Genomic DNA, 144,179 nt, shown 5'->3' with positions numbered 1-144,179 from the left:
CGCCCCAGCCCCTCTCCCTCTCACGTGAGCTGCGCGTTAGCTTCGCCGTGATCCCCTGAAGCTCTCCAGCTATTCGCGAGACGCCAAGAACCCCTGAGATGCCGTGACGCAATAGTCTTCCTCCTCGGGTCACTAGAGCTCGCCGCCGTCGTTCTCCCTCCTCAGGCCATCCCCGAGCCCACTCTCGACGCCTCTGCACTCCTCGTGAGCTCAGGGTTCTTTTCCCCAAGTTTCCCCCCTCGATCCCTTCCTCTAGGCCCTGATTCCACCGGAGCCCGACGAGATCCGCCGCGGGACCTCGTCGCCGGTAGCTCTCCGGTGATCGGCTGGTCCATCTGAGGCCACCAATGGCTTCAGTGCATCGCGTAGATGCTGTAGGAGCCCAGCCCCGCGCGTGATGCCCTCTATTTCGATGACCCCGATGATGCCCGAGCTTCGGCCACCGCCAAGCTCGTCGAAGGAGTCATCTCCTTCCATCTTAGCCTCGGTTCTTTGCAGAAATGGAACTGCGGCTGAGTACTGGTTTGTTTGGTGCCCTCCACGTGGAGTTTGGTCGCCGGAATGAGATTTCCAAACCCCTGTATCGTCTCTGTGGTCTCGAGAGGCTCACCGCCGGCGAGATCGACCTCGCCGCCAGTGGATGTGACTCCCCTGAGTCACTGGCATGTGGGGCCAGCACCCTGGCTGATTAGGATTAGTCTAATAAAAATAATTAATTAAATAAATACTTAATCAAACACTCACATGTGGGTCCAACCCTGATAATTAGTTAATTACGTTAAATTTAAACTAAAACCTGGCCTGAGTAACTGACTAGTGGGTCCCACTGGTCAGGTTTGACTTTCAACGGCCAGCTGGAGCTGCTGATGTCATGCTGATGCAATAAAGCCTTTTCTGTTTAAAATAATTCCAGAATAAGTTCAAAACTTTGGAAATTCATAGAAAATTGAATATAACTCCAAATTTGACAAATTATATATGTAAAAGGATTAGAAAAATTCAAGGAATCCAATGGTGCTATTTTCATGCATGAACAACAAAGTTATGAAACACCATCAGGTCAAATCAATTAAAAGAATTTGCTAAATTATAATTCAAATGATATTTGAATTATGATTTCAAATCAAGATCACCCAAAAGGTTCTGTTAGTCATCTCAAACCATGCTACATTGCATTACATGCATCATTTTGTTGCATATGTTTGATATTGATTCATTGTTGTTATTCCGGTAGGCTCCGCCCCTTCGGATACGTCTGATTATCCGACTGACGGATATCACCCCTCTGCTGCGCAACAAGGCAAGCAACCATTTTGATCCTCCCGATAAATCCCATGTTCTCGCTCCTGCTCTTATTTATTGCATTAGGTCAAAATGCTTTCAATACTTTTACCACTTAGTTGAACCCACGTCCTTTGCATGACCTGCCCTTGTCATAGTAAATAACTGAACCTTGCAACCTAGCATACCTGGTAGATGCTTGAGCCATGATGTGCCTTATCATGCTATGCATGCTATGCTTACAGTTGTGTATGGTCTGTCATCTGGGTGATGAACAGGACCGTGAGAATGTGTTCAGTTAGTAAAGGTGGTGTGTTGAACTGATTTGGTAAAGGTACCGGTGAAAGGCTATGTAGGAGTACATGGTGGGTTGTTTCATTGGAACGTCCTTAGGAACTGAGTTTCGTGTCTGTAATCCAAGACAGGATACTACCACATGTTGGGATACTTAATTGACCCTCTCGACTTATTAGTCGCTTAGTACCTAGTCCAGGAGTTGCAAGTAGTTTCTGGTGTTTATAGTCATACTGGAGGCCGTGCGTAGTGCTGACCTTAGAGGAGGGATATGATGCGGTAGGCAGTGGCACGGTGTACCAAGTGGCACCCGGATGGTGGGCTTGGGAACCATGCGCACATCGTTTGGGGCCGTGGCGGAAACCTCGGGCGGACTTCCGTGCGGGTTACCCTCAGATAGGCGACAAACCTGGACTAAGTATTAACGTGGTTAACGGTCGTGGTCGACTCCCTCGCTGGGCTTCCGCTTGAAGGTTGCCGAGGTGCATGACGTGCACATGGCGATAAGTGGCGAGAGCGTGTGTGAAGAAGTACACCCCTGGAGGGTTATGATCTATTCGAATAGCCGTGTCCGCGGATATGGACTACTTGGAAACATATGTTGTTCACAGATAACTATAATGGTACTCATAAAAATTGTGAAGATAAGTGTGAGTATCGTGGATGGCAATTCCGTAGGGAGACGGAATGAATCCACTATGGAGTATTGTTGTGGTGTTAGTGGACTCGTGTGCGAGAAATCAAAGTTGTCAAAACTATTTAAAAATGCAAGTTGTCTAGCCAAGAGTCAAATGCTGGCTTTCCGCATGAAACCCCACAACTCCTTGTTGACACATTGCATGAGTAGATAGATTATCCTAAATTCTTGCTGAGTACTTTTGTACTCACGTTTGCTTAATAATTGTTGCAGAGGTTGTTAATGACCCTAATGGAGTGTTCTACCTAGACGTTGACGACGACGAGTAGCTGGTATCCCAGCTACGATCTGGCCCTAGGTTGGGTCTGTAGATAGTCAGGCCATGTGCCATTATCTTTCCATATGTCTGTACTTAGACAGTTTTTCTCTTCTGCTGGCTTGTAAGACTTGTGTGTATGACTTGTGATGATGGTTCATGAGACCCCTTTCTGTGTAATATTGTGTGTGTGGCTCGTCTGAGCCCTCTAAATAAAGTTTGTATGTTTATGGTTATGTTGTGATGCCATCGATGTATCTATACATATCGGTATGTCATGCGTACATGTGTTGTATTTGATATGTATGGGGTTCGAATACCTAGTCATATGCCTTAGTAGCACTCCTTACGGGGAAATGCCCCTTTGTGATTCCATCGAGCCATGGTAGTTCGCTACTGCTCCGGACACATTCGTTGACCGGCATGTGTCCTTCTTAGCTACTCTGTCTATCCCTTTGGGAAATTTCACACGTTGTAATGGAGTCCTTGTAGCTTGCTACGACTCATCTACATTCGCTGATGACCGACACCTGCTTTGCTGGGTCATGTATGCATGTCCCTGTACGGAACAACCGCTTTAGTTTATGACTAGACATGTCGATCCGGGTTCTTTGACATTGGATTGCTAGCGACACAATTGCATACACGAGTCAAAAGGCGCAAACAGTCCCGGCTAAGGTAAGGCTGCAGCCGTGGGGATAACCGTGCGTGAGACCGCAAAGAGATGCGATGTGTTACAGGCTGGATTCCTATGGCTTAGGATCGGGGTCCCGACAATGTAGGTATCAGAGCCTGACTAACTGTAGGATTACTAAGCCAAACTGGTCGAAGTTGTGTCTAGAATTGCTTTAGTTATATATAAGGGAATTGTTTGTGGAAGGAAACGTAAGACTCTTGCTTCTCTTCTCAAGTTATTCTATTCTGGTCATCCTCGTCTTTTCTGCGGTGATTAAGGACTAGGTTACTTATCTTTCTCTTAGGCTCGTGTTTCGGATCGGTAGATTCCTCAGTGGGGCCTACTTCGATTCCTCTATGGAGGATCCGCTGCTGCAGTCCACTGCTGAGATGCTAGAGAATAGAGACAGGGATGCTCGTGCACCTTGTATGGAGCTCTATGCTACACGTGCCCGTCTCTGGACGGCTTTGACACAGCTGGCACCTATAGTCCAGACAGGGTATGGAGATATGGAGATGCTGAACCCTCTTAGGACCCATCTTCCGACTCATGTTGACTGGCCTGCTATAGGAGGATCCACCCCTCTTCGGGGACCTCTACTACCACCAGTCAGGGGACCAAGGCCACACCCGTGTCCTTATGGTTCCTAGGGGTCTCAGGCTCGAGTATTTCCTGATCCGCAGGTTGAGCTCCTAGGTCATGGAGGCAACCTTTATGAGATGTTCTATGCGGATGCGTGAACCCATGAGTGGAAGGATAGTATGGTAGTAGTTGTACTTCCACAGTCCTGTGTGTCTTGTGGAGTATGCTTATGTTGAAAGATGAATTCCGAAGGCATAGATAAATAATGTATAGGAAGCTTGGAAGCCTCTGATGAGTAGTGTCATCTTTTCAGTAGTTTGCTCTTCGGTTAAGGTTGTACTGAACTATGTAATGGTGTGTATGAACCATGGTGTATATATAGCAGCTGCTTGTTACCATGTTGTTCGGATGTTCATTTCTGCATTCCATGTGTTGAGTACATTCTTAATCCATAGTTAGTATTGATGTTGATATTGGTCTAAGCTATGAGTTTGTTTGTCAGGATGGTGTTCACCAGGTTGAAACGTGCCCCTGCTCATGAGCAAGGAGAGGGTAGTCAAGCATCACAGGAGGAACTTCCTCACCCGCCCTCTCTAGCGGAAGTTATGCTTGAGGCAGAGAGAAACAAAAGGGAGACCAACCGTCTATTAGAGCGTATTGAGAAAAATACGGCTCGTCGGCCTAGGCATGATGCAGCGTCCCTCAATGACTTTGTGAAGTTGAATCCTCCGAAGTTCCATCACTCCGTCGATCCCCTCGACGCTGATGACTGGTTGTGCAGTATATCGCGCAAGATTCGCTCTGCAAATGTTTCCGAGGCCGACAAGGTGACCTTTGCGGCGTACTTTCTGGAAGGACCCGCCAATCTGTTGTGGGAGAACTTTGAAGCTATGCGTCCTGCCGAACCAGTAGCCACATGGCTAGACTTCAGTGCAGATTTTCGTCTGCACCATATTCCAGAGGGTCTGATGGATAGAAAGAGAGACGAGTTCTGTTCATTAACCCAGGGAAAATTAACCGTGGATGCCTATAGCCGCGAGTTCGATAACCTCGCCAGCTATGCAACTGAGGAGGTGTCAACTGATGCCAAGAAGCAAGCAAGATTCCGTAAGGCTCTGAGCCCTGAACTTCGTCGTGATTTGCGCCTCCACAAATGTACAAGATTTCAAGCTCTTGTCAACAAGGCGATCAGTGCCGAGACTGGTCATACCGATTATGAAGCCAGAAAGAAGCATTCCCGTGACTCTGGCTCATCTGGTTCCGCGTTCCCAAAACGCGGGTTGTGGGTTTGTCACATCCCTGAAACCCTAATCAAGTTTGGCATTGTGCTCATATCTTCTTGCATTGCATCCAATAAAATTTCAACAAGAACAAATTAAGGGGTGAAGAAAAACTCAAAAATCCTAGCCACTTTATAAACTTGTTCAAATCAATGAACCCAAAATGGCCTCAAGAAAAGTTCAACTTTTCTGATAATTCATGGAAGCAAGTAAGCAGTGAAGAAAACTATTTACATAACACTTTTGGCATTTTACTTAAATGCAAAAAAGCTACTGGATTCAAGTTTAAATTTGAATTCAAAAACTTTAAGTTTTCAAAAATGTTGAAAACTTCAGGAATGGTTGGATATATTCCAACGAATATTCTGGTTTGTTCAAAATATTTTTTGTAAACTATTTTGGAGCCGAAATAAATAGCAAATCAAATAGTTAGTAAAACAGAAAACAAAACAGAAAAAAGGAAGAAGCTTACATGTCGCCCTTAGGAGGCCCAGCCCACCAGGGGCAGGGGCGTCTTCTTCCTCCTGCCTTCTGGTAGAGGAGCGCACGCCCACGGCGTCTCCTCCACCTCATGCTTCGCCGTGGCACGCTCCGGTGCTCCCCAGGACAGCGCGACAGCAGGGATAACCTCCCTGAGCTCTCGCCTATCCATTCCCGTGCACCATTTCCCCCATCTCCTCTCGGTTCCTTCTTTCCCTACTGCCACCATTCACAGGAGCTCGAGCTCGAGCTGCCCGTGCCTCTGGCCACTAGTTCTCTCCCCCGAGTGCCCCATTTGCTCCGCCTCGACGAGCTGGTCCTTCCTGCAGAAGCCGAATATCCCCCGAGCCCTGCAACGCCCACGGCACCGTTGTCTTCAAGCTTCGGCCGCCGGCGAGCTCCGATCGATTCGTCGCCTACAGCGCCTCCCCGAGCAAGCTAGCGCCACCACTGCACTCCCCGTGAGCTTGCGCAGCTTTCCCCTAAGTTTTCCCCGTCGATCTCTTCCTCTAGGCCTAGTTCCACCGGAGCCCGACGAGGACTGCCGCTGTAGCTCGTCGCCGGTAGCCCTCCGGTGAACGGTCGGTCCATCTGAGGCCACCAATAGCTTCAGGTCGTCGCGTAGATGCTTTAGGAGCCCAGCCCCACGCGATTTGACCCTGTTTCCGATGACCTCGACGATGGCCGAACTTGGTCGCCGCTGCAGCTCGTCGCCGGCGTCGATTCCGGCCACCCCAGCCCCTGGGGTTTGCCTCATCGTGCGCGCCGTCGAGTTGCCGATCTCCCTGTGGTTTCTGTCGTGCGTTTGGTCATCGAAGACGAGTTCCCGATGCCCTCCGCCGTTCTGGTGGTCGTCGGAGGCTCCCGGCCGGCGAGGATGACCTCGCCGCTGGTGGTTCTCAGCTGGCCTGAGCCACTGACGCGTGGGGCCAGCCTCTGGATGTTTTGGATTAATAAAAATAAAGTTAATTAATCTAATAAATCACTCACATGTGGGTCCACTACTGTTAATTAGCTAATTAAGTTTAAAACTAATCTAAAACTGACCAGAGTCACTCACCACACGGTCCCACTCGTCAGGTTTGACTTTCAACGGCCAGTTGGACCTGCTGATGTCATGCTTATGCATTAAAGATTTTCTGATTTATAAGAATTCCAGAAAAATGCCAAAACTTCTCAAAATCATAGAAATTAATCTGTAACTCCAATGAAAATTATTTATATATGGAAAAGTATCAAAAAAATCCAAGGAATCTGAATATGTCATTTTCAAAGATGTTTGAAAACGTTACTGGACTAAACATGTAGAATAATGAATAGGTTAAATTTTATAAATACTACGGAGATGGAATTTGAAAATCATTTGAATTCCACTTCAAATGCTATGATCAAACATTGTTCAATCACAACTAGCAACTTAACATATCATTTCCATGCATGTTAAAAACAAGTTGATCTGAGCATCAGGTCGAATCAATTAAAATGGTATTCGAGAATAGCTCGTTTGAAGTGGTATTTGAATGTGATTCAAATCAACTTCAAACCTAATAAATGTTAGCTATATTAGCATACCACCTTGCATCCTCATGCCTTGCTCATGCATCATCTTGTTGCATATGATTCTTATTGATTGTTGTCATTTCTTTCGGTAGGCTCCGCTCCTCCGGATTCCACTGAATAACCGACTGACGGATATTGTCCCTCCTCTGAGCAACAAGGCAAGTGTCATGGGTATAAGTCTGACAGTAGATGTGTAGGGTACGAACGGATGGGCAGAGCCTTAGCTACGGCGAGGTTGTATGAGTTCAGGCCTCTCTACGGTGGAGGTAAAAGCCATACGTCTCAGTGCTCTTGGAGCTTGTTGTCGAGTGGAATATGGATTACAGTGAATTGCTAACCCCCGCACCAGTGGGGAAGGACGGCTTATATAGAGTGCGCTTCCCTTCACAACGGTTCGGTGCACAGGGGTGGAGTAGTGGCGAATAAATGCCTACGTTACAGGTAACGTATGTCTTAAATGCCAATAAAGGCACATGGAAACGTATGACCGTTGCCCTCCAGGGGGGTTACGATGCACGGAGTGGAATCCAGTCGGTAAGTTTGATACGCTCCGAATGCTCATCTCCGACTGGACGATGGAGGATTCGTCACCGACTGGATGATGGGAAGTCCTTAAGTCAGTCGGAACTGACTAAGGGCCTTATCCCTTATGAAGGGTAGTCCTTGGGTAGGACTTATAGGGCAGGCCTATGACCCTACCCTAGGACTATAACCCCATCATTAGTCCCCGAATGGATTGGGGTTGGAACGACGAAGTGATGCTTGGAGTACGGATCCGACTCGTGCGGATGCGACTTTGGCGTTGTTTGCCTCGATCCATTTTATCTTCTTTGAGCAATGATCCAGGTGGATGTATTTGTGAAACGAATCGTCAGGGACCGAGTGCTTCCGTGGTATCTTTTGACGTGACCAGTCAACTGACAGCGGCGGATTTTCCGGGATCCTCAAATTTCGGTTGCCGCGCGCTCAGCGGGGATGACGACATCGCAATCGAGTAGTATCTGACGCCTCGATTCCCGCGCCTTCATCTTCTCCACTAATATCGCAGCAACCGGTCGGGGGATAAGACTTTGGGCCACCTTCTAGTGACCCACTCGGAACCTTATTTAAACCTCTGCGGCGAGGGTTTTTTTGTTACACTCGCCGGATAACCTGCACTTGCCCCGCTTCTCTCGCCATCCCCTGTGCATCCCAAGCTCCTTCCTTCTCCTTCTCCCTCGCGGATCTGCAGCCTCCGCCATGACAAAGGGGCAGACTAGCAAGCTAGAGGCGTGGAAGAAGAAGGGGAAGGCGGCGGCCCCTGCTCAGCGGCGGCAGCGAGCGCTACCGGTGGGTTGGATCCAGGGGGATTTCCTCCCCTCCACGGTGACGGAGGAGAACTTGCTGGAGTTGGTGGAGCACGGCAGGATCGCGCACAAGACGTGGAGGTTGCCGGCGGAGGGCAAGACCGAGCCGGCGCCCCGGGAGGGGGAGCGCGTCTTGCTGCTCAGCCACGTGCACTGAGGTTTCTCTCTGCCTCCTCATCCCTTCTTCAAAGGTATAATGAACCACTTCGGGGCGCAAGTCCACCATTTTCCTCCCAACGCAATAGCTCATCTCTCTGACTTCGTTGTGCTGTGCGAGTGTTTCATCGGCTGTCCTCCCCATTGGGGGCTTTTCAAACACATATTCTCTGCTAGATCTCAAACCATCAAACGACTTAACCAGTGGGATGACAAAACTCACCTCCTCCAGCTCTGCGGGGGCTTAGGCTTCCAAAAGAAAAGTAAAAGTAGCTATCCCGCTCTTCAGTTGAGTGAATCTATTAGGAACTGGCAGTCGACATGGTTCTACTGCCAGGACGTTGCTTGCCCGAATGCTACAACTGGACTGCCTCCTTTTAGCTTAGACCGATCGGCTCCGCCTAGGCAGCTCGCGCTCACGAAGGCGGAGAAGACCCAGATCCAGCCTCTGGTCGATGCGCTTGTAGAGGTCGTCCGAAGGGGAGTCACCGGCATAGATTTCCTGGAGGTTTTCCTGGGTCGGCGTATCCAGTCTCTGCAAGCTCGACACCATGCCATGTGGCACTATACGGGGCCTGAGGACTCCACTCAGACTAACGTCGAGTGCGTGACCGGGGAGATGGTGGCGTCGTGGGTTCTCAACATCAGAGGCGCCTGCGAAAACCCTAGAGGAGCCCGGCGAGTGAAGGCCTTCCGCGCGGACAACCCTCCTCCGAACGAAGTGAGTATAACTTGTCGAGTGCACACATCTGTCTTAGATTTATCGCTTTCTTGAATCACTGTCTGACGTCTGATGTTGTCGACTGTATCTTGTGCAGGCGTGGACTAACTGGTTTTCTCCTGTCTCGAACGAGAATCCGGCTGAGGAGGAGGAAGGTAGCCAGGAGGGCAGCGTGGAGAGCGTCGAGTACGTCTCCGACAGTGGGGAGACGGAGGAGGAGTCTGCAGAAGAAGAAGAGGAAGATGAGGAGCAGAACTCGCCACCTCCACCGCCAGAGCCCTCGAACTAAACACCATCATGAACCCGTGGCTCCTTCGTCTCCTCCAGCATCCTCGAGTGCCCCGTCAGTTGCTCCTGTGGTTCCGAGCGCCTCGCCAGCCGTTCCCGTGGCTCCGAGTGCTCGGAGCACAAAGAGGACCAGGGACTCAGCTGCTGAACCCGCGGGTCAGCCCTCTAAGGTGGCCAAACCGAGTGGATCTAAGCCTCGGAAGGCCTTGCCGCGGATGAGGGTCACAGTTCCCGTTACCTCAACGTAAGTGCGTTGTTCTTGTATCTTCTTTCAGTATTTGATTGAACTCATGCTTATCGGTCGAATGAATTTTACTCGACAGAGCTGCCACTTCTGCCACCTCTCCGCCACGCCAGGGGGACGATCCCATGGACATGGACAATGTTGTCACATCCCAGCCAGGTGCGTCGTGGTGATTCCGAGAGCTTACATTATTGCATCACGAATTCTCTCTTTGGTCTTGCCTTTTTCCTGTGGTCTCACGCCGTTCGGTCGGGTTTCTCTCAGAGGTGATTTATGTGGAGGAGGGCGACCAGAGCAGGTCCGAGCAAGCTGCGGTGCCTGTCCTTGAGGCTGTTTCGACGGTTACTACTCTCGCCATGGACGCGCAGCCGACTGAGACGATGTCGTCGACTGAAACGGCGCTTATCGGTGCTGAACCGACCGGAGCAGGAATTGGGATGCCCAAGGAGTCTCCTATGATGCCAGGTCCATCGACTGTCCAGTACAACGTCCAGCGTCTCCCGGAAGATCAGGTGGGAGCTGTGAAGGGGGCCATGGTGCAAGCGGAGTTGATGGCGGGAGAGGCCAAGAGAGCGTACGACTCCATCGCGTTTGTGTACAAGCGAAGCTTGGAACTGCGGGACGATATCTGAGTAAGTGGGCTAGTAAGTATTTACTTTCCTCTTGTAACCCACTAGGTGTTTAAGCAATGCACTCGGATACAGTATTATTTTTTTGCAGTGGGTTCACTCTTAATGAACCCAGTGGGTGTAGTCCCCGAGACTTCCGTCGAGTGCTTGCACCGGCAGTTGTCTTTATACACATTTTCTTTAACTTGATCAGATCAAAAACTAATATGTTCGAATGTTACCGGTGGCGGCACTCCGAGTGCACCTACTGGATGAGTCCCCGAGAGTAATTTTACTCAGGTTGGGTAGTAGTAACCTCATAGGATTGTTTGTTGTCATGTATCTCAATAGGGCGGGCCTGTTTGAGCTTCATGCCAGTGGGGTCACTCTTAGTGAACCATTGGGTGTAGTCCCCGAGACCGCTGTTGACTGCTTGCATCGGTAGGAGTCTGAAGAACTTCGAGTTTTTATTGTTGTCCTTGTTGAATTTGTCTGATCGTCTCTTGGCGCTGACTTGCAGAAGATTTGCGAGATGGGATCAGCGTACGAGACTCTGAGGGCTGAAAAGGTTCAGTTTGCTGCGGAACTGGATGCAGCAATGCTTGCCTTGGCTGGTCTGAAGGATGTTGTGGCTGAACGAGAAAAGTCCTTGGAGGAATCCCGTGAGGCAAACAAGGCATTGGCAGCTGAAGTGGAGAAAATGGGGAAACAAAGGACGGAGCTGATGGGACAGATGCAGGTGTTGAACAGGCGGTGTATAGCACAGGAGAATTACGTCAGTGACTGGGCACGGAAGATGATAGCGCTTCTCGGTGGTAAGTTATGTTTTTCCGAGTGCTTCTTGACTGTGTATTTCATGCTGTGCTTACTTTTTGCTCGTCCTGTCTTTGCAGATTTTTGCATGGACGCTGAAGCTGAAGCAGCTGACGTTGAGCGGTCGATTCTTCCGAACGTTCCACTCGGCGAGGACGCCAATCGAGATATGCTCCGAGCGCACATTCGCCTGGGCAAAGTGGGACCTTTCATCGATCGACTGAGAGAGGTCGTCGGCCGAATCGACAAGGAACTTTGGCCTGAAGACGAGTCTCGACAAGAGATGGAAGGCTTGATGACTCGGCTGGAGGAGGTCCCGAACCGAGTGCAGGCGTGGAAGAAGTCTGCGGCTCGCTGTGGTGCGGACGTCGCTCTGTCGCTGGTTCGAGTGCACTGCAAGGAGGCTCGCGAAGAGAAGCTGAAGGCGTTGCAAGTCGCCAACACCAAAAATTGACATGATTCGAAGATTTCATGGAGACCTTCCTTGAGAGCGCCACTCGCATCGCAGACGGGATCGACCTCGACACATTCGTGGAGCCTGCCAGTCCGAGTGCCAGTCCGGACGACGTTTAAGAGAACTTTTACCTCGGTATGCCGAGTGTTAGTTGTATGAAACTTGGGCCACTGCTGTTGGCCGTCACATTCGTGGTTCGGTGTGGATAAGCTTCATCTAGACCGAACCAATTATCTTTAGGCGAACTTTGAATTTGAATCGAATCTTTTGCTCTTCTTTTGCCAAAGAGTTGTTGACACGATTTTGGCTCGTGGTTTTTGTTTGGCGTTTCTTGGTGAAGCCAATGGCAAACATGCGGAGCATGTAATTGTCAGTTGTCTTGACATCTGCGTGAGCCTCACTGAGGGTCTGTTGAGTCTCCGAGTGGATCTGTAGGATACACTCGAAGGCAATTGTGTACTTAGGCGATTCGTGATCGCGGCTAAGTGTTCGAGTGCGACTATAAGATTGTACTCGGAGCGAGTTGTTACTCATGTGATTGTTAGTTGACTTGACATCTACATGAGCCTCAATGAGGTTCTGGTACTCATGTAATTGTCAGTTGTCTTGACATCTACATGAGCCTCAATGAGGTTCTGCTACTCATGTAATTGTCAGTTGTCTTGACATCTACATGAGCCTCAATGAGGGTCTGCTAAGCCTCCGAGTGGATCTGTGAGATACACTCGAAGGAAGCTTTCTATTTAAGCGATTCTTTATCGTAGACATGTCCCCGATTTCGACGTTAAGTGCACACTCGGAGGAAGTTAATACTTAGGCGATTGTGGATCATAGCTAAGTCCCCGAGTATGACGGTTAGTGCACACTCGGAGAAAATTTGTACTTAGGCGATTCTTGATCGCAGCTAAGTCCCCCGAGTGCGACGTTTAGTGCACACTCGGAGAAAGTTTGTACTTAGGCGATTCTTGATCGCAGCTAAGCCCCCGAGTGCGACATTTAGTGCACACTCGAAGAATGTTTGTTCTTAGGCGATTCTTGATCGCAGCTAAGTCCCCGAGTGCGGTGTTTAGTGCACACTCGGAGAAAGTTTGTACTTAGGCGATTCTTGATCGCAGCTAAGTCCCCGAGTGCGACGTTTAGTGCACACTCGGAGAAAGTTTGTTCTTAGGCAATTCTTGATCGCAGCTAAGTCCCCGAGTGCGACGTTTAGTGCACACTCGGAGAAAGTTTGTACTTAGGCGATTCGTGATCGCAGCTAAGTCCCCGAGTGCGACGTTTAGTGCACACTCAGAGAAAGTTTGTACTTAGGTGATTCTTGATCGCAGCTAAGCCCCCGAGTGCGACGTTTAGTGCACACTCGGAGAAAGTTTGTTCTTAGGCGATTCTTGATCGCAGCTAACTCCCCGAGTGCGACGTTTAGTGCACACTCGGAGAAAGTTTGCACTTAGGCGATTCTTGATCGCAGCTAAGTTTTTTTGTTGTGACCGGTATGTGCGACCGCGGAAGAATTTTGAATCTGCAAAAATTCAATCTGCTTTGTATTACTTCAACGATACTTGTTCTTTACATTGCTTCAGTCGACGGTCACGTGTAGAAGCGCTTCAGGAGATCTCCGTTCCATGCTCGCGGCTCGTCCGTTTCCCTGTCGATGTTGTAGAGACGGTATTCTCCGTTGTTCAGCACCTTGGAGATGATGAAGGGTCCTTCCCAGGCGGGAGCCAACTTGTGAGGTCTCTGCTAATCCACTCGGAGCACCAGGTCGCCTACTTGGAATGTACGACTCCTGATGTGTCGCGCGTGGAAGCGTCGCAGATCTTGTTGATAAATGGTTGAGCGAGTCAGTGCCATCTCGCGCTCCTCCTCTAGAAGATTAGCTCCGTCTTGCCTTGCTTGCTCTGCTTCAGCTTTGGAGAAGAGTTCAACTCGTGGAGCGTTGTGAAGCAAGTCACTCGGAAGGACTGCCTCTGCTCCGTAAACGAGGAAGAACGGGGATCGCCATGTAGATCTATTTGGGGTTGTGCGGAGACCCCAAAGCATCGAAGGTAGCTCGGTGAACCATGCGACAGCAGCATGTCCCACCTCTCGCAGGAGTCGAGGCTTCAAACCTTGCAAAATAAGTCCATTCGCCCGCTCTGCTTGCCCGTTTGTTTGGGGATGCGCCACAGATGCAAAATCCACTCGGATTCCTTGGCCCGTACAGAAACCTTTGAATCTGTCCGAGTCAAAGTTTGTTCCGTTGTCAGTGATTATGGTGTGAGGTACCCCCAATCTAGAGATGATGTCCCTGACAAACTTGATGGCCGTTAGGGCGTCGAGCTTCTTGATGGGCTTCGCTTCAATCCACTTTGTGATCTTGTCGACTGCCACCAACAGATGTGTGAATCCCCCTTGGCCTGTCCTGAATGGACCGACTGTATCTAATCCCCATACCGTAAACGGCCAAGCAAGAGGAATTGTCTTCAACGCAGATGTTGGCTTGTGGGACTTGTTAGAGTAGAACTGACAGCCTTTACATCGGTCGACCATATATTTCACCATTTCATTCGCCTGCAGCTAGAAGAAGCCAGCTCTGAATGCTTTGGCGACGATTGCTCTTGAAGAGGCGTGATGACCGCAAGTTCCCGAGTGAATTTCTTCCAGGATTAACTGTCCCGCCTCAGGGGAGATGCATCGTTGAAGGACGCCCGAGACGCTTTCCTTGTACAACTGGCCATCAATGACAGTGAACGACTTTGACCTGCGGACGATCTGTCTTGCTTGGATTTCGTCTTCTGGTAATTCTTGCCTCAGGATGTATGTAATGATCGGCACAGTCCAATCGGGGATGACAGCAAGAATCTCCATGATCAAATCAACCACAGCAGGTACTTCAGCTTCAGTCGGATCTGTCGAGCTCTTTGGTTGTACTCGTTCCTCTGTGAAAGGATCTTCTTTAACTGAGGGGAGGCGGAGGTGCTCGAGGCAGACGTCACCTGGGACTGGTCTCCGAGTGGATCCGAGTTTTGCCAACTCATCAGCTGCTTGGTTTTTCAGTCGTGGAACATGGTGGCGTTCTAGACCTTCAAACTTTTCTCGAGATTCCTCACTGCATTGCAGTGTGTGGTCATGGTGGGGTTCCTGACGTCCCACTCCTTCATCACTTGATTAACCACCAAATCTGAATCGCCATAGACCATCAGGCGACAGACGCCGAGTGAGATGGCCATGCGCAGTCCATAAAGGAGAGCTTCATACTCTGCCTCGTTGTTGGAGGAATCAAAGTGTATCTGCAACACATACTTGAGTTTGTCACCCTTTGGCGATATGATCACCACGCCATCGCTAGAGCCATTCAACATCTTGGACCCATCGAAGAACATTGTCCAATGAGCCGAGTAGATGTGGGTCGGTTGCTGTGGTTCTACCCATTCTGCTATGAAGTCAGCCAGAGCTTGAGACTTTATAGCTTTCTTGGCCTCGAACTTGATGTCGCAGTATAGCATCTCCATTGCCCACTTCGCCACTCGACCCGATGCGTCACGATTGTGGAGGATTTCCGACAACGGAGCATCAGAGACGACAGACACCGAGTGGTCTTGGAAATAATGAGCCACCTTCTTCGCAGTCATGTAAATCTCGTAGATAAGTTTTTGATAGTGGGGATACCTCTACTTGGAAGGAGTCAGGACTTCGGAGACGTAATACACTGGCCGCTGAACTTTGTATGCTTTGCCTTCTTCTTCCCGTTCGACTGTGAGAACAGTGCTGACGACTTGATTTGTAGCCGCGATGTACAGAAGAAGGGGCTCTTTACTGAGCGGAGCAGTAAGAAACGGCTGGGTGGAAAGTAGGACTTTGAGGTCGACGAATGCGACTTGGGCTTCGTCTATCCACTCGAAAGTATCTGATTTCTTCATGAGTCGGTACAGAGGAAGCGCCTTCTCGCCGAGTCAACTGATAAACCTGCTCAAAGACGCTAGGCAACCTGTGAGCCTTTGAACATCGTGTATTCTGACCGCCCGCTCCATTCGGACGATGGTCCCGATCTTTTCGGGGTTGACACCGATCCCTCGTTCGGAAACGAACAAACCGAGTAACTTTCCTTTGGGAACGCCGAATGAACACTTGGCTGGGTTGAGCTTGATATCGTACCTACGAAGGTTGGCGAATGTTTATGCCAAGTCAGTCAGCAGGTCAGAACCTTTGCGTTACTTGACTACGATATCATCCATATACGCCTCCACATTCCGACCGGTCTGGTCGAGGAGGCATTTTTGGATGATGCGCATAAAGGTTGCTCCTGCATTCTTCAAACCAAATGGCATAGTGATGTAGCAGAAGCACCCGAATGGGGTGATGAAGGCTGTTTTTAATTCATCGGGGCCATACAGACGGATCTGATGATAGCTCGAGTAGGCATCAAGAAATGACAAACGCTCGCACCCCGCAGTCGAATCGACAATTTGATCGGTGCGGGGGAGCGGAAAATGGTCTTTCGGGCAGACCTTATTGAGATGCTTGAAGTCGATGCACATTCGGAGCGACTTGTCCTTCTTGGGTACCATGACAACATTGGCGAGCCACTCGGAGTGGTGTACCTCGCGAATGAAGTTGGCTGCCAAAAGCTTAGCCACCTCTTCTCCGATTGCCTTCCTCTTCTGTGCGGCGGACCGACGCAGGCGTTCTCGGACAGGCCGAGCGGCGGGATCCACATGCAGTCGGTGCTCAGCCAACTCCCTGGGTACACCTGGTTTGTCGGTGGGCTTCCATGCGAAGATGTCCCAGTTCTCATGGAGGAATTGGATGAGCTCGGCTTCCTATTTAGGATCGAGGGTGGTGGAGATGTTCGTCGGGGCAGCGGTGTCGTCCGTCGGGTGGATGCTGACCTTCTTCGTCTCTCCCGCCGACTGGAATGCGGACTCCGAAGCTGGCTTGTTCGAGCGCATCAAGTCAGCGGGGTCGACTGTTTTCTTGTACTCGTTAAGCTCGAGGACAGCCATCTGCTGATCGGCGATCCTCGATCCCTGCTGCAGACACTCCTCGGCCCGCTGTCGATTGCCTGTGATAGTGATCACACCTTTCGGGCCTGGCACCTTCAGCTTCAGGTACACGTAACATGGACGGGCCATGAAACGCGCATACGCCGGGCGGCCCAGAATCGCGTGGTACGCACTCTGGAAGTCCACCACCTCGAACGTCAACTTTTCCTTGCGGAAGTTCTTGTCGGAGCCGAAGACGACGTCCAACGCGATCTGGTCGAGTGACTTGGCCTTTCGTCCAGGGACGACTCCATGGAACTGCATGCTGCTCTCGCTAAGTTTGGACATCGGAATGCCCATCCCCTTGAGAGTGTCAGCGTACATGATGTTCAAACCACTGCCGCCGTCCATGAGGACTTTGCGCAATCGGACTCCTTCCACCACCGGGTTGACGACCAGGGCCTGCCTCCCGGGGGTGGGTACGTGTGCTGGATGATCCGACTGGTCAAAGGTGATCGCAGTGTGAGACCATTTGAGGAACGTGGGGTTGGTCGGCGTGGCCATGTTCACCTCCCTGTTCACCAGCTTCAGTCGACTCTTGCTCTCAACGTCAGCAAAAATCATCAGTGTTGCATGGACTTGGGGGAACGGATCCTCCTTGTCCTTCTCATCGTGTTCATTGCCCTTTTCATTCGGTTTCCCTTCGCCGAACCCCTGGATCAGGAGGCGACATTGCCGAGTGGTATGCTTCGGATATATGGCGTTGCCCTCTTCATCCATCTTCGTGTGAATCAGACATGGCTGGTCCCGGATGGGGTTTCCGAACTGCTTCTTCTTGGGAGTGAACTGAGCCTTCCCCTTGCCCTTGAACTTGGCATTGGTAACGGCTACTGCCTCTGCCTGTGGAGTGGACGGAGCTTTGTGCTTCTGCTTCCGAGTGTTATTCCCATCTCCATCGGCGACTGCTTTGTGCTTGCCGCTACGGATGCGGTCCTCTTCTTCACCATTTGCATAGCGTGGTGCAATCTCCATCATATTACTCATGGAGATGTCGCCGGTTCGACCGAACTTCAGGTACAGATCTCTGTACCACACGCCTGCCTTGAAGGCGTGGAATGCTTGGTGTTCTGTGACGTTCTCCATCGTGTGGTAGAGGGTCGTCCAACGCTGAATGAAATCGCGCGGGGGCTCATTCTGCTTCTGGACACAGTGCTGGAGCTCCACGAGGCCAGCAGGGCGTTTGCACGTCCCTTCGAAGGTCCTGATGAACACTCGGGCCAGATCTGCCCAGTTGTAGATGCTTGAGGGAGCCAATTGGTTCAGCCACACTCGCGCTGAGCCGTCGAGCATCAGAGGGAGGTGTTTCATGGCGACGTTGTCGTCCCCTCCTCTGATCTGGACTGCCACTCGGTAGTCGTCCAGCCACGTTTCTGGCTTGGATTCTCCTGTAAACTTGCTGATCCCCGTCACCAATCAGAAGTTGGGAGGGATGTCAGCCGAACGGATGGCTCGACTGAAACACTCGGGACCAGAAATGATGGTCCTGCTTCCACTCGGACGGTCCATATCGATACCATCGCGGTGGGCTCGGCCCCTGTCGACCCTCCTCTAGGCGATATGCCCTCTCGCGTCGGGCCTTGGATCGTAATTGTCACCGACTGAACGCCGATCATCATGATGTCGGGGCCCGTAGGACCCACCCCGTGGAGGGGTGCGTGAACGGCGACGATCTTCGGGATTTATGGAACGGCTGCCTCCCCTGTGTCGCTGATGAGAACCGGGGCTGTGAACTGACCGATGCGTGTTCGCATGAACAGAACTATTGTGGATCCTGTTGTGCTACTGGGAGACCGCCGAATTTTGCTCCTGCACCGTGTGAAACAGGGCACGGATTTTCTCGATCCCTCTGCAAGCCTCTGAATCAGTCGGCTGGAGGGAATCGGCTATCTTGGCGGTGGCACCAAGGTTGAGGATGGGTGTCCGGAACACCTCCACGTTGCTCCGCCGAGTGTGCCGACTGGCAGAACGGCGGGGCTGACGGTGAGCGCCGGATGTTTTGCCGATCTCGTGCTCGTTCCGGCCAGTTTGGCGGGGACTTTCATGGGAGTTGGCCATGTGCACTTCAGCCGCAGGCCCGCGGCCCATGTACTCGGAAGGAAACTCAGTCGGAACTGAGTCCGAGCGCTGGGACGGCGGTGCAACCACAACCGACTCTAGGACCGCCACTTGTGAGGACGCGTTCTGGCGCGCCTGGGCGTGCTGCACCCAACGCTGGAGCCGCGGACGGCGGGACCGCTTGTTGCGGCGCGCGACAGCGGCGTAGGTCGACACCGGAGCTGACTGCTGGAGAAGAAGAATACCGCGGGCGCTAGCACGGAAGTGCGTAGCCCCGTGACTGCTGCAGAAGCGTTAGTGAACGCGGTTGATGTAGTGGAACGTCCTCACGTCCCTCGATCCGCCCCGCGAACAATCCCGCGATCAGTCCCACGATCTAGTACCGAACGGACGGCACCTCCGCGTTCAGCACACGTACAGCTCGACGATGATCTCGGCCTTCTTGACCCAACAAGAGAGACGGAGAGGTAGAATAGTTCTCCGGCAGCGTGACGGCGCTCCGGAGGTTGGTGATGACCTTGTCTCAGCAGGGCTCCGCCCGAGCTCCGTAGAAACGCGATCTAGAGGAAAAACCGTGGAGGCATGTGGTCGGGCTGCCGTGGAGAAGTCGTCTCAAATCAGCCCTAAAACCTCCGTATATATAGGTGGGAGGGAGGGGACCTTACCTTGGGGCTAAGGAGCCCCAAGGGGGTCGGCCGAGTCCAAGGGGGAAGGCTCCCCCCCCAAACCGAGTTGGACTTGGTTTGGTGGGTGGGAGTCCTTCCTTCCCTTCCCACCTCCCCTTTTTTTTCTTTTCTCTTTGATTTTCTTTCCTAGGCGCATAGGGCCCTTTTGGGCTGTCCCACCAGCCCACTAAGGGCTGGTGTGCTATCCTCAAGGCCTATGGGCTTCCCCGGGGTGGGTTGCCCCCCCCGGTGAACTCCCGGAACCCATTCGTCATTCCCGGTACATTCCCGGTAACTCCGAAAACCTTACGGTAATCAAATGAGGTCATCCTATATATCAATCTTCGTTTCCGGACCATTCCGGAAACCCTCGTGACGTCCGTGATCTCATCCGGGACTCCGAACAACATTCAGTAACCAACCATATAACTCAAATACGCATAAAACAACGTCGAACCTTAAGTGTGCAGACCCTGCGGGTTCGAGAACTATGTAGACATGACCCGAGAGACTCCTCGGTAAATATCCAATAGCGGGACCTGGATGCCCATATTGGATCCTACATATTCTACGAAGATCTTATCGTTTGAACCTCAGTGCCAAGGATTCATATAATCCCGTATGTCATTCCCTTTGTCCTTCGGTATGTTACTTGCCCGAGATTCGATCGTCAGTATCCGCATACCTATTTCAATCTCGTTTACTTGCAAGTATCTTTACTCGTTCCGTAATACAAGATCCCGCAACTTACACTAAGTCACATTGCTTGCAAGGCTTGTGTGTGATGTTGTATTACCGAGTGGGCCCCGAGATACCTCTCCGTCACACGGAGTGACAAATCCCAGTCTTGATCCATACTAACTCAACTAACACCTTCGGAGATACCTGTAGAGCATCTTTATAGTCACCCAGTTACGTTGCGACGTTTGATACACACAAAGCATTCCTCCGGTGTCAGTGAGTTATATGATCTCATGGTCATAGGAATAAATACTTGACACGCAGAAAAACAGTAGCAACAAAATGACACGATCAACATGCTACGTCTATTAGTTTGGGTCTAGTCCATCACGTGATTCTCCTAATGACGTGATCCAGTTATCAAGCAACAACACCTTGTTCATAATCAGAAGACACTGACTATCTTTGATCAACTGGCTAGCCAACTAGAGGCTTGCTAGGGACGGTATTTTGTCTATGTATCCACACATGTAAATGAGTCTTCATTCAATACAATTATAGCATGGATAATAAACGATTATCTTGATAGAGGAATCATAATAATAACTATATTTATTATTGCCTCTAGGGCATAATTCCAACACAGGGGGGTTACGATGCACGGAGTGGAATCCAGTCGGTAAGTTTGATACGCTCCGAATGCTCATCTCTGACTGGATGATGGAGGATTCGTCGCCGGCTGGATGATGGGAAGTCCTTAAGTCAGTCGAAACTGAATTAGGGCCTTATCCCTTATGAAGGGTAATCCTTGGGTAGGACTTATAGGGCAGGCCTATGACCCTACCCTAGGACTATAACCACATCAGCAAGCAACCATTTTGATCATCCCGATAAATCCCATGTTCTTGCTCCTGCACTTACTTACTGCATTAGGATCAAATGCTTCAAATGCTTTTGCCACGTTAGTTGAACCCACTTCCTTTGCATGACCTGTCTTTGTCATAGTAAACAGTTGAACCTTGCAACCTAGCATACCTGGTAGATGCTTGAGCCATGATGTGCCTTATCCTGCCATGCATGCTATGCTTAGAGTTGTGTATGGTCTGTCATCTGGGAGATGAACAAAATTGTGAGAATGTGTTCAGTAAGTAAAGGTTGTGTGTTGAACCTAATTTGGTAAAGGTACCGGTGAAAGGCTATGTAGGAGTACATGGCGGGTTGTTTCATTGGAACCGCCCTTAGGAACTGAGTTCCGTGTATGTAATCCAAGACTAGATACTACCACACGTTGGGATACTTAATTGACCCTCTCGACTTATTAATCGCTTAGTACTCGGTCCAGGAGTTGCAAGTAGTTTCTGGTGTTTATAGTCATGCTGGAGGCCGTGCATAGTGCTGACCTGAGAGGTGGCCTGTGTTGCGGTAGGCAGTGGCACGGTGTACCAAGTGGCACCCGGATGGTGGGCTTGGGAACCCTGCGCACATCGTTTGGGGCCGTGGCGGAAACCTCGGTCGGACTTCCGTGCGGGTTACCCTTAGATAGGCGATAGACCTGGACTAAGTATTAGCGTGGTTAACGGTCGTGGCCGACTCCCTCGTTGGGCTTCCGCTTGAAGGTTGCCGAGGTTCATGACGTGCACATGGCGATAAGTGGCGAGAGAGTGTGTGACGAAGTACACCCCTACAGGGTTATGATCTATTCGAATAGCCGCGTCTGCGGATATGGACTACTTGGAGACATATGTTGTTCATAGATAACTTCAATGGCTACTCATAAAATTGTCAAGATAAGCGTGAGTGTCGTGGACGGCATTTCCATATGGAGATGGAATGATTCCACAATGGAGTATTGTTGTGGTGTTAGTGGACTCGTGTGCGAGAAATCAAGTTGCAAAAATTATTTAAAATTGCAAGTTGTCTAGCCACGAGTCAAATGCTGGTTTTCCGCATGAAACCCCACAATTCCTTATTGATACATTGCATGAGTAGATAGTTATTCTAAAGTCTTGCTGAGTACCTCCGTACTCATGTTTGCTTAATATTTGTTGCAGAGGTTGTTAATGACCCTAATGGAGGGTTCTTCCTAGACATCGACGACGACGAGTAGCTGGTATCCCAGCTACGATCTGGCCCTAGGGTGGGTCTGTAGTATAGCCAGGCCACGTGCCTTCTAGTTTCATCTGTCTGTACTCAGACAATTTAATTACTTCCGCTGTCTTGTAATTTGAATGACTGTTATGATGGGTCGTGAGACCCCTACTGTGTAATATTATGTGTGTGGCTCTTCCGAGCCTTTTAAATAGAGCTTGTATGTTTATGGTTATGTTGGGATGCCATCGATGTATCTATACATATCGGTATGCCATGCATACGTGTGTCGTACTTGATATGTATGGGGTTCGATTACCTAGCCGTAGACTTTAGTGATCCAACGAGCCCTGGTAGCTCGCTACTACTCCGGACACATTGGTTGACCGGTGTGTGTCCTTCTTAGCTGCTGTGTTTGTCCCCTTTGGGGAAATGTCACGCGATGTAATGGAGTCCTTGTAGCTTGCTACGACCCGCCTACATTCGCTGGTGACCGACACCTGTTTTGCTGGGTCATGTATGCCTGTCCCTATGCAGAACTGCCACTTTGGTTTATGACTAGACATGTCGATCCGGGTTCGTTGTCATTGGATTGCTAGCGACACAATTGCATACGCGAGTCAAAAGGCGCAAACGGTCCCGGCTAAGGTAAGGCTGCAGCCGTGGGGTTAACCGTGCGTGAGACCGCAAAGAGATACGATGTGTTACATGCTGGATTCCTATGGCTTAGGATCGGGGTCCCGACAGGGTTCCAAATAGTTCTCTGCCGCCAAGATATACCCCGAGGCCATCCTATGTGGCACCTCAGGCGAATCAAACCAACCCTCCAGCAAAAACCTATGGTGGTCCAGCTAGCAATGCTGCACCTCGTGCCAATCAGGTAATTTGTTACAATTGTGGAGAACCAGGGCACTATTCCCAAGAGTGTACTCAGAATATGGGTGCCAAGCAACCTGGAAAGTCCGTTGGGCAAGGCAAGTCGGGCAAAGCTTACTATGTGAAGCAAACTCCTGCACGTGGTCGTGTGAACTATGTTTCAGCCGAAGAAGCTACACAGGATCCCGATGATACTGGGTACGCTCCTTGTTAATCATCACCCAACATGTGTTCTTTTTGACACTGGGTCATCTCATTCCTTCATTTCAGAAAGTTATGCACAGTTGCATAACATGTCTTTCTGTGATATGCCAATCCCATTGGTTGTCCAAACCCCTGGTAGTAAGTGGCAAACCTCCAGGATAATCTAGACAATGAAATTCTAGTAGACAGGCTAGTTTTTCTAGCATCTTTGATAGCCCTAAAATCTTCGGATATCAATATCATCTTGGGTATGGACTGGATGTGAGCTCATTATGCCAAGATTGATACTCATTCTAGAAATGTTCAGCTTACCCATCCCTCGGGTGAGATAGTCAATCTCTCTACTCCAGTTGCCAAATGCCAACTCTATTCCCTCAATGCCAACCCTCTTCCAGAACTTGAAGACATTAAGGTAGTCCGTGACTTCCTGGATGTTTTTCTAGAGGAACTGCTAGAAATTCCACCTGACAGAGATGTAGAGTTTGTGATAGACCTTGTTCCGGGAACCGTTCCAATAGCCAGAAGACCTTATAAGATGGCACCCTTGGAGCTAGCCGAACTTAAGAAGAAACTAGATGAGGCCTTGAATAAAGGTTTCATTCGTCCTAGCTATTCTCCTTGGGATTGTCCCGTCCTCTTCGTCAAGAAGAAAGACGGAACGGATCGGATGCTTGTAGATTATCGACTAGTTAATCTAGTCACCATAAAGAACAAGTATCCGCTCCCTAGGATCAACGACCTGTATGATCAGCTCGCTGGATCCTGAGTCTTCTCAAAAATGGATTTGAGATTGGGATACCATCAATTCAAGATCAAGAATGGGGACATTCCAAAAACGGCTTTTGTCACTCATTATGGCCAATACGAGTACACCGTCATGTCCTTCGGTTTAACCAATGCCCCAACCATCTTCTCTTGCTTGATGAATTCAATCTTCATGGAGTATTTGGATAAATTCGTCGTAGTATACCTCGATGATATTCTCATCTACTGGAAGAACGAACAAGAACATGCCGAGCATCTAAGGCTGGTATTGATGAAACTTCGAGAGCATCGTTGTTGTGCCAAGTTTTCAAAATGTGAATTTTGGTTACCAGAAGTGACCTATCTAGGCCACGTAATCTCTGGTAAGGGTATTGCTGTCAATCCCGAGAGAGTTCAAGTTGTCCTTGATTGGACTCAACCTGAATCGGTTAAGCAAGTTAGGAGTTTTCTTGGTCTAGCGAGCTATTGTCACCGCTTTGTCGAGAATTTCTCCACGGTTGCAAAGACTCTAACTGAACTCCTCAAGAAAGATAAAAAGTTCAAGTGGACACCATAGTGTGAGCATAGTTTTCAGGAACTGAAAAGACGCCTGACTTCCGCACCTGTGTTGCTACCACCAGATTTCTCTAAGGACTTTGTTATCTACTGCGATGCCTCGCGACAAGGATTAGGTTGCATTCTCATGCAGGATCGTCATGTGATTGCATATGCATCTCGACAGTTGCGTCCACATTATCCCACACATGATCTTGAGCTTGCAGCAGTAGTCCATGCACTTAAAACCTGGCGACATTACCTTCTTGGTAATCGTTGCGAAATATTCATTGATCACCAAAGTCTGAAATATATCTTCACCCAGCCGGATTTGAATATCAGGCAAAGACGGTGGGTTGAGTTGATCACGGATTATGAATTAGGGATAACTTACACCCCGGGGAAGGCCAATGTTATGTCTGATGCACTAAGTTGTAAGTCTTATTGTAACAACATGATGCTACAACGAGGTCAACCACATCTCTATGAGGAATTTCGAAAGTTAAATCTTCACATTGTTCCTCAAGGATTCCTTTCTACCCTAGTGGTGAAGCCTACTCTTAGGGATAAAATTATAGCCGTGCAGGCATATGATAAGGGTATATCCCGGATCATGGAGAATATTGCTAGCGGAAACGCTAGGGATTTCTCTATCAATGAGCAAGGTGTTGTGTTCTTTCAGAACCGTCTAGTGGTTCCAAAGAGCAATCGTATGCGGCAATTGATCCTTAAGGAGGCTCATGATTCTCCTCTCACCATTCTTCCTGGTAGTACTAAGATGTATCAGGACCTATGCCAGAGGTTTTGGTGGACTAGGATGAAGAGAGAAATTGCTGAGTTCGTTGCTAACTGCGACGTTTGTCGTTGAGTTAAGGCAGAACATCAAAGGCCTACTGGCACCCTTCAACCTTTATCTATTCCTAAATGGAAATGGGATAAAGTCAGTATGGATTTCATCACCGGATTTCCCAAGACCAAGAATGGAAATAATGCTATCTTTGTGGTCATCGACCATCTTTCCAAAGTAGCTCATTTTCTTCTAGTTCGTGAGAGTATAACAGCTAGCCAGCTAGCAGAGTTATATATCTCTCGAATAGTGTCTCTTCATGGTGTTCCTCTGGAGATTAACTCAGACCGTGGAAGTATCTTTACTTCTCGCTTCTGGGAAAGTTTTCAGAATGCCATGGGGACTCACTTATCTTTTAGCACTGCTTTCCATCCTCAATCAAGTGGTCAAGTAGAAAGAGTGAATCAAGTCCTAGAAGATATGCTCCAAGCTTGTGTTATATCGTTCGGTATAAATTTGGAGAAGTGCCTTCCATTCGCCGAAGTTGCCTATAACCATAGCTATCAATCAAGCTTGGGCAAAGCTCCTTTTGAAGTTCTCTATGGACAAAGATGTCGAACACCTCTTAATTGGTCAGAAACCGGAGAGCGGCAACTCTTTGGTCCGGATATGATCCAGGATGCAGAATAGCAAGTTCGCATTATTCGTGAAAAGTTGAAAACAGCCCAGTCTCGTCAAAAGAGCCAATATGATCGTCATCATAAGGCTGTGACCTCTGAGGTTGACGAGAAGGCTTACCTTCGGGTTACACCTTTAAAGGGTACCCATCGATTCAGTATCAAGGGCAAGTTGGCTCCTCGTTGCATCGGTCCTTTCCGCATTCTTGCCAAACAAGGAGAAGTTGCCTACCAATTGGAACTTCCTCCGCATCTTTCCAAGGTTCATGATGTATTCCATGTCTTGCAACTCAGGCGTTGCTTTTCGGATCCTATCCGCGAAGTGGACCACGAAACGCTTGATCTCCAAGATAACCCTTCATACCGCGAATACCCTGTGCGTATTCTTGATCAAGCAGAGCGTACCACTCGACGTCGAAACCTCAAGTTTCTTAAAGTTCAACGGTCAAATCATTCTGAAAAAGAAGCAACATGGGAAGGAGAGGATCGTCTTTGACTTGAGTATCCCGCGCTATTCCCGACGACTTCCAAATATCGGGACGAGATTCTTTTGAGTGGGGGTGAGTTGTCACATCCGTGATCCCCATTAGGGTTTAGCAAGTTTGAGTTCATATTTTCTTCCATTTTCATCTTAAGATTTTGAATTGCACTCAAGGAAGGAAAAGAAATCCAAAGCAAAGTAAAGCAAACCAAAGCAAAACCCTAGCCACCTTTTATTCAAAAGAATTCCAACAAGTGCCAAATCAATGAACCCAAAATGGCCATTAGAAAAGTTCATCTTTTCTGATAAATGTTGAAAAAAAAATATCAGAGATGAAACTTATTTTCAAACTACTTTTGGCATTTTAAATTTAAGCTAAAAGCTACTGAAATCAATTATATATTTGATTTCAAATAATTCAAAGTTTCCAAATTTTTTGAAAACTTTATGAGTGGTTGGAAATATTCCAACTAACACTCTAGTATTTTTAAAACTATTTTAGGAATAGTTTGGAGCCATAAATAAAACAAAACAAATAACAGAAAGAATAAACAGAAATCAGAAAAGAAGAAAAATGAAAAAGCTCTATCTAGCGCTTATCTAGCCCAGGCCCAGCTGCTCCCTGTCGTCTTCCTCCTGCCAGTCGGAGCAGGAGGTAGCCGCCGCATTCCCCGGCGCGCCCACGCAGCTGTGCGCTCCCCTCCTTCGCCCTGATGCGTTGGAGCGAAGGGGATAAGCTCCCCGAGGCCTCCCTGTGCTCATCCCTTCTCCATTCGCCCCCTGTTCTCTCTCTCTCTCTCTCGGCCGCCATGACCGCAAGCTTGATCTTGAGCTCGTCGTCGCCCCAGCCCCTCTCCCTCTCACCTGAGTTGCGCGTTAGCTTCTCCGTGATCCCCTGAAGCTCTCCAGCTAGCCGCGCGACGCCAAGAACACCTGAGACGCCGTGGCGCCATCGTTTTCCTCCTCGGTTCACCGGAGCTCGCCGCCATCGTTCTCCCTCCTCAGGCCATCCCCGAGCCCACTCTCGACGCCTCTGCACTCCCCGTGAGCTAAGGGTTCTTTTCCCCAAGTTTTCCCCCTCGATCCCTTCCTCTAGGCCCCGATTCCACCGGATCTCGACGAGATCCGCCGCGGGACCTTGTCGCCGGTAGCTCTCCGATGATCGGTTGGTCCATCTGAGGCCACCAATGGCTTCGGTGCGTCGCGTAGATGCTGTAGGAGCCCAGCCCCGCGCGTGATGCCCTCTGTTTCAATCACCCCGATGATGCCCGAGCTTCGGCCGCCGCCAAGCTCGTTGCCGGCGTCATCTCCGACCATCATAGCCTAGGTTCTTTGCAGAAATGGAACTGCGGCTGAGTGCTGGTTCGTTTGGTGCCCTCCACGTGAAGTTTGGTCGCTGGAATGAGATTTCCGAGCCCCTCCGCCGTCTGTGTGGTTGCCAGAGGCTCACTGCCAGCGAGATCGACCTCGCCGCTGGTGGATCTGACTCTCCTGAGTCATTGGCATGTGGGTCCAACCCTGATTATTCTAATCAAAATAAAAGCTTAAACAGACACTCACATGTGGGATCTGACTCAGGTGATCTGACTCCCCCCTGGCTGATTAGGATTAGTCTAATAAAAATAATTAAATAAATAAAAACTTAAACAGACACTGACATGTGGGTCCAACCCTGATAATTAGTTAATTAAGTTAAATTTAAACTAAAACCTAGCAAGAGTCACTGACCAGTGGGTCCCACTGGTCAGGTTTGACTTTCAATGGCCAGTTGGACCTGCTCTTGTCATGCTGATGCAATAAAGCCTTTTCTGTTTAAAATAATTCCAGAATAAGTTCAAAACTTTGGAAATTCATAAAAAATTGAATATAACTCCAAATTTGAGAAATAATATATGTAAAAGGATCAGAAAAATTCAAGGAATCCAATGGTGCTATTTTCATGCATGAAAAACAAAGTTATGAAACAACATCAGGTCAAATCAATTAAAAGAATTTGCTAAATTATAATTCAAATGATATTTGAATTATGATTTCAAATCAAGATCACCCAAAAGGTTCTGTTAGTCATCTCAAACCATGCTACATTGCATTTCATGCATCATTTTGTTGCATATGTTTGATATTGATTGAATGTTGTTATTCCGGTAGGCTCCGCCCCTTCGGATATGTCTAATTATTCGACTGACGGATATCACCCCTCTGCTAGCAACAAGGCAAGCAACCATTTTGATCATCCCGATAAATCCCATGTTCTCGCTCCTGCTCTTATTTATTGCATTAGGTCAAAATGCTTTCAATACTTTTACCACGTTAGTTGAACCCACGTCCTTTGCATGACCTTCCCTTATCACAGTAAATAGCTGAACCTTGCAACCTAGCATACCTGGTAGATGCTTGAGCCATGATGTGCCTTATCATGCTATGCATGCTATGCTTAGAGTTGTGTATGGTTTGTCATCTGGGTGATGAACAGGCCCGTGAGATTGTGTTCAGTTAGTAAAGGTGGTGTGTTGAACCTGATTTGGTAAAGTTACCGGTGAAAGGCTAAGTAGGAGTACATGGCGGGTTGTTTCATTGGAACCATATTTAGGAACTGAGTTTCGTGTATGTAATCCAAGACTAGATACTACCACACGTTGGGATACTTAATTGACCCTCTCGACTTATTACTCGCTTAGTACTCGGTCCAGGAGTTGCAAGTAGTTTCTGGTGTTTATAGTCATGTTGGAGGCCGTGCGTAGCGCTGACCTTAGAGGTGGGCTATGATGCGGTAGGCAGTGGCACGGTGGACCAAGTGGCACCCGGATGGTGGGCTTGGGAACCCTGCGCACATTGTTTGGGGCCGTGGCGGAAACCTCAGCCGGACTTCTGTGCGGGTTAACCTCAGAGAGGCGATAAACCTGGACTAAGTATTAGCGTGGTTAACGGTCGTGGTCGACTCCCTCGCTGGGCTTCTTCTTGAAGGTTGTCGAGGTGCATGACGTGCACATGGCGATAAGTGGCGAGAGCGTGTGTGAAGAAGTACACCCCTTCAAGGTTATGATCTATTCGAGTAGCCGCGTCCGCGGATATGGACTACTTGGAAACATATGTTGTTCATAGATAACTATAATGGCTACTCAGAAAAATTGTCAAGATAAGTGTGAGTGTCGTGGATGGCATTTCCGTAGGGAGACGGAATGATTCCACGATGGAGTATTGTTGTGGTGTTAGTGGACTCGTGTGCGAGAAATCAAAGTTGTCAAAACTATTTAAAAATGCAAGTTGTCTAGCCAAGAGTCAAATGCTGGCTTTCCGCATGAAACCCCACAACTCCTTGTTGACACATTGCATGAGTAGATAGATTATCCTAAAGTCTTGCTGAGTACTTTTGTACTCATGTTTGCTTAATAATTGTTGCAGAGGTTGTTAATGACCCTAATGGAGGGTTCTACCTAGACGTTGACGACGACGAGTAGCTGGTATCCTAGCTACGATCCGGCTCTATGTTGGGTGTGTAGATAGTCAGGCCATGTGCCTTTATCTTTCCATTTGTCCGTACTCAGACAGTTTTACTCTTACGCTGGCTTGTAAGACTTGTGTGTATGACTTGGGATGATGGGTCATGAGACCCCTATCTGTGTAATATTGTGTGTGTGGCTCGTCTGAGCCCTGTAAATAAAGTTTGTATGTTATGGTTATGTTGTGATGCCATCGATGTATCTATACATATCGGTATGCCATGCGTACGTGTGTTGTATTTGATATGTATGGGGTTCGAATACCTAGTCATATGGCTTAGTAGCACTCCTTACGGGGAAATGCCCCTTTGTGATTCCATCGAGCCATGGTAGTTCGCTACTGCTCCGGACACATTGGTTGACCGGCATGTGTCCTTCTTAGCTGCTGTGTCTGTCCCTTTGGGAAATGTCACGCGTTGTAATGGAGTCCTTGTAGCTTGCTACGACTCGTCTACATTCACTGATGACCGACACTTGCTGTGCTGGGTAATGTATGTCAGTCCCTGTACGGAACTGCCGCTTTAGTTTATGACTAGACATGTCGATCCGGGTTCTTTGACACTGGATTGCTAGCGACACAATTGCATACGCGAGTCAAAAGGCGCAAACGGTCCCGGCTAAGGTAAGGCTGCAGCCGTGGGGATAACCGTGCATGAGACCGCAAAGAGATGCGATGTGTTACAGGCTGGATTCCTATGGCTTAGGATCGGGGTCCCGATAGGCGGATTAATAGGTCCTACTATATCCACCCCCCACATTTTAAACGGCCATGCAATATTTGTGGGATGCAACGACTCATGGGGTTGATGTATGAAATTACCATGTACCTGGCACTCGTGACACCTTTTTGCAAACTTCGTGGCGTCATCAAACATGGTAGGCCTATAGTAACCAAGATGTCCCAATTGATAATATAACTTAGGGCCAAATTGATGTGCCCCGCACACCCCCGCGTGCACTTCATTTAAGGTTTCCACAAGTTCATTCCCTGCTACACAGCGGAGGAGGATGCCATCGAAGGAACGTCTATATAGGGTATCATTCATACATGTATAATGAACTGATCTTTTTCGAACTCTAGACCTCTGTGCGGAGTCCAGAGGTAAATATCCATGGAGTAAGTATTCCAGAAAAGGGCTTCGCCAGTCTCCAACTTCAATCTCGTAAATATGTGCAATCATTGCAATCGACGTCGTCGTTGCGTCCTCCTCGGCGAGTATAGGTAGAATTCTGCATTCTTCAACACGAACGTCCATCATTTGATATGAAGCTAATGGCATACTAGCAGTTAAGCCTGCTAAGGCATCAACTTTTTCATTTTGACTTCTTATGACATGACGAATATTTAGATTAGCAAACATGGACATAAGCATTTTGGCTCGTCGGAAGTAGGGCATTAATTCTTCTTTCCTTACCATGTAAATACCCAGTAGTTGGTTAATCACTAACTGAGTATCACCATAAACAGTAAGTGAATCTATCCTGATATTCAGAGCTAATTCAAGCCTAATTATCAAAGCCTCATATTCAGCCGAATTATTTGAAACGGCCGAAGTTAGGGTAAATGAATACGGGATCACCCCTTCGCTTGGTGTCACAAAGACAACTCCAGCACCTGCTCCTGATCGTCGACATGCACCATCGAAATACATTTGCCAACATGACCTAGCAACCGATGTAGTGAACACCTCTTCATCCGGCAAGTCTTCATCTATTGGGAAATCATCGAGTATTGGGTGTGTGGCTAAGAATTAGCTAGAGCTTGCCCCTTCACGGCTTTTTGCGGCACAAATTTTATATGAAACTGTGATAAGAACATCGCCCGCTTAGCTAGTCTACCTGAAAGCACCATCTTATTTAAGATGTACCTGAGAGGGTCCGCTCTCGACACGAGGTGTACAGTATGCTCTAACATGTAATGGCGTAATTTTTGTGCTGCAAACACCAATGCGAGGACTATTTTATCCATGTTGGATTAATTGCACTCAGCCCCCACAAGTGTACGACAGACTCATTATTCTGTGCTAAAAGAGCACCCAATGACACAGGCATGGCTGCCGTATATAGGATCAAGGGACGTTCTTTGACTGATGCACCCAAGAAGGGTGGGTGTATTAACTATTTTTCAATGTCCAAGAATGCATTTTGACATGCTTGATCCCACTCAAACGGGACACCCTTTTTCATGAGACGCGAGAAAGGTTTGCATCTCCTTGATAAGTTTGAATAAACTTCGGACTATATGCTAGGTGACCTTGGAAGCTCTTTAGTTCATGTAGGTTTGTGGGTGGTGGCATTTTAACGATCGCTTTTACTTTATCCGGGTCGATTTGGATGCCATTCTTTGTGACCACGAAACCAAGAAATTTCCCAAAGGAGACTCCGAATGCACATTTCATGGGATTCATTTTCAAGTTATGCTCCCTCAGATGCTCGAAAATCAATGCAAGATGTTTCATATGGTCTTCCTCACATTTTGATTTTACTACTATGTCATCTATATAACATTCAGTTATTACATATAATAATCCATCTAAAACTATGGTCATGGCTCTTTGATATGTTGCTCGAGCGTTTTTAGTCCAAATGGCATGACTTTATAGCAAAATATGCCATTGGGTGTCCTGAAAGCCGTTAGCTCTTCATCCCGTGGTGCCATTTTTATTTGATTATATCCAGAATATCCATTCATAAAAGAAAATATAACATGTCCCATGGTAGCATCGACAAGTATTTCTGATATAGGTATTGGGAAATCATCTTTAGGCCATGCTTTATTTAGGTCCCTAAAATCTACACATACACGAATTTGACCAATTTTCTTTTTAACTGGAACAATATTGGAAAGCCACTTAGGATATTTAACTTCTCTAATGAATCCAACAGCTATGAGTTTGTCGACCTCAACTTCTATCTTGGGGAGTAGCTCGGGTCGAAATCTCCTTTGTGCTTATTTTACTGGTGGAACGTCGCTCTGCACGGCAAGTCGGTGCATCGCCACTTCTGGAACCAAGCCTGGCATTTCCTCATAAGTCCACGCAAAGACATCTTTGTTTCCAGAAAGTAACTTATGATATTCTCCTTTCTTCTCTTTGGACAAATGCGCACCAACAAAAATTGGTGGAGGTTTCTCGGTTGTCCCAATATTTATTGCTTCCAAATCATCGATAGTTGGCTGATTACCGTCTTCCATATGTGGGGATGCGTCAGTTGGGTCTACAAATTCGGTAGAGGTCATGCAGACCTCATAGCCCAGACCATGTCTTTTTTCTCTCAAAGGCTGGTCTTCGTGTAGTGCATTGAGCTGTTCTCGGGACAATGCCTTTTCAAATGGCGCTCGCTCCCCTCGTCCATTGCAAAAGGATGGACGAGTGAGAGTATCATATCCCATTTTCTGCATCATATACAAAACTTGGTTATCGTATAGAGAAATAGGTAACGACTCATCATCTTTATTTTCCAAGGTGATATGAGCCAAATTTTTATCTTTATATTCACACTCATGCGACTCCTCTTTATCTTGTTCAATTTTATGTTGAACCAAAGGGCGTACGAGGGTAGGCGTTTTGGTACCTTGTTTAAGACATGATTTGTTGATGACACGGAATATTGGGTCACCCTCTTTCCTTTGGTAACTTGGTATATATTGATAAATATTTTGGCCTGATGAAGATTCTGGAGTATCTTTCTCTACCATATTTGATTTAGGTACTACTACAGACCTTGGGTTGTATACTTTTTCAACAGGCTTGAAATAGAATTTTGCATCTGTATAGAAAGATTCAGCTACGGTGAATGGTCTCTTATCTGCAAATATTCTCATTGTTTCCCCATACTTCTCTTTATACTTGACACACCGATGAGGCGTGGATGGTACAAGTTGATTTTCATGTAGCCATGGTCGGCGTAGCAGTGCATTGTATGAAGTAGTTGCATCAATCACGTGGAATTTCATGTATGTGGACAATGCTTCGAACTTCAAGACCAATGAGATGGTACCCATGGCTTCTTGAACTGACTGATTAAAGCCATGAATAACCACATTTGACCGGCTCAAATCCTTAGGTGAATATCCTATCCTTTTCAAAGTACGCAAAGGCAATGAATTTATGGCGGATCCGCCATCTATCATTATGCGATTAATTGGCAAGTCATCAATCTCACCAAACATAAGAAGAGGTCTGTTATGCTTATTTGAGCCTAGCAACATGTCCTCATCCGTGAACGTAATATTTAACACATCATTCAATTCAGCCTCAGTTTGTGAGACTTCTACTCCATAATCTTTAGGAGATGACAATGTCGTAACTAATCCCTTACGTAAATCCGGAGAAAGAGACAAAGCATCATACACAGATAGCATAGTTGGTATTTTCTTTAAATGTGAGATCACATCATACTTGACCGACACCGTGGTGGTCGGGTTAATTGTTTCATTCTCAGTTACATCTTTGTTCCTAGGCTCCTTTCTAGGTGGAGGATGTGGGTTAGCTAACTGGCAACCCGTTCTAAGGTGGACCTGATCCACTTCTGGCGCGGCCTCTTCTGGGAAGTGGAGAGACTCGTCATCATCCTCAAACACACCTATAGTGAGAACATTGAATTCTTCACTTCAAGGAACCTTCATGCGCTTCGCCCCATGTTGATATATCTTTGGTACGTAGCGCGGAGGAACGACATCTTCTATCACTCGGGGTAGTGCACGACATTTTGGCCACTACTCCCTCCAGTCTTGGGGTTCATAAGAAGCTGGTAGACTGGACGATTCACATGGTTGCGGGGAAAGTGAGCCTCTCTTTTATGCTGATTTTGCGACGTGGTCCCATGATCGTGGTGCGAGATGAAGCTTGGACAGATTATTGGAGTAAGTTCATATCCTGATGAAAACATCATATCATCATAACTTGGCCTCATATTTGAAGGTGCGCAACTCACCGAGCTATCTTGAAGAGTGGCAACATTTGTTGTAGCCATCTTCTTCCCTTTCTTTAAACTTATGAGAAGTTCCGTATCAATGCCCCCCCTTGTCAATCATATTTTGGATGATATTCTTTACCACAAAGCACTCATCAAGTGTATGGCCTAATATGCAGTGTTAAGGACAGAAGTTTGGTGCATTAAACATATTGGCTTCTTCTGGCCTTTTTGACTTAGGAAGTTCTATAAGTTTCAGCTCTCGTAAACCTCTGAAAAGATCATGAATTTCTTCTACAGGGAAGGAGTACTCCCTGTTTTGTCGTTCGGTAAGAGTCGGTCTCCTACCAACTTGTGCATCTCTCTGTCCTTGGTTTCTTATAGGCGCTCTTCCAAGATGAAACTGAGACTTGACCGCTGTTGCTTCCATAGCTTGCACTGCTTTGGGCTTTATCGACAATTTTTCTCGCTAGACACTTTTTTCTGCAGGCTTGTTAAATGTTGTTTTCGTGCGACGAGTGATAAGTTGCATATAATTTTCAATGTCTGTAGCTTTTGACGCCAACTCTTCAAATGTGATGGGTCTCACTCCTTGCAACTGTACATCCACATCTGAGCGAAGATTATTCGTGCACATACGCACCGCTTCGGGCTCGGTGATTGGTTGTGGGCAATGCAGACTCAGATTTCTCCATCTGTTTATAAAATCAGCCGCCTTCTCATTGTACCCTTGTTCAGTTTGAGTTAACTCAGTGATGCCCACAGTCCTCTGAGTGCTATAAAATCGCTCAAGGAAAGCATTTTGCATCCGCTCCCAAGTTTTTATGGAACTAGGAGCTAGCTTGCTGTACCAAGTAAAGGCGGGACCAGACAATGTCTGCACGAACTGCCTGAGGAGGAGTGCTCCATTATGAGCTGTGTCCTGACTGGCTACGAGAAAGTGGGCTATGTGTTCGTGAGGAGACCCACTCCCGTTAAATTTGCCAAATTGCGACTGCCTATAGTTAGCTGGGAAGGGAACCATGTCTACGTCAGGTGAGTACGGTTTAACATACCCTGGTCGCATGGAATATTGAGTTTGCATCAACTAGGACTTTACCCCTTTAGCAATCATTCTTTGGATCGCCTCGAGGTTAAGTCCAGCACCTCCTGGCTGGCTTCTAGTACTTGCACCACCATCCCCTTCATTGCTTTTGTTCTGGTTGTTGTTCATCTGATTACGAAGGGCTACTAGCTCATCTTCTTTTTGTCGAAGTGTTGTCGTAAGGTTGACGAGTTGCTCTTCAACCGAACGAGTTTCATTCGCGGCTAGGACTTGCTCTGTATGGTCTGCACCATGGTGAAGTTATATCTCATGTTCAGAAGGACATGGGGTACTATCTGATATGGGATTGTAAGATTCTCCATTGCTTGACCCAAGTCCCTCATAATCTGAACCATTCTGGCTGCGCGTCTTGCGTCGAGGACCCTCTACAACATTCTTGCGTGCCTTCTTCCTCTTGAAGTGTGTTGATACTGAGGAGGTTTCACTACTGTTGTGTGTCGCCACTTTGACACCAACTGGCATTGCATTGAATACCTCATATGAGTTACCTGAGACTTTATTACGAGCTGGCCATGGAGCGAGAGTTCTGGTAGTTATCCTTTCTGTACTTTCCACCCCCTTTCCCCCATTTCCTTCACTGATTTGGTTTGTTGATGGAGATTTTCCTTGTATTCCGCTATACCCTGAATCAGCTCGAACTTCCATCTCTCTTTGCTTCAGGGCGGCTCGCTTTTTGCGTGCACGAGCAGCCTGCTTTACATACTCTCGTCATCGTGGATCTGCCTTCACAAATTCTTCATATTCTTTCCATTTTGATAGAGTCTCTACACGCCTCATGATGGTGCCACCAACATTATCACCAGAGATAGAACAACCTGGAAGTATTTCCTTCAAAGCTTGGCAGACATTCTGTGTCATGATGGCGTGGAAGCTAGCATGGCTCCCTCCATGGATCCTTGCATCGGTCTTCCCTACTCTATTCTTAATGGGATATGCCACTTTCTTCCGTTGTTGATTGGTCATATTTTCGTCAGTTGCTACTGGGAAATCAAGCCATGCACGGTGAGCCCTCTGCCGTCGACGATGACGACGTGTTGGATTAACTAAGCCTTCAAGTGATGGTCTTGGTGCTGGCACTCATGAGGACAAAGGATCTGATATTGTAGCAGTTGGATCCACATGACCAACTAGGAAATCATCTGAAGTGACAAACACCCCCTACCACTGGAGTGAGCATTTATTGCTTGGCTCACCCACTAGGCATGGTCCAATGGGATTATAACCTGTGGTGGGGATAAATTCAGGTGCATCGACACGGAGTTGGTTTCTTGGACGAGACAATTCTTCATGTGACGAAGACTCACCGTCCTCAACCATCACACCTTTCCCATTGTCTGCGGAGGAAGCCCTTTGAGCTGCCCCTACGGTGTTTCAGACATGCTTATATGAGCTTCCTCCCATTCTTTCGTGTGCACCCACCTTAAGTTTTGAAGGTGTAAGGGGCACTACGACTTTGGTTGATGTAGTTGAAGCAGATTGTCTTGGCGACGACACCTTTAATGACCCCGTCTGTTTTGCAAGAACGGGCCACTCTTCGGGTGTCATGCGAACAACTTCTGCTGGTACCTCATGGATCGTAACCTTGGTAGGTGACATCTTTGTGGAACCAAGAGGACCTGAAGTAGATGAAGAAGCTCTGCGTACATGTTGATCCCTAGTTGTTCTTGCAGCTGCATGCATCATTCTCTTTGCTGACTTTATGAGAACAGGAGTAAATCCTTCCTTCAGTGTAGAGGAGACTTCCTTTTCTTCTGGTTTGGTTGGGGATGCTGATGTTGTTTCCAAACTCCTGCTAACTGAACTCACAAGTGGACCGATCGGCACATCTAGCCACAGGTCACCAAAGCGGAGAGTGACAAACTGTTGAACCTACCCCTCCATACCTTCAAAATAAAGAAAACCATATATTAGTTTTCTTGTCTATATATATATATATATATATATATATATATATTTGGGTATATGCGTACAATTTTTTTTATGCTTATGTACTATGGAAATTCATGTGTTGCAATCTTTTGTTGGAATTCAAAGATGAGGGGAGAAATATGTCCCACCGAGCGTGCCAGAATTTGATGACGGGAAAATGGCGGGCGTGTAGAACACGCGTCCACGTCATTGATACAGAGTGAATAAATATAAAGCGCATACAATGCATAAAATAAAATGAAAATCAAACATTGCAGCTACATATTTCCAGAACTCTTATATTTATATAAAAATTCTGTTAATTACATCTCGAGAGAGAAAACCCCTGATTAAGAATTCCAACATATCTTTTACATAAGATTGCAACACATTCCTATTACAATATGCTACAAGAAAATCGTCCTCGTGGTCGTCGATGAACTCCTGCTTAGCAAACTTGAAATTTGCTCTTATGTGAATACTCCTTCACTATTTCATGTGTCATGGTTTGGAATATGTTTTCCTAGCATACAACAAATTTAGTTGTGTTCAACCTCATTTATATGCAGCCTCAAATTGATTTTTGCTAGGCATGATTTTATCCTACATTCAACACATAGGATGTGCATATATTGTCCGTGGGGCTAGTATGTGATATATTTGGTTTTGGTAGCACGAATATATGTCACATGTCAATTTTAATAAGTTTTGCATCATCACGTTACTACTGTCATTGCGTAACACTAATGTGGTGTCCGCGTGTAGCATAACGGATTATAGCTTTCTCACGCAATCTTTATGTTGTTTATGGTGCATGTGATATGTGTGCTATTTGTTTATTTTGACTTCACACGATATCAAAACTAACCATGTGGTGCCATAATATGACACCTATGTGTAGCGTGACCCAAGTAGAGCCGACCTATGATACTTTTGTTTGTATAAAGCCTACATAGGCTACATGAAATATGCTTGCTCATATGTTTTGCACGAAATTTGCATGCCTATATGGATGTGGCATGAACATATTTTATTTAAGTTCAGCCTTACTTGTATTATTACTGACACCACGTAGCACTAAGACAATGTTCGCGTGTAGCATAACCAAGTGAAGGTGTATGGAGAAATTTTAATATTGCATGAGTCATATAACATTTTATCTTTTTATTTATTTAAACTTTACATGGTATTAAAACTAACTCCACGTAGCATCATTTGATTGGCGTCCGTGTGTAGTATAACTCAGGTAAAGCAAGTCTGTGATACACATTTATGGTGCTTTATATGACTTTGGTCGAAATGTATGACCGGGCTATTTTATTTAGGTTTCTCTTACGTGTATTACTACTAACACCGTGTAACACTCATACTGATACTGTGTCCGCGTGTAGCGTAACCAAGTAAGATCAATTTATGTCATGTGATTTTGGTGATGCTAATAGTTTAGGCTCGTATAGCATTGGAGCATTTTTTTAAATATCTTTTGTATGACTTTGGCCAGAATTTGTGGCTTTAGCATTTATTTGTCTAATATACAACATTCTCAGTGTTGCAGTCAAGTGCTTGGAGCCTAACCCATCACGCAGACCAATGACATGACGTGCAACCGATGAGCTATCTGCTGTGATTAAGACATGTAAAGATCATGTTGATTATCTGCATGCTGACCTCACTATTCCTGCAGAGTAGGGCCATGCACGTAGTTTTTTCTGTCACTAGCAAATGATATTACAACATATGTAGAAAAGTTGGACGTTGACATTGGAGCATTTTATAAATGTTTGTTATATGACGTTCGCCAGAATTTGTGACTTAATATTTATTTGGATTTATCTTAACTTATATTACCACAAACATCGGGTAACACTTATACCGTGTCCTCGTGTAGCGTAATCATGTAAGATTGGTTTGTATGATGCGTCATATTTTATAATACATCTTGCATGATTTTGGTCTTTGTATGTGTACCGTCAATATATTTTTTTAATTAAGTTTTGCTTTGCTTGTATTACTACTAACACCGCGTAGCATTAGGATAATACTCGCGCGTAGCGTAACCAAGTGAAGGTTTGTTTTCGTATATTCTTACCCGTATTACAACTAGCGTGACACATGATGTCCGTATCGTAACCGAACAAGAATTTTAGCATATTCATAATTTCATTCTAACCTGATCATAACATTTTTTATGATGACCAAACTATGGAAATTCATGAAGTTTTCGTTCTTATGACGTTCTCTTGATTTGTATCCACGTATAGGTACCAAACCAAGGAACGAGATTTACGTTCATCTTGGCTTGTATCGCTAAGGGGACCGAACCAAGAAGAAGATCATTAAGACCAAGAGTATGCGACATGTAAAATAACCATGCATGTTCCTTGGCTTGTACCGCGATGGCCGAACCAAAGAAAATAATTTGAGATGGATGCAAGGTGCTCCTTGATTTGTACCGCAATGGTCGAATCAAAGACAATAATTTGAGATGGATGAAACAAGCACCTTGACCCGTACCGCGATGGCCGAATCAAGGACAAGAATTTGGGGTAAATGAAATAAGCACCTTGGTTTGTACCGCGATGGCCGAACCAAGGGCAAAACTTTGAAAGATGAAACCAACACCTTGATTTGTACCGTGATGGCCGAACCAAAGGCTATGGTTTTGAAGAGGAGGAAGAAGGAAGCTCCCTGGATTGTACCGCGATGGCCAAAACAGGGGCTAGAGGAGAGCCATGAATCTCACCTTCAACCTCCTGAGCAAGTAGGGCGCTCGCCTCCTCCTTCTTCTTTCTATCTTTGTTCGTGTGTATTGTGTATGTGCCTTACCAGTAGCAGGGAGAGGATACGAATGGATCCTTGTCAAATGAGTCCAACCTTCTTGAGCCAACGAGCAGGGATGTATTTATACAAGGGATAGGGAAGCAGGAGAAGGCTCTCGCACGCGCGCCCACGTCCTCAGGCTGGTTGTAATGGATAGTATCATTTACTAGTATCATGCATATGATACTTGTCTATGATACCACATCCGTAATGCATAGTATCATATGTTAGTATCATATGGTAGTTCATTTATTGCCATGCAAGACACATAGTAGCACATAATTTAATATGATACGGTATCATGATATGATACTCAACCCTCTCTTTCTTCATTTAACTCAATACCACGTCATTAAAATTGCCTAGTTTGGCATGCATGATACTACCTATGATACTTCCATTACGGTCAGCCTGATCGTGGAATCATGAGGAACGTGGGCTCGGGGCTGGCTTCTCTCCTTTTCTTTAGTTTATTTAATTGCTAATTAACCGGCAGCTTCTAATTAATCTGGGCTTAGGATATTTTAATTAACGTGTGGGCCTTTGCACCACCGCTTTGCATGCATGCGCATCAACAACCTTGTGGGAGCTACGACCATGCATGCGTGCCATATTTGTTTTCTAATTAATGGGCCAAGCTTGATTAGCTATTACTAGCAAAAGGGCCCGTGCGTTGCAACGGAAAAAAAATACCACACGTTTTTAATATTTTTATAATCATTTTGACTTATTAAAATAATAAACTAACTAACTAATGTAGTCAGTCCTATCCTATTTTGTTCAGAAATCAACCCGTCCATTGTTAATTCCACCATGATGAGAAATTGAGCGGGACAAGCAAAACAAAACAAAGAGGCTATTTGAATTGATCAATGAACTGTTATCTTATTTCACTCATGGGGTAGAGACTGTGGGATCAGATGACAAACTGAAGGTGGTGTTCCATTCTCTCTCTCTACAACAATGCAATCTTACATTCAATACATTCATTCATCAGCAAACAAATTCCTAAAAACAAAATTTCTTGCCGGTGCTTGGCACACGGTTGGAGGCATGGGGAGGGGATCTCACCAGATGATGAGTTCCTACCAGAGGAGGGGATACGATGAGGGAGCAAGGGTTAGGCGCCTCTATCTGACCATAAGGAGTCGCCGTTGTCGCGCCATAACCTCGGAGTTCCCCGTGTGAGCCATGGAGGCCCGCCTCCACGTGCAAGTACTTCGCTCCGCCGCGCCTTATCCGCGCGCCGCTGCCGTTCTGCATCGAGCAGACGCATCATCCCAAGTCGCTGTAGCTGTCGCGTTGATTTGATCCAGAAGCTGTGCTCGAGCTTCGAAACGGGGGCAGCAAACGGGCAGAGGTACGACCGCAGAGGCGGGTGGGCCGGGTTGAGATCGAGAACAGTGGTGGTTGAGGTCGGCGCGGCGGCGAGTGGTGTGGTAGCGGTCTGGGCACAGGCCAGGGTAGACCAGGGTCGACGCGATGCGCTCAAGCGCCGCAATGGGGGCAGTGAGCGGGGAGAGGTACAGCCGCGGAGGCGGGTGGGTTGAGATCGGCAGCGGTGACGATTGAGGTCGGCCGCAGCCTCGGCACAGGCCGGGGTGGCCCAGGGTCGACGGGAGGAGGCGATGCGTACGGGTATAATTTTTTCAGTGAATCATTTTTTCCTTTTGCGTTGCAGATAAATGATGAAGCGCGGGTTGAGTAGCAAAAATTACAAGGTTTTTTTATAAAAATGTCATGATGGGTTTTCCAACGGAAGCAATAGCCTCTTTATTATTAGGTATAGAATTGCTCACCGGGCATAGGATGGGAGTGTGCACGCTAATTAATTTCCTTTGACCATGCTTTGAACCGGCTGCTTGCTTGTAATTAGCCAATGAGCTTTATATATTTTTTAATCACCCTGTGGGCCTTGGATGCCAAACCATTAATTTGCACACGGTGATTATAGCTGATGGATTAGACTAGCCATAGTGGGAAGTAACTAAGTAGTAACATCAACGCCACGTAGGTAAATTTTTTGACGTGGGAAGTAATTAATGCGGAGAGAGATGATGGTAGTAACATAGCTAGTTACCATCACATCACATATTTCAATGCATTATGTGTCTATAACCTAATAAATGCTAGTTTGCATGACACCACATGTATGTTACTCCCCACTATGGAGGTAGTAACATAGAGTAGTAACAACATTATGTTACTACTCCTAGTTACTTCCCATTATGAGCAGCCTTAGACCATGGGTGCAACTCCCACGCATGCATGCATGTACGTGCTAGCTAAATGAATGTGATGCTAATATATGCTTTGGTCATTTATTATATATGCTATATATTTTATCGAGATATAATGATATTTTGATGAAGCTACATTCGTATTTGTGTGTTGTTGGAATGATGTTCAAATTTACTTGTGATCCAATATTTTAACAATCTAAGACAATTTAGACTCATGTTGACACTAGAATTCCACCATCGATGAACACTTATGTGTATGTAAGCCCTGTGTCTTCTATATTTTTAGGAGAAAACTTGATGATTGTTTATTTATTTCGTCGTATTTTATAATTATCGGTTTAATGCGTGTATTATCGACAGTCGAAAACAAACCGTATGCCTATTTTTACCCATCTTCATTTTACGGTTTCACTATATTTCTTTTAATTGATTGTTTAACGGATTTTGGCCTTTCACATTTATATTTCATGTGGTTTATGCATTTATTTTATCTTGATCAAAATCCATGTCAACAGATGCCCCTCGAGGTCTGGGTCCGAAGAGATATTTTGATTCGGATCTAGAGCTCAAAACTTAAGAATCTATTTTGTGCTTATCTTCTTTTTATGCATACGTGGGCTCGTGATGATTTTTTAGTGCAGTTGAACTTAATATCTCACAGTTTAAACCCCTGAAGGTTGTTTCAGTTTTAACATTTTTAGAGCATGCTTACAGTTTAGGCTTATGTAGCATTTCAGCAGTTTGTACGTGCTGATTTTGGCTCTTGAAGTACTAGAGTACTTATAGACATATGCTTATTCATTTGATGTTAGGAGTATTTACTCCTATACTCATATGTGTGAACTTCATATTCTAAAATGAATGTTTAGTTTCCATTGATTTGTTGCACCATAGTTTATACTCTTAAGATGTTGGAGTATCATTTTATGTGCGTGCCGCAGTTTAGACTCGTGAAGATATGGAGTGTATTTTTTTTGCTCCTCAGTTTAGACTTGTGAAGATATGGAGTACATTTTTTGCGTGCCAGTTTAGACTCGTGAAAGTGTGGAGTATTTTGTTTTGGTGCCCCAGCTTATACTCGTGAGGGTATGGAGTAATTTTTTTTGTGCCTAAGTTTAGACTCGTGAAGGTGTGGAGTATTTTCTTTTGGTGCCCCTGTTTATACTCGTGAGGGTATGGAGTATATTTGTTTCTCTTTTCGCATCACAGTTTAGACTCGTAAATTATTGGATTATATTTTCTTTGAGTGCCCCAGTTTAGACTCGTGAGGGTATGGAGTATTTTTTGTTTGCTTCACAGTTTATACTCATAAGTTTATTGGAGTATATTTTATGTGCCTCAGTTTATACTCATGAGGGTATGGAGTGTTTTCTTTTGGGTGCTTCACAGTTTATACTGGTAAGTTTATTGGAGTATATTTTCTTTAAGTGCCCCAGTTTAGACTCGTGAGGGTATGGAGTATTTTTTGTTTGCTTCACAGTTTATACTCATAAGTTTATTGGAATATATTTTATGTGCCTCAGTTCATACTCATGAGGGTATGGAGTATTTTGTTTTGGGTGCATCACAGTTTATACTCGTAAGTTTATTGAAGTAACATTTGTTTACATCACAGTTTATACTCATAAGTGTATTGGAGTATTTTCGTTTTCTTAAGCATAGTAACGCTTCACGAATTTCCCATTTATCGGTGGCGGACAGTACTCGCCGTCTGGGGAAATTATCCTGTAAGCACCACTAGAGTAGACTTCTTTTACGATGTGGGGATCCTCCCATTTTGGCTCAAACTTTCCTCCCATGCGTCTTGTAACATTCATGGGATGGATGACGGCGAGCACTTGGTCTCTTTGCTTGAATGATCTCCTTTTAACGCGCTCGTCGAAAGCGCGGGACATCCTAGCCTGATACCTTCCAAATTTTGCAATGCTTGAAGGCGTTTCCCTTCAAGCATTACGAGCTCATCAAGGCGTAATTTGACGATCTCTTCTTCAGAAAGTTCCTCTTGAACAGCCACCCTAAGTGAAGTAATCTTTACTTCTAATGGTAAAACCGCTTCTCCTCCAAAAACAAGGGAGTATGGTGTCATTCCAGTTGGTGTACGTGTCGTGGTTCTATAAGGCCACAAGGCCTCAAGAAGTTTTTCATGCCACTCACGCTTATTTTTCGACACGACTTTCTTCAACAGTTTGCATAAGGTTTTGTTAAAAGCTTTTGCTTGTCCATTAGCCGCCGGATTATAAGCCGTAGAATAGTGATCATTTATTTTAAATTTCAAACATAACCTATCAACATGTTTATTTTTGAACGGGCCTCCGTTGTCAGACATGATACGAGACGGAACTCCGAAGCGATATATAAGTTGTGTTCTTATAGAGTGCTCGACGTGCTCTCCCTTATCCTATTTTAATGGTATAAGCTCGGCCCATTTAGAGAAGTAATCAGTGGCGGCCAGAATAAATTTATGACCCTTTGATGATGGCAGATTAATAGGTCCTACTATATCCATCCCCCACATTTCAAACGGCCATGCGATATTTGTGGGATGCAACGACTCATGGGGTTGATGTATGAAATTACCATGTACCTGGCACTCGTGACACCTTTTTGCAAACTTCATGGCGTCATCAAACATGGTAGACCAATAGTAACCAAGATGCCGCAATTGATAATATAACTTAGGGCCAGATTGATGCGCCCCGCACACCCCCGCGTGCACTTCATTTAAGGCTTCCACAATTTCATTCCCTGCTAGACAGCGGAGGAGGATGCCATCGAAGGAACGTCTATATAGGGTATCATTTATACATGTATAATGTACTGACCTTTTTCGAACTCTAGACCTCTGTGCGGAGTCCAGAGGTATATATTTGTGGAGTAAGTATTCTAGAAAAGGGCTTCGCCAGTCTCCAACTTCAATCTGGTAAATATGTGCAATCATTGCAACCGACGTCGTCGTTGCGTCCTCCTTGGCGAGTATAGGTAGAATTCTGCATTCTTCAACACGAACGTCCATCATTTGATATGAAGCTAATGACATACTAGCAGTTAAGCCTGCTAAGGGATCAACTTTTTTATTTTGACTTCTTATGACATGACGAATATTTAGATCAACAAACATGGACATAAGCATTTTTTCTCACCGGAAGTAGGGCATTAATTCTTCTTTCCTTACCATGTAAATACCCAGTAGTTGGTTAATCACTAACTGAGAATCACCATAAACAGTAAGTGAATCTAACCTCATATTCAGAGCTAATTCAAGCCCAGTTATCAAAGCCTCATATTCAGCCGAATTATTTGAAACTGCCGAAGTTAGGGTAAATGAATACGGGATCACCCCTTCACTTGGTGTCACAAAGACAACTCCAGCACCCGCCCCTGATCGTCGACATGCACCATCGAAATACATTTGCCAACATGAACTAGCAACCGATGTAGTGAACACCTCTTCATCCGACAAGTCATCATCTATTGGGAAATCATCGGGTATTGGGTGTGTGGCTAAGAAGTTAGCTAGAGCTTGCCCATTCATGGCTTTTTGCGGCACGAATTTTATATCAAACTGTGATAAGAACATCTCCCACTTAGCTAGTCTACCTGAAAGCACCATCTTATTTATGATGTACCTGAGAGGGTTCGCTCTCGACACGAGGTGTACAGTACGCTCTAACATGTAATGGCGTAATTTTTGTGCTGCAAACACCAATGCCATACATATTTTATCCATTTCAGGATAATTGCACTCAGCCCCCACAAGCGTACGACTAATCTAATATAAGGACATTTCTTTTCCAGACTCATTATTCTGTACTAAAAGAGCACCCAATGACATAGGCATAGCTGCCGTATATAGGATAAGAGGATGTTCTTTGACTGGTGCACCCAAGATGGGTGGGTGTATAAAGTATTTTTTAATGTCCAAGAATGAATTTTGGGATGCTTGATCCCACTCAAACGGGACACCCTTTTTCATGAGACGCGAGAAAGGTTTGCATCTCCCTGATAAATTTGAAATAAACCTCCGAATATATGTTAGGTGACCTTGGAAGCTCTTTAGTTCATGTAGGTTTGTGGGTGGTGGCATTTTCACGATCGCTTTTACTTTATCCGGGTCGATTTGGATGCCATTATTTGTGACTATGAAACCAAGAAATTTCCCAGAGGAGACTCCGAATGCACATTTCATGGGATTCATTTTCAAGTTATGCTCCCTCAGACGCTCGAAAACCATTGCAAGATGTTTCATATGGTCTACCTCAGATTTTGATTTTACTACTATGTCATATATATAACATTCAACGATTACATATAATAATCAATCTAAAACTACGGTCATGGCTCTTTGATATGTTGCCCCAGCGTTTTTTAGTCCAAATGGCATGACTTTATAGCAAAATATGCCTTTGGGTGTCCTGAAAGCCGTTAGCTCTTCATCCCGTGGCACCATTTTTATTTGATTATATCCATAATATCCATCCATAAAAGAAAATATTTCATGTCACATGGTAGCATGGACAAGTATTTGCGATATAGGTATTGGGAAATCATCTTTAGGTCATGCTTTATTTAAGTCCCTAAAATCTACACATACACGGATTTGACCATTTTTCTTTTTAACTGGAACAATATTGGAAAGCCACTTTGGATATTTAACTTCTCTAATGAATCCAGCAGCTATGAATTTGTCGAGCTCAGCTTCTATCTTGGGGAGTAGCTCGGGTCGAAACCTCCTTTGTGATTGTTTTACTAGTGGAACGTCGCTCTGCACGGCAAGTCGATGCACCGCCACTTCTGGATCCAAGCCTGGCATTTCCTCATAAGTCTAAGCGAAGACATCTTTGTTTGCATAAAGGAACCTACGATATTCTCCTTTATTCTCTTTGGACAAATGCGCACCAATAAAAATTGGTCGAGGTTTCTTGGTTGTCCCAATATTTATTTCTTCCAAATCATCGATAGTTGGGTGATTACCGTCTTCCATTTGTGGGGATGCGTCAGTTGGGTCGACAAATTTGGTAGAGGTCATGCAGACCTCATAGCCCAGACCATGTCTTTTTTCTCTCAAAGGCTGGTCTTCATGTAGTGCGTTGAGCTGTTCTCGGGACAATGCCTTTTCAAATGGCGCTCGCTGCCCTCGGCCATTGCACAAGGATGGACTAGTGAGAGTATCATATCCCATTTTCTGCATCATATACAAAACTCGGTTATCGTATAGAGAAATAGGTAAAGACTCATCATCTTTATTTTCCAAGATGATATGAGCCACATTTTTATATTTATTTTCACACTCATGCGGCTCCTCTTTATCTTGTTCAATTTTATGTTGAACCAAAGGGGGTACGAGGGTAGGTGTTTTGTTACCTCATTTAACACATGATTTGTTGATGACACGGAATATTGGGTCACCCTCTTTCCTTTGGTAACTTGGTATATATTGATAAATATTTTGGCCCGATGAAGATTCTACAGTATCTTTCTCTACCACATTTGATTCAGGTACTACTACAGACCTTGGCTTTTGTACTTTTTCAACAGGCTCAAAATAGAATTTTGCATCTGCATAGAAAGATTCAGCTACGGTGAATGGTCTCTTATCTGCAAATATTCTCATTGTTTCCCCACACTTCTCTTTATACTTGACACACTGATGAAGCGTGGATGGTACAAGTTGATTTTCATGTAGCCATGGTCGGCCTAGCAGTGCATTGTATGAAGTAGCTGCATCAATCACGTGGAATTTCACGTATGTGGACAATGCTTCCAACTTCAATACCAATGAGATGGTACCTGATATGTCTCAAACGTATCTATAATTTTTGATGGTTTCATGCTGTTATCTTGTCATCTTTGGATGTTTTATGTACCTTTTATATCTTTTTTGGGACGAACTTATTAATTCAGTGCCAAGTGCCAGTTCCTGTTTTTTCTTTGTTTTTGGCTCTTTTCAGATCTGAATTTGGAACGGAGTCCAAACGGAATAAAATCCCCGAAAAGATTTTTCCCGAACGGAAGAAGATCAGGGGGCCTGTGGGCCAAGCCAGGAGGGCTACAGGGAGCCCAAAAGCCCCCACTCCACCACCAGGGGGAGGCGGCGGTGGGCAGGCTTGTGGCCTCCCTGGCACCCCCCTGACCTAGATCTTTGGCCTATATATTCCCTAAAATACAGCAAAAAACCAGGGGAGCCTCGAAAATACATTTCTGCCGCCGCAAGCTTCCGTTTCCGCGAGATCTCATCTGGAGACCCTTCCCGGCGCCCTGCCGGAGGGGACTTTGGAGTTGGAGGGCTTCTTCATCATCATCATCGTCCCTCCAATGACTCGTGAGTAGTTCATTCCAGACCTACGGGTCCGTAGTTAGTAGCTAGATGGCTTCTTCTCTCTCTTGGATCTTCAATACAAAGTTCTCCATGATCTTCATGGAGATCTATCCGATGTAATCTTCTTTGGCGGTGTGTTTGTCGAGATCCGATGAATTGTGGATTTGTGATCAGATTATCTATGATATATATTTGAGTCTTTGCTGATTCCTTATGTGCAAGATTTAATATCCTTGTAATCTCTCCGAGTCTTGGGTTTTGTTTGGCCAACTAGATCTATGATTCTTGCAATGGGAGAAGTGCTTGGTTTTGGGTTCTTACCATGTGGTGACCTTTCCTAGTGACAGTAGGGGCAGCAAGGCACACATTGAGTGGTTGCTATCAAGGGTAACGGGGTGGGCTCTGTCGTTGATATGAGATTGTCCATCTACATCATGTCATCTTGCTTAAGGCGTTACTCTGTTCTTTTGGACTTAATACACTAGATGCATGATGTATAGCGGTCGACGTGTGGAGTAATAGTAGTAGATGCAGGAAGTATCGGTCTACTTGTTTTGGACGTGATGCCTATAGATATAATCATTGCCATAGATGACGTCACGACTTTGCGCGGTTCTATCAATTGCTCGACAGTAATTTGTTCACCCACCGTCTACTTGCTTTCATGAGAGAATCCACTAGTAAACACTACGGCCCCCGGTGTCTATTCACATCTAACGTTTACACTTCCGCTTTTACTTTGCTTTGTTACTTTGTTGCTTTCAGTTCTCACTTTGCGAACAATCTATAAGGGATTGACAACCCCTTCATAGCGTTGGGAGCAGGTTCTTTGTGTTTGTGCAGGCACTTGTGATACTCCTTCACTTGATCGATACCTTAGTTCTCAAAACTGAGGGAAATACTTACGACCGCTGCACTACATCACACTTTCCGCTTCGAGGGAACACCAACGCAAGGCTCCAAGGCCACGGGGAAATCCTTTGTATATTTTCCTAGGAAGTCCCTAAAGGCGTAGCCGTAGAAGAAGGATTCCTGGTGCCGTTGCTGAGGAGAATCAAGACAAGAACAGTCTCCCGTCAGCACGTGTTTCTGGCGCCGTTGGAAGGTCTTTTGTTGCAGTAGCAGAAGTATTTCTGGCGCCGTTGCCGGGGAGGAGAGATCTATCCAAGTAGGTCTCACAAACTCATCTCCTGCATTTACTTTTTTTGCTAGTTGCCTCTCGTTTTTCTCTCCCCCACTTCACATTTGCCATTTTCATTTGCCTTTCCCCTTTGCCGTTTTCTTTTGCCTTTGCCGTTTTCCTTTGCCGTTTCTCTTGCTTGCTTGTGTGCTTGTTTGTTTGTTGAATTCATCATGGCTGAAAACACCAAACTTTGGGACTTCTCGAGCACTAATAATAATGATTTTATTAGTACTCCGATTGCTCCCGCCACTAGTGCGGAATCGTATGAAATCAACGTAGCTCTGCTGAATCTTGTTATGAAAGAGCAATTCTCTGGCCTTCCTAGTGAAGATGCCGCTTCACATCTCAATACCTTCATTGAGCTTTGTGATATGCAAAAGAAAAGAGATGTGGATAATGACGTGATTAATTTGAAACTTTTTCCTTTCTCGTTGCGAGATCGCGCAAAAACTTGGTTTCTTCTTTGCCTAAAAATAGTACCGATTCTTGGGATAAGTGCAAAGATGCTTACATATCCAAGTATTTTCCACATGTTAAGATCATCTCCATACGTAACGATACCATGAATTTCAAGCAACTTGATCATGAACACGTTGCACAATCTTGGGAGAGGATGAAGCTTATGATTAGAAATTGTCCCGCTCATGGCTTGAGTTTGTGGATGATTATACAAATCTTTTACGCTGGCTTGAATTTCGCTTCTCGCAATATCTTGGACTCCGCCTCAGGTGGAACGTTCATGGAAATCACGTTAGGAGACGCTACAAAACTCCTAGACAATATCATGACCAACTACTCTCAGTGGCACACTGAAAGGTCGCCCGCTAGCAAACAGGTACACGCTATAGAAGAGATTAACTCGCTTAGTGCTAAGATGGACGAGTTGATGAATTTGGTTGCTAGTAGAAATGCTACCGTAGATCCTAATGACATGCCACTATCTTCCTTGATTGAGAGTAGCAACGCTAGTTTGGACGTGAATTTTGTTGGTAGGAACTATTTTGGAAACAACAATGCTTTTAGAGGAAACTATGTTCCTAGGCCTTTTCCTAGTAACTCCTCTAACAACTATGGCAATTCCTACAACAACGCTTATGGAAATCACAACAAATTACCCTCTGATTTCGAGAGTAATATCAAAGAGTTCATCAACTCTCAAAAGATTTTCAATGTGTCCATAGAGGAAGAAGTACTCAAAATTGACGATTTGGCTAAGAGCGTTGATAGGATGTCTTGTGATATTGATGCTTTGAAAGTTAGATGCGCTCCTCCCAAGGTCAACTTGGATGAAACTTTGAAAGCTATGCATGTCTCCATGAATGAGAGCAAAGAAAGAACCACCCAAATTCGCGCTAGGCATGAATGGTTTAAAAGGGTGCGTTCGAGTGATGCAAATCATGAGGATCTTAAAGTGCTTGGTGTGTCTCCTCTTGAATCTTTGTTTTCGCGTGTCAAACCTATTTATGGAGGGGCTGGATATGAATCCACTTTGGTTGAAAAACGCCCCAATGATTCGGAGTCCACCCATCTTGATGATAAAGGTGTGGAGAGTGGAGTAGAAGAAATCAAAATTTTGGGTAGTAATGAAACTCCCACTTTGGATTTCAAGGAATTCAATTATGATAATTGCTCCTTATTTGAATGCATTTCTTTGATGCAATCCATTGCAAACTCTCCACATGCTTATAGCCAAATCAAAGCCTTTACCGCGCATATTGTAGATGCTATGATGAAATCTCTTCAAGAGAAGCTCGAACTAGAAGTCTCTATACCTAGAAAACTTCATGATGAGTGGGAACCTACAATCAAAATCAAGATAAAAAACTATGAGTGCAATGCTTTGTGTGATTTGGGTGCTAGTGTTTCCGCGATTCCAAAGTCTTTATGTGGTATTCTTGGTTTTCATGAGATTGAAGAGTGTTCTCTTAATTTGCATCTTGCGGATTCTACTGTCAAGAAACCCATGGGGAGGATCAATGATGTTCATATTGTTGCAAATAAGAACTATGTACCCGTGGATTTCATTGTACTTGACATAGATTCAATCCTTCATGTCCCATTATTCTTGGTAGACCTTTCCTAAGGACTATTGGTGCTATCATCGATATGAAGGAAGGGAATATTAGATTTCAATTTTCTTTAAATAAGGGCATGGAGCACTTTCCTAGAAAGAAAATAAGATTGCCTTATGAATCTATGATGAGGGCTACTTATGGTTTGAGCACCAAAGATGACTATACATGATTCCATCACCTTTTGCCTAGCTAAGGGCGTTAAACAAAAGCGCTTGTTGGGAGGCAACCCAACGAATCTATCCCTTTTCTTTCTGTTTTGTGTTTTCCACACTTTCATAATTCTGTTGTGTTTGTGTTTTTTGTGTTTCTTTTTGCGTTTGTGCCAAGCAAAACCATTATGATTAGTCTTGGGGATGATCGTTTGGTCATGCTGGAAAAGACAGAAACTTTCTGCTAACGAAAAGAATTGTAATTTCTGTTCTGTAAGAGCTTTTGAGTTGATTCTTTTTTATGCTGATTTCTACGCAAATTCTTCAGACTGTCGTAATTGTTCCGAATTTTTGAAGTATCAGAGGTATACGAAATATACAGATTGCTACAGACTTGTCTGCTGTTAACAAATTCTGTTTTTGTTGTGTTGGTTGCTTATTTTGATGAAACTATGGATAGTATCGGGGGGTATTAGCCATGGAAGATTGAAAATACACTAACCCAACATCAGCATAAGTAGAATTTAAGTTTGCTACAGTACCTAAGGAAATTGTGGTTTGCTTTCTCATACTAATGTTATCACGAGTTTCTGTTTAAGTTTCGTGTTGTGAAGTTTTCAAGTTTTAGGTGAAGTTCTTATGGACAAAGAGATAAAGAGTGGCAAGAGCTCAAGCTTAGGGATTCCCAAGGCACCCCAAAAGATTCAAGGATGCCGTAAAATCCTAAGCTTGGGGATGCCCCGGGAAGGCATCCCCTCTCGCGTCTTCAATCCATCGGTAACGTTACTTGGGGCTATATTTTTATTCACCAGATGTTATGTGTTTTTGCTTGGAGCTTCTTGTATCGTAGGAGTCTTTTATTTTTGTTGTGTCACAATCATCCTTGTTGCACACCTAGAGAGAGACATGCACACACCGTGATTTTGTCGAGCTTCACTTATATCTTTTGGTAGACAATTTAGCTCACATATGCTTCACTTATATCTTTTGAGCTAGATACTTTTGCAGCTTCACTTATATCTTTTAGAGCACAGCGGTGCGTGGCTTCGTAGTTGATCTACGCTTTGAAAGTAGTCTCAAAAGGGGTAGTTATCCAAAGGGATACAAAAACTTCCACCTTCATGTGCATTCAATAGTTAGAGAAGTTTGATTCATGTCAATTAGTTTTGAGTTGTGGTTATGGTAATATTGAAGTTATGCTAGTAAGGTGTTGTGGATCTAGAAATACTTGTGTTGAAGTTAGTGATTCCCGTAGCATGCACGTATGGTGAACCGCTATGTGATGAAATCTGAGCATGATTAGTCTATTGATTGTCATCCTTTGCGTGGCGGTCGGGATCGCGCGATGGTTTATACCTACCAACCCTTCCCCTAGGAGTATGCATTGAATGCTTTGTTTCAATTACTAATAAAACTTTCGCAACAAGTATATGAGTTCTTCATGACTAATGTTGAGTCCATGGTTTAGATGCACTTTCACCTTCCACCATCACTATCTTCTTAGGGTCGTGCAACTTTCACCGGTGCACAAAACCCACCATTAGCCTCCCTCAAAATAGCCACCATACCTACCTACTATGGCTTTTTCAAAGTCATTCCGAGATATATTGCCATGCAACTACCACCATGACATGTGCCACCACATCTACATTGCATTGCATGATCATAAGATAGCTAGCATGATGTTTCCATTAATGTCTATGCCATGCTAGATCATTGCCACGGTACACTACCGAAGGCATTCCATATAGAGTCATAGTTGCTCTAAGTTTTGAGTTGAAAGTGTGATGATCATCATTGATGGAGCATTGTCCCATGTGAGGAAATAAAAGAGGCCAAAGAAGCCCACCAAAAAAAGAGGCCAAAGAGTCCACCAAAAAAAATAAAAAAATGAGAGAAAAAGAGAGAAGGGACAATGTTACCACTTTTCCACACTTGTGCATATTACTCACCATGATCTTCGTGATTGAGAGTCTCTCGTTTTGTCACCACCATATAGCTAGTGGGAAATTTTCATTATATAACTTGGCTTGTATATTCCAATGATAGGCTTCCTCAAAATTGCCTTAGGTCTTCGTGAGCAAGAAAATTGGATGCACACCCACTAGTTTTCTTTTGAGAGCTTTCACATACTCTTAGCTCTAGTGCATCATTTGTATGGGAATCCCTACTCATTCACATTGATATCTATTGATGAGCATCTCCACAACTCATTGATATGCCTAGTTAATGTGACTATCTTCTCCTTTTTTGTCTTGCAACCTCCACCACACTCCACACCATCTATAGTGCTATAACCATCGCTCACGCTCATGTATTGCGTGAGAGTTGAAAAGGTTTGAGAGTAAAGGTGTGAAACAATTACTTGGCCAATACCGGGGTTGTGCATGATTTAAATTCATTGTGCAATGATGATAGAGCATAGCCAGACTATATGCATTTGTAGGGATAACTTTCTTTTGGCCTTGTTATTTTGAAAGTTCGTGATTACCTTGCTGGTTTGCCTGAATTATTATTGTTTCCACGTCAATAGCAAACTATTGTTTTGAGTCTAATGGATCTGAACATTCACGTCACATAAGAGGAGTTACAAAGGACATCTATGCTTGGTAGCATGAAAGCATCAAAAATTCATTCTTTATCACTTCCCTACTCGAGGACGAGCAGGATTTAATCTTGGGGATGCTTGATACGTCTCAAACGTATCTATAATTTTTGATGGTTTCATGCTGTTATCTTGTCATCTTTGGATGTTTTATGTACCTTTTATATCTTTTTTGGGACTAACTTATTAATTCAGTGCCAAGTGCCAGTTTCTATTTTTTCTGTGTTTTTGGCTCTTTTCATATATGATTCTGGAACGGAGTCCAAACGTAATAAAATCCTCAAAATGATTTTTTCCCGAACGGAAGAAGATCAGGGGGGCTGTGGGCCAAGCCAGGAGGGCTACAGGGAGCCCACAAGCCCCCACGCCACCACCAAGGGGGAGGCTGTGGTGGGCAGGCTTGTGGCCTCCCTGGCGCCCCCCTGACCTAGATCTTTGGCCTATATATTTCTAAAATACAACAAAAAATCAGGGGAGCCTCGAAAATACTTTTCCGCCGCCGCAAGCTTCTGTTTCCGCGAGATCTCATTTGGAGACCCTTCCCGGCGCCCTGCCGGAGGGGACTTTGGAGTTGGAGGGCTTCTTCATCATCATCATCGTCCCTCCAATGACTCGTGAGTAGTTCACTTCAGACCTACGGGTCCGTAGTTAGTAGCTAGATGGCTTCTTCTCTCTCTTGGATCTTCAATACAAAGTTCTCCATGATCTTCATGGAGATCCGATGTAATCTTCTTTGGCGGTGTGTTTGTCGAGATCCGATGAATTGTGGATTTGTGATCAGATTATCTATGATATATATTTGAGTATTTGCTGATTTCTTATATGCATGATTTGATATCCTTGTAAGTCACTTCGAGTCTTGGGTTTTGTTTGGCCAACTAGATCTATGATTCTTGCAATGGGAGAAGTGCTTGGTTTGGGGTTCTTACCATGTGGTGACCTTTCCCAGTGACAGTAGGGGTAGCAAGGCACACATTGAGTGGTTGCCATCAAGGGTAACAAGGTGGGCTCTGTCGTTGATATGAGATTGTCCATCTACATCATGTCATCTTGCTTAAGGCGTTACTCTGTTCTTTTGGACTTAATACACTAGATGCATGCTGGATAGCGGTCGACGTGTGGAGTAATAGTAATAGATGCAGAAAGTATCGGTCTACTTGTTTTGGACGTGATGCGTATAGATATAATCATTGCCATAGATGACGTGACGACTTTGCGTGGTTCTTTCAATTGCTCGACAGTAATTTGTGCACCCACCGTCTACTTGCTTTCATGAGAGAAGCCACTAGTAAACACTACGACCCCCGGGTCTATTCACATCTATCGTTTACACTTCAGCTTTTACTTCGCTTTGTTACTTTGTTGCTTTCAGTTCTCACTTTGCGAAAAATCTATAAGGGATTGAGAACCCCTTCATATCGTTGGGAGAAGGTTCTTTGTGTTTGTGCAGGCACTTGTGATACTCCTTCACTGGATCGATACCTTGGTTCTCAAAACTGAGGGAAATACTTACCACCACTGCGCTACATCGCCCTTTCCGCTTCGAGGGAACACCAACGCAAGGCTCCAAGGCAACGGGGAAATCCTTTGCATATTTTCCTAGGAAGTCCCTAAAGGCGTAGCCGTAGCAGAAGGATTCCTGGTGCCGTTGCTGAGGAGAATCAAGACAAGAATAGTCCACCGTCAGCACGTGTTTCTGGCGCCGTTGGAAGGTCTTTTGTTGCAGTAGCAGTACCCATGGCTTCTTGAACTGACTAATTAAAGTCATGAATAACCACATTTGATCGGCTCAAATCCTTAGGTGAATATCCTATCCTTTTCAAAGTACGCAAAAGGCAATAAATTTATGGCGGATCTTCCATCTATCATTATGCGATTCGTTGGCAAGTCATCAAGCTCACCAAACATAAGAAGAGGTATGTCATCCTTATTTGAGCCTAGCAACATGTCCTCATTCGTGAACATAATATTTAACACATCATTCAATTTGGCCTTAGTCTATGAGACTTCTACTCTATGATCTTCAGGTAATGACAATGTCGTAACTAATGCCTTATGTAAATCCGCAGAAAGAGACAAAGCATCATACACAGATAGCATAGTTGGTATTTTCTTTAAATGTGAGATCACATCATACTTGACCGACGCCGTGGAGGTCGGGTCAATTGTTTCATTCTCAGTTACATCTTTGTTCCTAGGCTCCTTTCTAGGTGGACGATGTGGGTTAGCTAACTGGGAACCCGATCTAAGGTGGACCTGATCCACTTCGGCCACGACCTCTTCTGGGAAGTGGAGAGACTCGTCATCATCCTCAAACACACCTATAGTGAGAACGTTGAATTCTTCACTTGAAGGAACCTTCATGCGCTTCGCCCCATGTTGATATATCTTTGGTACGAAGTGGGAGGAACGACATCTTCCATCACTCAGGGTAGTGCACGACATTTTGGCCGCTGCTCCCTCCAGTCTCGGGGTTCATGCGAAGCTGGTAGACTGGACCATTCATCATGGTTGCGGGGAAAGTGAGCCTCTGTTTTATGCTTATTTTGCGACGTGGTCCCATGACCGTGGTGAGAGATGAAGCTTGGACAGATTATTGGAGTAAGTTCATATCCTGATGAAAACATCATATCATCATAAGTTGGCCTCATATTTGAAGGTGTGCAACTCACCGAGCTATCTTGAAGAGTGGCAACATTTGCTGTAGCCATCTTCTTCCATTTCTTTAAACTTTTGAGAAGGTCCGTATCAATGGCCCCCTCGTCAATCATATTTTGGATGATATTCTTTACCACGAAGCACTCATCATGTGTATGGCCTAATATGAAGTGGTAAGGACAGAAGTTTGGTGCATTAAACATATTGGCCTCTTTTGGCCTTTTTTACTTAGGAAGCTCTATAAGTTTCAGCTCTCATAAACCTCTAAAAACATCATGAATTTCTTCTACAGGGAAGGAGTACTCCCTGTTTTGTCGTTCGGTAAGAGTCGGTCTCCTACGAACTTGTGCATCTCTCTATCCTTGGTTTCTTATAGGTGCTCTTCCAGGATGAAACTGAGACTTGACCGTTGTTGCTTCCATAAGTTGCACTGCTTTGGGCTTTATCGGCAATTTTTCTCGCTGGACACCTTTTTCTGCAGGCTTGTTAAATGTTGTTTTTGTGCGAAGAGCGATTATTTGCATATAATTTTCAATGTCTATAGCTTTTGACGCCAACTCTTCAAATGTGATGGGTCTCACTCCTTGCAACTGTACAGCCACTTCTGAGCGAAGATTATTCGTGCACATACGCACCGTTCGGGGTTGGTGATTGGTTGTGGGCAATGCAGACTGGGATTTCTCCATCTGTTTATAAAATCAGCCGCCTTCTCATTGTACCCTTGTCTAGTTTGACTTAACTCAGTGATGCCCACAGTCCTCTCAGTGCTATAAAATCGCTCAAGGAAGGCATTTTGCATCTGCTCCCAAGTTTTTATGGAACTAGGAGCTAGCTTGTTGTACCAAGTAAAGGCGGGACCAGACAATGTCTGCACGAACTACCTCAGGAGGAGTGCTCCATTATGAGCTGTGTCCTGACAGGCTGCGAGAAAGTGGGCTATCTGTTCGTGAGGAGACCCACTCCCGTTAAATTTGCCAAACTGCGGATGCCTGTAATTAGCTGGCAAGGGAACCATGTGTACGTCAGGTGAGTACGGTTTAACATACCCTGTTCGCATGGAATATTGAGTTTGCATCAACTGGGACTTTACCCCTTCAGCAATCATTCTTTGGATCGCCTCGAGGTTAAGTCCAGCACCTCCTGGCTGGCTGCTAGTACTTGCACCACCATCCCCTTCATTGCTTTTGTTCTGGTTGTTGTTCATCTGATTACGAAGGGGTACTAGCTCATCTTCTTTTTGTTGAAGTGCTGCTATAAGGTGGACTAGTTGCTCTTCGACCGAACGAGTTTCATTCGCGGCTAGGACTTGCTCTATATGCTCTGCACCATGGTGAAGTTCTATCTCATGTTCAGAAGGACATGGGGTACTATCTGATATGGGATTGTAAGATTCTCCATTGCTTGACCGAAGTCCCTCATAATCTGAACCTTTCTGGCTGCGCATCTTGCGTCGAGGACCCTCTACAACATTCGTGCGTGCCTTCTTCCTCTTGAAGTGTGTTGGTGCTGAGGAGGTTTCACTACTTTTGTCTGTCGCCACTTTGACACCAACAGGCGTTGCATTGAATACTTCATATGAGTTACGTGAGACTTTATTACGAACTGGCCTTGGAGCGAGAGTTCTGGTAGTTCTCCTTTCTGTACTTTCCACCCCCTTTCCCCCATTTTCTTCACTGATTTGGCTTGTTGATGGAGATTTCCTTGTATTCTGCTATACCCTGAATCAGCTCGAACTGCCATCTCTCTTTGCTTCAGGGCGGCCCACTTTTTGCGTGCATGAGAAGCCTGCTTTACATACTCTCGTCGTCGTGGATCTGCCTTCACAAATTCTTCATATTCTGGCTATTTTGATAGAGTCTCTACACGCCGCATGATGGTGCCACCAACATTATCACTAGAGATAGAACAACCTGGAAGTATTTCCTTCAAAGCTTGGCAGACATTCTATGTCATGATGGAGTGGAAGCTAGCATGGCTCCCTCCATGGATCCTTGCATTGGTCTTCCCTTCTCTATTCTTAATGGGATATGCCTCTTGCTTCCGTTGTTGATTGGTCATATTTGCGTCAGTTTCCACTGGGAAATCAAGCCATGCACGGTGAGCCCTCTGCCGTCAACGACGACGACGTGCTGGATTAACTGAGTCTTCGAATGATGGTCTTGGTGCTGGCACTGATGAGGACAAAGGATCTGATAATGTAGTAGTTGGATCCACATGACCAGCTTGGAAATCATCTGAAGTGACAAACACCCCTGCCACTTGAGTGAGCGTTTATTGCTTGGCTCACCCACTATGCATGGTCCAATGGAATTATAGCCCGTGGTGGGGATAAACTCAGGTGCATCGACACGGAGTTGGTTTCTTGGACGAGACAATTCTTCATGTGACGAAGACTCAGCGTCCTCAACCATCACACCTTTCCCTTTGTCTGTGGAGGAAGCCCTTTGAGCTGCCCCTGCGGTGTTTCAGACATGCTTATATGAGCTTCCTCCCATTCTTTCGTGTGCACCCACCTTAAGTTTTGAAGGTGTAAGGGGCACTACGACTTTGGTTGATGTAGTTGAAGCAGATTGTCTTGGCGACGACACCTTTAGTGACCCCGTCCGTTTTGCAAGAACGGGCCACTCTTCGGGTGTCATGCGAACAACTTCTGCTGGTACCTCATGGCTCGTAACTTTGGTAGGTGACATCTTTGTGGAACCAAGAGGAACTGAAGTAGATGAAGAAGCTCTGCGTACATGTTGATCCCTAGCTGTTCTTGCAGCTACACGCATCATTCTCTTTGCTGACTTTATGAGAACAGGAGTAAATCCTTCCTTCAGTGTAGAGGAGACTTCCTTTTCTTCTGGTTCGGTTGGGGATGCTGATGTTGTTTCCAAACTCCTGCTAATTGAAGTCACAAGTGGACCGATCGGCACATCCAGCCAGAGGTCACCAAAGCGGAGAGTGACAAACTGTTGAACCTGTCCCTCCATACCTTCAAAATAAAGAAAACCATATATTAGTTTTCTTCGTCTAAGTATTACCGGTGGCCCCGAGATACCTGTCCGTCATACGGAGTGACAAATCCCAGTCTTGATTTATGCCAACCCAACAGACACCTTCAGAGTTACCTGTAGAGCACCTTTATAGTCACCCAGTTACGTTTCAAAGTTTGATACACACAAGGTATTCCTCCGGTGTCCAGGAGTTGCATGATCTCATGGTCATAGGAACCGGTACATTGACATGCAGAAAACAATAGCAATAAACTGACATGATCATATTCTATGTTCATAGTTTGGGTCTTCTCCATCAAATCATTCTCCTAATGACGTGATCCAGTTATCAAGTGACAAGCTTGTCTATGGCGAGGAAACCTTGACCATCTTTTATCAACGAGCTAGTCAACTAGAGGCTCACTAGGGACAGTGTGTTGTCTATGTATTTGAGTTTCCAATCAATACAATTCTAGCATGGATAATAAATGATTATTATGAACAAGGAAATATAATAGTAACCAATATATTATTTCCTATAGGGCATATTTCCAACAGTAGTCATAGGCATAGAAGGACTACAGTTGTGCAAAGTTTCACCTCATGGGGATGAGTTTAGCTAGTAGTTGTAGTGCAATGCTACAATTCTGCCAGAAATCAAGTTTAACATGTGCTGCTCATTTTTCCCACATTAGCATGCTATATTTTGATTTTAAATGATGCATTATCATGCTAGAGATGCCCTGGAAGAATGTGGGGGCTTTGGCTTAAGCAGAAGTATAGTAAGAGGGGTAAAACAGCGCTGTCAGGGTAGAAATTAAGAGGTAGATACATGGAATCTTCCTCCAATAATTGACCAGTGGCCATGGAATGGTTACTAGAGGTAAAAGGGAACTAGGGACGGCTATGATAAAAATTTAAGCTTAAGGGAAATAGTGGAAGGGGCCAAAGTAGAAACTTTGGTAAATTCACACAAGGTGTTTGATGGATATTAGGGCTATCAGATGGATTCCAATTGATATGAAACTTAACATGAGCACATAATAGATGAAAATAAGCTTGGACACCAAATTTGGGATTCGGAGGAGAACGTTTCCAATGTAGACTTGAAAAACCCATGAAATGGGCAGAAATGGCTTTCTGCATATGAAACCATGCAAATCAATTTCTACAAATACACAAATTGGTGTTGGGCATTATTTGAGCATTAAAGCATGCCCAAAAAGTTTGGGATCAATTGGAGAAACTTTATAATGTAAAGTTTCCCAAAGTTAAAAATCAACACAGAAGGTTTTGAGGGGTTTGGGACAAGTTCTTCTATTGTCCTTGATACACCACTTGGTGTGGATGCATTATTGGAGTATTAGAACATGTTCACCAAATTTGAGCACAATTGGAGACACTTGGCAATGTAGCATTGCTCAAATTTGGATCTGGACAGATAGGGTTTTAGAATAATTAAGTGAATCAAATAAACTTGGATTGAGATGAAACTTGGCAAGATCATCACATATATCATATGTGACATGCTAGAATTTTACAGGAATTTATTGAGAATATTTCTTATAGAAATGTTCCAAAAGCTTGAAATAGGCAGGAAGGGTTTTGAAAGGTTTTGCCTAATATTTTGAACATGACCATGTGTTGAAACTCTTATATATGACATATATAATCCACTGAGTTTTCCTAAATTTTCTCAAATATTTTGAAAGCAATAAAAATAACTTTCCTTCATGAGGGACCATTTCTGGCCTCGTAGAAATGTATTTAAATAAAATAGTAAAATAAATTTAAAATAATAATATTGTGGTTTTGGGAAGTAATTTTGATAACGTGTTTTAAATAAAACATTTGGTGCAAAATAACCTTCCTAATTTGAGGACTTGTAGTACAAATCCCGGGGTTTCTGAAAGCTTAAATCAAGGAAATGCTTTTTGGTGAAAATAATATTTCGTAAAATAGTTTCTGGTCCTATACACATGGCATGATTATTAGGCAAGGGTTTTGGGTTTGGGGAGTGAGTATGAAGAGTAGCAGGAACATTGGGATTAAACATAAGCAAACAAGCAAGCAAGCAACAGTCATATCAAGCATCACAATCAGTCATAAATTTTTTATTGGTCCTAATTTTTGAGAAAAGTTAATTAGTCAGGTGAATCAAACATAGGGTGTGACGGACCTTACCCCCTTAAGAAAGTCTCGTCGTCGACATTTCTTGGCTAGGTGTTGGAGAGATGTTGAATTTTAAGTTGGAGGCAGTCTTCACGTCCCCATGTTGCTGTTGTGGGTCTTGAGGTGCTTGATGATATAGCTTCGAACACTCTGCTTGCCTTGCCTGACTGATATACTTGCACATGTACTCCGAGGTCGGAATACGTGGAAGGGTAGCGTGTCTGGGTGCTGGTCCTGGGGCTGCTCATGCGAGTTAGTGACATTAAGATATCTCGTGTTAGAACATAAGGGTCAAGGTATTCGCGTAGATCCCTCGTGACGGGGAAGTCCTTGACTACCTTAAGGCATGCAAGATATGGTCGCATGTGGTCTTCATCCTCGATGGTGTTGAAGTGGATCTTCGAAGGCTTCTCGTGAAAGGGTCTGGGCTGGGTCTTGCCCATGAGTCTAAGATCCGAGACTCGGTGTTCACAACGGGTTCTACCATCTGGGAAGGTTCGCGAGGGGTTCTGGATGAGCTGGCTACCCATGAGTATAGGCCAGTCATCCAGTACCTAAGGTCTGGGGCTCGGCAGGCGGGTGAATCACCTTTAGCAGGTCTTCACCATGATCCAATTAGGAATCTCGTCCTTGATTTGGACCAAGAAGAAGCTCTGTGATTTCTTTCAATGTCCAAAGGCTTCTTGAATCGTCGAGGCTTCTTGACATCATTGATGTAGTCGGCGCAGGAGCGGTGGTTGACTTCTATTGCTTCTTCTTCTTCTTCTTCTTCTTCTTCTTCTTCTTCTTCTTCTTCTTCGTTGTTTCCCAACCAAAGCGGTTCTTCGTCTTGTATTGGGTAGGATAGACTTCCGCTTCCTTGAGGTTGCTTCGAAAGCGGTTCTCGAGATAATACCTTACTCTTGAGGGGCATAGCGGTCGGTGTTCCTGGGGCTCGTCCACACTGGATTAAAGTATTCCTTGTCTTATTGGGTGGTTAAGTATGTCATCCATGAGGATAACAACATATTTCCCCAAGCATCACATAAGCACAGTGCTTATGAGATAGGTGAGGAGAATAGGAACTTGCTATCGTGGTCATTGGCCGAGAGGTTCGTGGTCCAACATGATCTAGTTCTTCATGCCCATGTTCGTCATAGACATGAGGGGTGGTGGTCGGGGCAGAGTACTGGCAATATTCCATCGACTTAGAGCCGTGTCCTATGGTCCCAATCCGACCATCTTATGGCTCAGTGAAGGTTTCGGGTTTCAAGGAACTTAGGATGTTGGTGAACATCTATCATGTGATCCTAAGAATGTTCCTTAGATGCCAATAGTCTGACCTCTCACTGTGGACATAATCAGCCTATCTCATCAAAGATACTATCTCACATAAGTCAACTCCATACCACTCATGCTAGTCGACTCCAGGGTTGAGGGAGGGACTAAACCCAACACCGCAAGTATGATATAGCTACATTGCACATGCATTCCTATGCAAGAACCTCGGGGAGGCATACAAGGGCCTAAGCTTGAGTTAAGACACCACAAATCCAAATGTCCATCTAGATCATCCAATGGACAGGGTACTGCATTTCTATATTAAGGAAACATGTAGTATATGAATCCAAGATCTTGCTTCCTTTCTACGAATTCGATCAAGTGGTCCATCAATCCGATCGATCATCACTAGACCCATCACTCCTAAATCTCCAATACTGATGGGGTTCTACATGATCACTTAAAGTCCTCAGGTTCCACATACTATCGCTAGGACTACGTCATAGTGTATCCACCAAATTTAAATATCATGGCCAACTAATCTCCGAAGCCAACTTATATAGGTTTGTAAATCAATTCGACAACTCCAATTACTTGTACTTATTATCCACCGAGAAACATGGTATCGCGATCAAGATCGTCAGGATAAATCCAATTCACTCCGAACCTTGTGGCCTCATACATCATTGATAATTCATTAAGGTTACCTATTTAAACTGAATCTCAAGTCCAATAAGAACTCTTAGTCGCTACTCCAAGTCTTTATGGTAAAATCATCAAACCATGTCAACTAGTTAAAGTCAATTATACCACCAAGAATTTGGGTCATGATCATAATTGCCCTACTGAATCCAAGCTTACTCCAGGAATATGTAGGATATGTTACTATATCAACTTGTTCCACCAAGTCCACCCACCTTTATAAGGGTCTTTCGATCCACCAAGATAGTCAAGCTATATCCTCAAGACACCTATCCTCATCACAAGAAACCATAGTCTAATATTATTATATCTGAGAACGGTCCTTCTTATGGCATCGAGGTTTTGGTGCTAGCTTAAGATTGAAGGATACTTGTTCACCATGATCACTTGTTCCATAAAGAACCTGGTGCTAAGCGGGGCTTATCGGAGCTCAATAGTGCTCTGGCATATCCGTGTGTTACACACGTGACCAAAAATTTAAGTTGGGAAATCTTGTGGAGGTTAGGTTGGCCTAGGAAGGGGTTTCCAATCTCGAGGGAAGGCTTGTATCTTACAGGTAGCGCCTAGTTTAACACGTTATAGTCAGTGTCTTCAGTGCCCGTGACCTACCGAAGTTGATCCTTGGTGCATCTTGTTTGGCTGGCCTCCAATTGTCGAGAAAGGTGGGGGAGAGGGAGGATCATAGAGGGGAGTGCCAAAGGGATGCTATAGTGCAGGTGCAATCAAACAAGTGTCACAAAGTCAACTCAAACATCAAGATAAGAGAGGTGTTATAATCGCATACTCGCTGCCCGAGGGCAAAACAGATAATTATATCAAGGCACAAACAATAAAAACAAGCAACAGACAACATGGTTTCATCGAAACCATTTCGCAGACTCGACTTCACATAGGGGATTCACGACTCATTCTACCCTAGGGGTGTTTGGACTCAACATTCTTGCTTGCTTGTATCTTGGAGAGGAGTCCGCTCGGTCTTCTGGGTCTTCTTATGGTGCCTCCATGTCTCTTGTTGTTGTTTGCCGGAGCAACTCGGGTTGAGCTGAAAAGAATTCTTGACGACTTCTCGCCTGGTGAGCTGCCAACGAGGGAGGTTCTTCATGGCTATCATTGACAGGGTCTTATGTCGTGTTTATATTCTTGTCGTTGGCTCCTTGCCTTCCAAGGCGTCAAGAGTTCCAAGTGGACAACTTTTATGCAACAACATTAGCAAGGCATAATAGAGTTTCATCCTGTCAGTCACGTTGATCACAATATCGACACCTAGTGCAGGGATGTAGAGAACCGTTTTCCTGCTCACTTAGGTGAGGCAGACCAAATGGTGAGGTTCTCATCCACCGGTGCTGGTCGACACAACCTCGATATTTACAGGGTCGCTCCATTAGGAATGCAGATCATGGTCTTGCACATATTATGTCCTGATTATCGTAGGTGAAGGTGGCATCACTCCGAAACAGTGTCGAGGGTGTCGCCATCTTCTGGGCCTTGATGTCCTTGTTCCTCATGGAGGTACTTCTTTTGGTGTCCTCTAGTCATAGCGTTGCCATCCTTGTCCTCCAAGTACATGTGTGTTCGCTTGGAAAGGTTGCTTCCTTCTGATTTACCCACGAGGATTTTAGTAATCCCGTGGTCAGGAATAAGGGTGCTAGTGGACACTTGCGGATTTTGAAGAGCGGACGAGGGGTGTCACGAGAATAAGAGTGGAAGTGCTAAGGCAAGACCTTGCTTCCTTTGAAAATTTAGGAGAGGTGAGAAAGATACATGTATTGCATGTACTTTTGAAAGGTCTGGAAAACAATTTGTCATAACCAACGTCCGTGCTAACTAAGGGCTTCCTACAGTCAGGATGGCTCTGATACGAGCTCTGTGGGGACCCCGACTTATGAGTCGAGATCGCCAAATGAACGTGCTCAGTGATCCCAGAGATCAATGCTCAATGAACACACATAAACTGAATAACAAGAGTCTTACACCCACACATATCATTTGATACAATAAATGAGCATTGCTGTCAAGTCTTACATATATAGGGCCTTGAAGGCCAACACACAAAACTTGACCAATAGCGGAGATATTGGTCGACAGAGTGAACTAATGCGATCAGCCTTAACCTACACGCATTCTGACTGGGAAGCATCCTAGCTCGCAGGAACATCACCAAGTTATTCTTTACCATTTCCCTTTCTCTCATACCTGGTCAATGAAATAACCAGTGGCAAGCCAATGAGTACTTTGAATGTACTCGCAAACAGCCCATGTTCTGGAACAAGGTAATAAACGAAAATGAACTAGCATAAGAATGCAACCTTTGCGTAAGGTAGGTTTTTCTTTAATTGTAGTAACATGGTCAAGTGTAGGTATAATCATGAATCATAAGGTAGATGGTAATCATAAGAACAGGTTACATATATCAACATATCTCCTGAGGGCAGAACACCTCAGGTTCACCCTATATGCCAAATCACCGGACTTGACAATATCATCTTTCTCAATCACACACACACACACACTCACACTTGGTTTATATGGAAATGACCGGACGTAGTTTAAGAAGGATTACCCAACTGTCCTTGACCGTGGACAGGGCTATTCTAATAGTTTGAGACTCTGCAGAGGTTGTACGATGTACCCACGAGATCCGGAAAACTTCTGTGTCATCCACAACTCGTGGTATATAACATACCCGAGGTAAGTTCCCGACCTTTCCTTTCCCCTAACGACACTACACAAAGAGTCCACTCGATTGGTACCAAGCCCACATGATGTACGTCTTACGAGCACCAACTCTAGACCGTATCATCCATGCGGGGACCAACGGTGTGCTCGAAACACGTAAAAACGGCATAATCGACATACCTGGTATGACCCCGTCACGAGAGTGACCTTATCACTCCTGCCACTAGTAATGCAGGCTCTTTGCTAGCACCGGCCAAAGTAATCTACCAAGCCCCGTCCCATAAAGGGGTATCGTGGTCGCACATGTAAGGTTGGGACGGTCGGCACATCATAAATCTAATCTCATTTTTGGAACCACTCACACAAAACCTTTCTGGTACACCACTTCTTTATCAAGTGGTCATCCAGCTCAACACCATCATCCTCGGGCATTAGTGGCACCCGACGAGGTTTTCGTAAAACCTTTGATATCAACTCTGTGTTACCATCATCATGCATATGCGCATCCTATGCGTAGCACTACTGTGTACTTGTCAACATTTATCAGCGTGACCCTCATAGACGGCAAGGTCATGCTCAATGCAAGTGCGCCGGCGGAGCCATCGGTAACACCATGCTAGGGTGTACTGATTAATCTTGACTATATGCATCGGAATAAAATAAGCAACATGTCATGCATAAAACATTTTCTCACACATGTTGCTTGCCTTTGTTCACATAAGTCCTCGGGGCCTTCGAGGTCTTCCCGTCCAACTCCGAGTACTCCGTCTACTCCATCAACTATCGTCGGAAACAATCACAGTAAGCCACATAGTAAACAGAAACAGAAGTGCTATATAAATAGGAATTTTTTTCTTGGACCTCTATAATCATAAGAAAAATACCTGAAGCTTGCTCTAGGAGATTTGGACCATCAGGGATTTTTGAATGGACGAAAGGAGGAATAAGTGATCCTTTAAGAAGCCTACAAAAAACATTCCACTAAAAATGAGTGGAGGCACTCATTTACCAGAGCATGATTTTAGAAACATTTAAGAAGTTGTTTCACTGGATTTGGAGTGGATATGAATATTCTAGTGATTTTCTACCACTGGATAAATAGCAAAAAGGAGCTATTTATTTAATGCAAAAAAACATGCCACATAAAAATGTTGACTAATGCTTCAAAAATAGTGCATGATATTAGAAGACTGTGGAAATTGGAATCACTCCATTTGGAGTTGATTTCAATCCACTAGGATTTTTGTAAGGTGGTGTTTAAAATATTCAAATGGGCATTTGAATATTAACCCCATAGAAACGTATTTTGGAAATATGTGCAATACACATATCTGGATATATCTTGAATTTAGGAACCAGTAGAAATTTGAATCATCAAATTTGGAATCCATATGAATTGTTTATGGACTTTTGAAGTTTCTGATAACAGAAAAAGAATGAAAGGAGGTTTCTCACAGGAGTTAACCTGCGCCCACTGGCGCTGGGGAGGAAGTGGGCCGGCCCGGTGGCTCGGCCTGGCACGCAGGAGGTTGGCCATGCCAAAGGCGTACTTCCAAGAGTACGCTTCCTCTGCGGGGAGGCGGATCCTGGGAAGCCGCCTCCACTTATGGCTGGGTCGTGGCTCTGCACCGCTTACAGGCGGGCCCCGCCGGTCATCTCCATCTCCAACCTCCCGCTCGAGCTGGGAACGATGGGGATGAACGATACGCAACAACCGATGCTTGCCTCGAAGGCTCCGGCTTCCCCCGGCGATGGCCGATGCTCCTGATGGGGCCACGGGTTGTGCCGCTCCCATCCCACTACCTGGCGAGCGCAGGGGAGGGCCGAAATGGCTCTGGCTGAAGTGGTCGCAGCAAGGGCGGCGGCCCTCATTAGCCTCGAGCCACGTGGGGCTCCGGGGAGCAACGACGACGTCGGCAGGGGCCTACGGCAGCTAGGGGAGGACCCCGCGGAGGTTAGGGCCGAAGGGAAGCCCTCAGGCGTGAGCTCAAGCGGAGGACGAGGCGGCACCTTGCGGCCATGGGGGCGTTGCAGGCCACGGGAGGAGATCTCGATGAGCTCGGGATGCGTGCGGAGGGGAGAGGGGGAGGTAGGTGGCAGCAGGGGCTCGGGGAAGAGGCTAAAACGGAGTGGGCACCGAATGGGATCTTGGATGCCCTAGGTTGCTCTCTGGGCACCGGGATCACGCGCGCCGGGTGCGTTTTGGAGGTGAGCTGGCGTCGTGGAGGGGCGTGGACGGTCAAAGGAGGGTCCCATGGCGCACTAAGATGTGCTGCCGTTGCCTGAGACGGGCTGCAGGAAGGGGATAATGTGTAGATCGTTGTTTGTGCATGCCAGTGAGGTGGTCACCATGGGCACCTGTGTCTATAGGCCCCTTATGACCAGTCAAAGGTGTTTGGGGTGTGGGCATGCTTGCTGGGGTGTGACTGAGGAGTTTGGAATCTTGTGGATCTAGTTTGAATTGGCTTTGACTGCAGTTTAGTTTGCAGCTGCAAACTTAAGGCTAACAATGAGGGCACTTACTCGAGAGATAATGGGGTGAAACCATGTCTAGTAGTCTTAGGCATGGAAGGACTACAATTTTGCAAGGTTTCGGCTGAGTGGGATGAGTTTAGCTAGTAGATGTAGTGAAGGCTACAATTCTGCCAAAAATCAAGATTCAGATGTGCTGCTCATTTTTCCCACATGAGCATGCTATATTCTGATTTGAAATGATGCATTAGCATGGTAGAGATGCCCTGGAAGAATGTGGGTGTTTTGGCTGCACACAAGGTGTTTGATGGATGTTAGGGCTACCATATGGAGTTCAATTGATATGAAACTTAACAGGATCACATAATAGATCAAAATAAGCTTGGACATAAAATTTGGGATTTGGAAGAGAAGGTTTCCAATGTAGAGTTGAAAAACCCATGAAATGGGCAGAAATGGCTTTCTACATATGAAACCGTGCAAATCAATTCCTACAGATCCACAAACTGGTATGGGGGCATTATTTGAACATTAAAGCATGCCCAAAAAGTTTGGGATCAATTGGAGAAACTTTATAATATAAAATTTCCCAAAGTTAGAAATCAATAGAGAAAGTTTTGAGAGGGTTGGGACAAGTTCTTCTATTCTCCTTGATGCACCACTTGGTGTGGATGCATTATTGGAGTATCCGAACATTTCCACCAAATTTTAGCACAATTGGAGACACTTGGCAATGCAGAGTTGCTCAAATTTGGATCTAGACGGATAGGGTTTTAGAATAATTAAGTGAATCAAATCAACTTGCATTGAGATGAAACTTAGCAAGATCATCACATATAACATATGTTACATGGTAGAATTTTACAGGAATTTATTGAGAATATTTCTTATGGAAATATTCCAAAATCTTGAAATAGGCAGGAAGGGTTTTGAAGGGTTTTGCCTAATATTTTGAGCATGACCATGTGTTGAAACTATTATATATGAAATATATATATCCACTGAGTTTCCCTAAAGTTTCTCAAATATTTTGAAAGCAATAAAAATAACTTTCCTTCATAAGGGACCATTTTTGGCCTCAGAGAAAGGTATTTAAATAAAATAGTAAAATAAGTTTTAAAATAATAATATTGTTTATGTAATTTTGATAATGGGTTTTAAATAAAACATTTGGTGCAAAATAACCTTCCTAATTTGAGTACTTGTAGTACAAATCCCAACTCAGGGGTTTTTGAACGCTTAAATCAAGGAAATGCTTTTTGGTGAAAATAATATTTAGTAAAATAGTTTCTGGTTCTATACACATGGCATGATCATTAGGTAAGGGTTTTAGGTGTGGGTAGTGAGTGTGGAGAGTAGGAGGAACATTGGGATTAAACATAAGCAAACAAGCAGTAGTCATATCAAGCATAACAATCAGGCAGAAAATTTTTAATTGGTCCTATTTTTTAGAAAAGTTAATTAATCACGTGAGTCAAACACAAGATGTAACATATCTGCACACCTCACTTGCTTGCAAATAACAAGACAAAAGGATTGACAACCCTCTTGCCAGCGTTGGGTTCAAGTTGTTTGTTCTTTTGTGTGCAACTGCTGAAGATGATCGTTGTTGATACTCTTATTGGTTTGATAAACCTTGGTTTCATAACTGGGAGAAATACTTACCCACATTATGCTGCAATAACACGTTCCTCTTCATGGAAACCCAACGTAGATCACAAGTATTAGGGAGGATTTCTGGAGCCGTTGCCGGGGAATATCATCACCAACTACCAAGTAACTCAACACAAAATTCCATTCACTTGTTCCTCTTTTTATTTGCTCGTATATTTAGTTTGTCTCATAAATAATAAAAATACAAAGATATTTATCTTTTCTTGTTTTGCGTGTAACTAGATTGCATTTCGCTCTCTAGTTTAATTGTTTGAGGCTACTTCCACTATGGACATGCCTTTTCCTCCTTACTTTGGAGAGTGTTCCCCAATATTGGATTTTAAGCATGTAGGTGATGAGTCGCTCAAGGAAGCTTGGTATAGATTACTAACAATACAACCTAGAGATAATCCTAAGATTCATATTAACTTACTTCTGAGAAGTTTTTATGTTGGTTTATCTCTTTCCCATAGAGGTGTCTTGGATTCTATGTTCGAAAAAGATTTACATGGAAACAATGCTTTTGACAGCTATGATAAGATGAAGAATGTATTTTGGCGACCTAAAATATAAACCATTGAACCGACTATACTATTGTGCGACCGCCAAACTGAGCTAATCAAAGAGGCTAGAACTAGTATGGAGTCTAATTTTAGGGGGGGGGGTGTTGAACTCTATCTCTAAGATCCATGGGAATGTCATGCTATGCAATAGAAGGCTTGATATCAAGGAACAAAAGTTTGATGTTATTTGTGCTAGGGAAAACAAGGTTAAGAAAGAGATTACACCCCTTATGAGAAAAGATGACAACAGTTGAAACTATGCAATACGACTAGCTAGGGGCGTAAAGCAATAGCGCTTGTTAGGAGGCAACCCAATAGTTATCCTTAATTTTTCTCTTTACTTTATGTGAGTTTGTGCTAACATGATTATCGCCTATGTAAAGATTGTGGTTTTATGTTTTAATTAGTGCTTGCGCAAAGTAAAACCTTTGGGATGATTTGCATGATGAGTAGAATTGATACTGGGCAAAAATAGAAACTTTGACGTCCAGTGAATAATTTCTATGATTTTATTGGAACTTCTTTTTAATATGATTTTTTACATAGTATGGCTATACAAATTCCTTAGGTAGCTCCAATTGTTCAGAATTTTGGAGTTATATAAGTATAGGTTAATTACAGATTACAATAGACAGTTTTGTTTGACCCAGATTTTGTTTTTGCATGTGTAGTTCGCTTGTTTTGATGATGCTATTAATTGTATAGGGGGGGGGTATAAGCCATGGAGGAGTTAAGATACAATACCCTATCCTAAAATAAAATAAGAATCAACTTGTAACAACACCTGAAAGTATTTCAAATGTGGCTTATACTAACGAATCTCACGAAGTTTTGTTCAGTTTTATGTGATTGAAGTTTTCAAGTTTTGGGTATTCTGCCGATGGACAAAGGATTGAGGAGTAGAAAAAGACTGAGCTTGTGGATGCCTAAGGAATCCCAAGGTACTATTCTAGGAAGACTCAAGCGTCTAAGCTTGAGGATGCACTGGAAGGCATCCCCTCTTTTCGTCTGAATCCATCGGTATGTTACTTGGAGCTATGTTTTATTCATCACATGGTATGAGTTTTGCTTGGAGGGTTGTTTGCTTTTGTTTGCTTTTATTTTCAGTTTAACACAATCATTTGTGCGTCATTTGCATGGCAATACCTACTCCTCACATCGATATCTATCGACGGGCATCTCCATAGTTCGTTGGTACACCTATTTGATGTGAGACTATCTTCTCCACTTTTACCCCTTTGAAACCTACTATCCTATTACATTCCACCTTTATGATATGTCCAATGGTTCATGCTCATGTATTGCGTGAACAATAAAAATTTGATGCATATTAAGAAGTACGATCCAATTGCCTCACTTGGAAACCGTGGTGCTTGACATTTGTATTAGTGTGGTGAAGATGGAGCCATGCCTTGCTAATATAATAAAGATGGATGGGGGTGGGTAAACAATCTTCGAGGATCGTATACCTTGAAAAATTAATGATTTGCTGCTTATACCTATAAGTATTGATGTGTTAATATTTGTTAATTCATCGTTTCTCAATGAGCATACGTGCATAAGGTTACATCATGGATAGCATGTCACATCAAAAATTCTGTTTTTATCATCTACCTACTCGAGGGCGAGGAGGAATTAAGCTTGGGGATGCTTCATAATTCTCCCATGTATCTATAATTTTTGATTGTTCCATGATGATATATTGTCATTCTAGAATACTTTTGGGTATTTATTTACCAATTTATATTATTTTCGAGCACTAACATGTTGATCCAGTGCCGAGTGCGAGTTGGTGCTTTCTGCGTGTTTTTCAGTTTTTAGGTTTTCCATACCAAATGAAGTCCAATTGTCGTGAAACTTTTTGGTGATTTTTTGGATGAATAGAAGACCAACGAGCATCAGAAGAAGGTTGGGGTCCTCACAAGGGGGCCAGAAGCCATTAGGGCGCGGCTTGGGGGGTGGCTGATGGCTTGTGCCTCCCTTGTGGCCCTCCCGACTCTTTTCTTTGACTTATAAATTCTCATCTACCCTAATAACACTAGAGGGAGTCCCGAAACACTTTTTATGCCGCTGCAAGTCTCTTGTTCGACGGGAGGCCATCTCGAGCTTCGTTCCGGCACCCTGCCGGAGGGGGGATCGATCACGGAGGGCCTATTCATTAACCTTGCCTCCCTCATGATGATGTGTGAGTAGTTCACCATAGACCTACGGGTCCATGGCTAGTACCTAGATGGTAATCTCTCTCTTTGATCTTCAATACAATGATCATCACGTCTTTGCTTTGATCCATATGATGTAATTCCTTTTGTGCGGTGCATTTGTTGGGATCCGATGAATTGTGGGTTTATGTTCAGATTATTCATGATAAATATTTGAGTCTACTCTGAATACTTATATGATTCTTATGTGCATGATTATGATAGCTTCGTAATTCTCTTCGATCTATTGAAATAATTTGGCCAACTAGATCAATTTTTCTTCGATGAGAGAGGTGCATTGTGGTAGGTTCAACCTGGTGAATTTGTATATCCCTGTGACAGAAGGGGACAAGATGTGTCTTTGTGTTGCTGCTACTAAGGATAAAATGATGGGGTTCATTAATATTTCTTGAGTTTACTTTTTCTATTGTAATGCCCCAGAGTGTAACTTGCCATATTTGGAACCTTCATGTATGTGGGTCCATCTTGTCATTGCCTTGTGAGTTATATGCATGTGTTCTTTCATGTGATATTGCCTTGTCTACCATTGCATTCATGCATCCATATCATTCTTGCCTTCCTTGTGTTGTTGTTGTTGTTGATCCATGGATGTGGTATGTGTGTGATGTGCTATGTGATGTGATGTGGAGTGGTGTTTGAAGGTGGTGTGCAACTATGTAAGTGTTCGAATAGGTTCCAAACTCCCCCCCTTCTCTATTTTCTCAAGCTACAGTTTTCTTGCTCTAACCCTGGTTCAAAAATGTAGTTCATCTAGAGTGTTTTGTGGTGCATGTGGTGCTAGGTTTATGTGTTTTGAATCTATGTTTGAGAGGGGTAGATATTCACAAAACAGGTCATTTAATTCTGTTTTGTAAATATTTAAATGCTCCAAAAATCCTCTTTTCATTTTATTTTATTGGGGCATAATTCCCTTATGCCCAGGGTCATTTCGTTTTATTTTTAGGTCCATAGATTTTCCTAGGGGTTTGTTTTGCTGTGGCTTTGTTTTAAATAGAAAACTAAAAGGTGTTCCTTTTTCTTCTATCAGGCGCCAGCATGGGCCTCCTTCCCCTCCCGAGGCCCATCTTCTCCCTCTCTGTTTTCCCCTCGAGCCCAGCTTCCCCGTTCATCCCTTCTCTGTGACGGCGTCTCCTCCCTTCCCCTATTTCTTCTGTTAGTGGCAGGCGCGTAAGAGAGAGAGAGAGCGTAGCGACGCCATGAGTTCACGAACGTCGAGGCCCCATATAAACTCGGCGTGCGTGCCCTACTGCCTAGGGTTCCGCGTCCTCCCTCCTAGCGCCGCCACCCCCTTCCATCTCTCTCCCTCTCCCCATTAGGTAAGATCTGTAGGAGAGGTTCAGAGGTTCAGTGATCACCGTCGTCCTTCCGTCGTCCCTCACCTCGTCGTCGGCGTGTCTCCGTCGAGCCCGAGGCGTCCGCGAGGATGGGGGATCATCCCCCGTTCCATTTCCGACGCTAGCGAGGCCGATCCTCCTTCCTGGCGTCTCCTCCGCGTCGTTGTCACCGGAGCAAGCTGTCGGTCGTCGCGAGGGCTGCTTCCTCTTCTTCCTCTCCGTCGAAGTAGATCGTCCCCGAGCACTCCACGGTGAGCTGCTCGTCCTCTTCTTCCTTTTCCCCCTCGCGCGTAGCATCCCAGGGCTGTAGCATCGCCGCTCTGTCGCCGTAGCCGCCGCTTAGCTGAGCTTAGTTGCGCCGCAATGGCAGGCTTCCTCCTGCTGCGGGACGCACGGGAATGGGTCCCTGGTGGATCCCTCTTCCTCCCCACAAGCAGCCGCATTTCAATTTGGGCCGTAGCTTCATCGGTGGTCGTCCCCTATTCCGGCCACCGCCGATTTCTTGCAGGAACAGAGGGGGGGGGGGTTACCCAAGAGAGTATCGTCCTGTACTCTGTGAAGTTCCGGTTCGTAGCGTAGTGGTAAGTAGGTGGTTTTGGCGCCTGGTGGTCGTGGGTTTGAAACCTAGTGGCGCCCCTTTTATTTTGCTAAATTGTGGTGCTGTAGCATAGAGGGAGAGATACCCTGTTTCGCTCCTCCTCCGTGTCGAGCCGAGGCCAGTAGCGCAGTGGTACGTGTAGTGGTGCTAGCAGCAGTACCAGGGGGACCTGGGATCGAATTCAGGAACTCCCCTTTTGATGTTTTGTTTTATTTTTTCCTTTCTTTTGCTTCCTTTTATATTTCCATGTGGTTTTTGCTAGGAGCCTAGGAAGATGATGTATGCATGTGTATGCTCTAGTGGTGTATGTGTGTGTGAAGTGGGTGTACTAATAGTATGTGTGTGTGTGCACTAGGTGTAGTGTGTGTATATGTGTTCTAGGAGTTGTATGTGTGTGTGTTACTCATATCCATGGGTGTTGAGCATATGCACTAGTTTGTGCAAGTGTGTGAGTATGTGTGTGTGTGGGTCCCACCCCACATACTTGTGTGTGGATGCGCATGTGTGTGTGTGGTATGGTGATGTTCTATGGCACACATGCATGAGGTCTAAAACCTCATGTCACCATTGGAGTTGTGGGTGTGTGCAAATGCATGTGTAGGTGCCGAGCTACTGTGTAACACATGTGATATGGCACTATTTGCATCTATGTGATTCCATGTAGTTTTTCCTTTCAACTTTGTGCCTATTTGTTCTATGCAAGTAACTAGGTATTACATATGTTTTTGGGGTAGAATCATCCCAGGAATCCATTGGTGAAATCAGTTTTCCCTTTTGGAACACTTCTGGAGATGTCATTTTTCTGTTTTGATCTATGTTTAGAGCTTGGTGCCATGTGATGTGATGAGCCTAAGAGGGTGAACCCTTGATGTGGCAGTAGTTGGTGAATCCCTCTACAACATGGTGGTTTTATTTTATGCTTAGGAGTTTATATGTGCAAGTTGTGCCTTGTCAAAGTAGGCATGTGGCTGAAATTGTCAACTTATCTAAGAAACTGCTGATATTTTCTTCCCTTGTAGTGGTGATTGCAAAAGTTCATGTGTTGGGAACCAGCCGTTGCAATCAACTAGAGAGTTTGAGCTTTTGTGCTTGTCTAGATCTCTGTCAATTTTCATGCACTTTCACTTCCTGTAGATATTGTTTTGGGGGCTGTCAAAATGCTTCAGAGCATAAACAGCTGGTGAGAATCTGAGATTTTCACTAAGTCCCTGAAATCTGCTATTTTTGTGCAAGTTAGCACCTGTAGATCTTTCTCTGTGTAACTCCTTTGTATTATATTTTTGCTCATGCTTGTAGATATTTTGAATAGATTTTGCCACATATCTTGTTTGGCACATTTAGGTGGCCGTAGGTGCTTTCTATGTTGCTCTCAAACTGCTATGATGCTGTTTAGGACAGATTGCATAGTTTTGTTGTTTTGAAGCTTGTGAGTGCATAGTTGGTGGTGTGGTGAGTCTTTGCACCACGCCACCTATACTTGTTTGTTTGGTCATGTGGCAACCTGGGAATGCCAGAAGTATGCCATTGGAGAGTGTTTGTGGTAGATTTGATCCGTAGGACTCCATTTCTTGTTTCGTAGTTTCCGGTTGATCCGTAGCTCTATTCTCAACGTTCTATATATGTTTTTGCATCGTTTTCTCGTGATGCATCTGTTCATGTCATCTTCATGCATGTCATGATATCTTAGAGTGAAGTTCTGTCCAGAAGTTTGTATTTTCTTCTCATGCATATGCAAGTGATTAGAATAGAGATGCATGATCATTCCCATCTCATGCATCATGTGTATGTTGCATCATGTTGTGTTGTTGTTCATTGGATGCTATTTTTATCTTGGGTAGCATCGGGATCGGAGAGCAAGTACGTGGATTCGGGAGAGTACGTGCAGGTCGAACAAGAGCAGTTCCAAGCTGAAGACCTCACAGGCAAGATGACCATGACTTTGATACCGTCTCTAGCTTTGTTATGCCTAGATTCACGTTTCCTTTGTCATATGCTCGCTGCCTACCACTGAAATAATTGCCTCCTGATTAGCAACTTAAATAATTTCACGTTTCCCCTCCTAGCTAATATTGAATGGCTAGGTAGGCTTGCTCAGCTTCTAATGTTAGCGTTGCTAGTTGCAGGTGCAATTGTCCAATGTGATAACATGAGTTTTGATATTATTACGTTTTAATATGTTATTTAATTAATGCACCTATATACTTGGTAAATGACGGAAGACCTAGCCTTTGCCGGGTGATTTGTTCCGTTATTGCCGCCTTAGTTTCCGGCTACCGGTGTTTGATTCCATAACTGATCGCTCCTAACACGTTCGGGGTTGTTATGGCGACCCCCTTGATAAATCGTGTAGTGCTAAGACTTGTCTGGCAGGACCCAACATTGGTTTTAATCTGCTAATCACCTAATAATAATTTGCATAGGGAATAGCTACCCCGAGGAATTAATCAACAACCCGGGCCAGTGCTCCTCATGAGTGTTGGTCCAAACTGGTCTGCCTGCGGGGCCACCACAAGGAAACTTCAGGTTTGGTTCTCATAGCTAGTTCCATCCATCGTGTCCCGAGACTGAGATACGCGGCTCTTATCGGGGTCGTCGACACGACAGGAGGTCCTGCTAGTCTTGTCTTACCTTAGTGATATATCTTGCGCATAGGAATCCCGGTGAAGCTTTGGTTCTCCCCAGAGTTGAGGTTTTCTTCTAAGGAATTTGACGAGATCACGAGATTCGTGATAGAGGATTACTATGCGGCCTGTGACCGTTTGTGATGGACTAGTTGGAGCACCCCTGTAGAGTTCAATCTTTCGGAAAGTCGTGCCCGCGGTTATGTGGCAACATGGATTATTTGTTATCCTCCGGTTCTAGATAACTTGAACTAATTCTAATAAAAATTGCCAACCGTGTGCGTAACCGTGACTGTCCCCTTCGAAGACCTCTCTTCGATTGGGAACACGATGGGGTTATGTTTGATGTAAGTAGGTGTTCAGGATCACTTAGTGATTAGCTAGTCTTCAACCGCTCTCGTAGAACACCCCATCTATAACTTGTTCTTCGTAAGTTAGCCACCATAAATGCTTAGGATGCTCCAACCTAAACACTGAACCTTCCTTACCTAATAACTTGACTAGTTTCGGTACCCAGGTCATATATTGCTGAGTCCCCGTGGCTCACAGATTACTTCAACACCCCAACAGGTACAGGTACGCTCGACACAGGTGATCCAGATGGCACGCAGCTGGTGTGGCAGTACGATGAGGAGAACGACCGCTGGTATGTGAACTATCTAGAAGACTGAGGCATGGTCGTGATCATGGGAAAGCATGCGGGATAGCATAGCCTTTCCTTATGTTATGTAATCCGTAGCGGAACTACCTTGTCTGAATAAATGTGTGGATGTAAACTCTGGTATTATCTATGTGAGATGGCAAACGATTCCCTATTTGTCATGTTGTATTTATGTATGTGCTATGTTTATCTTGCTTGCGAAACGCATAGATGCGCTTCTTTCCATTTTGGGGCATCGCCCCCTAAATCGGAAAGGACCGCATCTTAGTTGTTACATCTACGTCATGTGATTGTTCCCCATGCATTACTCTGTTTTACTAAATACTCTAGATCCATGTTGGATAGCGGTCGATTAGTGGAGTAATAGTAATAGGTGCAGGCATGAGTCAGCCTATTTTTTACAGATGTGATGCCTATATACACATGATCATTGCCGTGAATATCGCATAACTATCTGCTTTTCTATCAATTGCCCAACAGTAATTTGTTTACCCATCATATGCTATTTTTCATGAGAGATGCCATTAGGGAAAGCTATGCCCACCAGGTCTATTCAGAACATAATAATAAAACCTTCATTACCTTGCTGCCATTTACTTGTTTTATTTTATTTTGATATCTACAATTATCTACACACCTCACTTGCTTGCAAATAACAAGACAAGAGGATTTACGACCCTCTTGCCCACGTTGGGTGCAAGTTGTTTGTTCTTTTTTGTAGAGCCACTGAAGACTGTTGTGGTTGATATTCCTATTGGTTCGATAAAACTTCGTTTCATACCTAAGGGAGATACTTACCTGCATTGTGCTGTCATAACCCATTCCTCTTCACGGAAAACCCAACGCAATTCACAAGTCTCAAAACAGAGTCGTTTGTCGCTTCCCCGGTGGAAACATAGGTCTCAGCTGCTGTACGCTGCGCTCATCTGGTTTTATCCCAAGAACGAGATACACGGTTTGTATCAGGTTTGTCAACACATAGGGTGGTCTTTATGGTTTAGTTTTACCTTTGATGGGCGGCTTGTCCACCGGAATTCCTTATCGTTAACATCATGTTATCATGGTGTGATGATTTTGCCACTGGATGTGTGTGGAATTTATGATGGACTACTTGGAGAACTCTTCCAGGGTTAAATCTTTTGGAAACCCGTTCCACGGTTATGTGGTGACTTGAAAATTTATAGTATCCAGTTGTAGAGAACTTGACACTAAATCCAATGAAAATACACCAACCGTGTGCTAACCATGATCACCTCTTCTTGTGAGGTTCGAACCAAGAAGAGAACACGATGTGGTTATAATTAACTCATAAGTAGGTGTTCAGGATGACTTCTTGATCATTACTAGTTCACACACGTTTATGCATAGAACCCTTTTCTTATTGTTGTACTCATAAGTTAGCCAGATATCAAATACTTAGTGCTGCTGCAACCTCACCACTTAACCATACCTCACTATTAAGCTTTGCTAGTCTTGATACCCTTGGTAATGAAATTGATGTGTCCTTGTGGCTCACAGATTACTAGGACAACTGATGAGGTACAGGTAAAGCGATGCTTTGACATGAGAGCGATGCTTGCTTTATTTGGACTTCTTCTTCTTCTTCCTTGACGATCATGGGATGGGTTCCAGGTCGGCAACGTGGGATTAGCAAGATGGATGTTATTTTTATCATTTGATTTTGTCCATTGTCGGACCCTGATTTTATATATGATAATTGCTATGGATGATTGTATTTGAGATGATCATGGTTTAGCTTGTGGCGAGTGTAAGCTAATTCCATATACTCATCTCGTTACATGTCCTTGTAACAATATTCATTCTTGCGAAATGACGAGATGCGCTTCCACCCCTATCGAGGCCCTCGAGCCAGGATGAGTGATACATCTCCAAGGCATCTATAATTTTTGATTATTCCACGCTGTTATATTATGATTCCTCGATGTTTTATAATCATTTTATAGCAATTTTATATCATTTTTGGCACCAACCTATTGACATAGTGCCTAGTGTCAGTTGTTATTTTTCACAGCTTTTTTCCTTCTCAGAAAATCCATATCAAATGAATCCAATTGCCATAAAACTTTACGGAGAATTTTTTTGGACCACAAGAAAACTTGGGAACCAAGAATGAGCAACAGACAAGGCCCAGGGGGCCTCTAGACATGAGGGTGCGCCCGAAGCCCCTGGCGTGGCCTGGTGTCTAGAGGGGCCCTCGGGAAGCTTCTCCATCGCCTGTGAGATCTATAAATAGCTCTGAAAGGACGTGGATGTTGCCTAGAGGGGGGGTGAATAGGCGCTTTAAAATAATTATGGTTTAGGCTTGAACAAATGCGGAATAAAACTAACGTTTAATTTGTCAAGCACAAAACCTACAACAACTAGGCTCACCTATGTGCACCAACAACTTATGCTAAGCAAGATAAACAACTCAGTGATAGCAATATATATGACAATAAACAATATGGCTATCACAAAGTAAAGTGCATAAGTAAAGGGTTCGGGCAAGAGATAACCGAGGCACGCGGAGACGATGATGTATCCCGAAGTTCACACCCTTGCGGATGCTAATCTCCATTGGAGCTGTGTGGAGGCACAATGCTCCCCAAGATGCCAGTAAGGCCACCGTAATGTCCTCACGCTCTCGCACAATGCAAGATGCCGTGATTCCACTAAGGGACCCTTGAGGGCGGTCACCGAACCCGTATTAATTGCAAACCTTGGGGGCGGTCACCGATACCCGTACAAATTGCTCGGGGCAATCTCCACAATCTAATTGGAGACCCCGACGCTTGCCCGGAGCTTTACACCACAATGATTGAGATCCGAGACACCACCAAGCTTCTAGAACGCCAAAGCATCCACGGAGAACAATATCTAGGGTACTACGTACCAAAGGTAATAAGCTTCTCAAACTTCACTTCCACGTATCACCGTGGAGAACTCAAACCGATGCAACTAATGCAATGGCAAGGGCACACGGAGTGCCCAAGTCCTTCTCTCCCAAATCCCACCAAAGCAACTAATGCTAGGGAGGAAAATGAGAGGAAGAACGAAGAAGAACACGAAGAACTCCAAGATCTAGACCCAAGGGGTTCCCCTCACTTAGAGGAGAAAGTGATTGGTGGAAATGTGGATCTAGATCTCCTCTCTCTTTAACCTCAAGAACTAGCAAGAATCATTGGAGGGATTGAGAGTTAGCAAGCTCCAAGAAGGTCAACAATGGGGGAAGAACACGAGCTAAAGAGATAAGGTTCAATGGGGAAGAAGACCCCCTTTTATAGGTGGGGAAAAATCCAACCGTTAAGCCTCACAGCCCGCACAGAGCGGTACTACCGCTCGGTAGGTTCACCAACCATGCTGAGGCCAAAAAGTATGCAAAAAACGGTCCGACGGAGCGGTACTACCGCTCCTGGAACGGTACTACCGCGGTAGTAAAAAATTACTGCCGCTCCGGGGGCGGTACTACCTCTCTGGGGCTGTACTACCGCTACAGGAGCGGTACTACCGCTCGCACTAGGAGCGGTACTACCACTGGATACTGAAACTGCTGTAACTTTTGCATACGGACTCCGAATTCAACGAAACCAAGTTTGTTGGAAAGCTAACGACATGGGCTAAAAAAATATTTATAGAAATATCCATAATAAGCAACTGAGAAAAGTCCCATAAGAAAATGGTGAGAACCCTTATTCGAATAAGACCAGTAAAAACTCCCAACATCGAAAACATCATAGAAGATGCATATAGACTCCGTTTTCGATGAACTCGAGCTTGTCATGAAGATCAACATAAGCTCTAAAACTCACAAAGAGAAACACCAAACAAGAACCAAGAAGTATGATGCAAGGATGCAAATGGTTTGAGCTCCAAACGAACGATACGATCAAGCTACTCACTTGAGAGCCCCCCGAGACAGTACGACAATCTATCCTAAAACAGAAAACCTATCAAGGGCAAACCTATACCTTGCACCTCATTCTATTGAGCTCATCTTAGCTTCCTCAAGATGGACCACCTTTCTTGATTGCGTTGGCTTGATGAAGACTAGTTGATTGCTCCCCCATACACACTATGGGTGAGCCGCTCTTCAGCATATCTTCACAAGTCCATTGCCACCACAATGGACAACAAGCATCAAACATGATATATTCATGTTGATCCACTTGAACTTGCACACCGCAATCTTGATGACGATCACCACTTGACGTCATCCTTCATGGGTTGTATGAGATCTTCCTTTTGACGCAAGCTCATGGAAGCACACCTAACCCCCACATTGAACTCTCACAAAGACCATGGGTTAGTACACAAACACGTAATGGACAATGCTTACCATATCATGGGATCACTTGATCCCTCTCGGTACATCGTGTACGCTTTGTGTGTTGATCATCTTGATTTACTCTTTGTCTGAGATCTTGATCAACCTTGTGTCTCTATGACCATTCTTGGATAATACTTTGAATACCATCTTGGTCATCATATAAACTCCTTGAACCCAACAGATGGACTTCAAGAAGTGCCTATGGACAAATCCTATAAATATAACTTAAGGCAACCATTAGTCCATAGGAATTGTCATCAATTACCAAAACCACATATGGAGATATATGCTCTAACAATCTCCCCCATTTTGGTAATTGATGACAACCACTTCAAGAGAGTTTATATGAGGAAATAAGCATAACCAAGCGCACACATACAAAGCAATAATGCATGCGTGCAAGATGTAAAAGCTTATACAATAAAAGCAAAACCCTCTAAACATATCCAAAGTAAATTCTCTAAACTTCTCCCCCATTGGCATCGATTGCCAAAATGGACGAAAAGTTTCGAAAGCCAATATAGTAGGTGGTCCTCCAAAAAGTGTGTGCTTCTCAGCAAATGAGTGCAAAGAAATACAAAAATACAATGATAAGTAGTTGGAGGAAAACAAACTATATTGAGGACCCAAAGATTGCAAATAAAAGGATCGTATGCCACAAAGACATACAAAAAATAGAGGCAAGCAATCAAAAGATACCAGATGGAACAAACAATCATATGGTCCTTCGGACCACATGAATAAAATATATTATGATAAAGGAAATAGAGTGTTTTATCAAAACTAGAGAAGCTCCCCATGATTTGTGCACTAATACGAGATTTTTGTATTTGATATAAGTGCACAAAATAGGATCGTTAGTCCCAAAAAATTAATAAAAACACACAACGAGTGCAAGAAGATAGATGAGACAATAAGCATATCAATTGCACAAAACAAATGGTTGAGCAACATGTAAAAGAAGCAACTTAAGAATAGGCTCAACCAAAATAATGTGTGTGAGTCATGGCAAAGCACTTGAGAAGACTAAGATAAGGATGAGCATTACTCATCAACATAGTCTTGATGAAATGAGACACAAAGTGCAAGACATATCATTCCCACACACACATAGTAGAAAATGGGTTCAGAAGCTTACTAATAAACAAAATAAGAACCAACGCTTGTGACAACCCATGGTGAAGATAGGAAGTAAGAACCTTGTCAAGAGGAGGGATACCAATCGAAATGGCAAAACCCTCATCAAGACAAGCATGAGGAAAAATCATCTTCACGGCCAAAGAGTGCATCAAGATGTAGGAAAATAAGATACGCACTCAAGACAAATCCTTTCACGAAGCCACCAAAAACTGAAAAAGGAAATGCAACGGTGGACGTGAAAGAAAAGGGGATATCAATAAGATATGTAACTTCTCTCATGTGTAAAAGATTCTAAGTAGAAGACAATCATGATAATATATATCCACAAAGAAGGATGTACACACGAAATGGTTACAAGAATGAACGAACTAGATATCCAAAAGGAAGTCATAAATATATCAATAAGATCTTCTGCTTGGAAGCATATCACATGGCCTAATATTTTCTTATTGTACAATATGAACTTCCAACATACGAACATCAAAGACATCCCAACTAGTAGTAAGACATCATCATTCAGATGCTTTGAGAAAGGAAACAAGTACTACAAGAACGAATCATGAGATTCATGCCATGATGCAACCTAGAAAAGAAAAGACAGGTTGGGGCCTTTGCAAGAAAAGAATGCATGAAGTGGATACTTGTTACCGAGACAACATTGGATTGATGTAGTAGATAGTTGTTCTTTGATCATCCTAACATGGCTCCAATAATCACATGGTCTCAACACCTTCCTTGTGGGTGAGCCGAGCATCCAACGCATCTCCAATTGTTCCTGGAACAACAAAACAAACAAAATGGTGCCCAAGCTCATTGGGACCAAAGAGTTAGAAAACCAACAATACAAGGACAAACTCCACATACATATGTGCACAAGGATATGAATTTGAATTTCATGCACACTTTAGCCAATTTATGACAAGGTGGAGTTTCCCCTATATATTGGGTCAGAGAAAGAAAGCAATCAAAAGAAGCTATATATAGTAAATCTGCATGCTCAAGGCTTTCAAGAATCAACTCAACACAAAGTTGATAATACACCAAAAGACAAGGTATCAAGTGATAATAAGATACCAAACGAAAAACTATCAGTTGAAGGATATCAATTAAAAGATACCTCAAGGAATGAGAATTCCATTTACACATGCCAAATAAAAGGAAACAAGATACCAATTGAAGGAAAACAAACACGAGGTATCTAGTTTCCAAAAGAGAGCTAGGTTCCAACAAACCAAACCCTCGACAAATTTTCATGATGGCACAAAGCATCATAAAGAGCAAGACTTGCCTCCCATCAACACACACTTTATGAGGATCAAAAGATATTATGATGGGCGAATAAAGAGAGTGTTCTAAATAAAATAGGATAGCTCCCCCAAGGGATGTGCATTATATAGAATTTGCATTTAAATACAAAATTCACAAGATGGGATCATCACTTTCTCTATATCTATAAAAACACTAGACATGTTAAAATAGATCCACAAGAGGCAAGGAAGACAAACAAAACACAAAATCCAATGTAAAGACGATTAGCAATTCCTACCACATGATGGGAATACCAATTTTCAAGGACAAGAAGTATTTTCGAAATGATACTCATTGGTAGATCACAAATATATCAAAGATCATCTTTAACCGTAAAACGCAAGCAAATGACACTTATAGAGCAAACATGCCACCTAGGAACAAGATAATTTACAATATCAAAATTGAGTGGCAATACCTCAAATGTACACATTCTCTAGGCTTGTAATATGCACATAGCATATTACTCCCCATAATGTGATAACCCAACAATATCAACAAGTGGAAAATTAAAACCAACAAGAGATAATTAATGGACCATATAGAATTTGAATTTCTCATGAGTAAGACATACCACATAGAAACTAGATAATCTTGAAATATCAATCCTAAGTGGTATTCCCCATGTATACACATTTATAGGATTGTGAGGTGTGCAAAGCACATCACTCCCCCACAATGGGATAATCCATTAATCTCTCACAAGAGCCAACAAAGATACAAACAAGATGCAAAAAGGCTCAATACAAGACTCACATGTACATGATATGCAAACCAACATACACATACTCGATTACTCAACATAAGCAAGTTGGAAGCACAACATGTACAAACACATGCAAGGAAAAAAACCACAACATGCAAAGGGGCAAGCAACTAACAATGTAAACAATTTAAGTACAAGTTACCGTAAGGAGGCACATTGGATATAAGATAGAAACTCGATAATCCAAATGACTTGGCTTGAGAAAATATGAATGATAAAGACCCCTTAATTCTTCAACATGTATCCAAGTCTCTAATGTCCTCCACAAACACCTATTGATCAAGTTTGAGCTTGTTGGTCCCCAACCACGTTGGGTCCTAAGAGGTTAGTCACAATAGGCTTGGCAACCCAAATGGTACATTTCTTGACACCACTTTGAGTACAAAAAAACTTGGCAAACACATTTCCAACCTTATCCTTCCCAAATGAATAGATATCATCAATAATGATTGGGTTGGATAAATTACCTCTCGTGCAAGAAGAAGCAAAGTGACCCTTCTCACGACATAAGTAGCAACATCTACCCTTTAATTTATTCCCTATTAATTTCTCAACATGAGGAGTGTTGGCTTGGGTCTTCTTGGGAATGGGCCTTTCTTCAACTTGTAGTTGAGTATGTGAGTGCAATTGTGGCCTCTTCCCTTGTTGCTTGTGACTTTGGGGCTTCTTCTTTCGTGGGCAAGATCTAACATGGTGCCCTTCAATTTTGCACTTGAAGCAAATAATCTTGGCCGAATTCTTGACTTGTTCTTGGCCCTTCTTCTTGAAGCTTTTGGACTTATTCTTCTTGTTGGACTTGAATCCAAGTCGATATTTTCATTTGGGGATTTTTTCCCACACACGACATTGTTGAGTGTGGACATTTCTTCATGACTCTTTTCCAAGTCTTTATTCAAGGAAGTGACTTGGGCCTTGAGCTCTTTGATTTCCTCTACATGGTTAATATCAACACAAGTACTAGAGGAAGTATAAGCTTCATTGTTAGAGCAACAAGGCATGGAAAGTAATTCATCTTAAGAGGTAGCAACATTGTGAGTAGATGAATTACGAGGACTAGCACAAGGCAGTATAGCTTTTTGACTAGAAGTAGTGCTAATGTCCACATGAGGCTCACTTGATGTTACCTTGGTAGTAATAGCCTCATGAGCTAATTTTAGCACATTATGGGGTACTAGAAGATCATCATGAGAGCTTGTGAGCATTACATGACTTTCTTCCAATTTCCCATAATTGCTAGATAGCAACTCGAGTTGAGCCCTTAGCTCAACATTCTCCTTTAAAATGGATGCTTCACAAGAAGTAGAATTAGTAGCACAAGCATCATTATTAACAATAAGAGGAGAAGGCAACTTGGCAAGCTCTTTAGCATATGAAGCTTCAAGTTGAGCATGAGACTCGGTGAGTTCGATGGGCGAACTCTTAATAGCCTTTGAGCCATTTTCGAGGTGCTCATAGTGCTCAACGAGTTTACCATGTGCAACTTCAAGCTTATCGTTTTTAGTTCTAAAATCATTAGCCACCTCGAGAGCTCTATCATGGGATTCCTTTAATCTAGATAATTCTATAGAAAATGTTTCCTCAAGATATTCCTTGGTGGTTTGTTAATTTTCAAGGGCTTGAGATAGCTCCGCGATCTCGTTAGCGTATTTACGCTCATGACCTTCCATTGTCTCAATGGTAGCCTCATGCTCCTTGAGATGAGCTTCCAACTCCTCAATGTATTTCTTGCCCTCAGTGGCAATAGACATGATTTCCAAGAAGTTGGAACAAGCAAGTTTATTCTTATAAAGAGATTTAAAAATCATTTCACCCTTAATTTTTAAGGATGCAATATTATCACTTTCTTCATCATTATTCTCATCCCCATTATCATCAACATCATCATCATGAGATATATTGGGATTCAAAGTAGGAGATACCTTTGAAGCCTTAGCCATAAGGCAAAAGTGAGTCACAATAGATGATGATGTAGGATCCCTTGAAGCATCATTCAAGGCCACATATTGTTCCATGTAGTGATGAATTTCCTCTACATTGTTAGCACAAAAACTCGAGGAAATATATACATTTTTATCATGGCAACAAGATATAGGAAGCATATGATCATGAGATTTATCAAGCAGTTTTTACATGATATGCAAGGACTATCAACAAAAGCATGTAAAACATTTAGAGTGCTCGAAGTGTTAATGCCCAAAGATGAAGCATTGCAATAATATAGTGATGAAGGATCATCAACAATAAACCCACTATCATCGTTGCAATGATCACCACTACTCACCATATCATTACCTTGTGGCAATCCACATGTAGGTGAAGTAGATGAAGTTGAGAAGACCACACGGCCGGAGGTGGAGGGAGAACAATCATTCCCACAAATCATGGACATACCATATTTATCTTGAAGCTTTGTCCACAACTCCTGAGCATCCCGGAATGGCATGAGTTGAAATATAACTACATTTCTCAAAGCATAAAAAAGCACATTAGAAGCTTGAGCATTGAGATAAGAATTTTTCTCATCCTCTAAACATATATTTTGAGAATCCTTTGGAGGAGAAAAACCCATATCTACAATTCTCTCTAAATTTGGGTCCTAGACCCGAAAGTGATTAAGCATGCGAATTACCCAAACATCAAAATTTGTGCCATCGAAACTAAGAGTGTCAGTGAATCCTAAACCCCTAGTCGACATCCTTACTCTCTAGGTGGTTAAACCTAATAAAGATAGACCTAGCTCTAATACCAATTGAAAGGACGTGGATGTTGCCTAGAGGGGGGGTGAATAGGCGCTTTAAAATAATTACGGTTTAGGCTTGAACAAATGCGGAATAAAACTAACGTTTAATTTGTCAAGCACAAAACCTACAACAACTAGGCTCACCTATGTACACCAACAACTTATGCTAAGCAAGATAAACAACTCAGTGATAGCAATATATATGACAATAAACAATATGGCTATCACAAAGTAAAGTGCATAAGTAAAGGTTTCGGGCAAGAGATAACCGAGGCACGCGGAGACGATGATGTATCCCGAAGTTCACACCCTTGCGGATGCTAATCTCCGTTGGAGCGGTGTGGAGGCACAATGCTCCCCAAGATGCCACTAAGGCCACTGTAATCTCCTGACGCTCTCGCACAATGTAAGATGCCGTGATTCCACTAAGGGACCCTTGAGGGCGGTCACCGAACCCGTGCAAATGGCAAACCTTGGGGGCGGTCACCGATACCCGTACAAATTTCTCGGGGCAATCTCCACAACCAAATTGGAGACCCCGACGCTTGCCCGGAGCTTTACACCACAATCATTGAGCTCCGAGACACCACCAAGCTTCTAGAACGCCAAAGCATCCACGAAGAACAATATCTAGGGTACTACGTACCAAAGGTAATAAGCTTCTCAAACTTCACTTCCACGTATCACCGTGGAGAACTCAAACCGATGCAACTAATGCAATGGCAAGGGCACACGGAGTGCCCAAGTCCTTCTCTCCCAAATCCCACCAATGCAACTAATGCTAGGGAGGAAAATGAGAGGAAGAACGAAGAAGAACACGAAGAAATCCAAGATCTAGACCCAAGGGGTTCCCCTCACTTAGAGGAGAAAGTGATTGGTGGAAATGTGGATCTAGATCTCCTCTCTCTTTTCCCTCAAGAACTAGCAAGAATCATTGGAGGGATTGAGAGTTAGCAAGCTCGCAGAAGGTCAACAATGGGCGAAGAACACGAGCTAAAGAGATAAGGTTCAATGGGGAAGAATACCCCCTTTTATAGGTTGGGAAAAATCCAACCGTTAAGCCTCACAGCCCGCACAGAGCGGTACTACCGCTCATGAAGCAGTACTACCGCTCGGTAGGTTCACCAACCATGCTGAGGCCAAAAAAAATGCAAAAAACTGTCCGACGGAGCGGTACTACCGCTCCTGGAACGGTACTACCGCTAGGGACCTGTAGTAAAATATTACTACCGCTCCACGGGTGGTACTACCTCTCTGGGGGCGATACTACCGCTACAGGAACAGTACTACCGCTCGCACCAGGAGCGGTACTACCGCTGGATACTGAAACTGCTGTAACTTTTGCATACGGACTCCGAATTCAACGAAACCAAGTTTGTTGGGAAGATAATGACATGGGCTAACACAATATTGATAGAAATATCAATAAGAGTCAAGTGAGAAAATTACCAGAAGAAAATGGTGAGAACCGTTATTTGAATAAGACCGGTAAAAACTCCCAACATCGAAAACATCATAGAAGATGCATATGGACTCCGTTTACGATGAACTCGAGCTTGTCATGAAGATGAATATAAGCTCTAAAACTCACAAAGAGAAACACCAAACAAGAACCAAGAAGTATGATGCAAGGATGCAAATGGTTTGAGCTCTCAACGAACGATACGATCAAGCTACTCACTTGAGAGCCCCCCGTGATAGTACAACAATCTATCCTAAAACAGAAAACCTATCAAGGGCAAACCTATACCTAGCACCTCGTTCTATTGAGATCATCTTGGCTTCCTCAAGATGGACCACCTTTCTTGATTGCGTTGGCTTGATGAAGACTAGTTGATTGCTCCCCCATACACACTACGGGTGAGCCGCTCTTCAGCATATCTTCACAAGTCCATTGCCACCACAATGGACGGCAAGCATCAAGCATGATATATTCATGCTGATCCACTTGAACTTGCACACCGCAATCTTGATGACGATCACCACTTGACGTCATACTTCATGGGTTGTATGATATCTTCCTTTTGACGCAACCTCATGGAAGCACACCTAACCCCCACATAGAACTCTCGCATAGACCATGGGTTAGTACACAAACACGTAATGGAAAATGCTTACCGTACCATGGGATCACTTGATCCCTCTCGGTACATCGTGTACGCTTTGTGTGTTGATCGTCTTGATTTACTCTTTGTCTGAGATCTTGATCAACCTTGTGTCTCTATGACCATTCTTTGGATAATAACTTGAATACCATCTTGGTCATCATATAAACTCCTTGAACCCAACAGATGGACTTCAAGAAGTTCCTATGGACAAATCCTATAAATATAACTTAAGGCAACCATTAGTCCATAGGAATTGTCATCAATTACCAAAACCACATATGGAGATATATGCTCTAACAAGCTCAATATTCAGCAAACCATAGAGGAGTTGATGAAAAATCGTTTCAGCCACCGCAATTTTCAGAACCACGAAATCCAATCTAGAGCCCGTTCTGGAGAGGAACACGATCACGGAGGGGTTCACCATCCTAATTGGATTCCTCCGATGATGCATGAGTAGTCCATATTAGACCTATGGGTCCACAGGCAGTAGTTAGATTGCTTTGTCTCTCATTTTGTTTCTCAATACAATGATCTATTAGAGGTCGATATGATGTAACTCTTTCTTTTGCGGTGTGTTTGTTGGGATCTGATGAATTATGAGTTTATGATCTGATCTCTGAAAACATATTCATGCTTGATTATTATATCCTCGTATTTCTTCTGTGATATTTGGTTTTTGCCTGGCCAACTAGATCTTTTTTCTTGCCATGGAAGAGGTGCTTTGTGATGGGTTCGATCTTGTGGTGCTCAATCTGAGCGACAAAAGAGACATGACACACATGTATCATTGCTATCAAGGATAAAACGATGGGGTCTATTCCTACATGAATAAATCTTGTCTACATCATGTTATTATTCTTATGGTATTACTCCGTTTCTCAATGAACTCAATACACTAGATGCATGCTTGATAGTAGTTGATGTGTGGAGTAAAGAAGTAGATGCAGGCAGAAGTTGGTCTACTTATCTTGGACGTGATGCCTATATACATGATCATTGTCTTGAATATTTTCATAATTATTTTCTCTTCTATCATTTACCCAACAATAATTTGTCTATCACCGCTTGCTATTTTCTCGAGAGAAGCCACTAGTGAAACCTAAGGCCCTCGGGTCTACTTCACATCATCTATTTGCAATCTCTACTTTGTTATTTGCGTTTTTACTTTATTTGCTCTTTTGTTTTTAGATCTATATTATCAAAAAACACAAAAATACCTTGCTGCATTCTATTTGCTATCGCTCTTATTTGCATCTATCAATCTATCCTTACTTTACCCACGAGGGATTGACAACCCCTCCTCGTGTTGGGTTGCGAGGATTTCCTATTTGTGTGCAGGTGCTGCTTACACAGACTTGTGGATCTTCCTACTGGGTTGATACCTTGGTTTCTTAACAAAGCGAAATATTTGTCGTCGCTGTGTTACATCACCCTTTAAACTAGGAGGGAAACCATCGCACTTGAGAGGAGTCAATGAGGATAGTACCGCATCTTGGGCATTACAATTTACCATAGCCACAGAATGATAATCGTTTCCCATGTTCTTCTTTGTCCGGTCAGCGTAGCCCAACAACCATTTCTTCCAGCCGTCTCCAAGATACCCGTCCTTTCTTCTCGGACTAAGACACAACCTTACTTTCTACCTGGCCACATCATGCTCGGCCAGACTAGTTTAGTAGCACGACATTTTCTCCTTTAATTAATCAAGATATAAACTGAAACTTTTGGGTTTGTTTTTCGTGTGGGTTCTTCGGTGCTTTAGTGCTACGTACCATGTGATGCTTGCGGCTAGACATATCACATGTTGTAGTGCCTAGCATAGGACCACTGTGGATAGTCGGATGAAGTCTTCTATCATATATCTCGGCCTTTTACCCCTGTTTCCTAGCCTAGTGGCATGTATGATTCATGTGCTCGCTGGTAGCACTCATTTGTGGACCGTCGATCATCTAGTCAGTTCGCCTTATTTCCTTCTTCTTATGTGATCGTGAGTGGTGTTCTCAATTCCAATCTTATGGACCATTATGAAGCTGGACCAAGAGATCATCCATATGTATGCAGAACCGACTGTTATTCTCCATCCTAGCATGACCATTAATTCAACTTCATAATCGACACGAGAAGGAAACAATGCAAACGTCGTCTTTAGTGCATGGAGGAAAGTACTAAAATTGCACATAATGGATATTTGAGACATGATGATTTTTATGCTCCACCATGGACGTATAAGGAATTCTCTCTTCCTCAGTTTCATTGATGCTAAATCAGATGAGCCATTTGAATGATAGGTTGTGCTCTAATGGGACTCACAACCTCACATGTCATCAAAGTGAGGTGAATGGCACAGGTCGTGAGCCAAGCATGTGGGGAGAGAATGTTGTCATCTTTGTTTGCATATAGTTGGGCCGCGGCGTTGCATTCCTGTGCACTACACATTGCTTTTACTTGGGTCCTAGCTGCCTGAATTGTTGGCTTCACGGACCTGTCCGACTCGCACCCATGCGACACATTTAACAAACAATATCCCCCATCGCATGTTGCCCTTGACATGGAAGTAAGTTAATACAGAGGACATATGCGTTTCCGCACTTCCATGGTTCAGATTAAAGCATGGTAATTATAGCTAGAAAAACACCGCTTGTCCATATCCCACATTGCATCGCAATTATAGATGACATGTTATGTGAATGAGCGTAAAGACCAACTGCAACCATGATGTTAAGTGAGATATTTGAAACATAAAATGGAAGTAAAGCGAACTTTTTAAAGTGTTGCAAATGATTATTTATACAACATCTCTATTTTCCTTTACAACAATTAGTTCCCATAAGTTTCTTTTCTGATCTCCTTTTGATGACATGAAACTGCATATGGCCAATGTCAGTTACAAGTAAATGAATAACATCAACACCATTTCCTAGGTTCCATCTCCTTCTTTTGCCAGACAAGGTAACCAAGAGTCGGGTCGATCGAAAGGTTGATTGAAACCCCCACCGCACATGACCCAAAACATTAGAATCGTGGGCTCCTACTCATAAAAACTTAGGTGACTCGAAACTACCCCGTTGGACGACATTATAATTTATGGCATGGCAACACTAGTTCTCAGCGGTCGATGTCTTCATCCAGGATTTGATAGTGAAGTATGAACACTTGGTGGTGAATTACAAAAAGGGTGCTCATGGTGCCACTATGGTGAGCATTGGGATGAGCTACACATGCATCACATAACATGTGAGTTGTCAAGATACCATGGTATATTACACATCTAATCCTACGCTCACCATAAAACTTCATAAGGAACACACCGCCTCGCCCCATGACAAATTACTTGGGGCATCGTAATCAGCAACACGACCACCAAAAGCTGGGCAACCACATCAAACATGGAGCCAACCATGTGCATCTATGGTAGTAGGCCTAGCAGACCACACCCCTAGGGGGGACCCCACCAATATCTTCCTCCATTAGGTGCTTTGTGTATTCTCTAATGACGTGCTTGTCATTGAAGGTACTTGGAATGCAAGATGTTTGATCATCTAGGCACCACTTGCCTTCCCACTTGGTGGGCGTGGGCACACCACTTGCTTGTCTACCAAAATCTTCAAAGTGAACACTTTGAAGTCATCAACAATAACGAGTCAAAGATGAAATCTACTCTTCCTTATTTGTTCGTTGTTTTACTAACATGATGAGTATTAATGGAAAAGGGATAATTAAAATAAGCTACTATCACCCCTTTAGTGACATGATATTATGGTACACTAGTGCAAAAAAGCCTAGCTATGGTGTGGCAAAAATTGTCTTGCTCGCCTAGGAGGCCCGACGCCAGCAATATGGCACTGATGTCAACTGTTCTTCCCCTTTGCAATGGCACCAGAAGAATGATGTTAGCACTCTCCGACAATCGAAACTAGAAGAATGATGTTGATGGCCCACAAGCGCATGGGATCGCAGCAGTTTTTGAAGGTAGAGTATTCGACCCAAATTTGTTGATTCGCACGACGGGAGGTGAGAGAATGCTCTCAAGTATTAGCAGTTGAATTGTTAGATTGAACCACACCTGAAAGATTAGTATCTACAAACAAAGTAGTAACAACAAAGTAGTATGATAACAACGGTGTCAGAAACGATCTGTTGACGGCACACTATTCCTAACGATTGTATCAATGGCGCCAAGTTGCCTCGTTGATGGAAGTTGTCAGTTCCCGTCAACGACCGGCGAACCAAAATTGTAGCAGGTAGCAGCAGTATAACGAGCAATAGCAGCGGCAAGGAAAAGCAGTAGTGACAGCAGTAGCAAGTAGCAACAGTAGCAGCATAGCACGACAAGTAACAACAGTAGCAACGGTAGTGACAGCAGCAGTAGGACAAACTCATAGGCAATGGGTCGGTGATTTGTTTGGATGATATTCATCATGCAACAACTATAACACGATGAGATATGTGGCTAGCTCCCGTTCGTCAATGTGATGTAGGCATGCATTCCGGGTGTCGTCATACGTGCTTAGGGAAAAGAACTTGCATGACATCTATTGTCCATCCCTCCCGTGGCAGCGGGGTCCAAAAGGAAACTACGAGATATTAATGTTCTCCTTTTAATAAAGAACCGGACCAACACATTAGCACTTGGTGAACAGATGAACTCCTCAAACTATGTTCATCACCGGGAGTGGTTCCGGTTATTGTCACTCCAGGGTTGCCGGATCGTAAGACATAGTAGGTAACTACAACTTGCAAGATCGGATCTAAAACACACATATATTGGTGACAACATAATAAGCATGGCAAAGTAGTAGCAACATCAATCTCAGAACATAGTGGATACCAGGGATCAATCCCCATCAAAACTAACTCGATTACATGATAGATCTCATCCTACTCATAACCATCCAGCGATCCTACGAATAGATTACTCATGAACGAGGAAGAGCTTCATGGAATTGGAGAGGGAAGAAGCTTGATGATGATGATGATGATGGCGACGATTTCCCCTCTCCGGAGCCCAAGACGGACTCCAGATCTGCCCTCCAGATGAAGAACAGGTGGTGGCGGCGCCTCCGTATCGCAAACGCGACGAAAATTTCTCTTTTTACTTTTTTCTAGGACGAAAGGGGACTTATAGACCTTATGAAAGGATCGATATGGTTGACTAGAGGGGGGTGAATAGGCAACAACCACTTTTTAATTAATCTTATTAAGTTAGGGTAAGCAACATATAGGTTCACTAAAATAGCAACAACGAGGTGAAACTATATGAAGCTAACAACAAGAACAACTAAAACAAGTAAGAGATAGACATCAACATAAGCATACACGAAGTAAAGGTTAGAGATAACCACAAGTGGAACCAAGGAAGATGCGGATGTGTTACCGAAGTTCCTTCCCTTTGACAGGAAGTACGTCCCCGTTGGAGCGGTGTGGAGGCACAATGCTCCCCAATAAGCCACTAGGGCCACCGTATTCTCCTCACGCCCTCACACGATGCAAGGTACCGTGATTCCACTATAGGTGCCCTTGAAGGCGGCGACCGAACCTTTACAAACAAGGTTGGGGCAAACTCCACACAAAGCTTGGAGGCTCCTAACAAGACCACGAAGCTTCACCACAATGGAATGTGGCTCCGAGGTGACCTCAACCGTCTAGTATGCTCAAACACCCAAGAGTAAAAAGATCCGCAAGGGATTGGTGGGGGAATCAACTTTTCTCTTGGTGGAAGTGTGGATCTAGGCCTTCTCAACCAATCCCTAAAGAATCAACAAGTTTGATTGGCTAGGGAGAGAGATCGGGCACTTTTGAGCTTAGGGAGCAACAATGGAGCTTGGGAGCGTCAAAGGTAGGGTTCCACAGCAAGAAGAACCCCTTATATAGTGGGGGGGGGAATCCAACCGTTTTCCCACTCACAACCCGAGCCTAGCGGTACTACCGCTGGCTGCAGCGGTACTACCGCTGGCTGCAGCGGTACTACCGCTAGCTGTAGCGGTACTACCGCTGGCACTCCAGCGGTACTACCGCTGGCAGCAGCGGTACTACCGCTGGGCCCATGGTAGTGCATAAGCACTACCGGGCCAACCACCACCAAGAAAGTCTTCGCAAAAAGGTCCGTCGAATACAACAGCTAGGAAGGCGGTACTAAGCTCCTCGAGCAGTACTACCGCTGACCAGGGGTGGTACTACCGCCAGCACAACGGTACTACCGCCAGCACTAGCGGTACTACCGCTTGGGCGAGCGGTACTACCACTAGGCAGAGCGGTACTACCGCTGAGAGACCTTTTGCTTAGATGAGATAAAAACAGAGGCGGGAGCCACTCCAAAGTTGCAGGTAAGGGGAAAGGAGATAAATTGTGTGCGTGCAAGATTTATTCCACCCAAACCTTTCCACTACGGGTCCCCTCTTAATAGTACGACGTTCCTATGAGTCAAAGAAGGAGAATTGTAGAGTACACCGTGCTTCTGTTCCATGGAAAGAGGGGGCGAGTCGTCTTGTGCCGTTGACATGTGTTATCTGAAATCTTAACACACACGATTAGTCCTTTGTGGTACTGTCATCAATCACCAAAATTACTTAGGCATAAACTCTGCCCTAACAATCTCCCCCTTTTTGGTGGATTGATGACAATACCGGATTTGCACAGTGAATAACATGTGAATATAAAGACAGTGGTATAGAAAAATAAGGAGAATATGACTCACGGCATATGATAGAAATAAATCTCACACTAGTTCAAGTCTCACATCACACAAAGCAAAGATAGCAAATAAAAGCAAACCAAGTTCAAAGCAAACACGATAAGATAAGCACAGCTCAAATCTCAAATCTAGCTCCGAGACTCTCTCCCCCTTTGGCACAAGACACCAAAAAGGGGCACACCTAATGACACAGGTGGTCACTCCTCATCCTCATCCGCCCCAGACTCGTCCGTGGCATCTGGATCGTCCTACTCCTCCTCATTGTCCTCCTCAGACGCCTCCTCCTCTGCATCAAACCACTGATAACTTTGAGCCCGCATGCAAGGAGACTCTGGAGTGATGTCGTCCTCTGAGCCGCTGAAGATATCAACATCAAGTGTCCTCAGGACACGCTTGTGCCTCTGACGGTTCTCCTTCTGGGCCACATGAGTCTGATACTGTCGCTTGGCCTTCATATAGAAGAGAGTCTTCATTTTATCCTTCAGTTTCATTGCCCAAGATGGCATAGCAGAAGAGTGGGACTGAGAAGCGGGGCCTCTTTCAGCAGCAGTCTCTGTATCAGTGTCCATGTGCTGAGACTAAGTCGATGGTTTGGCCCATTTGTCCTTGATGCGGAGCCTGATAGGATCGTGCACAAAGTAATCAGCCTGAAGGTGGAACTCCTCAATCAAATAGACATCATGCCACCTCTGGCGAATATAGGTAAACAAGTAGGGCCCATAGATGGGAACCTTGCGGTTCATGATGCAGTTCCAAAGCTCATTGAACATCACGTCAGAAATATCGAGAGGCGCAGATTCCTTAGTCATAGCCTCCTCACAAAGCAGAAGCATCTCAGCTAGATAACCATGCACCTTGTCAAAGTTGCCAATGCGAGGAAAGAGAGTGTTGCGGAAGATCCTATGCATGATATCCAGATGCTTGGGGAGCACACCTTTCTTCCAATAAAGTTGCTGCAGCCTGTCCTTGGCGGGGCCCCTAGTAGATGAAGTAGGAGCATGAGGACGCGACCCAAGAGGATTGTCAGCTCCCTGAAAGTCGATCTTGAGAAGCTTCATGAATTTTGACCAGGAACCTGTCATCTTCTGAGTACGAGTCATCCAAGTCATGGTGCGCTCTTCATCAGGCGAGAAGTGAACAGTGACATAGAATTGGGCGACAACATCTGGAACAAAGTCGCGCTTGAAGATGATGATCTCCTTAATGCCAAGCTTGTCAATCAAAGAGAGAGCCTCACGAAAGTAATCCGAGTTCCGCTGAAGGTGAGCCAAGTCAATCCACTGAACTGGAACAAACATCTTCTTGAAGTGCTTGATGATGTCGCGATAGATCCTGCCGTGATCCTGTGACCAAACATGCTCGATATCCTTGAACTGAGCCTTCTCTTCTAGATAGTGATTTTTGGTGCGGAACTGCCGAAAATCCTTAGGGGCATAGTGCAAACGTTGACCCCCTTGTCCTTGTGAGCTGTCTTCTTGAAAGACTTCTTTTTGGGTTGAAGACCGGTAGTGACGGAGCCCTGTGGAGCATCTTGAGTGTGATACTTCTTCGCCTGGGTGTCCCGTGGGGGATTCGAGCGGCGAGCACCACTTGCGACACACAAGACACAAACCGAAAAAAGAGCGACAGGAGGAGTCAAGGCAACGAACAAAAAGAGGCATAAAAGTAAACTCATATTGCCAAGAAAATGAAAAGAAGAAAAATATCCTTCTGGCGGTAGTACCGCTACACCTGGCGGTAGTACCGCGGGGGTCCTAGCGGTAGTACCGCTACCCCTGGCGGTAGTACTGCTAGGGGGTTGACTTTCAGATCTGAATAGAAAAAGACACATAGGAATGACTAGATTGGATTTACGAGGGCCATGGGTACTGCATATAATCACTACAAAACCACCATAGCCCTAAACACATGAGGATCTCAAGAATCATCTAGATAAAGACATGCCTAGTCAAGAGGATCCAAGTTTTAGATCTAATTCAAAATAAGAGACAAAGTGCTTGATCTAAAGCATGAAGAACCTGGAGCATGTCAATATAAACGCAATGAATCATAGGACCTATACTCCCCTAGAATATCTCCTTCGTTCCATCCAAGAACGAAGCACAAAAACCATGGTCATGGGTCCAAAACACCAATGCTCCTACCCCTAGAACAAAAAAATAACAATCAAGAGAATAAAGGGAGGAGCTTTACCGGAGTCCATGGCACTTGGTGGAGGAAGGAGGAGTGGAGCAAACCCTCCAACTCAATGGAGAGAAGGGGCTCCACAGAAAGAGATCCAAATCAGGGGAGTTCGGGGTTGGGGAAGGGAGAGCCACGAGGAAGAAGAAAGAGGGCAGGAAAAACGGGCTCCCCCTCCTTTATATAGTCCAAGGGGTACGGGCCAGCGGTAGTACCGCTGGGGTCCTGGCGGTAGTACCGCTACCCCTGGCGATAGTACCGCTGCGTGCACCGGTAGTACCGCTGGGGTCCTAGAGGTAGTACCGCTCCCCTTGGCGGTAGTACCGCTCCCCCTTGAGACAGCCCTAAAAGCCCTAGTCAGGTCGTGGTACGATGGGGTCCTGGCGGTAGTACCGCTATCCCGAGCGGTAGTACCGCTGGGGTACCGACGGTAGTACCGCTACCCCTGGCGGTAGTACCGCTAAAAACGACACAACGAGACATAGGATTGCATGATAAAGACGTGGGCAAACGACAAGTCAGTGTAATAAGAAGATAGCACTAGCAAGTTATACTGACTCGTCATTTTGTATCCTTTCTTTCATATGGGAGAAAGGTGGGGGCGGTGGCCGAGGCCACCTATGTTTGAGACAAAGGTATGAAACCGCGAAGAATTATCCTTGGGTTCATGACCAACGCTCGTCTTTGAAGCACAAGTGCCATTTGGTAATGGCTTAAGTGAAAGACTTGATCAATTTATGCATAATGGGGGGAGGAAAAGTTCATTGAGAGAACAACACCCCCCCCTATGTCCATGCCTACATCTAGAACAAGGTCGAATGCATAGTGAGGTGCAAAGTGCATAGCTTGAATCCACATTACTTGAATCAATGATATTTAGCTCATGCCTTAACTCCCGGAACCTTGCTTCATCTAGGGGCTTAGTGAAAATATCTGCAAGTTGCTCTTCAGTGTGGATGAAGTGAACCTCAATATCACCAAGCTTGATATGTTCATGAATGAAGTAATGGCGAATATCAATATGCTTGGTCTTGCTATGTTGCACTGGGTTGAGGGAAATCTTGATAGCACTTTGATTGTCACATAGAAGAGGCACTTTGTCACAAGTGACACTGTAATCCTTTAAAGTTTGCCTCATCCATAGAAATTGTACACAACAACTTGCAGCTCCCACATACTCAGCTTCGGTGGATGATAGTGAGACACAATTCTGCTTCTTTGAAGACCAACTTACCAGTGAACGACCAAGGAATTGGCATCCTCCAGAAGTTGACTTCCTCTCCACACAATCTCCTGCCCAATCTGAGTCAGAGTAGCGCACTAGGTTGAACTTTTCTCCTTTGGGATACCATAGACCAAAGTTTGGGGTATGAGCCAAATATAGAAAGATTCACTTAACATCCATATAATGACTTTCTTTTGGTGCAGATTGAAACCATGCACATATCCCTACACTCAACATAATATCTGGTCTAGATGCATGAAGGTAAAGGAGGCATCCAATCATGGAGCGATATACCTTCTGATCCACTACTTTGCCATTGGGATCACTGTCAAGCTTGCATCTTGTTGGCATGGGGAACTTGACCAGCTTGACATCTTCAAGCTCGAACCGTTTGAGCATGTCTTGAGTGTACTTGGCTTGTTTGATGAAGGTCCCTTCTAGGCCTTGTTTAATCTCGAATCTGAGGAAGAACTTCAACTCTCCCATCATGGACATCTCAAATTCCTCGGTCATTAGTGCAACAAATTCTTCATTGAAGGAAATGTTAGGAGAACCAAAAATGATATCATCAACATATAGTTGGCATATGAAAAATCACCTTTAACCCTCTTAGTAAAAACAGTGGGATCTATCTTCCCAATTTTAAACCCACGATCTTGTAACAACTCAGTAAGATACTCATACCACGCACGTGGGGCTTGTTTAAGGCCATAGAGTGCCTTATTAAGTTTGTACACATGATTGGGCAGCTTGGGATGTTCGAATCCTGGGGGTTGTTTGACATAGACCAACTCATTTAAAGGACCATTAAGAAAGGCACTTTTCACAATCCATTTGCTATAATTTGCAATTATGACGAGAAGCAAATGCAAGCAACATGCGAATAGATTCTAGACGAGCAACAGGGGCAAAGGTTTCACCGAAGTCGATACCCTCGACTTGGGAGTAGCCTTGAGCCACCAATCTTGCCTTGTTTCGAATCACAATCCCATTGGCATCTTGCTTGTTTTTGAAAATCCATTTGGTCCCGATGACATTATGTTCCTCCTTTGGTCTTGGCACTAAATCCCAGACTTGGTTACGCTCGAAGTTGTTAAGTTCTTCATGCATGGCCATAAGCCAATCCTCATCATCGAGCGCTTCCTGTACCTGTTGAGGTTCACAATACGACACAAACGCGTGATGCTCACAATAATTCCAAATCTATTGACGGGTGGATACTCCCTTTTAAAACTGCCAAGTACATTCTTCATAAGATGTGACTTGACTCTCAGCTTGTTCGCAATATTGGCTGCTCGACGCTCCAAGAGTTCTTCATTGGATAACTGGGGAGCATCGACTTGTTTACTTTACTTGCCCTTGCGTCTTGAACCTCCCTTGGCACCGGCTGTTGGTGCTGCAGGATGGAATTGCGAGACAATATCCTGATCATCTTGACTTTCGACTTGAGCAAGTTCACTTGTTTGTCCTTGTACTTGTGGTTGCTCTTGATCTTGATCTTGTGCTTCTATTTGGTCTGGATCTTGTGGTTGCACTTGATCTTGATCATGAGCAGGTTCGGAACCTTGGGTAAGTGCTTGAATATCATGGGACACATCACCATTGTTTGGCAATTGATCTTGACCTTGAGCTTGTTCATCTTGTTGAGAGTCTTCTCTTTGTTCATCGGAAGCATGTGGGGCTTGTGGGGGTGATGGCTCCACTTGAGTAGAGCATTGTCCTTCTCCTTCGCCCACAAGGGGTTCCTCAATGGGGAGTATTTGACAAATCCCCATTCTTCTTATGGCTTGGGGAGGAATTTCATCACCTACATCACAAAGACCACTTTGCTCCACTTGGGAGCCATTATTTTCATCAAACTCCACGTTACATGTCTCCTCAATGAGTCCGATGGACTTGTTGAGGACACGGTAAGCATGAGAGTTTGAAGCATAACCAACAAAGTTGCCCTCATGTGCTCTAGAAGCAAATTTAGATAAACATGCACCTTTCTTGAGAATGAAACACTTACAACCGAATACCCGGAAGTACTTGAGATTGGGTTTGTTTCCAGTGAGAATCTCATATGGAGTCTTGTTCAAGCCTTTGCGGATATAGAGCCGATTGGACGCATGACATGCTGTGTTGATGGCCTCAGCCCAAAAGTTATATGGAGATTTGAATTCCGCCATCATTGTTCTTGCAGCATCCATCAAGGTCTGGTTCTTCCTTTCTGCCACGCCATTTTGTTGAGGGGCATATGGTGCTGAATATTGATGTTTTATTCCCTCATCACCTAGAAACTCATCCAAGGTGTAGTTCTTGAACTCGGTGCCGTTGTCACTTCTAATCATCAAGATCTTTGCTTCATGTTGACATTGAGCTTCATTAGCAAAGTTGATGACAGTTTGTTGAGTCTCACTCTTCCTTTTGAACAAATATACGCACGTATATCTTGAGTAGTCATCAACAATCACCAAGCAGTACTTTCTGCCTCCAAGACTATCAAATGATGGAGGACCGAAAAGATCCATATGGAGGAGCTCCAATGGCCTCTTAGTGTAAATGAGAGTCGTTGGACGATGAGCAGTTTCATGAATCTTTCCTTCAATGCAGGCACTACAAGCACAATCTCTAGAAAAACTCACATTTGTTAGTCCATGAATATGGTCCCCTTTTAGAAGACTTTGCAAAGATCTCATATTGACATGACCTAGTTGGCGATGCCAAAGCCAGCCCACATCAACTTTAGCCATTAAACAAGTCACAGTCTTAGTGGGTCGCTTTGAGAAGTTCACCACATAAAGACCATTTTTGACATATCCAACATAGGCTACTTTAAGAGTCTTGCTCCACAGGAGGACCACGGTATCAAGATTAAAGAAAGTGGAAAAACCCATAATCGCAAGTTGACGAACCGAAAGTAAATTGTAGGCAAGAGACTCAACAAGCATGACCTTCTCAATAGATAACTCCTGAGAGATGACCACCTTACCAAATCCCAATACCTTTGACGAGGATGCATCGGAGAATTGGACATGGGTGGGAATAGATGGATAAGGATGCACATCCACCACTAAGTTCTTACTTCCGGTCATATGATTTGTTGCTCCACTATCGAGCAACCATGACACCCCACCGGAAGCAAACTCCTGCAATAGATCAAGGCTTGGTTTTAGGTACCCATTTTTCAATGGGTCCTTTTATGTTAGAGACAAGGGTCTTAGGAACCCAGATAGCCCATTCAATGGACGCATAGAAAGAACCAACAAATCTGACATAAACATGCCCATCACTAGCACGACATAAGACATAGGAAGGATTGAGTTTGCCGTCTGTGTTAGTAGGAATGCTTTTGCCCTTCTTGACGTTACCATCGTCCACCTTGTTCCTGTTCACCTCCTGAGTCCCTTCGCCCTCTTTGACAAAGATGTCCATGAGGGTAGGGGATCGTTTGTTCTTGTTCCTCTTTTTTCCTTTTGACTTGGAGGTAAGTCCAAGTCCCTCCTTTCCTACAACACCCTTTTGATTGCTCAAGAGGTCGTTCAGGCTCTTCTCACCTTGTATGCATACCACAAGGCCCTTCTCAAGTTTCTCCTTTAACTTGGAATTTTCCTCCACAAGATGTACATGCTCACAACAAGGATTAGTTGTACAAGCATTATCAATTAACACAAAGGGAGGACAAGTAGAGATCTCCTTGGTAAGCTTTGCTTGGAGTTGATCATGAGACTCTTTCAGAGAGAAATGAACACCTTTCAAGACCTTGTGAGCCTTGTCAAGTGTGTCAAACTCCACTTTGAGTCTGTCATGGCCAACCCCAAGAGCATACTTCTCAGACTTAAGCATACGAGTAAGAATAGTATCATGATCTAGTTTCTTTTGCATTTTAGCGCAGTCATCGTTGTATGACTCCTCAAGAGCCAAACGAAGAGTGCGCTCCTTTTCTAGAGCAATAGATAATTCAGCAATTTCATCGGCATAGTCACGACTGTGTCCCTGAAGCTTGGAGATGGTCTCCTCATGAGACTCGATGAGGTCATTGGCCTCACCCAGTTGTTCCAAGAGAGCAACAAAGTGCTTCTTGGATTCTCCCTTAATAGTGCACAGAAACTTGTCAAGATCATGCTCATTAAGTTCCCCAACATCACTATCAGCAACACAATTTAACAATGAAGGAGCAGTAGCGATGTTGGTCTTAATGATGGGGGTTACCTGATTGATACCTTTTGCCATGAGGCACTTGGCGATGTGGTTCTCGTTGGGGGCGTTGAAGAGAGACACCTTCTTGGGAGAGGGGGTGGCAATAGCAATAGTTGTCGTTGCCACTGTATCATCATCATCATCGGAAGGGTACTCTTCAAGGGCCACCATGCCCTTTGGGTGAGGTTTCTTCACAAAGTTGTTCTTGATTGGAAATGACTTGGTTTTGTCTTCGCGAATGAGCTTGCCCCCGTTGTCTTCCCTTTTGTCATAGGTACATTCGGCCACGAAGTGACTCACGTTGCCACAATTATAGCATGTCCTCACTCGTTGCTTGGGTTTGAACCCACTCGAGGTGTTCTTGGTGAAGGCGGGTCTTGAGTTCCTCTTGTTGCTCCAGAATTTCCTTGACGCAAGAGAGATGTGCTCATGATAAGCATACTTCATGTCTTCAGGGCAGCTCTCCTCTTCCTCACCCTCTTCTTCTTCTTCTTCAACTGTTGCTTTTGCCTTTAACGCAAGGTTGGGTGAAGCTGTCTTTGAGCGAACACGAGCAAGTGCATTGTCAGCAGTTTCGTTCATGATTGACATTGCAAGGAATTCATCCAACACCTCACTGGAAGACAAGGAGTGGAAGTCTGGTCGCTGACGAATGACACATGACATGGCTTTATTGAAAGGCATGATGGCTTTGAGAAACTTGCGCTTGACCCATGTATCATCCACATCCTTGCTCCCATGGTCCTTGAGTGCCACAACAATAGCAGTCACCCTCCGATAGAGATCACGAGGGTCCTCGTCTTACTTTATCACAAACTCATCGGCCTTATCGAGTACCACTTCATAGTTGGACCGTTGAATGCCCCTTGTACAACACCATAATGTGCTCCCAACAGTCCATGGCCAAAGTGAAGGGACGGAAGTGAGGAAGATCTTCAGGTGGCACTGCGGACTAGAGGATAAACAAAGCAGAGTGATTATATTGATTGTCCGCATCTTCTCTTGGAGTGAGGTTGCTTGGATCATGGGGATAATATCCTTGCTCGATGATTCTCCACAAATTTGTTGAGCTGTGATTCAAATGAGACTTAATAGAAAATACCCAGTTAGCAAAATCACCGTTTACAAGCTTAGGAGGAGGACCAACATGATTAAGACGCGGTGTGGGAACCGGTCCTCCATAGACTAAGGGTGGTGGAACAGATACTTACGTCCCATTCCCATCATTTTCGAGAGGATGGGAAGGTTGCATACCTTTAGCCGTTTCCCTGACGGAATTGGCCTCCGAATCCGTGGTGGTGGGTTTAACCAGCAATGCTGGTTCGGGAGAGTTCTTAATTCCCTCAATTAACTCTTTAAGCATGGTCTTGACCTCGTTCGTCATGGACATCTTGAGTGCGGCCATAGCCGTATTCAAGTCGTCCCTTGTGATCGAAGTCAAGTCCATGCCCTCGGTTTGTGCACGGGGAACTCCCTCATCATCTTCCATACTCTTCGGGTGGTTAAACCCTTAATAAAGAGACGTGACTCTACTACCAATTGAAAGGATCGATATGGTTGACTAGAGGGGGGGAGGGTGAATAGGCAACAACCACTTTTTAATTAATCTTAGCAAGTTAGGGTAAGCAACATACGGGTTCACTAAAATAGCAACAACGAGGTGAACCTATATGAAGCTAACAACAAGAACAACTAAGACAAGTAAGAGATAGACGGCAACATAAGCATACACGAAGTAAATGTTAGAGATAACCACAAGTGGAACCAATGAAGAAGAGGATGTGTTACCGAAGTTCCTTCCCTTTGACAGCAAGTACGTCTCCGTTGGAGCGGTGTGGAGGCACAATGCTCCTCAATAAGCCACTAGGGCAACCGTATTCTCCTCACGCCCTCACATGATGCAAGGTACCGTGATTCCACTATAGGTGCCCTTGAAGGCGGCGACCGAACCTTTACAAACAAGGTTGGGGCAAACTTGGAGGCTCCCAACAAGATGACGAAGCTTCACCACAATGGAATGTGGCCCCGAGGTGACCTCAACCGTCTAGGATGCTTAAACACCCAAGGGTAAGAAGATCCGCAAGGGATTGGTGGGGCAATCAACTTTTCTCTTGGTGGAAGTGTGGATATAGGCCTTCTCAACCAATCCCTAAAGATTCAACAAGTTTGATTGTCTAGGGAGAGAGATCGGGCACTTTTGAGCTTAGGGAGCAACAGTGGAGCTTGGGAGGGTCAAAGGTAGGCTTTCACAGCAAGAAGAACCCCTTATATAGTGGGGGGAAAATCCAACTGTTTTCCCACTCACAACCCGAGCCTAGCGGTACTACCGCTAGCTGCAGCGGTACTACCGCTAGCACTCCAGCGGTACTACCGCTGGCTACAGCTGTACTACCCTGGCAGTCCAGCGGTACTACCGCTCGACCCATGGTAGTGCATAAGCACTACTGGGCCAACCACAGCCAAGAAAGTCTTCGCAAAAAGGTCCGTCGAAGTACAGCCGCAAGGAAGGCGGTACTAAGCTCCTGGAGCGGTACTACCGCTGACCAGGGGCGGTACTACCGCTAGGGCGAGCGGTCCTACCGCTAGGGCGAGCGGTACTACCGCTAGGCCCAGCGGTACTACCGCTGAGAGACCTTTTGCTTAGATGATATAAAAACAGAGGCGGGAGCCACTCCAAAGTTGCAGGTAAGGGGAAAGGAGATAAAGTGTGTGCGTGCAAGATTGATTCCACCCAAACCTTTCCACTACGGGTCCCCTCTTAATAGTACGGCGTTCCTATGACTCAAAGAAGGAGAATCGTATAGTACATCGTGCTTCTGTTCCATGGAAATAGGGGGCGAGTTGTTTTGTGCTGTTGACATGTGTTATCTGAAAACTTAACACACAAGATTAGTCCTTTGCGGTACTGTCATCAATCACCAAAATTACTTGGGCATAAACTCTGCCCTAACACCTGAGGTTGGGGGCGGCAGAGCCGTGTGGGCCCCACAAGCCTGCCACCGCCACCAGGGGGGTAGTGGCGGAGCTAGGGCTTGTGGCCCACTGGCCCACCCCCTGAGGTGGAACTTGGCGCAGATATTTTTTATATTTTCCAAAACTGCCCCCCGTAAATTTTCAGGACATTTGGAGAACTTTGATTTCTGCACAAAAATAAACCAAGGCAATTCTGCTAAAAACAGCGTCAGTCCAGATTAGTTCCATTCAAATCATGCAAATTAGAGTCCAAAACAAGGGCAAAAGAGTTTGGAAAAGTAGATACGATGGAGACGTATCAACTCCCCCAAGCCTAAAACCTTGCTTGTCCTCAAGCAACTCAGTTGACAAACTGAGAGAGAAAGAAAAACTTTGAGAAACTCTATTTGATCTTGTTGTTGCAACTATGTCTAACTCAAAACCTGAATTTCAGCAAGATCGCAAGTTAACCACATAAGCAAATGACACAAAGGTCTCACGGTAAACTAATATCAATGGCATAATCAGCTAACGAGCGAATAATAATGAGTTTCAAGTACCAACACTTCAATCAAAACAAGCATGAAGCAATATGAATAGATGGTATCTCGCTAGCTCTTTCTGAGACCGCAAAACATAAATGCAGAGCACTTTCAAAGATCAAGGGCTGACTAAACATTGTAATTCATAGCAACGAAGATCCAGTCATAGTCATACTCAATATCAATCAAAAGCAAAGCATAAAAATGACAGAGGTCCTCTCTTATTGGTGCTTATATAAGACGAGGATGACTCAATAGGAAAATAAATAGACAGGCCCTTCGTAGAGGGAAGCATTGATTTGCAGAGGTGCGAGAGCTCAAGCTTTAAAAACAGAGATAATAATTTTGGGTGGCATGCTTTCATTGTCAATGCAATGACCAAGAGTTGTCAATATCTTCCATGCTACTCATGCTATAGGCGGTTCCCAAACAGAAAAGTAAAGTTTTAACTCCCCCACCACCAATCAATCACACTCCACGGCTAGCGAATCCTCGGGTACCGTCCATACTAACATCAATCCGGGGGGAGTCTTGTTTTACAGTTTTGTTTTCGATTTAAGCGTGGAACTAGGCATTCCAATTACCAGCCCCTTTCTCGTGAATGATAGTGAATAAACACATGTCAAGGATAACATTCCTAGCATGGAAGATACCAATAGCCCTCTGGCACCACATGAGCGGTTCGGGCATGCAAAACAGATTATTTCTTGAAGGCTTAGAGAATGGCACATGCAAATTTACTTGGAACGACAGGTAGATACCGCAAATAGGTAGGTATGGTGGACTCTGATGGAAAAACTTTTGGGTTTATGGAAGTGGATGCACAAGCAGTATTCCGCTTAGTACAAGTGAAGGCTAGCAAAAGACTGGGAAGCGACCAACTAGGGAGCGACAACAGTCATCAAGATGCAATGAGTTTGACTAACATTGAATGCAAGCATGAACATGATATAAATCACCATGAACACGAACATCATAGACGCTATGTTGATTTTGTTTCAACTACATGCATGAACATGCGCCAAGTCAAGCCACTTTGAACATTCAAAGGAGAATACCATCCTATCATACTACATCATAGTCATCTCAAAATCTATGTTGGCATTCAAGACAAACCATTATAAGCTCTCAGCTAAATAAGCATGGCATCAGAAACTATGATCTCTAAGTTGTCATTGCAAACATGGTTCTCTCACAACAAAGCTAAATCTGGGTTGACAAGCTAGTCATATTTACAAAAACAAAATAGATAGAGTTCATACCAGCTTTTCAGTCTCAGTCACTTCATCATATATCATCATTGTTTCCTTTCATTTGCACGATCGAACGATGAAAACGATAATAAGAGCATTGGACTAAGCTGAATCCGCAGGCAAATACAAAGGAGAAGAGAAAGTAATATGGCTCTTTGAAAGCTAAACAGGTAAGCATGTAAGAACCAATAAACATTGTAACCAATATCTTCTACCTTGACACAAATAAAAAGAAAACTATTTACACGGGAAAGCTCCCAAAAAGCAAAAGAAGAAAGAAAAATCTTTTTGGGTTTTCTCAAAAGGACACAAAACAAGAAAACAAGAAGACGAAAATAAACTAGCATGGATAATACAGTGGCAAAGTGTAAACACCGGCTAACAAAGTGAAAGCATAAGCATGAGTCTAAAGTAGGTGAGAACACGTACTCCCCCAAGCTTAGGCTTTTGGCCTAGCTTGGTCTACTCCCAAGGATGATCCTGGCGAAACCCAAAATCATAATGGGTGTTATACGGAATTGCTGCAGCCACTGCCCGAATAGCTGCCTCACGAAGTCGGGCAGCCGTCGCCTCCCTCTCATACTCCTGTGCCTCTCCTATGGTAATGTAGTATCTTCATTTTACCTGAAAGTCAAAGAAAGCAAGAGCAGGAAGGGTAATATGGAAAACACGTTGTCGGTTAAATATCAAGCGGTATAGGAGGGATCCATGATCTCTCTCAAGGAACTGGTAGTGTGTTAGAGCGACACGATCAAGGTAGGATATACGGAGAGGAGGGTCTTCTCGACGGATGGATACTCCAAGAAAATTTTCTAAGCGTGTAGCATAAACTCCACCAAAGAAATCCCACTCACTGGCATTTTTATTCAGCCTCCTTGCTATTATAGATCCCATATTGAAGCTCCTTTCACATGTTACTGCGCTCTTAAGGATACTAAGGTCGGAAGCGCATAAGTGACAATGTGCACCCTTCCCGTTAATGCACCTACCTATGAAGATGGCAAAGTAGTGCAAGGCAGGGAAATGGATGCTTCCTATGGTGGCTTGCGTGATATCTCTGGTTTCTCCAACAGTTATACTGGAGACAAAGTCTATGACCGAAGACTTAGAAGGATCATTAATACTACCCCCATCGGGTATCTTGCAAATCCAATTGAAATCCTCCAAATCCACGGTATAAGATTTATCGTACAGATGAAATAGTATGGATGAGTCACGGCCAACTGAAAATTTCAATCTACGCACGAAAGAGGCAGTGAGCATAGCATACTGTTCACATTTATATGAGAGGAATTCTTCTAACTCGGCATTGCGGACAAGTGTATCAAACTCATCCTTGAAGCCTGCTTCGATCATGAACTCATCAGAAGGCCATTCACATGGTTGTACCAGAGCGTCCCTTAGTTGAAAAGGTTTGGGCTCCCGAAAAGAGAGACGAGGACCCTTCTTATTTGAGGAACCACCATGAAACTTCCTCCTGAACATAATTTCCTTTTGCTGAAATTTTTGAAGTTTAAGAGAAAAGTGAATGAAGACCCACCACACCTTGTAGCAACTACTCCTACTAGTGCCTAGAGACCGTATCACGCGCTAAAACTACTTGGGACCAGCTAAAATAATCATTTCTAGCTCAAGAACAGGGTCACCAAGGTAGCAATAATACGCGAAGGATAAAGCACTAGAGCAAAAACTAATTGGACCAATGGAGGAGTCACTTACCAATGAGTAATTTCCCCAAAACGGTTCGGAGAATGGTGCTTCGAGCAAGGACATCCAAAATCACAGCCAAATGAGTAAGAACACGGGTTTGAGCTGCGAAACAATTTTTTCTGGATGTGGAAGAAGAGGCTGGGAGCTGGAATGAGTGGAGGAGGTCCCTGTGGGCCCCACAAGCTTGCACTCCGCCACCAGGGGGGTGGGTGGCGGTGGCAGGGCTTGTGGCCCACTGGTCTGGCCCCCAGGCCAGCTCTCAGGGCCAGAAATTTTCAAAAATTCCAGAAAAATCATACTAAATTTTCAGGACCATCGGAGAACTTTTATTTTCGAGGAATTTTTCTGTGGGACGGTAAAACAAAAAAAAGGAAAAAACAAACTAATTCTATCATTTTTCTTCTAAGCAAAAGAAAATAAAAGGTCAAAACAAAGGTATGTGACTCTTTGATTCATCCGTTTCATGGTCATCAAAAGAAATCCGTCAATGGGGTTTATCCAATCCTTATGACAAAACCTTCTCGAATCGCAAGAGAGAACGGAGATTTTACGAATAGCCACTAAGTCACCTCAATGAGGATATATATCTCCCCAACAAGCAAATCATACTTCATCTTGACACGAGGAATAGGGCATTCAAAGCTCCCAATAAGAATCGATGAAGTCTTTTCGATAGCATTGATGCAATGTACTTGATATCGTTTCTTCGGAAAGTGCACCGTGTGCTCATTACCGTTGACATGGAAAGTGACATTGCCTTTGTTGCAATCTATAACAGCCCCTACAATGTTTAAAAAGGGTCTTCCGAGGATGACAGCCATGGCATCGTCCTGAGGAATATCCAAGATAACGAAGTCTGTTAAGATAGTGGTGTTAGCAACCACAACAGGCACATCATCGCAAATGCCGATAGGAAAGCAGTTGATTTGTCGGCCATTTGCAGAGAAATTTCAGTGGGTGTCAACTTATCCAATTCAAGTCTACGCTAAAGAGAAAGCGGCATAACACTAACACCGGCTCCAAGGTCACATAAGGCAGTTCTTACGTAGTTTCCTTTAATGGAGCAAGCTATAGTGGGCACTCCGGGATCACCAAGTTTCTTAGGAGTTCCACGTTTGAAAGTATAATTGGCAAGCACGGTGGAGATCTCAAGATCTGGTATCTTCCGTTTATTAGTCACGATATCTTTCATGTACTTGGCATACGGAGACATCTTGAGCATATCAGTTAACCGCATCTGCAGAAAGACGGGTCTTATCATCTCAACGAAGCGCTCAAAATCCTCATCATCCTTTTTCTTGGATGGCTTAGGAGGAAAGGGCATAGGTCTCTGAACCCATCGCTCCCTTTCTTTACCATGCTTCCTAGCAATGAAGTCATTCTTATCGTATTTATTAGATTGTGGGTTATTAGGATTAACCGTCGGTTCAATCTCCACATCCTCATCATTTCTAGGTTGAGCATTATTATGAACATCACTGTCCATATTGTCACCAGGTTCATGTTCATAACCAGATTGTGTCTCTGCATCAGATGCAGAAATATCATTAGGTTCTTCCGGTGTGATAGTATTTGGTGAACTGGCATGTAGGTTTCTATCATCCTTCTTCTTCTCCTTAGGATGACTGGGTGAATTAGCATTGATTCCTTGAGAACCTTGATCAATTCTCTTAGGATGACCTTCAGGATACAAAGGTTCCTGAGTCATTTTTGTCGGGGAACGTCGCATGGGAAACAAAAAATTTCCTACGCGCACGAAGACCTATCATGGTGATGTCCATCTACGAGAGGGGATGAGTGATCTACGTACCCTTGTAGATCGTACAACAGAAGCGTTAGTGAATGCGGTTGATGTAGTGGAACGTCCTCACGTCCCTCGATCCGCCCCGCGAACAATCCTGCGATCAGTCCCACAATCTAGTACCGAACGGACGGCACCTCCGCGTTCAGCACACGTACAGCTCGACGATGATCTCGGCCTTCTTGATCCAGCAAGAGAGACGGAGAGGTAGAAGAGTTCTCCGGCAGCGTGACGGCGCTCCGGAGGTTGGTGATGACCTTGTCTCAGCAGGGCTCCGCCCGAGCTCCGCAGAAACGCGATCTAGAGGAAAAACCGTGGAGGTATGTGGTCGGGCTGCCGTGGAAAAGTCGTCTCAAATCAGCCCTAAAACCTCCGTATATATAGGTGGGAGGGAGGGGACCCTGCCTTGGGGCTCAAGGAGTCCCAAGGGGGTCGGCCGAGTCCAAGGGGGGAGGACTCCCCCCCCAAACCGAGTTGGACTTCGTTTGGTGGGAGGGAGTCCCCCTTCCTTCCCACCTCCTCCCTTTTTTCTCTTTTCTCTTGATTTTCTCTTCATGGCGCATAGAGCCCTTTTGGGCTGTCCCACCAGCCCACTAAGGGCTGGTGTGCCACCCTCAAGGCCTATGGGCTTCCCCGGGGTGGGTTGCCCCCCCGGTGAACTCCCGGAACCCATTCGTCATTCCCAGTACATTCCCGGTAACTCCGAAAACCTTCCGGTAATCAAATGAGGTCATCCTATATATCAATCTTCGTTTCTGGACTATTCCGGAAACCCTCGTGACGTCCGTGATCTCATCCGGGACTCCGAACAACATTCGGTAACCAACCATATAACTCAAATACGCATAAAACAACGTCGAACCTTAAGTGTGCAGACCCTGCGGGTTCGAGAACTATGTAGACATGACCCGAGAGACTCCTCGGTCAATATCCAATAGCGGGACCTGGATGCCCATATTGGATCCTACATATTCTACGAAGATCTTATCGTTTGAACCTCAGTGCCAAGGATTCATATAATCCCGTATGTCATTCCCTTTGTCCTTTGGTATGTTACTTGCCCGAGATTCGATCATTAGTATCCGTATACCTATTTCAATCTCGTTTACCGGCAAGTCTCTTTACTCGTTCCGTAATACAAGATCCCGCAACTTACACTAAGTTACATTGCTTGCAAGGCTTGTGTGTGATGTTGTATTACCGAGTGGGCCCCGAGATACCTCTCCGTTCACACGGAGTGAAAAATCCCAGTCTTGATCCATACTAACTCAACTAACACCTTCGGAGATACCTGTAGAGCATCTTTATAGTCACCCAGTTACGTTTTGACGTTTGATACACACAAAGCATTCCTCCGGTGTCAGTGAGTTATATGATCTCATGGTCATAGGAATAAATACTTGACACGCAGAAAACAGTAGCAACAAAATGACACGATCAACATGCTACGTCTATTAGTTTGGGTCTAGTCCATCACGTGATTCTCCTAATGACGTGATCCAGTTATCAAGCAACAACTGTGACGCCCTCGGCTTAATCGTACGCTAATCATACACGCAAATGCGTACGATCAAACCCAAGGACTCACGGGGAGATATCACAACACAACTCTAGACACAAATAAAATAACATCAGCTTCATATTACAAGCCAGGGGCCTCGAGGGCTAGAATACGAAAGCTCGATAAACACACGAGTCAGTGGAAGCAACAAATATCTGAGTACAGACATAAAACATGGGGTGCCTTAGAGAAGGCTAGCACAAAAGATACAACGATCGAACGAGGCGAGGCCTCCTGCCTGGGAACCTCCTAACTACTCCTGATCATCAGCGGCCTCCACGTAGTAGTAGGCACCGTCGGGGTAGCAGTCGTCGGCGGCGGGGACCTCCATCTCCTGGGCTTCATCATCTGGTCGCAGCAAACGGATCAAGGGAACAAGGGGGGAGCAAAGCAGCGGTGAGTACTCATCCAAAGTACTCGCAAGTCTTACATCAGAACTATTCTAATGATGCACCAGTATCAAAGAAGGGGGTTATATGTGGACTGACTGCAGCAATGCGAGAATAGAGAGAGAAGGCCTAGTCCTATCGAAGACTAGCATCTTCAGGGTCTTGCAGCAATAGACGAGAGTAGAACAGGGGTAACACATTAATAGTCATATTGTTGCAGCAATATTAAAGTGAGGTCACGCCTAAAGATCCTCCCTCGACTCCCTGCGAGGAAGCAATCCCGAGGCAAACTAATTCCAGTTAAGTAACAATTTTAGTTGTAAAAGATCGGGGCACAACTCCAAGTCGTCCTGTAACCGTGGACACGGCTATCCGAATAGTTAATTTTCATCCCTACACGGATGCACCACATGTCCCGTCACGCTCGATAACACTCTGGCCGGACATACTTTTCTGGGTCCTGCCCGGCCTCGGAATATCGACACGTCGCAGCCCCACCTAAGACTAATCAGAGATGCCAGCCCGCCGGTCTAAATCCTAAGCACAAAGGGTTCATGGGCCCAGTTCCCCTTCACGCTCCTGCACGTGGCGTGGGCGGCCGACGTCAGTCCTAGCATCCCTTACTCACAAGCGCGATGCATCTCGGGACCACTCAGGCGCGCGCCGCTACACTGCTGGCATCTGAAAAGCTTCGGCTGATACCGCGACGCCGAGTACCCATAATTCTTCCCGCGTAGCCGGTTAGTGCGAAAAGGTCTCCGACCAACCCAGATCAAATACCCAAATCCATTAGCATTTTAATTAGGCCAGCAACACCGTTTCGCAGGAATCCACCCGTCTTACAACTAATCACCGAAGATCCCAGTAACATGGTCGAGTAACTGTGTGGTTGTAACATCGGGGGAATCCGAGGTATCACCCTCGTTGGATTCCGAACGATGTACCCGTCAAGGTGGGCTTAGAGGAATCACCCTCGGGGGTCCCACACTCGCGGGGTGGCACGACAGAGACGTCATCGGGAATGGTGAAAGAGGAATCACCCTCGATAACCATGACCGACTAGCTATACTACAGAGATATCATCAGGAGTACTTAGCGAGGTGTCACCCTCGGTACCCGATAGTATCTCTGTAGCGTCGTACAACAAGGGGGGGGGGGGTGAATGTGTTGTGTCGGGTCTGGCTCGTCGATCATAGATCGAGATTTGAAAACAAGCGGGGCAACTGATCTACGGGGTCAGAGGGGATGACTGCTCCACCTATACTAAGCATATTAAAAGTACAGGACTGAAAGTAGCAGTTCATCAAAAACAGGCTATGCATCAGATATAGGAGCTAACTACAACAGTAGAAAAATACTAATGCAAGCAGTAGGAAGAAAGACATAGGCGATATAGGAATGATCAAGGGGAATTTGCTTGCCTTGCTGCTCTGCGGCAAAGGACTGATCGGCAGGGTCGTAGATGTACCCGGCAGCAGCGTCAGTCTCGGGGTCTACCGGTAAGAAGAGGGGGGAAGAAACAATAAATAATAGCACCGATGCAACACAAATCATGACATGGAAAAATGCAGGCTAGACATGAGCTAACGCAGCAACATCCGTCATAGACGGGTCGGAAGAATATCTGACGATATTTTCCCGGTCTCGGGCTACTACCGGTTATACTGGAAACGATGGAAAAGTTCCATGTTTGCTTTGCTAGGGACGCGTGACAGACGAACGGGCCGTGTATCCGGGTTCGTCTCGGTTTGCTGATCAACTTTCATGTTGAAAATATTTTGATCTGACTTACGGATTATTTAATATTAATTTTCAAAGTTTTATTAATTATTTAGGAATTAAAAACAGATTTAAAAGATTTAATAAAATCCTATTATGACATCATCGCGATGTCAGGCTGACATCAACGTTTGATCGGTCAACTGACCAGCGGGTCCCGAACGTCATAGGCACAAGTTTTATTTAAGATTAAATATTATTTAATCAGATTAGTTTAGTGGGGGGACCCGCGTGTCATACTCTAATTATGTTAATTAATTATTTTAACAAATATATCTAATTATTTATTTATTTAAGAAAACATTATTTTTATAATTTGTATTAACTATCGCGTGGGGCCTCCCTCTCATAGACCCGGGTGCATTGGCCCCACCGGTAAGTGGCCTAAGGCTATTTTCTCATTTATTTTTATTAGATACCTAACCGTTCAAATACCGTATTCCTCTAATACCCATATACGCAAATACATACATCACATCTCATACATACATACGGAATACAACCTTTGTTTTTATTTCTTTTTCTTTTCTCTCAACACTCATCTCTCTCTCTGTTAACAGAGACAGAGAACTCTCTCTAACTCCATAGAAGAACCGAAAGTTCAAACCCTCCTACCGGAGTCCACCGTCGACGGGTCGAGGCCCCGTTTGCCGGAACGGAACCGGGACGTCGAGGAGAACGACATGGTGGGAGGAACCCGAGGAGGGGCTCACCGACGGTGACGTGACGGCCCGGTGAAGCCGGAGTTCGCACGAAGGTGACGGTGGAGACGGCGTGGTTGCGGTGACGGTGACGGTGACGATGGTGGTGACGTGCCGGTGAGGGGGAGACGGTCGGATCCGGTCGGATCCGGTGAGTTGGTGATGTCTCCCTGCCCGGTCCCTCCCGGACCGAGCGGAAGATGGCCGACGGGGGCCGGGGCTCGCCGCGGGGAGGAGGAGGTCGAGGCGCGGCCGGGGCTTGCCGCGGGAGGAGGTGGCCGAGGGGAAGGAGGCCGGCGGGGGGAGGCGAGGAGGCAGTGAGGGGCGGGGCCGCCGGGGGAGGAGAGGAGCCGTGGGGGGGCGGCTCGCCGGCGTGGTGGGGTGGCTCGGTGGAGAAGCTCGCCGGCGGGAGGCAGGGGAGGGGCCGCCGGGGGGTGAGGGGGATGAGGGGCCGCCGGGGTAGGGGGCGGTGGAGGGAGAAGGCCGACGGGGGGAGGCGAGGTGGAGGCGATCTGGGAGGGAGAGGCGAGAGGGGCAGAGGGCTCGGCAGGGGAGGGAGTGTCGGTGGGGTGGGGGGGGCCGAGACGAGGGAGTGGGGGAGGTGGCGCCATCGGCGCGTGGGGTGGGGTGGGGCCCCCCCCACGAGGGGGGCTGGCGGCGGCGGACAGGGGGGGAGGGAGTAGCGAGGGGAGGGGGTCTGGTCGCCAGGGGGGTTAGGGTTTGGCCGGTTCGGCCCTTTTTGGCCGAGCTGGGCCGGTTGGGGGGGGGGGTGTTCCTTTTTTTTTGATTTGTTTTGTTTTGTTTTACCTTTTTCCTTTTTATTATTTCTTTCTTTCAGTTTTCTTTCTTTCTTTTATCATTATTATTTCTTTAATACTGTCCTTTTATATATATATCCTTTTAATACTTGTAATGAACCGATAAAGTGCTTCCCTTTGCTTTCAAATCATCGATCCGGACAGACGCGAATCCACGCTGGTCTGTGATGGGAATTCGATGACGTGGCATCATTAGCGGTTGATCACTGTAGCTTAATTACAATCACTACTGTAGCAAAAGTCGAGGATGTCACAACAACACCTTGTTCATAATCATAAGACACTGACTATCTTTGATCAACTGGCTAGCCAACTAGGGGCTTGCTAGGGACGGTGTTTTGTCTATGTATCCACACATGTAAATGAGTCTTCATTCAATACAATTATAGCATGGATAATAAACGATTATCTTGATACATGAATTATAATAATAACTATATTTATTATTGCCTCTAGGGCATAATTCCAACATTTTTGCCTCCTCTAGTAATGACTCTGACAGAGTTGTCATTTAATTCATTGAGCAAGTCATTCTGAGCTTTAAGTACTTGTTCTACATGAGTAGTAATCATAGAGGCATGTTTACTCAGAAGCTTCAGATCATTGACATTTCTGTCTACACAAGCACTTAAATGGCTAAGCATATGAGTACTTTGTTCCAAATGTCTGCTAACATAATCATTGAAACTCTGTTGTTTGACAACAAAGTTGTCAAATTCATCAAAGCATAGGCTAGCAGGTTTATCAAAAGGAATATCACTCTCATCAAACCTACGCAGAGAATTCACTTCTACTACCTATATCGGGTTATCGAGACCATGGATCTCTTCGATAGGTGGTAGATTTTTGACATCTTCAGATCTAATGCCTTTATCTTGCATGTATTTCCTAGATTCTTGCATATCTTCAGGACTGGGGAATAGAATACCTCTTTTCTTCGGAGTTGGCTTAGGAGGTGGTTCGGGAATAGTCCAAGCATTATCGTTGATCAAGATGTTATTCAGTAGAGTCTCAGCTTGTTCTACAGTTCGTTCCCTAAAAACACCACCGACACAACTATCTAAGTGGTCTCTAGAGGCATTGGTAAGTCCGTTATAGAAGATATCAAGTATCTCGTTCGTCTTAAGAGGGTGATCAGGCAAAGCATTTTGTAGCTAGACGAGCCTCCCCCAAGCTTGTGGCAGACTCTTCTTGGAGTTGAGCAAAGTTGTATATTTCCTGCAAGGCAGCTTGCTTCTTATGGGCAGGGAAATATTTCTCACAGAAGTAATAGACCATCTCCTGGGGACTACGCACACATCTAGGAGCAAGAGAGGTGAACGAGGCTTTAGCGTCATCCTTTAGAGAGAAAGGAAACAACTTAAGGATATAGTAGTGGCGGATCTTCTCCTCATTAGTGAAAAGGTTGGCTATATCGTGTAGTTTGGCAAGATGGGTTATGACCGTCTCAGACTCATATCCGTGAAAAGGATCAGATTCAACTAGAGAGATTATCACAGGATTGATAGAGAATTCATAATCCTTGTCGGTGATAAAGATAGGTGAAGTGGCAAACTTTGGGTCAAATTTCATCCTAGCTTCCCGAGATTTTTCCTTCCACTGGAGAAATAATTTCTCAGCGTCATAGGCAGTAGCAAGTAGCAATAGTAGCAAGCGACAGAAGTAGCAACAGTAGCAGCAGAGCAAGACAAGTAACAGCAGTAGCAATAGTAGTAACAACAGCAGTAGGACAAACTCGTAGGCAATGGGTCGGTGATTTGTTTGGATGATATTCATCATGCAACAACTATAACACGGAGAGATATGTGGCTAGCTCCCGTTCGTCAATGTGATGTAGGCATGCATTCCGTGTGCCGTCGTACGTGCTTAGGGAAAAGAACTTGCATGACATCTATTGTCCATCCCTCCTGTGGCAGCGGGGTCCAAAAGGAAACTGCGGGATATTAAGGTTCTCCTTTTAATAAAGAACCGAACCAACACATTAGCACTTGGTGAACACATGAACTCCTCAAACTATGGTCATCACCGGGAGTGGTTCCGGTTATTGTCACTCCGGGGTTGCCGGATCATAACACATAGTAGGTAACTACAACTTGCAAGATCGGATCTAAAACACACATATATTGGTGACAACATAATAATTTCAGATCTGAAATCATGGCACTCGGGCCATAGTGACAAGCATTAAGCATGGGAAAGTAGTAGCAACATCAATCTCAGAACATAGTGGATACTAGGGATAAATCCCCATCAAAACTAACTCGATTACATGATAGATCTCATCCTACTCATCACCGCCCAGCGATCCTACGAATAGATAACTCACGAACGACGAAGAGCTTCATGGAATTGGAGAGGGAAGAAGGTTGATGATGACGATGGCGACAATTTCCCCTCTCCGGAGCCCAAGACGGACTCCAGATCTGCCCTCCAGATGAAGAACAGGTGGTGGCGGCGCCTCCGTATCACAAATGCCACGTAAACTTCTCTTTTTATTTTTTCTGGGACGAAAGGGGACTTATAGACCTGAGGTTGGGGGCGGCAGAGCCGTGTGGGCCCCACAAGCCTACCCACCGCCACCAGGGGGTGGTGGCGGAGCCAGGGCTTGTGGCCCACAGGCCCACCCCGTGAGGTGGAACTTGGCACAGATTTTCTTTATATTTTCCAAAACCGCTCCCCGTAATTTTTCAGGACGTTTGGAGAACTTTGATTTCTGCACAAAAATAACACCAAGGCAATTCTGCTGAAAAGAGCGTCACTCCAGGTTAGTTCCATTCAAATCATGCAAATTAGAGTCCAAAACAAGGGCAAAAGAGTTTGGAAAAGTAGATACGATGAAGACGTATCAGGCACCACTGTTAAAAAATAGTGGTGGCATTCAAGCCCACATCACCTGTATTTTAGATGCTAATGGCGTGGCACATGGCCAACACCACCACTAATATTCATAAGCAATGTCATGCCATGTTGGCACCACACCAGCAATTTGAGTTTTTGATATGAAGTAAAAGTTTTACAACTATCCCAACTAAAATAACAACATAATCCAGTTTATCAACACTAAATAAATCAAGTTTTGATAGTAGTAAATAGAGGCCAAAACATTATTTAAGTTCAACAATGTACTGATTAACATAGTTCAACAATGTACTGATTAACATAGTTCAACCAAGTACTAAAAAGAGACAGGTAACACACAAGTTCAACTAAATAGAGGTGGTAATAACATGATCTTCCATATATGCATGCCTACTCACTTGACTCTTTGGCGGGTCGACTCATGGTAAAAGTATGGAGTAAGAGAACCAGACCTACCAGTAAGCCTATAGTATAGCATGATCTAGTCACAATCATACTCGAGGTATAACTTGCCTCTCTACTGAGATTGCATCACTAAGCATTTACAAGGGCTCTGCAACCAGGGCAACCAAAATAGGTGTTGTTTTGTAAGAGATTGGTTTTGGGGCTAAGGGAAACCCTCCAAGAACCCAAGTTCGAACACTAGGGAGCTCTATGCAATATGTACCTCTCTTGCGACCATGGTGAAGCTACACACACGAGGCACGAGATTTACCCAGGTTCAGGCCCCTATCTACTGTAAAACCCTACTCATGCTTTGTGTGTTTTTCTCTCAAGGCTGCACAAGTGTTACAAGGCTAGAGGTGGAAGAAGGGCTTCTGGGGGAGAAGTGGAGGTCAATCCTTTGACCCCTTTCTAAGGTGGTAGCTATGTCCCTCTTATGCTTGCCTTGGTCCTCTTTTCCCAAAAATATCACCGGGAAAAAGGCAACCATAGGGCGGTAAATCAAAGGGGGACATCGCCCGCTTTATCCTAACAAAAGGTGGCATTCACTCTGCAAAGGCACCATCCATGACACGCTTGTGGGCTCGACAATGAAGTCCGTTTTGACATGCAGCGTCACTTTGGTCTGCTTGCACCAAAATAACAAGCTTTGGAACTCGCCTTGGGGGAGGACAACAGCGAGTTGCCCTTTTATCACAAAACATGAAAGATTCTCTACCCACATACGTTTGTGCGGTCCTTGCCGCCCCTGCGAGCGCATGGTGTCACCCACGTGGAAACCATGTGGCCATGCGACCAGCTCCGTTTGACCCCTCCAGGGGGAAGGATTCATGGGAGCCAACCTCCCATACGACATTAAATCATTTGCTTGGCCTGATCCAAGCTATGGGGATATCAAACGACCAAGCTTTGTTTTACGATTGGATCAGGCTCAAACCTGATGACATGGAAATTTATGTCCCACCTATCACACACTTGGTTGTGACCCTCGAGGAACCAGCTGAGGGTTTGCCTTCCCAGCCGCTGAAGCTTAGAATAGTCTATGTTCGGGTTCGTGATAATCCGGATCATCCAACTAATTTGGAATCCGAGGTTCGTCCCGAACTTGATTCAATGTGCGACTTAGATTCTGCGTGGCAGTATCTGGCTGACAATCATGATCTCGAACCCAGTGCACTGGATTCCATTATATTACTGGATACGACCATCCAAACTTGGGATTCACATCCTGTCGGGATGCGAAATATTTCCCCACCCACCACCCAAGTTAAATACCCTCTCAACAATTCGGGGAGGCCCAACATACGAGACCTATTGTGCGTCGAGCAATAGCACGGGGAAGCATTCCATCACTTGTGGGCTAGAGTCCTCCTGACCAAAAATAAGATAGCGGACTGCAGCGGCCAGGAAATTTTAGAAACCTTAAGGCATAACTTCCATGATGAAGGAATACTAAATGCAATCGACCACCGTCACATCAACAACTTCACCAAGCTATTGACATTGGTGCGCAAATGCTACGCCATGGAAAGCACGTGGCAAACTCAACAATGGTGCACTGAGTCAATCTATGCAGAGTAACCCAGAGGAGCTCGGAGGAAGCGCATACCCCAACATTGATCGTCCGAACATAAGACCGTCGAGAGAAAGAATTAAGCCCTCGAAGGATCCAGAACTTTCCTTGATGAACTATTGGACACACCATGCCCCATACACTCTGCCCTGCTGAAGACTAACCCGACTCATAGCCTTCGAGCCTGGAGGGTCATTAGGCAAGTAGGAAAAAGCGAAGAGGTGATCCTTGGGGTCTCATCCTCCAACAATCGTCTAGCAAAACTGCCGGATAACAATGTTGAGACCTTAATAGTCTATGAGAAGTTTTACTCAAAAACCAGAGAAATATAGATCTTCGAGAACTCAAGCAAATATTCCACGTGGCAACGGTAAAGTCATGGACAAATACACCCAGAATGATCACCAAAGAAGACCTGCCGAGAATCCGCTTTAGCCGAACACCTGCCGCTCTGGTTATCAACCCCATTGTAGATGGCTTTAGGATCTGCAAGGTACTAATGGATGGCGGCAACAACTTAAACCTCATTTATGAGGATACTTTGGACAAAATGTAGTTCGACAAATCTTGCTTCAAACAAATCCACACCACCTTTCAAGGGATTATCCCCAGAAGAGAGGCGCGATGCACATGACGAGTTCTCTCGATGTGATATTCGACACACGTGAGAACTACACGTTTGAGGAACTTGTCTTTCATATTGTGCCCTTTTCCAGTGGTTATCACACCCTCCTGGGGTGTGATTCCTTCACATGATTTCACACTATACCGCATTACGGGTATATGAAGCTCAAAGTGCAAGGGCCCAATGGCGTCGTCACACTTACAAGTGACATAGATAGAGCTCTTCGGGCCAAAAACAAATATGGATTGCTTGCCTCGAGGCACTATCCGAAGCTCCCGTGGTGAAAGAATTAACTGCACTTTTCTCAATAATAGATATGGATGATGTAATCCTCATCAAGAGGCCTAAATCCACATCCTTTAAACCAGCACACGAATAGTCAAATTTCAGGTACATCCAACGGAAACCAACAAAACAACGACCATTGGAACTCAGGTGGACCGTGCAGTCGACAAAGCATTGTGCACATTCTTGCACGAAAACTAGGACATATTTGCCTGGCACCCCTCAGATATGCCAGGAATCCCACAAAGACAAGCACAACATAGGTTGAACATAATCGCAGGCTTTAAGCAGTCAAACATGCGTTACACCGATTTTTCGAGCCCAAGCGTCAAGCCATGGGTACCAAACTAGAAAAAAATTTGAAGCTAGATGTATCCGAGATATCAATCACCCTGAGTGGTTGGCAAATTTGGTCATAGTGCCAAATAAGGATAAATCCTGGCGTTTGTGTGTCCATTTTAAAGACCTAAATAAAGCCCGCCCTAAGGATCCCTTCCCCTTACCTCGCATAGACCAGAACATTAATGCCACCGCCGGACAGGACACACTGTGCTTCCTTGATGCCTACTCACGATACCATCAAATCAAAATGAATGAGTCTGACCAAGCCGTAACGGTGTTCATCACTCCCTACTCGCCATTCTGCTTTAACACAATGCCTTTCGGGTTAAAAATGCAGGCACCACATATCATCACATGATTCAGACATGCCTAGAAAAATCAAATTGGCAAAAGAGTCGAGGCATACATGGACAACGTTGTCATCAAAACCAAATACATCAGCCAGCTGGTGCACGATCGTCGGCAAACCTTCAATACTGTATGGGCTTACAATATATGGCTTGATCCGGAAAAATGTGTCTTCGGAGTTCCCGTGGGTAAACTTCTCGGATTCATCACCCTCATAGAGGAATAGAGACCAAACTGACTAAAATCCGAGCTCTATCCCAGCTAGCGATCCCGACAGAATTGAAGTATGTGCAAAAACTGGCAGTCTGCATGGTGGCTTTAAGATGCTTCATCTCCCACCTTGGTGAAAATGCGCTGCCGCTCTACAGACTGCTCAAACTACACAAAAACTTTGAGTGGACGGACAAGGCAACAACTGCAGTGCAGGAAATCGAAACACTGTTAGCTAGTAATGCCATACTAGCAGCACCTGGTGTCGTGGGAATGAAGCTGATAGTAGAGGTGTAGGGTACGGAAGGGGAGGGTAGAGTCCTAGCTACGACAAGCTTGTACGCAAGATGTATGAGTTCAGGCTCCTCTCGTGGAGGAAACAACCCTAAGTCTCAGTGCTCTGGAGCTCTTGCGGTGTGGAATGTGTATTACAGGGGGTGCGAACCCTTGTGCCAAAGGGGAGGGGTGGCTTATATAGATTGCGCTACCCCTCATCAAGGCCCAACATCTAAGGGTTTGATAAATAGAGTTTAAAGGTGTACATTACTGTTAACGTGCGTAATTAATGCTATTCATGATGGCCAACTGAATGCTCGCCTGTTGGCCTCCCTGGAGTGGCTTTTAGTCTTCTGCGTCGAATGGTTTCTTCCGAGTGGAAGTTGGTTGTGGAGTGAAGGGGAACATACTCTAAGTGATTGCTTACCGAGTGACTTGCATGCCAAGCATATCTAGTCAGAATCCTCCTTGTGACCATCAAGTTAATAATGAGGTACCCTTAGGTAGGACACCTAGGTCAGGCCCGTGACCATACCCTAGGTACATATCCCAATCATTAGCCCCCGAATGGATCGGGGTTCGTGTGAGGAAGGGGTCGATGTTGATTCTGTCGAGGCATATCGATCTTGAACGTACTTCCGAGCTTGATATAACTGTGTGTCAATCGAAGTCTTCGTCAATCACCCTGATCGATTCAGTTGTGAAGCATGTCCGAATGAATTTAAGCGTTGAGGTTGATCCGAGTGGTTAACGAGATCTTGAGATGTCACGGATTACTTTGTCAGGTCTGTATTTCACGGGATTCAAAATTTCGGTTAGCGCGTGCTACGCAATGATGACGTAACAACCAGGGTAGGTAGGGCAATGATGCCTGGATTATCGCGCCGCCCTTATCGCCACGTATCATGTCTCCTCTGTTATCTGGATAGACAAAGATCCGGCAGGTCCACCAGTCGGTGACTCACTTGGGCGTTATAAATCTTGGCTGGCGCTAGGGTTGAAGCAGTGCTTTCCCATGATTCTCCCTTGCTTCCTCTCCACCTCTGCCTTGCAGCTGCTGCTCTCATCCGGCTCCGCCCCCGAGGCAATGACGAAGGGCAGGACGTTCCAGATCGAACGCGCCAAGAAGGGCGGCAGGTCGAAGAAGGGAGGTGGCCGATCTGTGCTACCGCCAGGGTGGATCCAGGGAGATTTTCTCCCGTCAACAATCCGAAGGGAGGACGTTCTAGAGCTTGTTGAACATAGGATGGTGGCTGAAAAGTCGTGGAGGTTGCCTGAAGGGGAGGTTGAGCCAAAGCCCCGCGAAGGGGAACAAGTTCTCCTCCTTACTCACACTGAACGAGGTCTCTCTCTACCCCCTCATGCTTTCATCTGTGGTTTCTAGCATTATTTTGGTGCGCAACTTCATCATCTTCCTCCCAACTAAATCGCATATCTTTCTGCATTCATTATGTTGTATGAATGCTTTCTGGGTTGTCCTCCTCACTGGGGACTATTCAAACACATCTTCACTGTGCGCTCCCAAGTAGTGAAGAAAGCAAACCCGAGTGATAGTAGGACTCATGTCATTCAGTTGTGAGGTGGTCTGGGGATTCAAAAGAGGAGTAGGAGTACGTATCCTCAGATGACCTTTCCTGAGTCTGTCCGGAACTAGCAGTCGACTTGGTTTACTGTAATGATATTGCATCTCCAAACATGTTGACTGGCCTTCCACCATTCACCTTGGAGGGACTGACTGCTCCTAGGACAATAAACATGTTCGATGATGAGAAGACTTAGGTGGGGATGTTGGTAAATGAGGTGGTTAACTTGGTTCGTGGTGGAGTGACGGGGATGGATTTGCTAGAAATGTTCCTTGGTCGGTGTATTCAGCCTCTTCAGGCCAGGGATCATGCCATGTGGCACTACTCGGGCCCAGAGGATTCCACTCGGTCGCACCCGGAGCAGGTTTTTGAGAAAACCATATCTTAGTGGCTCAAAAGCATCACCAGAGCCTACGAAAATCCATTAGGAGCTAAGCGAATGTTGACTTACTGTGCCGAAAACTAGCCACAGAATCTGGTGCGTTATTTCCATTCTGATTACTTTCATATCTTTGTCGAGTGACAGAATCTTTGGCCGACTGACTTTTCTACTTCTATATGTTGCCGGAGTGAACAAACATGCATTCACCCGTACCCGATGGGGCTCAGCTGGCCGTCGGTGGGGAAAGTGAAGGTGACATCGTTGACAGCGACTGTGTTGAAGACAACTAGGGGAGTTAAGACGATTCAGGTGAGAGTGAGGAAGAAAACCAGTATCCGCCGTGCCCCGAGTAATGATGTAAGCGTCGCAATGGTCCAGAGGGTACTCCAAGCAAAACCTTAGTGTCTAGCACTAGGAACGTGAAGCACGACAGAGCTGCCGCGACTAAATCTGCAGAAAAAGCTACCAAACAACCCAAGCCTGATTGTCCTAAGCCTTGGATGGTTCTGCCTCAAATGAGTATCGCCGTGCCAGTCGCTTCAACATGAGTGCCTGTCTCTTTCTGTCTTTTTTCATTGTGAATTTTCATGCCTTTGACGACCGAGTGAAATTTACCTATCGGAGCTGCTACCTCGATGATGACTACTTTTATTACAGCTCCTCCTACTGGTTCAACTATTGTGACAACAATGCCGACTGCGCCTCCTCCGGTGGCTCATTTTATCAGTGTTGGAATGCCGACTCCTTCAACACTTGCATATTCTTTGCAATGTGTCCCAGAGGATCAAACTGGAGCTGCTAAAGAAGCCATGATTCAAGCCAAATAGATGATGCAACAGACGAGAGAGGCATTTGAAGCTAGCAAGTTGGCATACGACGCCAGTTCGGTGTGTCACGCCAACATCCGAGTAAGTGCAATTGTAAGTTCATTTCCGCGATTGAATCTTTTCAATCTTGCTTTTACACCCACGGGGTGTTTTCCTGTGTTGTATGGTTGTTTGTCTCTGATCCAGTGGGGCACGCTGAGTGAATCCTCCGGGTGTAGTCCCCGAGACCGCTGTTGAGTGCTTGCATCGGCAGGGGTCTGATTTGAAGTCTTCTTCTCTTTTTTTTGACTCGGCCAGGCTAGACCTGGTCGGGTGGTTTTGTATCAAGTGGGGGCACGCTGAGTGCACCCACTGGGTGTAGTCCCCGAGACCGCTATTGAATGCTTGCATCGGCATGGGTCTAATTGGAAGGCACACTCTGTTTCTTTTTCGTAACTCAGCCAGGACGGACCTGGCTGAGTGGTTTTGTATCTAGTGGGGGCAAGCTTAGTTAACCCACTGGGTGGAGTCCCCGAGACTATTTTCGATCAATTACGAAGGGCGGTAGTCTTAAGAACTTGGACGCAGAATCCTTTTTTGCATTTGTAGCAATTGTGGGTTGTTGCGGCGGGCTGCCATTTGGTCGACTGAACTATACTTCTCCACTTGGGAGCAGAAAAATATTAGTGTCGACTGAACTATTTCTTCGATGTTTTTTCAGGAAGCGTGTGAGATTGGAGTCAAGTATGCTAACTTGGCGTCAAAGAAGAACCAAATTCAGCTGGGTCTTCAAGTGAATACCAATGACTTGGATGCCTTGAAGAAAGCACTCAAGGACAAGGACAAGGTCCTTGCGGAGGTTAAGGAGAGGTCAAAGGCTGCTGAGAAGAAGCTCTTGGAAATCGGCAAGTTGGAAGAAGAAAAAACGAAGTTGAAGAAAGAATGACTCGAATGGGGGAAAAGCTTGAGCAAATGGTGAAAAGGGAAAACGCCATGGAAAAGTATCTAAAGGACTTCCTAACCAAAATGCTCGGACGGTTACTAGTATGCTTATTTAGGCGAGTGAATCTGTTCGAACTTTACCGAATGAATTGTGACTGACTTTTCATTTTTCCTTCACACAAAATTCTGCCTAAACTTTGATAAGGAGACTGAAGATGTGGAGCCGTATCTGGACCCCACCAAGTCACCTGTTTCAGACGCCGCGGCCGTAGATATGTTTCGCTTCAACGCTCGTCTCTTGAAGGTCCACGGGTACGTTGCCCGACTGTGAGCTGCATTGGGGAAGATTGGCAAGGAGTTGTGGCCTGAAGATACTTTACAGACTGATCTGGAGTCCATAATGAGATGCTTGGACCAAATTACTAATAGGGTGCAGGCGTGGAAGAAGTCTGTTGCGTGATGCGGAGCTGATGTGACCCTTTCTCTTGTCCGAGTCCATTGCAAAGAAGCGAGGGAAGATAAGTTGAAGGCACTCCACGTGGCTAATACGAAGAAGCTCCAGTTTGAAGATTTCATGGAGACCTTCATCGACGCGGCGACTCACATTGCTAATGGTGTCGACCTTAACACCATTGTTGAGCCTGCAAGTCCTGGTGAGCCTTGAGAAGGAACTTTGATTACTGCCAAACTTTAATTCTCCTCGGTACGTCGAGTGTTATTGTATCCATTAAAACTTCATTCGGGTGTTGAACCCGAGTACTTTTCGTCTGCGTGGACTATTTTAATCCGTGCTGGATTTCTATGAGTTTATGTGCATTTTGCTGAGTTTGTTTGGTTTTTGAATGTTCTCGACATTCGGGGAATATAACTTAGGCGAAAACTGAATCGCTGCTAAGTATCTGAGTGAATAGGTTGCTATTCATTCGGAATGGGTTTTTAACTTACGCGATTGATTCACGGCTAAGCCCCCGAGAGAGAGAATTGCTCTACACTCGCAGTAATTTCTATACTTGGGCGAAGACTGGTTTGCCCGTAAGCATTCGAGTGAATAGGTTTCTATTCACTTGGAAGGGTTTCTAACTTAGGCAAAAACATGTTGACAGCTAAGCACCCGAGTGAGAGTATCGCTCTTCACTCGGAGTAATTTCTATACTTAGGCGAAGACTGATTCGCAGCTAAGCATCTGGGTGAATATGTTGCTATTCACTCGGAAGGGTTTTTAACTTAGGCGAAAACATGTTCGCAGCTAAGCACCCGACTGAGAGTATCGCTCTTCACTCGGAGTAATTTCTATACTTAGGCGAAGACTGATTCACAGCTAAGCATCTGAGTGAATAGGTTGCTATTCACTCGGAAGGGTTTTTAACTTCGGCGAAAGCATGTTCGCAGCTAAGCCCCCGAGTGAGAAGATTTCTCTTCACTCAGAGTATTTTCTATACTTAGGCGAAGACTGATTCACAGCTAAGCATCCGAGTGAATAGGTTGCTATTCACTCGGAAGGGTTTTTAACTTGGGCGAAAACATGTTCGCAGCTAAGACCCCGAGTGAGAGGATTGCTCTTCACTCGGAGTATTTTCTATACTTAGGCGAATATTGATTCGCAGCTAAGCATCCGAGTGAATAGGTTGCTATTCACTTGGAAGGGTTTTTAACTTAGGCGAAAACATGTTCGCAGCTAAGCCCCCGAGTGAGAGGATTGCTCTTCATTTGGAGTATATTTTGGGTTCGAAGCACGTCGATCGGAATCGACTAAAATTGCAGGAGTTATGACTTTGACAAGAACATTGTTCAGTAAACTCTCTTATTACATCAAGTCAACCAGTTGTCAAGCATAAAAACGTCAGAGTAGATCCACATTCCAAGAAAGGGGTCCGTCGGCTCTCTTATTGAGGTTGTAAAGATGGTAAGCTCCATTGTTCAGTACCTTGGTGACGATGAATGGTCCTTCCCACGTAGGGGCTAGTTTGTGAGGTCTCTGTTGATCCACTCGGAGCACCAGATCGTCTTTGTGGAATGCTTGACTCCTGACATGTCTCGCATGGAAGCGACGAATATCCTGTTGGTATACAGTTGTCCGAATTAAGGCTAGTTCGCGCTCTTCTTCCAAGAGATCCACCCTGTCCTGACGCGCCTATTCAGCTTCAGCCTCTGAATATAAATTCACACAGGGAAATTTATGAAGGAGATCACTCGGCAAGACACCTTCAGCTCCATACACCAAGAATAAGGGTGTGCATCGAGTCAACCGGTTAGGGGTTGTTCTCAAGCCCCACAAAAAAGATGGTAGTTCAGTTACCCAGGCTCCAGCTGGATGTTCCAAATCCCGCATGAGTCGCGGTTTCATCCCTTGAAGGATAAGGCCGTTAACCCGCTCAGCTTGTCCATTGGTTTGGGGGTGTGCGACGGACGCATAATCCACTCAAGTGCCTTGAGCAGAGCAAAAGCACTTGAATTCTTCTGAATCGAAGTTAGAACCATTATCTATTATGATGCTGTGAGGAACTCCTTACCAAAATGTTATATCTCTCATGAACTTGATGACGGTGCACGAGTCCAACTTTTTTGTCGGCTTGGTTTCAATCCATTTAGTAAACTTATAGACTACAACAAGCAAGTGTGTGAATCCACTCTGACCTGTTCGAAAAGGGCCAACCATATCGAAACCCCAAACAGCAAACAGCCAAACGAGTGGGATGGTCTTCAAAGCAGACGCATGCTAGTGAGCGAAGTTAGAATAGAATTCACAACCTTTGCAGTGATCAATGATATCTTTAGCCATCTCATTAGCGCGTTGCCAGAAGAACCCAGCTCAGTATTCTTTGACGACAATGGTCCGGGAGGACGCATGATGACTACAGGTCCCCAAGTGGATTTCTTCCAGAATCAGTCGGCCCTCCTGAGGGGAGATGCATCGTTGAGCAGTGCCGGTAACACTTTCCCTATAGAGTTTATCGCCCATTATGGTAAAAGCCTTCGATCTGCGGACAATCTGCTTAGCTTCAGCTTTGTCTTCACGGAGTTCTCACCTCAGGATGTATGCAATGTATGGTACTGTCCACTCGGGCGTGATCGCCATGATTTCCACAACTAGATCAACGACTACTGGAACATTGACCTCAGTAGGATTGGAGGTGCTTATCTGTTGTGGGGGCTCTTCAGTGAAAGGATCCTCTTGCATCGAAGGAGTATGTAAGTGTTCTAGGAACACATTGTTGGGACAGGTTTCCGAGTGGACTCAATCTTGGCTAGTTCGTCAGCTGCTTGATTTTTCAATCGGGGAACATGGTGGAGTTCGAGACCTTCGAACTTCTTCTCAAGCTTCCTTACTGCGTGACAATATGCAGTCATGGTGGGGTTTCTGACATCACATTCCTTCATCACTTGATTGACCACCATATCTGAGTCATCGTATACCATCAAGCGTCGAACGCTAAGTGAGATGGCCATATGCAACCCGTAGAGGAGGGCTTCATATTCATCCTCATTTTTTGATGAATCAAAATGAATCTGGAGAACATAGTTGACCTTTCGCCTTTTAGGGACACCAATACCACACCAGCACCTGACCCATTCAACATTTTGGAGCCATCGAAGAACATAGTCCAGTGTGCCAAGTGAATTTGAGCTTCCTGCTGTTGTTCCACTCACTCGTCCATGAAATCAGCAAGGGCTTGAGACTTGATAGCTTTCTCTGCCTCTAACTTGATGTCAAAATATAACAACTCGATGGCGCATTTAGCCCCACGACCGTATGCGTCGCGATTGTTAAGAATCTCTGATAATGGGGCATCGCTGACGATTGATATCGAATGATCTTCAAAGTAATGCGCCACCTTATTCTCTAATAAATATATTCCATAGATGAGCTTTTGGTAATGAGGATAACTTTGCTTCGAAGGGATCAATACTTCAAAAATGTAATAGACTGGGCGCTGGACTTTGTACGCTTTGCCTTCTTCTTCTCGCTCGATGGTCAGAACCGTGGTGACAACTTGATTAGTAGCTGCGATGTATAAGAGTATGTGTTCTTTGTTGTGCGGAGCAGCAAGCATCGGCTGGGTGGAAAGTAGGGCGTTTAGCTCGACAAACGCTGCTTCTACCTCATCATTGCACTCGAACACATCAGAATTTTTCATGAGTCGGTATAAAGGCAATGCCTTCTCACATAGACGAGAGATGAACCGACTCAACGCCGCCAGACAGCCTGTGAGCCTCTGGACATCATGCACACGCACAGGGATTTGATGTCGTACTTCCTTAGGTTGGCGAATGTCTATGCGAGGTCAGTCAGTAGCTTCGACGTTCCGACTAATTTGATCAAGCATGCACTTTTGGATCATACGCATGAAAGTGGCGCCAGCATTCTTAAGTCCAAAAGGCATGGTGATATAACAGAAACACCCGAAAGGGGTGATGAAAGCCGTTTTTATTTCTTCTCATCCAAACAGATGGATCTGATGGTAGCCAGAATAAGCATCAAGAAAAGATAAACGCTCACACACCGCAGTCGAGTCGATAACATGATCAATGTGAGGGAGAAGAAAGTGATCTTTTGGGCAGACCTTATTGATGCTCTTGAAATCGATGCACATACGAAGGGACTTGTCCTTCTTGGGGACCATGACGACATTCGCGAGCCACTCGGAGTGGTAGACCTCGCGTATGAACTTCGCCTCCAAGAGTCGCGCCACCTCCTTGCCGATTGCTTTTCTCTTTTCTGATTCATTACAACGTAAATGCTCTCTAACAGGCTTTGCCTTCGGATCCACTTTTAGTCAGCGCTCAGCCAGTTCCCTAGGCACACCCCGCATGTTAGCAGGCTTCCATGCAAAGATGTCCTAGTTCTCATGGAGGAACTAGATGAGCTCGGCTTCCTATTTGCTTTCGAGTGTGGTAGAGATGTTGGTTAGAGCAGCATTAGGATCTGTCTGGTGGATGTTCACCAGTTTGACTTCACCTGCCGACTGAAAAGCAGACTCAGAAGCGGGCTTCTCGGAGCGCATCAGATCGACAGGGTCAGCATTCTCCTAATATTCCTCTAGTTTGACCACAGCCATTTGTTGACCAGCAATCTTAGAGCTTTGTTGCAAGCACTATTTGGCTCTGTGTCGATTGCCGATGACTGTGATGACTCGCTTGGGGCGTGACATCTTCATCTTCAGATACACGTAACAAGGCCAGGCCATGAAACGAGCATAGGCTGGACGACCAAGGATGGCATGATATGCACTCTGGAAATCTACCACCTCAAATGTCAACTTCTCCTTGAGAAAGTTTTTGTAAGAACCGAAAACAACGTCCAACGCAATCTAGCCAAGTGACTTGGCCTTTTTCCAGGAATGACTCCATGGAACTACATATTGCTCTCGCTGAGGCGGGACATCGGAATGCCCATCCCTTTAAGAGTCTCCGGATACAAATTATTCAACTCGCTCCCTCCATCCATCAAAACTTTGCGGAGCCGAACACCTTCCACAACTGGATCAACCACCATAGCTTGTCGACCATGAGTGGCGACATGAGCCGGGTGATCCGACTGACTGAACGTTATGGGGGTCTGCAGCCACTTGAGGTATGTGGTGGTGGTGGGAACGGACATGTTGATCTCTCTGTTAATGACCATTAATCGACTTCTGCACTCCACGTTAGCAAAAATCATCAAGGTTGCTTGAACTTCTAGGAAATCATCTTTCCCTTTGTCATTTTCCTTTTCAGGATCCTTTCCGATCGAGTGATCTTCTTTAAACTGTTGGATCAACAACCTACACTGACGAGTGTTGTGCTTGGGCAATATTAGATTGCCATCTTCATCTTTTTTCGTGTGGAGTACACATGGTTGATCCAAAATATCTGACTGAAACTTAGACTTCTTGGGGGGAATTATCCTTTGGGTTTTCCCTTGAATTTTTCTTGGGCCGCCAGGGCGTCTGCTTCTGCCGGAGTGGAACCATCAGCCTTCTGCTTCTGCTTCCGATTGGAATTGCCACCAACAACGTTGTCGACTGCTTTCCCTTTTACCGTTGCGAATGCACTCTTCTTCTTCGCCATTCGCGTATCGGGAAACAATCTCCATCATCTTTCTTATGGACATGTCACCTGTACAACCGAACTTCAAATACAACTCTCTACACCTGACACCAACTTTGAAGGCACAGACAGCATGGTGCTCAGAAACATTCTCCACCGTGTGATGAAGGGTGGTCGACCGTTGAATATAATCTCTCAAAGATTCATTCGACTTCTGCACGCAAAGCTACAACTCGGACAAACCACCTGGACGCTTGCATGTGCCTTTGAACGTTTTGATGAACACTCGGGCGAGATCCTCCCAGCAGTAGATGCTAGAAGGATCCAACAGATTCAACCATGCCCTGGCCGAACCATCCAACATGAGAGACAAATGTTTCATGGCGACGCTGTCATTACCTCCACCAATTTGCACTGCCACTCAGTAGTCATCAAGCCATGTTTCATGCTTGGATTGTCCCGTGAACTTACTTATTCCAGCCACCAACCAGAAGTTGTGGGGAATATCAGCAGAACGGATTGCTCTACTGAAGCACTCGGGGCCAGAAACAGCAGTACCGCTTCTAGTCGGATGATCTCTGTCGAAATCATCTTTGTGAGCTCTACCCCTATCAATCCTCCTCTGCGCGATTACATTTCTCGCATCAAATCCAGGAATACACTCATCACCGAACGGGCCTCTTTCGTCGTAGTGTCAGGACACATACATACCACTCCCTGGAGGAGAATGCACCTGACGGTGGTCATCATGGTGAAAACAGGGAGAAAAATGATTCCGCCCCTGACCTCTGTGTTGATTCTCTCGGTAACTTTTGTCTCTGCGATGTTGTGGTGACCCTGGACTATAAACTGAATGAACTGTATCTGCTCTGGGTGAATTATTCTGCAACCTATTGAGCGAGTGTGATACAACTAAGTTTTGTTGATGCGCTGCTTGAAGCAAACTACGAATCTTCTCTAAGCCTCTACCATCCTCTGAGTTTGATGGCTGAATAGAATCTGCTATCTTAGCGACGGCTGCAACATTTAGTACTGGAGTATGATATACCTCAATGTTGTAATGTCGTCCACTCGACAAGTGTTTTCGCTGATGTTGACTGGAAGTGGAGGACGACAACGGGCGTGTCCACTCGACGGTTCTCTGACCTCGCGTTCGCCGTGACCAAACCCGGGCGGGCTCTCCATAGAACCCGCCATGAAGACCTCCGTTGCTGGATTGCAGCTCTCGCACTCGGAAGGAACATCAGACTAATCTGACGCCAAGTGGATTGGGTTCCGAAGAGGTTCAGCAAGCTCGATGGCAGCAACCTGCGGAGATGATGCCTGGCGAGCCACTGTGTGCTTCACCCATCGCTACAGTCGTGAGCGACTGGATCGCTTGTGATAATGAACAACGTAGTGAACAGCCAACAACAGAGTCGACGGCTGCCGAAGGAGTACACCACAGGAGCTTGCACGGAAGTGCATCACCCCGTGGATCGGGAGCGCCTCGATGTCGAGAGACGCCTCCTGAAGCCATGCCGAGTCATCGGTAATGAAGATGAGCGTGCCGAGATGGATCTCGCCACCGAGGAACGAATCACAGTCGGAAGACATGACGAAGAATGAAGATTGCAAACTTGCCAGAAATCGCTTAGACGCCTGCCCACGGTGGGCGCAAACTATCATGGGAATGAACTTGACAGTAAACGTGTAGGGTACGAAAGGGGAGGACAGAGTCCTAGCTATGGCAATCTTGTATGCAAGATGTATGAGTTCATGCCCCTCTCGTGGAGGTAACAACCCTACGTCTCAGTGCTCTAGAGGTCTTGCGGTGTGGAATGTGTGTTACATGGGGTGCGAGCCCTTGTGCCAGAGGGGAGGGGTGGCTTATATAGAGTGCGCTACCCCTCATCAGGGCCCAACATCTAAGGGTTCGATCAATAGAGTTTAAAGGTGTATGTAACAAATAACGTGCATAATTAATGCTATTCAAGATGACCAGCTGAACGCTCGCCTGTTGGCCTCCCTGGAGTGGCTTCTGGTCTTCTGCGTCGAATGGTTTCTTCCGAGTGGAAGTTGGTTGTCGAGTGAAGGGGAACATAGTCCGAGTGACTTGGATGCCATGGATATCTAGTCGGAATCCTCCTTGTGTCCTTCAAGTTAACAATGAGGTACCCTTAGGTAGGACACCTAGGTCAGGCCCGTGACCCTACCCTAGGTACATATCCCCATCACCTCGTACACGTGAACCATTGATGTTGTAGATCTCGGCCACCAATCAAGTGGTGACTACAGTTCTCGTCGTTGAATAAGAGGCTGAAGGCCACAAGCTCCGAGTGCACACGCCAGTCTACTATGTCTTAGAAGTACTCACCCCATGCAATCCCGGTATTCGCAGTACCAAAAGATAACCTATACATTTTATATGGCATTTAGAAAGCTCCGACACTACTTTCAAGAGTGGTTGGTCATGGTAGCTGATACGTCTCCAACATATCTACTCTTCCAAACAATTCTGCTCTAGTTTTGGACTCTAATTTGCATGATTTGAATGGAACTAACCTGGAGTGATGTTTTCAGCACAACTACCTTGGTGTTTTTTTTGTGCAGAAATAATAGTTCTCGGAATTGGAAGAACTTTTTGTGAGTTATTTATAGAATAATAAGGATTGTTGGAGCGAAGAACCATCGGAGGGGGATGCCTATGGTCCAGAAGGAAACAGGGCGTGGTCACCCGTTGGCCGCGCCATGATGCCTTGTGGGGCCCACGTTTCTCTCTCGACCCTATTTCCAGTCTTATGAATTCCTATTCTTGGAGAAAAAATAGGAGATACGATTTCATCATGTTTTATGAGACGGAGCCACCGCCATCTCCCGCTCTTCCTCGGGAGGGCTAATCTCGAGTCCGTTTGGGGCTCCGGAGAGGGGGATTCGTCACCGTTGTCATCATCAACCCTTCTCTATCATCAATTCCATGATGCTCACCATTGGATGTGAGTAATTCCTTAATAGGCTTGCTGGATGGTGATGAGGTTTGGATAATAATGATCATGAAATCGAGTTAAGTTTTATAGGGCTTGATCCCTAGTATCCACTATGTTCTGACATTGATGTTCTATGACTTTGATATGCTTAATGCTTGTCACTAGGGCCCGAGTGCCAAGATTTCAGATCGTATTATGTTTTCATGTATATAAGAGTGATTTGGATCCAATCTTGCAAGTTGTAGTTACCTATTCTGTGTCATCATCTACATACTACAAGGTGACAATAATTGGGATTCTTTCTGGTGATTGTCGTAGTTTTAGGAGTTCATGAATTCCCTATGTATTAATGCTTTGTTCCGGTTCTCTATTAAAAGGAGGCCTTAATATCTCTAAGTTTCAAATAGGATCCCGCTGCCATGGGAGGGTACACTACTGGAATCAGAGATTTTGCCATCTCCTGCTTCTTTGTCGTCTGCTGGCTGATGGCAAAGACCCTCTTTGCCATGAGCTACCAGAAACCAGACGACAAAGAGAAGGTTGATTGCAAAGACCCTCTTTGCCATCAGCCTCCTCTTTGCCGTTAGCTGGCTCACGGCAAACACCACTGAGGCAGACGGCAAAGAGCTGGGCTCACGGCAAACATCACTTCGGTAGACGGGAAAGAGCTCGGTTGACCCACCCCGCACCCCCTCTCTCCCCCCTAATGACCTCTCTCTTTGTCGTCCGCTTTTCTCCTCTGTGCCGTCGGGAGGCGGACGACAAAGAGGGTGCGCCCTAACGGCTGTTAGCCCTAGCCCCACGCGCCTCTCTCTCACCCCTAACGGCCACCCCACACCCCTCTCTCTCACCCCCCGACACCACCGCCGCCGCCACGCCCTCCTCCGGCCTCCCTGCGCCGCCGACCCTCCTCCTCCGGCCTCCCTGCACCCCCTCCTCCTCCGACCTCCCTGCGCCCCCTCCTCCTCCGACCTCCCTGTGCCTCCTCCTCCTCCGGCCTCCCCGCTCCCCTCCTCCTCCGGCCTCCCTGCACCGCCGCCCCCTCCTCCTCCGGCCTCCGGCCTCCCTGCGCCGCCGCCCCCTCCTCCTCCGGCCTCCGGCCTCCCGGCGCCCTCCTCCGGCCTACCTGCGCCCCCTCCTCCGTCACGCCCCCTCCTCCTCCCCGGGACCTCCTCCTCCACCACCGCCGTCGGAGCTCCCCCCTTCTCCACCACCACCCCCTCCGCCACCACCGCCCTCTCCTCCACCGCCGCCCCCTCCTCCACCCCGGCCGCAACCCTCCGGTGAGTCCTTTTTTTCGTTTTTTGCTAATTAACAGATTTAGTGGCATATATAGTTTAGTTGGTAGGTTAGTTAACTAGTAGTTTTAGTGGTAGTTTAGTTAGTTGGTAGATTTAGTTTGTTAATTAGTAGATTTAGTAGGTAGTTTAGTGGTAGATTTTGTTTTGTTAATTAGTGGTAGCTAGATTCTTTTTTAGTTACTTAGTGGTAGATTCTGTTTTTGTTATTTTTTTGTTGTTTAGTGCTATATAGGTTTAGCGATATGTTTAGTTAGCTTGGTTAGTTAGGTTAGTTAGTTAGTTAGCTTAATAGAAAGAATAGGAAGAAGAAGAAGAGGAGGAGGAGGAGAAGAGGATAAGAGGAGGAGGAGGAGGAGAAGAAGAAGAAGAACAAGAGGAGGAGGAGGAGAAGACAAAATAAGAAGGAGAAGAAGGAAAGAAGAAGAAAAGAAGAAGAGAAGAAGAATACCTTCTCCTCCTCCTTCTTCTCCTCCTCCTCCTTCTCCTTCTTCTTGATTTCTTCTTCTTCTTCTCCTCCTCCTCTTTCTTCTCCTGTATCGTATTCTCCTTACCTTATTTTCCCCAACAATGAGATAATTAGCCCATTTAGCTACAAAATGGCATACAAACCTTGGTAATATTATATTCTTAACTTATTTTCCTCTAAAATGACATAATTAGAATATTTGTGTTGATAGGGTGGATTTACATGTGATAGTTGTCTCGTCGCTGTGAGGTCTGCTGTGCGAAGACCTCCCCGTGCGTTGTACAAGCTCCGCCCCTGCATTCGTGGGTCAGTACAAATTTCATCTCCTCCCCGCCCCTTCATTTACTGTGGCTCGGTTTCCGGATGAAACTTTCTAGATTTAGGTAATTATATTAATTTATCAGTATGCGTGACCAGTATGCGTCTCCCGTTCGAAAGGGCAACGTCTATAAATATGCATGTATTTGCATATTTATAACCGCCATCCTTTCGAATTGTCCAACATTATACATGGACAACCCAAGTATGTGTAGATTGGGTTCGTTTTCCCGTATGCTGTGATCTAGATCCGATGCAGAATTTCGTTAGTGCCTCCCTGTTGTTCTCCGGATGGACATCCTCCCTGTTTATTGTGGGGATGTGTATCAGGAGAACAGCGGGGAGGTGGTGGTGAAATTTTGCGTTGGATCCGGTGCAGAGCGTGGGAAAACGAACCCAATCTACACATACTCGGGTGGGATTAGGACCTATCTTTACCTATTAGCGTGTAGGTTGCCTGGAAGTAATAAAAATGGCGAACCTGATTAACCGATGAATATAAATGCTAAATTATATATAAATATATTTCTTCTCTCTTTAGTAGCTAGGCAAGATGAGTGATTGTGCGTGGATGTATACCGGTCACCCTAGTCAGAAAGAGATGACGAAAGAATGGTTTGTAAAAACAAAGGAATTTGTGAAAGCCGCATTCGCAAATGGCCAGGAAAGAAACTATTGCCCCTGTCCTGGATGCGACAACTATAAAAAGACGACAGAGGCTGTAATGATTAAACACCTGCAGAGGAGGGCTTTTAAGCTTAATTACACGGCGTCGACATTTCATGGTGAGTCTATACACCTCACAAGAGCTGAGGTGGTCCGTCGTCGCACGGACGAGCATGGTACCGGGATCGAAGACATGGTGCAAGACTTTGATGATGCTCGGGATTCGGAAGATGAGATGGAGGAATCTGCAAAGGCCTTTTATGAAATGTTGGAGTCTTCAAAACGTCCTCTCCATGAGCACACTGAGCTCTGTTAGCTGGATGCAATTGCACAAGTAATGGCTCTGAAGGGTCAGTTCAACTTGGGAAGAGAATGCTGCGACGCGATGATGACACTATTTGGACGCTTCCTACCCAAAGGCCATCTCATGCCTGCAAACTTGTACCAGTCGGACAAAATACTTCCTGTACTTAAGATGCCCTATGAGAAGATAGATGCATGTGAGAAAGGATGTGTCTTATTTAGGAAGGAGTATGCACACTTGGACTATTGTCCTAATTGCGAGTCTTGCAGGTATCTTGTGGTAGACAACAGTATGGGTGAGAAGAGGCGCACCAAAATCGCAGTTAGTGTTCTTCGGTATATGCCAATCGTACCAGGACTTCAACGTCTTTTCATGGTCGAAGAGACAACCAGACAGATGACATGGCACAAATTGGGCAAAAGAACCGAACTAGATGCGGATGGGAATAAGATGGTGGTACACACATCGGATGGGGAAGCGTGGAAACATTTAGATGGATTGCATCAGGATAAAGCGGCAGATCCAAGAAATCCTCGAGTCTGCGCCGCCACGGATGGTTTTAATCCATTCGGCATGACGGCAACCCAATACTGTTGTTGGCCTGTATTTGTCATTCCACTCAATATCCCCCCGGGAAGATTATGCAAAGAAAGAACATATTTCTGACGTTGATAATTCCAGGGCCCAATTATCCGAGGAAGAATATGAATGTGTACCTACAACCGCTTAAGGATGAATTGGAAGAAGCTTGGGATAATGGGGTCAAGACATACGATGCCGCTAGAAAAGAAAACTTCAAAATGCATGTGTGGTACATGTACTCTATGCATGACTTGCCAGCGTATGCGCTATTCTCTGGATGGTGTGTGCATGGAAGGTTCGCGTGCCCCCAATGCAAGGTAGCTCTTCAGTTTCATTGGTTGCAGGAGGGTCGGAAGTATTCTTGCTTTGACTTGCATAGACAATTCCTGGATCCTGACCATCAGTTCAGAAAAGACAAGAAGAACTTTACCAAAGGTAAAGTTGTCAAAAACTTGGCACCACCTGCGTTGACAGGCCAACAGATCCTGGATCAATTAAATGCCCTCGAGCCTGATCCAGAGCGTCTAGGGTATTTCAAGGGGTATAATTCAAAACACGCCTGGACTCACAAGCAATGTTTCTGGGATCTACCTTACTTCAAAGACCTCCTTCTTCCACACAATATCGACATGATGCACACTGAAAAGAATATCGGAGAGGCTATTTTTGGTACATTGTTCGACATAGATGGGAATACAAAGGATAATACTAAGGCTAGAGTCGATCAAGAGACACTATCTCATAG

This window comes from Hordeum vulgare, chromosome 5H (assembly GCF_904849725.1).
Source record: "Hordeum vulgare subsp. vulgare chromosome 5H, MorexV3_pseudomolecules_assembly, whole genome shotgun sequence".
In the NCBI taxonomy this organism is placed as follows: domain Eukaryota; kingdom Viridiplantae; phylum Streptophyta; class Magnoliopsida; order Poales; family Poaceae; genus Hordeum; species Hordeum vulgare.
The sequence above is the reverse complement of the archived record's forward strand: the minus strand, read 5'-3'. Positions refer to the sequence as shown.